The sequence below is a fragment of the Lithobates pipiens genome, unplaced genomic scaffold (assembly GCF_037356315.1).
Source record: "Lithobates pipiens isolate NorthernLeopardFrog02 unplaced genomic scaffold, aLitPip1_a1.2 Scaffold_25, whole genome shotgun sequence".
NCBI lineage: Eukaryota > Metazoa > Chordata > Amphibia > Anura > Ranidae > Lithobates > Lithobates pipiens.
The window spans coordinates 93,884,891-94,029,069 of NW_027507787.1; the positions used below are offsets into that span (position 1 = coordinate 93,884,891).

Below are 144,179 nucleotides of genomic sequence, written 5' to 3' on the forward strand. Positions count from 1 at the left end.
TTGCCGACCGCCGCACGCCGATGTACGTCGGTACAATGGCACGGGCAGGCATAAGGACATACATGTACGTCCCTTGCCTCCCGCGGGTCGGGGGCCCGATCGGGCCCCCGCCCGGTGCCTGCGGCGGTCGGTATTCGTACGGGAGCGATCCCGGACGAGGGGACGGCCATTCATTCATGGCCACCCCCTCGCGATCGCTCCCGACGAATAGAAATCCCCGGTGACATCACTTCCTCTCCTGTAATGTAAACACAGGAGAGGAAGTGATGTATTCTCTCCTCCGTGTCGGTATTTTTCGTTCCGACACGGAGGAGAGCGGATCAGTAAGTTGCACCAACACTCTACACACACAGTAGAACATGCCAGGCACACTCACACCCCCCCTTTACCCCCCGATCACCCCCCCAATTACCCCTGCCCCCCAGTCACAGTGACACCAATGTCATTTTTTTTTTTTTTTTTTTTTTTTTTGCATTGGTGTCATTTGTGACTGTAATAACTGTTAGGGCAGTTAGAGTTAGCCCCCTTTAGTTCTAATGTACCCCCCTAACCCCCCCAATAAAGGTTTAACCCCGTGATCACCCCCCGTCGCCAGTGTCACTAAGGCTGGGTTCACATTGCAGCGGTTTATGAGAACGAATGTGATTCGCACCGCACTGCAGTGCAAATCACATCCGATCTCTGTGCGATTCGAGTTCAGCCATTCGCCGCACCCGCCGCACCCGCCACACCCGCCGCACCCGCCGCAAATTCGCACGGGACCCTTTTTTTGGCCCGCAGCAGAATCGGATCGCATGGGTGTTCACACCATGCGATCCGAGTTTGCAGATCGCACTGCGATATGCGAACTGATCTGGGGGTGTCAGTAACATTTCACTGACACTCCCAGCAGTTCGCATAGGGCAGTGTGAACTGCCGCCGGGAGGCATGCGATGCGGGAACCCGCCGCGCATTCGTGGCGTTTCCGCATCGCTCCAGTGTGAACCCAGCCTAATAAGCGATCATTTTTCTGATCGCCGTATTAGTGTCACAGGTGACGCTAGTTAGGCAGGTAGGTATTTAGGTTCGCCGCAGCTTTTTATAGCGCCAGGGACCCCCATATACTACCGCATAAAGCCCCCTGATTGCCCCCTAGTTAACCCTTTCACCTGTGATCACCATATAACTGTTACAGGTGACGCTGGTTGGTTAGTTATTTTTTTATAGTTTCAGGGCACCCGCCATTTATTACCTAATAAAGGTTTAACCCCCTGATCACCCGGCGGGTGTCATTTGTGACTAATAACTGTTAGGGCAGTTAGGGTTAGCCCCCTTTAGTTCTAAGGTACCCCCCTAACCCCCCCAATAAAGGTTTAACCCCGTGATCACCCCCCGTCGCCAGTGTCACTAAGGCTGGGTTCACATTGCAGCGGTTTGAGAACGGATGTGATTCGCACCGCACTGCAGTGCAAATCACATCCGATCTCTGTGCGATTCGAGTTCAGCCATTCGCCGCACCCGCCACACCCGCCGCACCCGCCGCAAATTCGCACGGGACCCTTTTTTTGGCCCGCAGCAGAATCGGATCGCATGGGTGTTCACACCATGCGATCCGAGTTTGCAGATCGCACTGCGATATGCGAACTGATCTGGGGGTGTCAGTAACATTTCACTGACACTCCCAGCAGTTCGCATAGGGCAGTGTGAACTGCCGCCGGGAGGCATGCGATGCGGGAACCCGCCGCGCATTCGTGGCGTTCCCGCATCGCTCCAGTGTGAACCCAGCCTAATAAGCGATCGTTTTTCTGATCGCTGTATTAGTGTCACAGGTGACGCTAGTTAGGCAGGTAGGTATTTAGGTTCGCCGCAGCTTTTTATAGCGCCAGGGACCCCCATATACTACCGCATAAAGCCCCCTGATTGCCCCCTAGTTAACCCTTTCACCAGTGATCACCATATAACTGTTACAGGTGACGCTGATTGGTTAGTTATTTTTTTTATAGTTTCAGGGCACCCGCCATTTATTACCTAGTCTCACTAGTGTACCCCTAAATTTAGGGGTGTCTACTTTCCAAAATGGGGTCATTTGGGGGGGGTTTGTGCCATCTTGGCATTTTATGGCCTTCAAAACTGTAACGCCCTTAGAAAGCCTGAAGGCGGTGCTTGGTTTTCGGGGCCCCGTACGCGGCTAGGCTCCCAAAAAGTCCCACATATGTGGTATCCCCGTACTCAGGAGAAGCAGCAGAATTTATTTTGGGGTGTCATTTCACATATGCCCATGGCATGCGTGAGCAATATATCATTTAGTGACAACTTTGTGAAAAAAAAAAAAAAAAAAAAAAAGTTTGTAATTTTCCCGCAACTTGTGGCAAAATATAAAATATTCCATGGACTCAACATGCCTCTCAGCAAATAGCTTGGGGTGTCTACTTTCTAAAATGGGGTCATTTGTGGGGGTTTTGTGCCATCTTGGCATTTTATGGCCTTCAAAACTGTAATAGGTAGTGAGAAGTGAACTCAAAAATTTACGCCCTTAGAAAGCCTGAAGGCGGTGCTTGGTTTTCGGGGCCCCGTACGCGGCTAGGCTCCCAAAAAGTCCCACATATGTGGTATCCCCGTACTCAGGAGAAGCAGCAGAATTTATTTTGGGGTGTCATTTCACATATGCCCATGGCATGTGTGAGCAATATATCATTTAGTGACAACTTTGTGAAAAAAAAAAAAAAAAAAAAAAAGTTTGTAATTTTCCCGCAACTTGTGGCAAAATATAAAATATTCCATGAACTCAACATGCCTCTCAGCAAATAGCTTGGGGTGTCTACTTTCTAAAATGGGGTCATTTGTGGGGGTTTTGTGCCATCTTGGCATTTTATGGCCTTCAAAACTGTAATAGGTAGTGAGAAGTGAACTCAAAAATGTACGCCCTTAGAAAGCCTGAAGGCGGTGCTTGGTTTTCGGGGCCCCGTACGCGGCTAGGCTCCCAAAAAGTCCCACATATGTGGTATCCCCGTACTCAGGAGAAGCAGCAGAATTTATTTTGGGGTGTCATTTCACATACGCCCATAGCATGTGTGAGCAATATATCATTTAGTGACAACTTTGTGTAAAAAAAAAAAAAAAATTTTTTTTTTGTCATTATTCAATCGCTTGAGGCAAAAAAATAAAATATTCAATGGGCTCAACATGCCTCTTATCAATTTCCTTAGGGGGTCTACTTTCCAAAATGGGGTCATTTGGGGGGGTTTTGTACTGCCCTGCCATTTTAGCACCTCAAGAAATGAAATAGGCAGTCGTAAACTAAAAGCTGCGTAAATTCCAGAAAACGTACCTTAGTTTGTAGATGTGACAACTTTTGCGCAAACCAATAAATATACAATTATTGACTTTTTTTTTACCAAAGACATGTGGCTGAATACATTTTGGCCTAAATGTATGACTAAAATTGAGTTTATTGGATTTTTCTAATAACAAAAAGTAGAAAATATCATTTTTTTTCAAAATTTGCGGTCTTTTTACGTTTATATCGCAAAAAATAAAAATCGCAGAGGCAATCAAATACCATCAAAAGAAAGCTCTATTTGTGGGAAGAAAAGGACGCAAATTTTGTTTGGGTACAACATTGCATGACCGCGCAATTACCAGTTAAAGCAGCGCAGTGCCAAAGTGTAAAAAGACCTCTGGTCATTTACCAGCAAAATGGTCCGGTCTGAAAGTGGTTAAAGTGTGACGGCACTAAAAGTTGAAAATTGGCCTTGGCGGGAAGGGGGTGAAAGTGTCCTGTATTGAAGTGGTTAATTGTTCAACTTGGGTACAACCAGCCTGCCAGATGTGATAAGCGATTATTGCTAGGGGCTGTTATAGCCACTAGCAATAATCACTCTGTTTTCTGGAGAGGGAGTACACAATTGCTCCAGGAGCAGAGAGGAAGGTAGGTGTAAACGGGTGAATAGAAGGTCCAATCAGGTTCGCCTGAAAAACTGATAGGCAGACCTGATCAGACCCTTCATGTGAAAGCGGCCTAAAGTGCTCTAGGCCATGGTGGTACACCTGCCTTTTCCACCCATGTAAAGGATGACACAAAGACCCCTTTCACATTGGGGCATTTTTCAGGTGCTTTAGCGTTAAAAAAAAAAAGTACCTGTAAAGCTATTGAAAGAAGCCTCATCTGCAATCCCAATATGAAAGCCCGAGTGCTTTAAGAGCTCTTTCACACTGCCAGCGCCCGAAAAATGCTGGTAAAGCAACACATAAACTAACGGCGATTTACCAGCGTTTTTCAAGCGCTAGCTGGGTGCTTTTAACCCCCACTAGTGGCTGAATAAAGGGTTAAAAGTACTCACAAAGCGCCGATGCCCAGGCGCTTTGCAGGCACTTTCCATTGATTTCAATGGGAAGGGGCGCATTAGGAGCGGTGTATTCACCTCTCCTAAAGTGCTGCAGTGAAGCTGCTTGCAGGGCTTTTTTTGACGCCCTGCCAGCGCAGCGCCTCAGTGTGAAAGCACTCAGGCTTTCACATTGGGATTGCAGATGAGGCTTCTTTCAGGCACTTTTTTTAACGTTAAAGTGCCTGAAAAACGCCCCAGTGTGAAAGGGATCACCCACCGACTGGAGCTTCGAGGAGAAAAGGAGAGCACCTGAGCCAGCTGGAGTGAGGGATAAGATAAGTAGTAAAGCTGCTTCATCTCCACCCTAAACTTAATGAGTATTTAACCCTTGCAGTAGGGGCCCTTCGCAAGGTAGACTTTGTCTAATTTCTGGAGTTGGGCTTAGGGTTGCCACCTCATCCCTTTAAACCCTAAGGGCTGCTTCACACGTGTCAGTGTACGGAGCCCGCTCTGCTCAGCGGGGGTGACAGGTCTGTCTCTGCACATTGTGCAGGGATGGGCCTATCAGAGTGCCGCTCTCCCCTATGGGGGATCGGATGGTAACGAACTGTAGAGTCCGTCGTCACCTGATCTGATCTGCAGACGGATGGAAAAATAGGTTTTTCCTCCATCACACTTTTTCGGATTGGAGTGGATCGGATGTCAGCGGACATGTCAGCGCTAGGGATGAGCTTCGGCGTGTTTGAATGCTCCACGTACAGAGCCCGCCAGGAAGTCGGCGCAGCACTGCACTAATCACAGGCAGTGAGATATTGCCCCAATGCGTGGCTGCAGAGATCGGGAAATGTCTCACTGCCTGTGATTAGCGCAGCAGCGGCGATTTGCCGGCGGTATAGCCGCGCTGTCCCATTGATTTCAATGGGTAGGAGCAGTGAATACACCGCTCCTTTCGCCGCTCCAAAGATGCGGCTAGCAGGATTTTTTTACTGTCCTGCTAGTGCACCGCTCCAGTGTGAAAGCCCTCTAGCTTTCACACCGGAGTGAAAGGGGCCGTTTTTTTCAGGCGCTATTTTTAGCGCTGTAGCACCTGAAAACCACCCCAGTGTGAAAGGGGCTTTAACGGGATGAGGTGGCAACCCTAGTTGGGCTTTGCGTTAAAGTTTTTATGCCCAGAGTTTAGCTTTGAGGCTGCATTTACACCTCAGCGTTTTGAATCGCGGGCAGATTTGCAGCGATTCTGCCCGCGGTTTTAAAGCACTAAGGTGTAAAATACAAAATCGCAGAATGCACATTTGAAATGCCAGTCATTTGAATGGCACTTAAAGTCACTGAGCAGTTCTGCCGCGATTGCAGCGTGATAAATCGCTCTGAAATTGTGGCAACCCGCATCCTGTGAAGCTTGTCCCCCCAAAAAAAGTTCAGGAGTTACTTTGGGCGACATGCTTCACATGATGCAAGTTGCCATGATTTATCATGAGACAATCACAGCAGAACCGCAAATGAATGGCATCTCAAATGTGCGTTTGGCGATCTGTCATTCACACCTCTTCACTTTGAAATCATGGGCAGAATAGCAGCAAATCTGCCTGCGATTCAAAACGCGAGGTGTGAATAGAGTTGCCACCTCATCCCTTTAAACCCGAACACCTATGAATTACTCAGGTTCTGTGGCTGATTAAGGTGGTAATTAAACTCACTTGGTGCTTTATCTGCACTAAATTAGTCTCAGAACCTGTGTAATTCATAGGTGTTCGAGTTTAAAGGGATGAGGTGGCAACTCTAGGTGTGAATGCAGTCTTAGCCCTCGTTCACACTGAAGGCTGGTTTGAAATTGTAAGAGTTTAAAGCGGGAGTCCGCCGGGACTCCGCGTTTTTTTTTTTTTTTTTTTAAAGTCAGCAGCTACAAATACTGCAGCTGCTGACTTTTAAAATAGTGACACTTACCTGTCCAGCGCGCCCGCGATGTCGGCACCCGAAGCCGATCTCTAGATCGACACTCGAGTGCTGCCGCCGCCATCTTGGGTATGGGAATCAGGAAATGGAGCCTTTCGGCTTCATTTCCCGGTTCCCTACTGCGCATGCGCGAGCCGCGCTGCGCAATGAGGACGGTCCCCGCTGCCTCTGGGATCTGTGTGTTTCCCAGCAGGCAGTGGGGCACTTTCGGAAGGGGGCGGGCACTTGCGGAAAGGGGCGTAATGTACGCCCCTTTCCGCAGAGAGCTAGCCCGGAAGTGGGTGCAGTTACCTGGATTATCCAGGTAACTGCACCCCCCTCCCCCCTGAAAGGTGCCAATTGTGGCGCCGGAGGGGGGGAGGAATCCGATGAGCGGAAGGTCCATTTTAGGGTGGCCCTCCGCTTTAACTGAACACGTTTTTAAACCTGCATTTCAGTGGGAGTTCAGGGGCGAATTAAAGGACATCTGCACGGGTTCATGCACTGATGTCTATTGAAATCGCCCCCAATAGGGTTGCCATCTCATCCCATTAAACTCAAACACATATTAATTACACAGGTTCTGTGGCTGATTAAAGGGGTAATTAAACTCACTTGGTGCCTTACCTGCATTCAATTAGCCTCAGAACCTGTGTAATTAATATGTGTTCGGATTTAAAGGGGTGAAATGAGGTGGCAACTCTAGCCCCCATAGTTGCCAAAAGTAGCGCAGGAACTACTTTTGGAAATCAATGTGGCACTGCAAATTTGGCATCGCATTGATTAGGACATTGTCATTGCTGGCAATAGGCTGCGATTTGGCATGTGATTTGACATGTCAAATTGCACCGATGTGAATGGGGGCTTAAAGCGGTAGTTAACTGCAGCAACAACAAAAAAATATTGGGCCCCGGGCAGTTTAAGTCATAATGTGCTAGTATGCACCAATGGGCAGGGCGTTTTGGGAGTGGGATATACACCGATCTCGCACTGCCCCAAAGATGCTGCTTGCAGGACTTTTTTTCCCTATCCTCCAAACGCACCACCCCAGTGTGAAAGCACATAGGCCTTCACACTGGGGGGGCTTGAGAGGTGCTTTACAGGCGCTATTTTTAGCGCTAAAATGCCTGAAAAGTGCCTCAGTGTGAAAGTGTCCCTAAACACATTTATTTACCTTTTTTACTGGTTAAATATTGGGATGAGCTCCCAGTTTGGTCTGATCATTTCTTATCCAGGCGTTTGTCAGAATGCTGGACTTTCAGCCCATTCAGCAGGAGTTGAACGTCATGTACCGTATAGTAGTGAGTTTTTCTCTATCAGTATATGTGACAGCTTCCTACTTCCGCTGTCAAGGTCATTTAATAAGAGGCAGGGGCAGGCACCCATGGCATTCTTAGAAACTGGTGATATTACTTGGCCCCATTCATTTGTTGGCCAGGAATCCCTGTCCCCGTAAAGGAAGCAACCGGGATTGTCTAAAAAAATATATAGGGTTCCTGACCTTTCATGTCTGGTATGGATTTTGGGAGAGGACCTCACAGAAAAATCAAGAAAAAGAAAGCATGGACCCCCCTCCCCCCAAAATAATCTACACCAACAGCACACCATTATAAAAACATTCATTCTTTGCAGGCCAGAAGAAGGGTGGAGGACAAGGCTGATGCCCCCACCCCACTCCTGAACTATACCAGCCCACATGCCCTAAACATTGGGGGGGACCTTGCCAATGGGGACACTCCCCGGCAAAGCACCTTGTCCTCATGTTAAGGAGAACAAGGGCCTCTTCCCCACAACCCTGGATTGGTGGTTGTGGGGTCTGTGGGTGGGGGCAAAATAGTAAACCCCATTTAACAATAAGGGGGCACCTAGATACTGGAAGCCCCCCACATACCCTTGCTCAGTCACAAAAAAGTAAATATAAAAACACAATTTTTGACAAAGTCCTTTGGGCCCAATTCACATATGGGCAATGCATTTTTTGTAAGTGTCTTTTGTGTCAAAGTGTAAGGCAGCCCAATCACTTGAATAGGCTTCCTTTACGCACAAAAAATCTGACAAAGTAGAACCTGTACCCATTTCCTAATCTGTAGACAAGGTGCTTTGCCGGGGGATGGGCTAGTATGAAATTTAGGGGACCCCACTTTTTTTAAATTATTTTTGCATGGGGGCCACCCTTAAAATTTTAAATTATAGGACAGAAACTCGACGCAATGTTTTTTCTTTATTTTTGCATGGGGTCCCCAATTAACATCGTTATCAGACCCTTATCTAGGATTTTTGCATTTTTAGTCCTTTCTGTCTGCCCACCGTCAAATTATGGAGGGGCGGTGCGGCTCTCATTCTGGGTTGACGCCATATGAACAGCACGCCCGCGGGGGCGCGGTGATCATCGCTCCACCATGTTGCTAGGACATGGCGTGACCCCGATCTCTGTAACCATGTGATCGGCAGTGTCCAATCACAGCCAGTCACATGCAAACACGGAAATGCCGGTAATCGTCTCTCATCGCCTCACATTGACAGAGTGTGTGTGTTGCGAGGAGAGCCGATCAGCGGCATCTCCTCGCAGGGGACATCCAGACATGTAATCAGGGCACTAATCATCAGTGCCCCGATTACAATACAGTGCCACCAGTGCCAGCATTCAGTGCCCACCAGTGCCAGCAATCAGTGCCCATTAGTGATTCAAGTTAGTGCTGGCTATCAGTGCTGCCCATTAATGCCCATCAATGCCCATCAGTGCCACCCACCAATGCCCAGTGCCCACCAGTGCTGCCTATCAGTGGCACCCATCAGTGCCCATAAGTGCCACCTCATCAGTGCCATAAGTGCCACCTCATTAGTACCCATCAGTGCCACCTCATCAGCGCAGGAAGGAGAAAAATTACTTATTTAGAAAATGTAATGACAGAAGCTAAGAAAAACTTTTTTTTTTGTTTTGTTTTAATTTTCAGTCTTTTTTTTTTGTAAAAAATAAAAAACCCAGCAGTGATTGAATACCACCAAAAGAAAGCTCTATTTGTGTGAAGACAATGATAAAAATTTCACATGGTTACAGTGTTGCATGACCTCGCCATTCAAATTGTGACATCGCTGAAGGCTGAAAATTGGCCTGGGCAGGAAGGGGGTGAAAGTGCCCTGTAGGTATAAGCTTTATTAAAACTGCTCATCCCTAGTAAACCCATATGTCATTTGTTCAGCTTAGAATAGATTTTAACAATAGGCTCCCATTGACTTCAAAGGGGTTCTAATTCAGTACCCGAACTTCTAGAATGTTCACTAAATCTGCCCCAAACCAAGCCAATGTACGTTCAGTGTATCCCTACTTTTACATTTTATATATTTTTACTAATACTATAAAATCTTGGCCACAGAGCACTATGGGGTCTCTAAAACGAGAGCTCAGCAGAGCTGTTTCCTTTCAGATGTACTCCTGGCCACATGTGTTACAATCTGGTTGTACAATCAATTCAGTTGTACAGAAATATTAATGTATGTAGGCTCAGAGTGACTCTAGTTTAATCATAAATATTGGATGGGGTCATATGAAAGACTGCTTGAAGTTGACATTTAATTAGATTCACGTTAATTGTATAGCTGGCCACACATACACTATATTGTCAAAAGTATTGTGACACCTGCCTTTACAAGCACATGAACTTTAATGGCATCCCAGTCAATCCGTAGGGTTCAATATTGAGTTGGCCCACCCTTTGCAGATATAACAGCTTCAACTCTTCTGGGAAAGCTGTCCACAAGGTTTAGGAGTGTGTCTATGGGAATTTTTGGCGATTCTTCCAGAACAGCATTTGTAAGGTCAGGCACTGATGTTGGGTGAGAAGGCCTGGCTCCGCTCTAATACCTCTTAAAGGTATTATCGGGTTGAGGTCAGGACTCTGTGCAGACCAGTAAAGTAACTCCACCCCAAACTCACTCATCCATGTTTTTATGGGCCTTGTATTTGTGCACTGGTGCGCAGTCATATTGGAACAGGAAGGGGCCATCCCTTAACTGTTCCCATAAAGTTGGGAGCAGAAGATTGTTCAAAATGTCTTGGTATGCTGGCACCTTAAGAGTTCCCTTTATTGGAACTAAAGGGCCAGGCCCAACCTCTGAAAAACAACCCCACATTGTAATCCCCCCTCCACCAAATGATTTGGACTAGTGCACATAGCAAGGTCCATAAAGACATGGATGAGCCAGTTTGGGGTGGAGGAACTTGACTGGCTTGACCTGACCTTAATCTAATAAAACATCTTTGGGATTAATTAGAGCAGAGACTGCGAGCCAGACCTTCTCATCCAACATCAGTGCCTGACCTCACAAAAGTGCTTTGGGAAGAATAGTCAAACATTCCCATAGAGACACTCCTAAACCTTGTGGACAGCCTTCCCAGAAGAGTTGAAGCTGTTATAATGGCAAAAGATGGACCAACTCAATATTGAACCCTACGGACTAAGCCCTTGTACACACGGTCGGAGATTCCGACAACCAAATCCGTCTGATTTTGTCCGACGGATCTTGTCCGAAACTGTTGCATACACACGGTCGGACAAAGTTGTCGGAAAATCCAATCTTTCAGAACGTGATGACGTAATTTCGTTACGATGGGACTACATTCAGACTAGTAGCCAATAGATTTGATCTGAGCATGCGTGGCACTTTGTCCGATCGGAATTCTCTACACATGATCGGAGTATGTTCAATCAGAGCATTTTGTCAGAAAATATTTCCGGCAAGTTGGAAAATTTGGTCCGACGGATTTTCTGACGGAAACAGTCCGATGCAGACACATTCCGTCGGAATCTCCGACCGTGTGTACAAGGGCTAAGACTGGGATGCCATTAAAGTTCATGTTCGTGTAAAGGCGGGCGTCCCAATCCCAAAACGGATTCAAATTGCAGGCTTAGAAAGGTATGAACACCCTGGTGGAGAGTTACTATAACAACATTCACACAAATGAAACCTGAACTAAGAGGAAAGGTAACTGCTTTGCTGACATTCTTCAGAAAATGCTATTGTCTTGCCATCTCTAGATTTAATAGTTGAAGAGACATTGACCCAGAACATGCAGATCTGGACAGTCAAGGTGTAGACCATAACTGTTAACCTGTCTACTTGTTATGGGGCATTGACTCAAATCAGTGAAGCCATTGGATCACAATGACAGTCAGGGGATTAGAAGTTTCAGAATGAAAGGTCAGTAGTTTGGTTCCATATTTGCTCAATATTGGTTTCCATAAAGTACACCAGAGAGAAGGATCAAGGCTGCATTTGCTGGCCTTCTTCTGAAGATGCTGGTTGCCTGGCTGTGGCCTTCTTCAGTTCTCCTCATCTAAAAACAAGAAGTAAATACTTTTGTTCTGGATCAGTGATTTACGTGCTGAAAGCCAGGCAAGAATCATTTTCAGAAGGAAGGGGTCAGCAATGGGAACCTTTGTGTTTCCTTATTGACAGATTTTCTTTATTACCAAACAAATAGTCTTTAAAGGAGACCTGTCATGAGAAATATACAAGGGAATCCATTGCTGACCTTCTTCTAATCCACTTTGCCGTCACTGCAAGTGCATCACAATAGGACCTTCTTTTTTCAAAGCAATACAAAGCAAAGGGAGCCTCAGAACTGTCACCCACACATTGAGGAATACACACATCAACCACAATACAACACGCCTGTATATCTCTACAAGCTCTAACTGTCATTACGCAAATGTATAATCTATCCCAGTGCAACTTCTCATTAAATCTTTTTCCTAAAAAATAAAAATAAAAAAAATATTATAAAAGTATACAAAATTTTTTTATTATAAAAGTATATACAAAAAAAATATTATAAAAGTATATACAAAGCAAACAAATAACAAAACCTCTGTATCCCCAAACCCCATCAGTCTGTAAGTGCTCTAGTCTTTTGGGGAAACAGTTCTTTAACCCTGAAGTCTGTCAATGTTCTCAAATTGCAAAGTGTGTAACTGGGGTTATAAAAAACAAAAAAACAAAAAAAAATAAAAAACAACATGAAGTCACTGCACCTTAAGATGGAATTGTTTGAAACTTCAACATCCAAAAATGCAGCAGAACAAATATAAATGAAAAAGTTTTAGGACTTTTTACCCCAATGTCTAATCTTTCATTCCATCAATGTCCTCCTCCTCTGTGGAAACCTTAATGGTCTTACCCCCCACTTCTGCACAATCCCCAGAAGAGCTGCCAGTGCCAACATGGGTTTTTTGACCCTTCTGCTCTGTTTGTCCTTCTGTATTCTGCAGAACTCCACATCCCAGCACCCGGCGACAGTGTCCTCTGAACCTGGGATCCAGAAAAGCATACAGGACAGGGTTTAGGCAGCTGTTGGCATACCCTAAGCAGGTGGCATAGGGATGCAGATTACTGAGAAAGACATGTAGACCGCAACTCAGTGGTAAAACCTCTGCATTCATCAGGATGTAGATGCTCTTAACCAGGTGAAATGGGGCCCAGCATGCCCCAAAGGTGACCACAAGCCCAACCATTATTGCTAACAGCCTCCTTTTCCTGCTTGCAACTAGTGGCAGGTGGAAGTGACCTGAGACCCGGCGGCCGATGCCCACATAGCAGAAAAGGATGACACAAAATGGTGCCACAAAAGCCAACAACGTTGAGGAAAATCCCAAGCCAGCTTCCCACAGGTGAGTTTGCCCACTGCTGTCCACTGCTGAGTAGTCCATGTAGCACATTGTTCTGTTGTCAAAGAGCTCATCTGTTTGTCCTGTGTTCCGGAAAATGATGGCTGGAAGAGCCAGCAGACCTGCGCTTGCCCAAGTAATTGCAATGGCCATTGGGCTGGAAAGCGGAGACCGTGGGTGCCCTGGTCCTGGCGATAGCACAATAACTATGTACCGGTCCAGACTCAGTCCTGTTAAGCAGAAGGCGCTGGCATACATGTTGAGAAGCACCATGTATCCGCTGACTTTGCAGGCCACTTTGCCAAAGGGCCAGTGATATCCCAGTGATACGTAGACAGCCCACAGTGGTAGGGTCACCACGAAAGCCAGGTCAGCAATTGCCAGCTGGACGATGAAAGTATCTGCCGCCCGTGGACGGTCCCTGCGGTGGTGGCTGGCCCACAGCACCAGACCATTGCCAGTGATACCCAAGAAAAAGATGAGAAAGTAAGTGGTGGGTATAAGTCCAACCGATGGTTCCCACTCATCATACTCGCATTCGGGCATTCCAGGAAAGAGGGTTGAGTTGTCGAGCATTCCCATGAAGAGGGTTGAGTTGCCAGTCTCCTCATCCATCTCTGGTGAGGTGCTCATCACTGTCTGCTCTCTGTCTGCAATTTTACTCCTTATCAGACCCCACACTCTATTTTATAGCCCTCTCCTCCCAGCCCAGGACACCCCCTCCTCTTCCAAGAGCGCAGGGGGCATTTAACTCCTTCATGGATGCCTTTTGCTTGTGTGTGTTGCTTTGCAATGTGATATGGTAACTCAATTATCACCCCCCCCTCATTATAGCCTGAAGATGAGAAAAAGGGGAGGGGGGGGGGGCAGACTGCTCCAAGGCAGACATCCTGTGAAGGGAGCTCACAAGTTATCTGTGGATCCTGCACTTCCATTCTATAAACAACATAGCATGACATAAAGATCTGCACAATTGCTCCTCTGGCCGTGTTGTCCGTCCCTGGAGTCTAGCGGATAACAAAAGAGGCACACGCCAAGTCTCTGCTTATACACATAAAACACAAGCAAACAACCAATACACAAAAACACACTCACTTTACCCAATGTCTAGGTTTTGAAATGGCCAGAAAAATAATAGATTTAGAAACAATCAATAAAAAAGATAACTGTTAGATGAACTTAATATTGTTTTCAGAATCATAATGTGATCTTAATGGATAAGTTCACCGAACTCTGATATTTCATTGATTGTTGGATGCTGGCAGTGCTGGGACAAGGTCATCTAGAGCTCAGGGCGAACATGCCAAACTGAACCCCCCCCCCCCCCTACAAGATGTGCATGTGTTGGCACTAATCTGCATACTTACCCCCAAGCATAAATCCCCCCTCTGCTCAGTACAAATCTTTGTCCCCCGCCATCCCCCAAATCCCCCCAGCACAAATGCCCCCCCCATAAAAAAAATTACCCCTCCTAAGACAGATCCTCTACCCTTCATATTTCCCCTTCTAGCACAACACTCATCCCTACTAGCATAACCCCCCCACCCAAAAAAAATTAAAAATCTCCTCCCAGCACAAATCTTTGTCCCGCCATCCCCCAAATACCCCCCAGCACAAATGTCCCCCCATCCCCCCTCCTAGCACAAATACCCTCAATCATCCCTACTAGCATAACCCCCCCCCAAACAAAAAACAAATCTGGCCACCTGCTGAAATCCTCCCTCCCAGCACAAATCTTTGCCCCACCATCCCCCAAATACCCCCAGCACAAATGCCCACCCTAAAAAAAAGTCACCCCTCCTAACACGGATCCTCTAACCCTCAAATTTCCCCTCATAGCACAACCCCCCAATTCCCCCTCCTAGCACACATACCCCCAATCATCCCTACTAGCATAACCCCCCCACCCCCCCAAAAAAACGCCCCTCCCAGCACAAATCTGTGTCCCACCATCCCCAAAACACCCCCAGCACAAATGCCTCCCCCCCAAAAAAAATCACCCCTCCTAGCACAGATCCTCTACCCCTCAAATTTCACCTCCAAGCACAACCCCCCAATTACCCCTCCTAGCACAAATCTTTGTCCCGACATCCCCCAAATCCCCCCAGCACAAATGCACCCCATAGGAAAAATCCCCCCTCCTAGCATAAATCCTCTACCTCTACCACCCCCCCAAAAAAAACGCCCCTCCCAGCACAAATCTGTGTCCCACCATCCCCAAAACACCCCCAGCACAAATGCCTCCCCCCAAAAAAAAATCACCCCTCCTAGCACAGATCCTCTACCCCTCAAATTTCACCTCCTAGCACAACCCCCCAATTACCCCTCCTAGCACAAATCTTTGTCCCGACATCCCCCAAATCCCCCCAGCACAAATGCACCCCATAGGAAAAATCCCCCCTCCTAGCATAAATCCTCTACCTCTACCTTCTAGCACAAATACCCCCCCAATCATCCCTACTAGCATAGCCCCACGCCCCAAAGAAAACTTCCTCTCCTAGCACAACCCCCCCAATTACCCCTCCTACCAATCTTCCCTACTGGCATACCCCCCCCGCTACCCAAAAAAAATATTTCCCTCCCAGCACAAATTGTCCCGCCCTCCCCAAAATACCCTCAGTAGCACAAATGCCCCCCCCCAAAAAAAATCACCCTTACTAGCACAGACCCTCTACCCCTCAAATTTCCCCTCCTAGCACAAATACCCCTCACTCATCCCTACAAGCATAAGCCCACCCAAACAAAAAAAATGTCCCTCCCAGCACAAATCCCTCAACCCCCCCCCCAGTACAAATAAACCCCCTCCCAAGAAAAATCACCCTTCCTAGCACAAATCCTCTACCTCTCAAATTTCCGCTCCTAGCACAAATACCCCCCCCAGCCATACCTACTAGCATAGCCCCCCCACCCCAAAAAAAGTCCTCTCCTAGCGCAATTCCCCCCCCCCCCACCATATCATTTCCTAGCATATATCCCCTCTGAGCACAAATCCTCTTCCCCCCATCCTCCCTTCCAACATAAATCCCCCTAAAATCACCACCCACCCCCATATTTATCCTCCTAAAACAATTTTTACTCCCTGCCGCCCCCCACATTCCTCCTCCCAACGCAAAATTTTTGCCTCAGTCCCATTTGCACTGCTCCCCACCTCACAATACCACAGTGCCCAGGGCAGCTGCCCCTTGTCCTGGCCCTGGATGCTGAAGATTTCATACCTAACAAGGCAAACACCTAAAGCTGGGTACATACATAGTTACCTAGGTTGAATAAAGACACCAGTCCATCCAGTTCAACCCAAGAGAGCATCCACAACTGTCCCCACCCCTTGCACACTCACATCGGTCCCCACCCTCAAGGAGCCCACAATCCAAGGTCCCCATTCCTATACTAGGGCAAATTTTGGACAGAAGCCAATTAACCTACCTGCATGTCTTTGGAGTGTGGGAGGAAACCGGAGTACCCGGAGGAAACCCACACAGGCACAGGGAGAACATGCAAACTCCACACAGGTGGTGTCATGGTTGGGATTCGAACCAGTGATGCTTTTTACTGCTAGGCGAGAGTGCTAACCACTACACCACTGTGCCGCCCACAATATACATACAACATAGACAAAGTCTTTTATTCGCTGAACCCAGCGGGGTAAATGAAAAAAAAGAAAACATGCAGATTGTCATACTAACACCTCTGATGTTAGTACGGTGATCTCCCCACTGAGGCTATTGTGTTCCCACAGGGGGACTACCACCCCCTTCCCCCCTAAAACTCAGTGATCAGCGCACCGCTCACAGCCATTGGCTGCAAACGCTGTTCGGATGCTGGTTTTCCTGCCGAACTGATCGTTTTCGGGGGGATTTTTGGCCTGTATGTACCCAGCTTTAGGCTGGCCATACATTATACAATTATACAATTTCTTGTACAATATTCCTTTATTTACCAAAACCATATAATATGAGGTCAAACTTAAACACTTTCAATTTTCATGCAATCAGGCAGACCCTTGCATTACATAGTTGAAGGTAAATCTAAAGGAAATTGAATAAGAAAATTGTACAATGTATGGCCAGCTCTGTTCACATCATGCAGGTGTGACGGAGCACACATGTGTTTCTGCGCATTTTCCAGGCATTCCCATGTGTCCCATGTAGGGCAGCCCATTATTTCAATGGGCTGCCCTAACACGTTTAAAGTTCTCAAAAGAAGTCCCTGGCCCTTTTGCAAAATCACGCTTCACTGAACTGCATAGTGCTGCAGCATAATGCATTTTGGCATGCATAAAAACGCCCACATTAGCAGATGTGTAGGGGTGCCATTAAGTATTAAAGTGGTTGTAAAGGCAGAAGGTTTTTTTTATCCTAATGCATTCTGCAGGCCCCCTCAGCCCCCTAATTCCCTATACACACGGTCGGACTTTCTGATGACAAAATCTGTCTGATTTTTTCAGACGGATTTTGGCCCAAACTTGTCTTGCATACACACGGTCGCACAAAGTTGACGGAAAATCCGATCGTTCAGAAAGAGGTGACGTAAACCACGTACGACAGGACTAAAGAGGCCACTAGCCAATAGCTTTTGACTCGTAATTTATTCTGAGCATGCGTGGCACTTTGTCCGTTGGAATTGTCTACATACGATCGGAATTTAAACGATTTTGTTGTCGGAAAATTTTAGCTCCAGCTCTCAAACTTTGTGTGACGGAAATTCTGACGGAAAAAGTCAGATGGAGCCCACACACGATCGGATTTTCCAACAACTCAATCTGATCACACATTTTCCATCTGAAAGTCCGACCGTGTGTACAAGGCATAATACTTACCTGAGCCCATCTCATACCAGTGATGTTGCACGAGAGACCAGGCTGATCGGGACTCTTTTTCCTGATTGGCTGAGACAGCAATGGAGCACCGTTGCTGTCAATCAAATTCGGTGAGCCAATGAGGACCGAGCGGGGCAGAGCCAGGCCGTGGCTCCGTGGCTCGGCTTGGGTGCCCCCATAGCAGGCTGCTTGCTGTGGGGGTGCTGAACATGAGAGACGGGCCAGGAGCATCGAAAAGGGACCCAAGAAGAAGAGGATCTGGGCTGCTCTGTGCAAATATACTGCACAGAGCAGGTAAGTATAACGTTTACTATTTTTAACAACAGCAACAAAAAAAGGAGACTTTAGTATCACTGTAAGTTATTAAGAATTAATGGCATTACTGTATGTCTGTTAAAGGACATCACCGTTCTGAGTTTGTGCACATTCCGGACATGACTAATGCCTAATGTTGGCCATGCATGGATCAAAATTTGGTCGGTTCAGCAGTGATCCACGTACAGTATGGGCACTCTGGTTGTCCAGAAGTTGATCTACCGATCGACTTCTGGGCAACCACCCTGTTGGGTTTTTCCCAGTCGATCAGAGTATTCTGATGGCAGGGAAATCTCCCTGCTGTCAGAATACAATAGCTCAGTGGGAAGGATTCCCCCATCCACCTCCAGTGTGTAGATGCGGGAATTAGATCTTTTTTTTTTTTTTTTTCAGTTCGCTTGGTTAAATGAAAAAAAGATTACTATATGGACTGCCTTAGGCTCCATGCACAATGACGCTCATAAAAGGACATTTTGGGAGTTTGAGTGTTTTTTTTAGATGTTTATCAGCAGGAGCGTTTATGAACTGTTGTCTGAACGCCCTAAAATCCTGTTCAAGAGCAGTCCTGAAAACACCAGACGCTGGTAAAAGCTGCTAAATGAGGTTTGTAAACAGAGCGTTAAAGTGGAGTTGCCCCCCAAAAAATAAAACCACTTAAAAATCTTAAAAAAAATCAAAAAAAAATAATTGGCAAAAAAAAAAATTTTTACTCACCTCTAAATACCGGTTGCTAGGGGGTCCCTCGTAGTCTGCCTTCTTCATTGCCCGGGCTGGTGACATCACTTCCCCTCGCGCCGCACATTCACCTGGGACCTGTCACGTGTCCCAGGTGACTGTACGGCGTATCACGGCGCCCTGCGCCGCTCGCGCATGCGCAGTGGGTGCCCGGCTGTGAAGCCACAGCCGGGTGCCCACAGTATGCATGACGGCGCCGCGAGTGGAGCGGGGAGCGAGGGGGGGGCTTCGTTCCCCCGCATCGCTGGAACCCGGGACAGGTAAGTGTCCGATTATTAAAAGCCAGCAGCTGCAGTATTTGTAGCTGCTGACTTTTAATTTTTTTTTTTTAGGGGGTACCCCACTTTAAGCCTCGCTAGGCATTTCTCTGGCTCTATTCAAAATCAATGGTTCCAAAATGAAAAATAAAAAATTGTCGTGGGGTTCCCCCTTGGATGATACCAGACCCCTCGGTCTGGTATGGTTTTTAAGGGGAACCCCATGACAAAAATTATAGCGTGGGGTCTCCCCAAAATCCATACCAATACCAGGCCACATGCACTCAACCTGGGGGATGGTGTTGATGAGGACAGGGGACTCTTCCCGATAACCCTGGCCTGTAGTTGTTGGGGTCGGCGGGCAGGGGCTTATCAGAATCTGGAAGCACCCTTTAAGAAGAGGGCCCCCAGATACCGACCCCCCACCCTATGTGAATGAGTAGGGGTACATCGTACCCCTACTCATTCTTCAAAAAAAAAAGTGTAAAAAATAAACAGTACACCGGTTTTTAAAGTATTTTATTATGGCAGCTCTGGTGTCTCTTCCGATTTCTTTTCCCCTTTCTGGTTATTCTCCCTCCTTTGGCTTTTCTCCCTCCTCTGGTTTTTCTCCTCTTTGCTCTGTCTTCTCGCACTTTGCCCGCTCTTTTGCTGCTGTCTTCTCCACTGTCTTCTCCCTCTGTTCTTCTTCCGATGTTAACTCGACGCGATCTCCCAGTGTAATGCTGGGTCTGCTGTGTGCAATGACGTATATTAGCATGGGGCGGGGCCACCCACTGACATCATCTGGAGGACCCACCTCCTTGTGATGTCATCGTCCCATCATGCCCTGGGTGGTCAATGTATGTGGTGATCAATGTATGTGCTGCTTAACTCTTTTTTTATTCTTTTTCACGGTGGTGCGCAAAAACAAAAACCCCTAAGTGTACAAAAAAAAGGCCCATGTGTAAACACACACACAAAAAGTGCACATAAAGCAGAGTTTCACCCAAAAGTGGAACTTCCTCTTTAAGTACTCATGACCCCTGACATGCCACATTTGGCATGTAATTTTTTTGAGAGGGAGGGAGGGGGTTCCTAGTTTTGACAGGTACCCAGCTCCCACTACCTCTCCTTGGCACCGAGCAGAAGTTTTTCTCTCCCCCCTCCCTCCCTGCAATCTTCTGGGACACATCACAGGTCTCAGAAGATTGCCTGCCCATTCATAACATAGTGCACACCCGGCTGTGAAGCCACAGCTGGGCACCCACACTTGCAATGACGGTGCAATGGAAAGGGGGGGGGGGAATCGAGGCTTCCGGCGGCCGCATCGATGGACCGTGGGACAGGTGAGTGTCTGTTTAATAACCACTTAAGGACCGCCTCACGCCGATATACATTGGCAGAATGGCACGGCTGGGCACAATCACGTACCAGTATGTGATTCTTTAAATGCCCAGCCATGGGTCAGGACCTCTCCCCGTGCTTCCCTGTGTGGCTATCACCGATCGTCTGTTCCCTTTTATATTGAAGGACGGTCAGTGACGTCACAAGCCAGGCCACGCCCCCTACAATAAAAAAAAAAAACATCACGTCATACATAACCCCTACACTGCCCCCTAGTGGTTAACTCCTTCACTGCCAGTGTCATTTACACAGGAATCAGTGCATTTAAATAGCACTGATTGCTGTATAAATGACAATGGTCCCAAAAATGTCCGATGTGTCCGCCATAATGTGGCAGTCACAATAAAAATCGCTGATCGCCGCCATTACTAGTAATAAAAAAATATTAATAAAAATGCTATAAAACTATCCCCTATTTTGTAAACGCTATAACTTTTGCGCAAACCAATCAATAATCGCTAATTGTGATTTTTTTTTAACAAAAATATGTAGAAGAATATGTATCGGCCTAAACTGAGGAAAAAAAAGTTTTTTTATATATTTTTTGGGGCTATTATAACAAAAAGTAAAAAAAAATGAATTTTTTTTCAAAATTGTCTCTCTATTTTTGTTTACAGCGCAAAAAATGAAAACCGCAGAGGTGATCAAATACCACCAAAAGAAAGCTATATTTGCGGGGAAAAAAGGACGCCAATTTTGTTTGGGAGCCAAGTCGCACGACCGTGCAATTGTCAGTTAAAGCAATGCAGTGCCGAATCGCAAAAAGGGGCTTGGTCCTTTGGCTGCAAATTGGTCTGGGGCTTAAGTGGTTAAAAGTCAGCAGCTACAATTTTTGTAGCTGCTGATTTTTTAATGGGTGGAACTCCACTTTAAGAATGTGCTTTTTGTCCACCCCCTAAAGGGGTAGAACTTTACCTTGAACCCCAGGGGCGCAAGGATCCTGACACAGACAAGGTTTCGAATTTGCCAAAAGGCCTGTCGAACCCCTCTCCTCATGGTCAACTGAAGTGGACCAACGAGTACTAGGTTGGGGGGGGCTCTCCCGAAGAGAGACCCCCAAGTTCAGGGAAGGAAAGAAACTTAATGGCCATACATCCTCCTTCTAGACTTCAGCTTAGACATGGTAGGTAGTGAGGAACTTCTTGCTCTTTGTCCATATTTACGAACAATGAGGTGCATCAATGTGTGATGATTAATGAGCAATCATTTTTGACAACCAAGAATAGCACAAACATATACCACAGCTGTGCCTTCTTCCCAGAATCCAGTTCCCAGAGGAGTAGCATCATAACACTGGAGGAGGCTCATACAGATAGAGACGACTGAGTAGAATCTTACAAACAGGGCACTTCAAATTTAAAATAACAGGAAGAAGAAGAAGACTAAAATATCCTTCAACACACATTGCAAATGTTATCACATCCCCTCTATCACACAATCAGTACACTGTCATATCCTCGGCAACTGTCCCTCTGTTTTTTGTTTGTTTTTTCACATCAATTGTCTTTCTTTATTGTGATGTTATTCATTTATATAGCACCATCTCCCATATCATTAAATAATAAGAATAACAATTATTTTTCCAATGTTGGAAGAGCTTGCATTCAAGCTAAAGCTGGCCAAACATGGTAGGTATTCGTAAGGAAAATCTCATCAGTGCATTTAATAATGCCTGCAGAGACTTGACAAAAGACATTCTAAATGATTTCTGCTTTTAACATTTGATTTTGGAATAAATTAAATTCCCCAAATGAAAATTTTTGGGCAATTTTCATTTAACCACTTCAGACCCGGAAGAATTTACCTCCTTCCTGACCAGAGCACATTTTTGCAATTCGGCACTGCATCGCTTTAACTGACAATTGCGCAGCCGTGCGACGTGGCTGCCAAACAAAATTTATTTCCTTTTTTTCCCACAAATAGAGCTTTCTTTTGGTGGTATTTGATCACCCCTGCGGTTTTTATTTTTTGCGCTATAAACAAAAAAAGAGTGAAAATATTTAAAAAAAAAGCATAATTTTTTACATTTTCTTATAATAAATATCCCACAAAACTATATAAAAAACATTTTTTTCCCTCAGTTTAGGCTGATACGTATTCTTCTACATATTTTTGGTAAAAAAAATCGCAATAAGTGATTATTGATTGGTTTGCACAAAAGTTATAGCGTTTACAAAATAGGGGATCGTTTTTATGGCATTTTTATTAATAATTTTTTTTTTTTTAAATGGCGGCGATCAGTGATTTTTATCATGACTGCAACATTATGGTGGACACTTCAGACATTTTTGACACATTTTTGGGACCACTGTCATTTATACAGCAATCAGTGCAAATGCACTGATTCCTGTGTTAATGACACTGACAGTGAAGGGGTTAACCACTAGGTGGCAGTGTAAGGGTTAGGCGTGTCCTGTGGGGTGGCGTGGCTGTGTGTGACATGTCACTGATCTCTGCTCCTATCACAGGGAGCAGAGATCAGTGACACTATCACTAGGTGCTTTTCATTAGCATCTCCCCATTCTTCCTCTCCGTGGGGCGATCGCGGGTATCCCCGCGGTGATCGAGTCCGCGGGACCCGCAACCCGACTCACGGAGCTTGGCCCGCGCACACCCGCTGGCTCTCAAATGGCAACGTATATCGGCGTGAGGCGGTCGGATCAAACTCTCTGGAAGCAGTGGGACTCATTATATAAAGGGCCCACTGTCCCAGGAGTTTTGCTGATAGGCTGAAGGTAGAAGAAGAGAGTCCCACCTCCCGTCGCGTGCATTTTAAGTGGTATGTCACCTTACATATAAGGGGGACTGGTTATTATAAAGTTGAGGAAATATAATTTGCTTGAGTCATCAAGGCTAAGCAATTTTGAGAATGATAATTTTATTTGAGTTAGATTGTGATATGTTATGAAAAGTGATGAATTTATTTTTTAAACCAATAAAAGTGCCGTGGCCAATTTATGCCAATATTTGAGTGCTGTGTCCATTATTTGGTAAATGTGTTTGGAGATGGGGGGGGAGAGTGCAATCCCATGCATTAGCTCATCAGGGGATATTCCCCCATCTACATTGAGTGTGTGGACAGGGGGAAATCAGGCCTTGTTTTTTCTGCTTAGTTGGGTGGTTGAATAAAAAAGAAATAAAAAAGAAAACTACTGTATGGGCTGCCTTGCTTCTTAAAGTTGGCCATAGGTGGATCAAAATTTAACTGGTTCACTAGGGACCAGCCAAATATTGACCATCTGTGGCCGTTCCCTTTCATCAGAAACCGATCTAATGCTAGATTTCTGACGAACAGGCTTGTTAAAAAAAATCTGTGTTTGATCAGCTCTTTGGCATGAATCAGTGTATTTTGATAGCAGAGGGCTTCCGGCTGTCAGAATACAATAGCACAGTGGGGAGGATTCCCCCCATCCACCTTGTTTGTGTGGATGGGCAATCTATTCAGTTTTTCTGATGAAAAAACTGTTGAAATGAATGTATGGACAGCTTTAGATCAACCCCAGTTATTAACTTTTTGACTTGTGGACCACATACTAGTTTGACACCTCTGAAACTATAACTATCGGAAGGGGTGTCACTTCTCTAGAAGCAGTAAGCAGCTTCCATCTGATGTTTGTCTAGTGACAGACTCACTTTAATACAATTTTAGACATGAGCTCTTCCATAGCTAAGGAGTCGATTACTGAGAGATTTATAGGAATTAGGCCTAAATGGTGAAAAATTGTTGATGGACAGAAGGATATTAATGCAGAATTATGGACATCTGGGATCTGTGATGGGCAGTGAGTCACATTAGATAAAGATGTTCGATAAAGCTTCTTCATAGACTGGCAGAAGTCGTCTCATCATTAATATACAACACATCCTCCAGATGGTTTCCCTGCTGACTATACAACTATCCATTGTACAGCTGCTACCACAGCTATACATTACAGTGTATGGCTGTGGGGTCCTCCTCTGTACACAGGCAATTATCATGAATTTCTCTCTGTGACTCAGAATCTGAATTTGATATGAACAAATCAGGATAAAACTAAAATGAAAGAATGTTGATCACTCATTGAACTTCAGTGCTCCCTTCTAAGGTGGACCCTAATATCCCAAACTCCCAAGTAGTTAAGACAAGGAGATCTCACTGTTGAAGTATCTAAGACATAAAGCAGGGTTTCTCAACCAGAGCTTCATGGAACGCTAGGGTTCCTCCAGAGGTTACAAGGGGTTTCTTGGTTAATGAGCAATTTCTGCCTCTCAGATAAGTTCTCACTGACACCATTAATCCTTTTAGCTATCTTTAAGAGGGCAATTCTTCCCAATATACACAAGTGTAAGGAGCATTCTTCCCATTGGCCTTCACACTAATGTATCATGAGTTGTAGATATAGTAATTTTAGTAGGGGTTCCCTGAAGCCAGAAAGTTATTTGTAGGGTGCCTCTGTGTTGAAAACTTTGAGAAAGGCTGGCATAAAGTGAGCCAAGGGCTAAATGGAGGCATTCTTCCCACTTACCACCATCCATGTAAGGTTCACTTTCCAAATGACCCCCGATAGACTAATCTTATCAAGGGTTCCCTGAGACCTGAAAACGATTTCCTTTGGGGCAAAAAGGTTGACAAAGGCTGCTCTATAGAGTGCTTACATCATGTCTAAGTTTGAAAAAACTGGGGTCTGATCGCTGCTGGCAGATAAGTTGGAATTCCTCAAAAGCATGGCCAACAAAAAGAGAACACAATGGAGAAACTGCTCTTTATGAAGAAAGGGGTACACTTGCTGGGCAGCTGTAAAGAATTCCCAGCATACCGGAAGGCTGGCAATACTTGCCACTTCTCAGCAGTTAACACAAACTGGTCCAAATAGTATCCAAAAGAGTGTCTGCCCATTAGTTACGCCAATGATGAGCTTTTGTATATGATTATATGGGGCTTTTATGACCATGTCTTGTCACTGTGTGTGGCAGATAGACAGATGTTCTCCAGATGTATATGTGTGGTGCCAGGTCAAAGCTTTCCTTATAGCTCTCTCTTTAAGAGCTCTCCCTTTTTATCTGCACTCTGATAACAGCCCTTTTTGTTATCTGACTGTTTATGTTTTGCTGTCTCTAAACTTGTGACCTCTCCCAATCTCTGATACAGAAATGCATTTGTTAAAAAAAAAAAAATGGGTAAAATTATGGTGTATTTGCTGAGTCTGCTCAGGCAGATACTTAAAGCTTACCTAAATCCAAAACCAAAAAGAATATGTTGTAGCTTCTTAACCTTTAGATGTGGTGAGTACATTCGTATTTACCTTTCAGTCTAAACCTGGCCATACTAGAGAAGCAAAAGAAATCCATAGATCTCCCTATTCACAGAAGACAGCATGATTGCATAAATCTCCAGCTGTGGGCTATTGGAGTCTAAAGCCAATGTTCTACCGAGAAAGCTCCCCCGTCGGATAATGTCCACCCTGTGCTGCGCAGTACAGAGGACAAAGGAGGCGTTGAAAGTCTCCGAACATGAACAGCTGTTCATCAACTGTACACGGCGCCTGCGCAGTTAAGACTACATTGTGCCACACACTGCCGCACGCTAACAATGCCCCCCCCCCATCGTATGAGCTCTGCCCATCATGCGGCCTCTTCTGTATGCATCCGCCCCTACACCCGCCCCTTGCAGAGTTGCACGAGCATCGGGAGCATGTGACAATGTAGTGTTAATTGCACAGGCGCTGTCTACTGCTGATGAACAGCTGTTCATGTTCGGAGACTTGCGCAGTACAGTGCTGACACTATCCAACAGGGGACTTTTCGCGACAGGACACCGGTCATAGATGGTTTGAACCATCCTTGGGCAGGCTAATTGTACCCAAGTCAATCCATCGATTCGATCTATCGGATTTTTGGCATGCTATTATTACCAGCAGCTATAACCTATGCATAAACAAGCATTTAAGCCTTGTAGTGTGAGGGGAACCCCACTGCAAGGGAATTTTTTCCCTTTCCCTGGAATTCAGCTTTAACCACTTCAATGCTGGGCATTTTCACCCCCTTCCTGCCCAGACCAATTTTCAGCTTTCAGGGCTGTCACATTTGAATGATCATTGAATGATAAATGCTCGGTCATGCAACACTGTATCCATATGAAATGCAATCATTTTTGAGACAGATAGAATTTTCTTTTTTGGTATTTAATCACCACTGGGGTTTTTATTGTTTGCTAAACAAACGAAAAAACAAAAATAAATAAATAAATAAAAACAATTCTTAATTTCTGTTATAAAATGTTGCAAATAAGTAATTTTTCTTCACGCATGTGTGCTGATGAGGCTGCACTGATGGGCACTGATCAGGTTGGCACTGATAATCTCTACTGATGGGCATGGATGAGGCTGCACTGATTATCAGTGTAAACAATGTGTGGAGAGCCTTGTCAGTTATCGGCTCTCCTTTCCTCACACAGACACAAGGAAAGGACTTCCAATAACCAGCAAGTCTGTTTACATGTGATCAACTGTGATTGGACACAGCTGATCACATGGTAAAAGATCGTTGTGGTTGGTCCTTTACCCTGATCTGTGATCAGCTGTGTCCGAAAGACAATTTCATCCGAAAGCTGTGTTCGAAAGACACTTTAAAGAAATTGTAATTATTTTTTTTAAACAGATAGAATTTTCTTTCGGTGGTATTTAATCACCACTGTTTTTTGCTAAACAAATGAAAAATGACCAAAAATGTTGGAAACATTTTTTTTTCTTCTTAGTTTCTGTTAATAATGTTTGCAAATAAGTAATTGTTCTTCTGATGAGCATTGATAGGCTGTACTGATGGACAATGATGATGCTGCACTGATGGGCACTGATGGGAGTGCACTGATTATTAGTGTAAACAATGCCTTGCCAGTTATTGGCTCTCCTTTCCTCACACAGAAGCAGCATGTGTGGAAAGGACTGCCTATAGCCGGCAAGTCTGTTTACATGCGATCAACTGTGATTGGACACAGCTGATCACATGGTAAAGGGCCCCTGTGCTTGGCCCTTTACCCTTGGACGCCCTCCCAGAAGTAGAGGACTGTGTTGTAGCCACCTTTAGCTATAGCATGATATTGAAGTTGTTAAAGGAAACTTAAGGCTGAAACTATTTGCAATAGGGTTCTTTAGTAAAACCAATAAGAGTTCGCCCTGCCTCACTAATCTCCATCTCAAAGGCCAGACCTCTAGTGATAGACAATACTAATTGCTTCCATAGCTATGTAAATAAGTTCAAGAACTATACATTCATTTGATCGGATGTGCTTACCAAATGCTGATGCTACCTGTATAAATCAGTGTGTGAATGCCCCATAGCAGTCCAACACTCTCCCATGGCCGTAGTTACACCCTTGCAATGAAAGAAAAATGCATTTTTCTTGTTGATGTGCTGCATTTTTCTTTCATTAAACAGGGCTGCCTTAATACAAAGCAAGTTAATGCGTGTAAAAGCTAATTTTATCGTGCATCAATGCATGTGTGTTACTGCAGCACAAATAGGTGAACCTGGCCTTAAGCTGAGTATACACCAATAGAATTTCTTTTGACATTTTCCAATGTAAAGGCCCGTACACACAATAATAAAAATTGGAAGTAACATTTCGTACGATCAACGACCAGCCAATTATCTGATCATTAGTATGGTGCTTTCGACAGCTGATTCTGACTTTTCGGATGACAAAAACTCAAGGTGCATGCTATAAAATTTTTATCATACGTGAACACATGGTCTGATTTTCATTTAATTGGTACAGTTTTGATCATAAGAGCAAGACTGGCCATACTTGGAAACTAATGAATACATTACAAAACAATTCAACACATTAGATCACTTCTGAAGTTGTATCCTGTGGTGCGAGAATTTTCGTAAGTTGAGTCACCACTTCACTTTTGATGCAACAAAAAGCGGATGATTATTTGTCCGATAATCTGATTGGGTGTACGAGACTTAAAGCCCCATACACACTATCAGATTTTCTGCTGATTTTTTTCCTTCAGATTTACCAAAACTATATAATATGAGATCAAACCTTAGTTTCAATGTGTATGCATAGGCAGGCCCTTGCACTACATGGTTTTGGTAAATCTGAAGACAAAAATCAGCAGAAAATCTGATAGTGTGTATGGGGCTTTAGAACATTTGTTTTTTCCCCTGTAATTACTAGTGTGGTGAAATTGACATTTTTAATCACAGTGACAAGAAAATTCGAGGAGCAGGATAAAGGAAATATCATACTGCTTGTACCTTGAAGAAGAAGACACATTGCAAAGCTTGCCCTGAAAATATGGATGTTAGTGCAAATAAAAAAAATATCATTCATGGACAGTTGTTCTCGAATGTACAAATTGCAAACAGTGTATGTGGTTTTCATAAACTCTATTTAATCCAAAATCGAATGTTAAAAAGAATTTTCATATGAATTTTTGTTCAAAATTTTACAAGTACATACACAGCTTTAGGTGGTATAGATAGGATCTGCCTGCCAAACAATGCTTCTCAAGGGCATTGTTGTACATAAATGCATTGGGTGAACTGCTGTCATGTCTGGTCACCCTCTGCAGTCTATGGCCCCATTTAGATTTCATTTCAGATCAATAACCTTGATATTTGACCCAGAACTGGAATGTGTGTGGTGATCTTCACTGCTGGAATATAAGCCTTGCATGTTTATTTGTGTGTCTATGATAATGCGTATTATCAGTCTGCCTACAGCCATCCCCAACTTCTGGCAACCTTTCATGCTGACTCCTTAACAAACAGTTGCTAATGACCCCACCAATAAGCCATTTGTCCTAATTATGCAGTGGGCGGCTTACATATTAACGACTTTGCAAATTGTTGAGATCCCAGCTGGCAAAAGAAAGTTTAAACCATCTATCAGTAGACATGAAGAACCTATTCCAGGCATAAGCTTATCTCATTGTCACTGTATATCTCTATTCATTGCACAAGGTATTGCAATGTTTATGGCAGGCATACCTGCATAGTGATAACGAACAGGCTATATGATTGTGACTTGAAATGTTTTTGGTTCACCCCTTTATGGATAGTGTGAGATTAATCATATCAGACTTTCTAAGCCCTTGTACACACGGTTGGACATTCCGACAACCAAATCCGTCAGATTTTGTCCCACGGATTTTGTCTGAAACTGGTGTTGCATACACACGGTCGGACAAAGTTGTCGGAAAAAATCCGATAGTTCAGAACGCGATGACATTATTTCGTTACGATGGGACTACGTTCAGGCTAGTAGCCAATAGCTTTGGTCTAGGAATTTGATCTGAGCATGCGTGGCACTTTGCACTTTGATTGGAATTCTCTACAAACGATCGGACAAAGTCCGATCGGATCATGTTGTCGGAAAATTTTATAGCCCAGCTCTAAAACTTTGTTGGTCGGATATTCCGACGGAAACAGTCCGATGGAGCCCACACACAGTCGGATTATCCGACAACACGGTCCGATCGGACATTTTCCGTCGGAATGTCCTACCGTGTGTACAAGGGCTAAGAAGATGAGAAAGAACATTCAACTGTCAACCAATGCAACCAACAGCCAACACTAATGCCAGCGTATTATGGGAGAAAAAATAATGTTTGTGCAAGGTTTGTTAGACAAGATACAAGATTCATTTTTTTCCCGTTCAACCAGAAGGTTGAACTTAAAGTGGGGATTCACTCTCATAATCAACATTGACTATTTTTAATCCTTATACTGCTAGCATTAGTAAATAGATAGGAAGATATATCATATTTACTTGCTTTAAACTTTTTTTTACATTGTCTTCATGTGGGGATGAGGAGAGGAGGGGCATTCTTAGCTAAGCACATCCTCCTGCTTGCATGCCTGACCTAAGGGAAGATTGATTCCACTAAGTTAATGCTACATGAATCATCTGCCCTTACTCAAGATGGCCAAGGCTGGAAATGCTGGGGTGGGACATGGATGGATGGGAGAGTTTACTTTCAATATTAGAACTGAATTAAATATTGTTTTTGGCTTTTGGTGATTAGATGCAGTGTACAGTATTTACACTTTAAAAAGGAGCTGATTCCCCCATCCACATTGAATGTGCTGTTGTATTCTGCCAGGGTGGAGCCTTCCCCACCGGCAGAAAATAATGGTCAGTGTTACAGGTTATAACTGGCAGTACTGATCGTTCTGGCGCGTACACACGATCGGAATTTCGGCCAGCAAAAGACCGATGATAGCTTTTCATCGGAAAATGCGACCGTGTGTATGCTCCATCGGAATTTAGTTAGCCAAACTCCCCGCAGCAAAAATTTGAGAGCATGTTCTCAATTTTCCCAACTGAAAAACTTTCTATCAGAAATTCCAATCGTGTGTATGCAATTCCAACATGCAAAAACTAACGCATGCTCAGATTCAACTACGAGATGGAAGCTATTGGCTACTGGGTGGGACCATGTGTATGCAAGACAGCTTGAGCGAAATTCCATCGGAGCTCTGTCAGGAAAACCATTAGAGTTTTTTCCGACCAAAATTCAGATCGTGTGTATGCGCAATTTTGGAAAAAAGAGACAGCCACAGGCTGATTGTACACAAGTCGATCAATAGACCCATGTATAACCTAATAGCCCATACATGGATTGAAATTCCTGCTGAACTGGCTGAATTTCAATCCATGTTTGACCGGATTTAGCCTAGCCAGTCATTATTTCCTTTTGGTGTTTGCAAAATAGGTCCTAGAAAACACCCAGTTGCCCATCATAGCTTCTACTGCCCATAACAACTCATAGAAATGCCCATCATAATTTGAAGCAATGCCTGCTGGCCTTCCCAGCTCTTACTACCCTACACTAGAGAAGAACACTCAGCCGGTGTTCTCTGACCAGTCTGGTGGCTATGTGAGGCTACAGGAAAAAAATACATATCCTAATGGACCCTCAGGTAAAAAAAGGAAGAGGCTATGGGGCTTATCCCAACACACTGGCATACACTAGACATTCCAACGGTGAAAGAATGGATCACAAATGTACAATATATATATATATATATATATATATATATATATATATATATATATATATATATATATATATATATATATATGTGTATGTATAGTGAATTCATTATTTTACTTGTCTGAGGATTCCTTTAGACAAATTTTTCGATGTATGGAAAGACTGGTTGACATTCAAGAGTTCTAAGAGGTAAATAAACCTAATCTGTGAATACGATCTTAACCATGGAACAGTGGTCTCCAAGCTGCAGTTCGGGGGCCAGATGCGGCCTTTTGCTTGTCTTTACCTAGCCCTTGGGGCACTTTTCCTCCCTAATGCAAGACACTATTCCTTGCACTGACACCAACAGTGGGGCACAATTCCTGTTACTGACATCAACCACAGGGCACTATTTCCCCATTTACACCAACAATGGGGTACTATTCCTATCCCTAATTCTTAAGTTGCACTGTTTACTTTGACTGATTCATGGACAATTTCTATTCCCAATGGCCGCACTCCAGCCCCCCTAAAGTGTGAAGGACAGTAAACCGGCCCCTTGTTTAGAAAGTTTGGAGATCCCTGCGATGGAACATGATCAAAATGGCAGTTGGGTAAATTATATGAATGGGGTGGATAAGGCCTATATTAAATTGCACCTGAACATGCTCCAGATGCTGATGGAATACCAATACTTGAGAGATAAATATATATTTAAGAACAGATGAAAGTAAAAGAGATAGTGATACTTCACTTGTGGTCCCTTTATATAGAACTATAATAATTCTTATTTGGAGCTGATGCTGATGACTTTAGTGGTGTTTTAGTGGCGTCAAGTATAGGAGTAAAATCATAAGAATAATGTAGAAATAAATGCACCTCCATGTGTCAGATGTTATGTTCTTATGTTTGTATATTATTTGAAACAAAAATTTCCTTTCTTTTTTGGTTAGACTCTGTTCACACTGGGGCAACTTGTCAGGCGACTTAGCCACCTGACAAGTCGCGCTCCGTTCTGTACAATGGAACCGTTCTAATAGGAGCGACACAAGTCGTTCCGACTTAGAAAAAGGCTCCTGGACTACTTCTGGGGCGACTTCAGGCGACTTGCATTGACTTCTATACAGAAGTCATTTTGCAAGCCGCCTCTGAAGTCGGATGCAGGTCGCCTGAGACAGTCGTGCTGCCTCAGTGTGAACTGACCCGTAGGCTTTATGAGAAGTATGTAAATTGATGAAGAAATTTAAAATGCATAATTTGTAATAAATGTCTATATGTATGTTTTATATACAACTATTTATAAAGAGAGAATAAATACAAAAAAGAAACAGGAATTCTCTACCCCTATGCAATTACAACAAAAATAAATACAAAATATCGAAAACTGTGGGTTTAGCCCACGTTTACATTGGACCGATTTGACATGCAATTTGACATGTCAAATCGCATGCCAAATCTGAGCTTATTGCCGGCAATGGCATAGTCCCAATCGGTGCAGCGCCATCGCTACACCAATTCCCAAAAGTAGTTTCTGCCCTACTTTTGGGATGATTTCAATAGACATCTCTGCATGAACCCGCACAGATGTCTGTCAAATTGCCCCTGAAGTCGGACTGAAATGCCAGTTTGAAATCGTGTGAGTTAAGTTGATTTCAAACCTGCTCTCAGTGTGAACGTGGGCTAATACTTTAAGGATACTTTCACACGGGGCGGACTCTGCCTGCGATTTGCTTGCTTAGCAGGGGATCTGTGCGCTCTTCCCCGCTGAGCAGGTCCGTGTCCGCTCCACTTATGCAGCGCAGACAAGGACACAGCCCACTCTCCTCTATGAGGGGTCGGTATAAACAGACCCATCCGTCTGTTTTTAGTGGATCTAAATGGATGTAGGCCGGTTTAAATGAACACATGTCCCTAGTTAAAGTCCTTGTAAAAACATGTAATCTGTTTTGTAAAAAAGATTATATAATGTGCAGTGTCTTCTTTTGTAAATTTATTGTGGAAAATACCCTATTTAGAGAGCCGCTGGGCGGTCACGTGACCCGCCAGACATCTCCTCCCGGCTGATGTCAGTGACCCCCTGCTCTGCAATACACGGAGCGGGGCTGACATCAGCGGGGATCTCGGCCCCTCCCTCTGCAGTATTCTATTACAGTAGTATAAAATGTACAATGTGTGTGTTTCCGTAATATAATTGTGCCAAATACCAGTGGCGGGTGGTGGTTTTTTGTTTGCGGGACCAAACAACCGAACTCCCCCTCACGGCAACTCAAACCCCCCCGCGCTGTCTGCCAGTCGGTCCACCGGCACTTACCTCATCTAGGCAGCGGGCATCCTAGAAGCGGCGGTGGGGATCGGGCATCCAGGCATCGGCGGGGACCGGGCATCCAAGCATCGGCGGGGACCACGCATTGGCAGGGACTGGACATTCAGGCATCAGCAGGGATCAGGCATTCAGGCATTGGCCAGCGGCTCTTCTCCTCCTCACTTCCACTGTGTGTCTCCTCCCCTCCTGCCAGCATCCAATAGGATTGCCTGTCCTTTCAGCCAGTCGGGTGATGGGTATCAGGCCCACTTCCTGATTGGCCGGGAGGAGGATCAGTGTTGCAACAGTGAATATTCATTCGCTATTGCAGGACACCTGGGTGTGCTCCATACGTATCCTCTGCGACCCGAGCCTACCCTATTTTGAAGTCTATTAGAGCTCCTGGCTCTAATCAGGTGCTTAAAAGAAAAACCCTGGCCACTGTAATTCATGTGCCTGATGCCCTGAAAGGAGCCGAACGCACGTCATAGATAGATTCATGCTATGCAGGCAGTACCATAAACCAACTCAATGCTGCTGCACCGCAACTGTGTGCAATCCAAGCGGTGGTGTGGAGGAGAGCAACGGGAGGTCAGCTGAGCACCGCTGTACCGAAGGTATTTGGCACAATTAATTTTACAGAAACACACACATTGTACATTATACTACTACTACTACTGTTAGCCCTTGTACACACGGTCGGACATTCCGACAACCAAATCCGTCGGATTTTGTCTGAAACTGGTGTTGCATACACACGGTCAAAGTTGTCAGAAAATCTGATTGTTCGGAATGTGATGACGTTATTTTGTTACGATGGGACTATGTTCAGGCTAGTAGCCAATAGCTTTGGTCTAGGAATTTGATCTGAGCATGCGTGGCATTTTGTCCGATCGGAATTCTCTACAAACGATCAGACAAATTTTTATAGCCCAGCTCTAAAACTTTGTTTTCCGTCGGAATGTCCGACTGTGTGTACAAGGGCTAATAGAGTGGATTATAGGATTTTACAAGCATTTTAAACTAGGGCTTATTTTCGGGGTAGGGCTTGTATTGCAGCCCTCCTGAAAAATAACAGTAGGTCTTATTTTTAGGGTAGGTCTTATTTTCGGGGAAACATGGGTATGTAACAAATACTTTATAAGGCAAATGTGCAAAGATATTTTTAAAGCTGGGCTATATGCTATGCAAATTTTTCGACTGGTTCCTCATGAACCAGCCGAAATTTGCCCTGTTGGCCCAGTCCCGCCGACCACCACACATCGAATACAATATGCACAGGGGAAGATTTTTTTTATGTGTGCATAAAGAATCTGTTAAACCACAGACTAAACAAAAAAAATTGAATGGTTTATGGCAAGATTACGTTAACATCTATAGTATATGATAGGTTTATAAAGCTGGGTATACATTAGAAGAATCTCATTTTTATATTTTCCGCTGTAAGCACATTCATTCGTTTCTCTAATCATTAGTAGGACATTGTTTCTCAAAAGTATGAGTTTCTAACAGCGTATGTGATTTTAGTTTGGTAAAATCCCTTCATTACAAACTCAAATGTTATGCCCCATACACACTGTCGGAAATTACGACGGAAAAAAAAAGATCGGATTATGTTGTCGGAAAATCCGATTGTGTGTGGGCTCTATCAGGATCTTCCGTTGGATTTTCCGACGCACAAAGTTTGAGAGCAGGATCTAACATTTTCCGACAACAAAATCTGATCGTTGAAATTCCGATCGCGTGTAGACAATTTCGACGAGCAAAGTGCCACGCATGCTCAGAATAAACTAAGAGACGAAAGCGATTGGCTACTGGCCCGTTTATACTCCCGACGTACGCGTTCGACGTCGCCGCGTTCTGAATGATCGGATTTTCCGACAACGTTGTGCGACCGCGTGTATGCAAGACAAGTGTGGCCCAAAATGTGTTGGAAAAATCAGATGGATTTTGTGGTCGGAATGCACGACCGTGTGTATGGGGCATTAAAAGCAAACAAAATCTTTTGAACAACATTCAAATGTTCTAATAATTTTCGTACAAATTTTTATTTGAAATTTTACAACATTCCAGTCTAGTGTATACTCAGGTTAACTGTCCTATGTCTGTAGGGGTGACAGTCTTGGCAGCGTCATCAATACATATCCTGTTCACCAATTATCAGCTGGTGATTTGGCTGAACAACTAGAATACAGGTTCTAATTAGGTCATTTACATCTCATTATAATAATCCGATTGAAATTTAAAGCTATGTTTTGGCTTTGGTCAAAATAAATTAACACTTGGCTGTTTACCTTGACTGCAGTGTGTTTTAAAATGTTGATTTCTGCTAGAACAAATTGGAAGTAGATGGGACATAATAGGCAAAGTGTGGTTCAAAAGAGTCTCTGCATTGCTGGAAACAGCCAATCAGGTTTCAGCTGCCATATTTCCACTGCTGCCTATAAATCAGAAGCAAACATTTCATTGGCTGCTACAGTCAACCATCACTTTCCTTTATCTTTTTTTCCCCTAATTTCCAATATGTGTCCAGAGTTGGCCCAATTCTAACCTTTTCTGCAAATCGCATCGCCTTTTTATAGTTCTGTGTTGGTCCCAGGTAGTTCCATTTCTTCAGTTAAGCAATCACCAGCACACGTTTTGTTCTACAGTAATTTTTTCCCTTTTGTCTCTGTGGATTAAAAATGACAACAATATATTGCAGTTTAGCCAGGCATTGCCTGCGTGACACCCACTGAAATCATTAGCAATGTTAGTGGTGAAACGTGTCCAACGATCGTGGTGAAATGCAGCCACTGATCATGGGACTAAATGACAAATTAAATTTCTTAATGAACTTTAAATAAAATAAAACTAATAACTCACTTCTGTGGTATGAATGGCCGCAGCCCTTTATTTTATTGGCATGACGATATATATATTAACCAACTTAACATTAAACAATATACACACATTGACGATATAACCTTTATAATCATTTTTAGATTATAAAATACCAAAAAGGTTCAGCTTTAAAAGTTCGAACCCATAAAGTAATAACAAAAAACTATACCAACAATGAAAAAGGATGGGCTACCAAATAAAAAGGGGGGGGGGAGGGGAAGGACCGTGACATGGGGGGGTGGGGGGGGCTTGGGGGTGGGCGCCTTTCTCTTCTGCTGCAACCGTTGTTCTGATAAAATCCGTTGGTTATTTTCCTTTTATAACCTTCTGTTTATTTTCATAGGTTCGTTGGATCACCTGATGTAACTGAAGAATATTCTGGAAGATTGATCAGGTGACCAGGTAAGTAACCAATTAATTACTGATATGAAATATATAACTGAAATTCCCTTGTCCCTATTCCCATATGTAGGGGGCGCTAGTATGCTCCCCCCACTCTCAAGGAAGATTTTCCAACATATCTCTTCTAGAGAAGTTGATCGCAGAACTGGTCAGCTTTACTGTACTGAAAGATGCAAGCGCTTATCACATGCAAAGTTGGAAGATGGCTGTGAAGATATTTGTGCACAGAGTGGTAAGTGGAAGTGGTTAACATCAAGGCCTACAGTGCACACAGGGCACAGTGCCTGATGAAACAAAGATTAAACTCTTTGGTCTGAATGGCAAGCGTCATGTGTGGAGGAAACCAGGCATCGCTCATCACCCGGCCAATACCATCCCTACAGTGAAGCATGATGGTGGCAGCATCATGCTGTGGGAATGTTTTTCAGAGGCAGGAATTGGGATACTAGTTAGGATCGGGGGAAAGATTAATGCAGCAATGTACAGAAACATCCTAAAAACCTACTGCAGAGTGCTCTGGACCTCAGACTGGTGCGAAGGTTAATGTTCCAACAGGACAACCACCCTACGCACACAGCCAAGATAACAAAGGAGTGGCTATGAGACAACTCTGTGAATGTCTGTGAGTGGCCTAGCCAGAGCCCAGACTTGAACCCGATTGAACATCTCTGGAGAGATCTGAAAATGGCTGTCCACCGACGCTCCCCATCCAACCTGATGGAGCTTCAGAGGTCCTGCAAAGAAGAATGGGAGAAACTGCCCAAAAATAGGTGTGCCAAGCTTGTAGCATCATACTCAAAAAGACCTGAGGCTGTAATTGGTGCCAAAGGTGCTTCAACAAAGTATTGAGCAAAGGCTGTGGATACTTACGTATACAAGATTTCAGGCAAGATTTCTTTGAGGTTGTCATTATGGGGTATTGTTTGTAGGATTTTGAGGAAAATAATGAATTGAATCAATTTTGGAATAAGGCTGTAACATAACAAAATGTGGAAAAAGTGAAGCGCTGTGAATACAAAAGTATTTGAGACAGTTCCCCATAAACGTTTAATGTACAAAATAAGGTCCATTGGCATGAACCATAGGGTGAGTACATGGATTGAAAACTGGCTACAAGGGTGAGTTCACAGGGTAGTGATAAATGGGGAGTACTCTGAATGGCCAGGGGTGGGTAGTGGGGCCCCCCAGTGTTCTGTGCTGGGGGACCCCAGGGTTCATAAACGACCTGGAGGATGGAGTAAACAGTTCAATATCTGTATTTGCAGACGATACTAAGCTAAGCAGAGCAATAACTTCTCTGCAGGATGTGGAAACCTTGCAAAAAGATCTGAACACATGAATGGGGTGGGCAACTACATGGCAAATGAGGTTCAATGTAGAAAAATGTAAAATAATGCATTTGGGTGGCAAAAATATGAATGTAATCTATACACTGGGGGGAGAACCTCTGGGGGACTCTAGGATGGAAAAGGACCTGGGGGTCCTAGTAGATGATATGCCGCGTACACACGAGCGGATTGTATGGCGTACTTAGTCCGTCATACAATCCGACGGACAATCCGTCGTAGTTTCCACTGAACGGACTTGACCACACACGGATACACAAACAGTCCGTCGAAAGCTTGCGCGATGACGTGTACAGCACGTACGACGGGACTAGAAATAGGAAGTCCAAGACACAGCAAAGCACCCTTCCGCCGTGTAAATCCTTTCTGGGCATGCGCCATTCTTAGTCCGTCGAACTAGCATACTGACGACTGTATTGTCCGCTGAAACCAAAGTACGACGGACAGATTTTTGGAAAAACCGAAATTCTTAGTACTCCGGACTGCACGCTGAAAAAGTCAGCTGAAGCCCACACACGAGCGGATTGTCCGCTGAAATGTGTTTCAACGGACTAAGTACGTCAAACAGTTCAACCGTGTGTACGCGGCAATAGGCTCAGCAATGGCATGCAATGCAAAGCTGCTGCTAACAAAGCAAACAGAATATTGGCATGCATTAAAAAGGGGATCAACTCCAGAGATAAAACGATAATTCTCCTGCTCTACAAGACTCTGGTCCAGCAGCACCTGGAATATGCTGTTCAGTTCTGGGCACCAGTCCTCAGGAAGGATGTACTGGAAATGGGCAACAAAGCTGATAAAGGGTCTGGAGGATGTTAGCTATGAGGAAAGGTTGCGAGCACTGAACTTATTTTCTCTGGAGAAGAGATGCTTGAGAGCGGATATGATTTCAATATGCAAATACCATACTGGTGACCCCACAATATGGATAAAACTTTTTCGCAGAAGGGAGTTTAACAAGACTCGTGGCCACTCATTAAAATTAGAAGAAAAGAGGTTTAACCTTAAACTACATAGAGGGTTCTTTACTGTAAGAGGGGCAAGGATGTGGAATTCCCTTCCACAGGCGGTGGTCTCAGTGGGGAGCATCAATAGTTTCAAGAAACTATTAGATAAGCACCTGAACGACCGCAATATACAGGGATATAAAATGTAATACTGACATATAATCACACACACAATGTCTTTTTTCAACCTCAACTACCATGTAACTATGTAATACTTTCCAGATGCACTATACATTTGAGCACCCCTTGCATTAGAGGTTGCCTTGGGAGTTCCCCTTACATTACAGTCCGAATCAAAGTCCACCCCACATCAGTCCTCATCAGAGCTCCTCCTACATCAGAGTCCACTTTAGGATTCTCCCTTACATCAGGGCCCCCATCCGACCCTCCTAATGCCCTTCATCAGGGCTTCAGAGCCTCCCTCACATCAGGGTCCCCATCAGAGCCCCCTTACCTCAGATTCCGTATCAGTTATCCATCTTTACCTGTCCTGTATGGACAGAGGAAGTTCTATCCTCCAGCTGAGGCAGGCATGTTATCAATTGATAACATGCTGAAGATTGTAGTGACCAACTGATGAGATGAGCACAGCAGGGGGAACCGGATCCTAGCTGTGGGCCAGATAAAACCCTTTAGGTTGCCTGAGTTGGCCTGCGGGCCATGATTTGTAGACCCCTATGATATTGTATGATATAGCTTTGTATGATGCCTTCCTCTAGTTGTATCTTTATAAAAAAAACAATGTCTGTACAGGTCAGAAGGTTATGGCATTGCACTGGGGCCAGGAAGGTCACACTTCATTCCCCTCCAGGGTGACATGACAAGGGACCTGATTATGATACCATCTGTGACTCACAATCCCCTAAGACCTTATTTAATGGAGCTGTTATGAAATGCAAAGTGCAATAACCCATCCAGATTCCATGTTTCATTCATCAAGCACACCATACCCCCAGAGGTCTGCTGGCTTCCCCCCTCTCTAGGTACTATCATTTTATACATGGGGATTATTTTAGTTATTTGTATTCTTCAATAAAATGACACTGATCTGAGTTTTCTTCTTTTTTTTTTTTTTACATCAGTCTTTCTAAAATATCAAGAGTTCCATGGCTTTGTTTTGTTTTTTTAACTACTTATGCTCTAGATTTTTCTTTTTCTTTTTTTTCCACATATGTAAAAGTCGTCATTTTTGGCCATAAAATTACTTAAAACCGCAATATATTATATATTTTCTGAAAGCAGAGGCATTTCAGAATAAAAACATAGTCATTGCAATTTTTATGTTGCACAATAATTGCGTTTATAAATAAATGCGATATTTATTAAATGCGTATTTTCAGGAAAAAATATAACAAAATATAATAACACATTTTTGGGTAAAATATAAAGGATGGGGTTGTGTTAAGTAAATATATACCAAAGATTGCAAATCTTAAAATTGTGAGCCCCTATTGAGAAAAACAATGGTAGTTAAAAATATCACACTGGCTAAGTGGTTAGCACTTCCATCTAGCAGCACTAGGGTTGTCGGTTTGAATCCCAGCCGCGACTCTACCTCCCTGTGCCTGCGTGTTTCCTCCCACACTTCAAAGACATGCTGGTAGGATAATTGGCTCTAGAATGAATGTGAGTTAGGCACCTTAGATTGTAAGCTCCTTGAGGGCAGGGACTTATTTAAATGTACAAAATATTCTTATTATATGTGATTTATATAGCGCCAATAGTTTGCGCAGCACTTTACAAAATGAAGGCAGACATTACAATATGGTACAAGAGGAATCCGATATATATATGTAAAGCGCTGCGTAAATTGAGGGCACTGTATAAGTACCTATGATAAATAAATCCATAAGCGACGTTTTAAAAGCCCTTACAGCCCATCAGTTTAGAATTACCTATGAACTATGGCGCTTGAATGATTGCTCTCACACTGTTGTTCATGGTGATACCTCTCATGTGTGGTGCAATTGCAGTTTACATGTGCACCCTGGGTGTGTGTTTACATTTCTGGGTGTGTGCAGGGCAACTAGGGTTATGGTTCTTTTTTTTGTTTTTTAATACATTTTATTATAATAATTTTAATTATGTGTTTTTTTTTTTACGTTTTTTTTCCTTTAACCACTTGCTTACTGGGCACTTAAATCCCCCTCCTGTCCAGACCAATTTTCAGCTTTCAGTGCTGAGGCACATTGAATGACAATTGTGCGGTCATGCTACACTGTACTCAAATGAAATTTTTATCATTTCTTTTCCCCCACAAATAAAGCTTTCTTTTGGTGGTATTTGATCACCTGTGTTTTTTATTTTTTGTTAAAAAAATGTAAAAAGACCGAATTTAATTATTTTTTTCATATTTTGTTATACAATTTTGCAAACGGTAATTTTTTCTCCTTCATTGATGTACGCTGATGAGGTGGCACTGATGGGTGGCAATAATGGACACTGATCGGTTACACTGATAGGCAGCACTGCTAGGTGGCACTGCTTGGCACCACTGGTGATCATTGATAGGTGGCACTTGTGAGCACTGATAGGTGGCACTGGTGGGCACTGGCAGGTGGCAATGGTAGGTGGCACTGACAGGGGGTACTGGTTGGCACAGTTGAGGCATAATTGCCTCTTCCTCTTCGGGACCGATGGCCCTTGCAGATAAACTGGTAATCTGCTTTTTTTTCTCCTCACGCTGTCAGCTACCGAGATTACCGAGTTTTTGTTCAAATCGTGTAATCAGCTGTCATTGGCTGACAGCGCAGACGGCAAGTGGGTAATCTAGTGGCAGGCCACAACACTGGCAATCTGCATCTGGTGGTAGGATAGTGATAAACTGCATCTGGTGGCAGGATAGTAAAAATCTGCATCTGGTGGCAGGATAGTAAAAATCTGCATCTGCTGGCAGGCCACAACAGTGGCAATCTACATCTGCTGGCAGGATAGTGATAATCTGCATCTGCTGGCAGGATAGTGATAAAATGCATCTGGTGGCAGAATAGTGATAATCTGCATCTGGTGGCAGGATAGTGATAATCTGCATCTGGTGGCAGGATAGTGATAATCTGCATCTGGTGGCAGAATAGTAAAAATCTACATCTGGTGGCAGGGTAGTGATAATCTGCATCTGGTGGCAGAATAGTAAAAATCTACATCTGGTGGCAGGGTAGTGATAATCTGCATCTGGTGGCAGAATAGTAAAAATCTACATCTGGTGGCAGGGTAGTGATGATCTGCATCTGGTGACAGGATAGTGACAATTTGCATCTGGTGACAGGATAGTGATAATCTGCATCTGGTGGCAAGATAGTGATAATCTGCATCTGGTGTCAGGATAGTGATAATCTGCATCTGGGGACAGGACAGTGATAATCTGCATCTGGTGGTAGGATAGTGATAATCTGCATCTGGGGACAGGATAGTGATAATCTGCATCTGGGGACAGGATAGTGATAATCTGCATCTGCGGACAGGATAGTGATAATCTGCATCTGGTGGTAGGATAGTGATCATCTGCATCTGGTGGCAGAATAGTGATAATCTGCATCTGGTGGCAGAATAGTGATAATCTGCATCTGGGGACAGGATAGTGATAATCTGCATCTGGTGGCAGGATAGTGATAATCTGCATCTGGTGGCAGGATAGTGGTAATCTGCATCTGGGGACAGGATAGTGATAATCTGCATCTTGGGACAGGATAGTGATAATCTGCATCTGGGGACGGGATAGTGATAATCGGCATCTGGTGGCAGGATAGTGATAATCTGCATCTGGGGACAGGATAGTGATAATCTGCATCTGGTGGCAGGATAGTGATAATCTGCATCTGGTGGCAGGATAGTGATAATATGCATCTGGTGACATGATAGTGATAATATGCATCTGGTGACAGGATAGTGATAATCTACATCTGGTGGCAGGATAGTGATAATCTGCATCTGGTGGCAGGGTAGTCATAATCTGCATCTGGGGACAGGCTAGTGATAATCGGCATCTGTTGGCAGGATAGTGATAATCTGCATATGGGGACAGGATAGTGATAATCTGCATCTGGTGGCAGGATAGTGATAATCTGCATCTGGGGACAGGATAGTGATAATCTGCATCTGGGGACAGGATAGTGATAATCTGCATCTGGTGGCAGGATAGTGATAATCTGCATCTGGGGACAGGATAGTGATAATCTGCATCTGGTGGCAGGATAGTGATAATCTGCATCTGGGGACAGGATAGTGATAATCTGCATCTGGTGGCAGGATAGTGATAATATGCATCTGGTGACAGGATAGTGATAATCTACATCTGGTGGCAGGATAGTGATAATCTGCATCTGGTGGCAGGATAGTGATAATCTGCATCTGGGGACAGGCTAGTGATAATCTGCATCTGAGGACAGGCTAGTGATAATCTGCATCTGGGGACAGGCTAGTGATAATCTGCATCTGGTGGCTGGATAGTGATAATCTGCATCTGGTGGCAGGATAGTGATAATCTGCATCTGGTGGCAGGATAGTGATAATCTGCATCTGGGGACAGGATAGTGATAATCTGCATCTGGGGACAGGATAGTGATAATCTGCATCTGGTGGTAGGATAGTGATAATCTGCATCTGGTGGTAGGATAGTGATAATCTGCATCTGGTGTCAGGATAGTGATAATCTGCATCTGGTGGCAGGATAGTGATAATCTGCATCTGGGGACCGGATAGTGACAATCTGCATCTGGGGACAGGATAGTGATAATCTGAATCTGGTGGCAGGACAGTGATAATCTGCATCTGGGGACAGGATAGTGATAATCTGCATCTGGTGGTAGGATAGTGATAATCTGCATCTGGTGTCAGGATAGTGATAATCTGCATCTGGTGGCAGGATAGTGATAATCTGCATCTGGGGACAGGATAGTGATAATCTGCATCTGGTAGCAGGATAGTGATAATCTGCATCTGGTGGTAGGATAGTGATAGTCTGCATCTAGGGACATGATAGTGATAATCTGCATCTGGGGACAGGATAGTGATAATCTGCATCTGGTGGTAGGATAGTGATAATCTGCATCTGGTGGTAGGATAGTGATAATCTGCATCTGGTGGTAGGATAGTGATATTCTGTATCTGGGGACAGGATAGTGATAATCTACATCTGGGGACAGGATAGTGATAATCTGCATCTGGGCACAGGATAGTGATAATCTGCATCTGGGGACAGGATAGTGATAATCTGCATCTGGGGACAGGATAGTGATAATCTGCATCTGGGGACAGGATAGTGATAATCTGCATCTGGTGGCAGGATAGTGATAATCTGCATCTGGTGACAGGATAGTGATAATCTACATCTGGTGGCAGGATAGTGATAATCTGCATCTGGTGGCAGGATAGTGATAATCTGCATCTGGGGACAGGCTAGTGATAATCTGCATCTGAGGACAGGCTAGTGATAATCTGCATCTGGGGACAGGCTAGTGATAATCTGCATCTGGTGGCTGGATAGTGATAATCTGCATCTGGTGGCAGGATAGTGATAATCTGCATCTGGTGGCAGGATAGTGATAATCTGCATCTGGGGACAGAATAGTGATAATCTGCATCTGGGGACAGGATAGTGATAATCTGCATCTGGGGACAGGATAGTGATAATCTGCATCTGGTGGTAGGATAGTGATAATCTGCATCTGGTGGTAGGATAGTGATAATCTGCATCTGGTGTCAGGATAGTCATAATCTGCATCTGGTGGCAGGATAGTGATAATCTGCATCTGGGGACCGGATAGTGACAATCTGCATCTGGGGACAGGATAGTGATAATCTGAATCTGGTGGCAGGACAGTGACAATCTGCATCTGGGGACAGGATAGTGATAATCTGAATCTGGTGGCAGGACAGTGATAATCTGCATCTGGGGACAGGATAGTGATAATCTGCATCTGGTGGTAGGATAGTGATAATCTGCATCTGGTGTCAGGATAGTGATAATCTGCATCTGGGGACAGGATAGTGATAAACTGCATCTGGTGGTAGGATAGTGATAGTCTGCATCTGGGGACAGGATAGTGATAATCTGCATCTGGGGACAGGATAGTGATAATCTGCATCTGGTGGCAGGATAGTGATAATCTGCATCTGGTGGCAGGATAGTGATAATCAGCATCTGGGGACAGGATAGTGATAAACTGCATCTGGGGACAGGATAGTGATAAACTGCATCTGGTGGTAGGATAGTGATAGTCTGCATCTGGTGGTAGGATAGTGATAATCTGCATCTGGTGGTAGGATAGTGATATTCTGTATCTGGGGACAGGATAGTGATAATCTACATCTGGGGACAGGATAGTGATAATCTGCATCTGGACACAGGATAGTGATAATCTGCATCTGGGGACAGGATAGTGATAATCTGCATCTGGGGACAGGATAGTGATAATCCGCATCTGGGGACAGGATAGTGATAATCCGCATCTGGTGGCAGGACAGTGAGAATCTGCATCTGGGGAGAGGATAGTGATAATCTGCATCTGGGGAGAGGATAGTGATAATCTGCATCTGGTGACAGGATAGTGATAATCAGCATCTGAGGACAGGATAGTGATAATCTGCATCTGGGGACATGATAGTGATAATCTGCATCTGGTGGGTAGGATAGTGATAATCTGCATCTGGTGGTAGGATAGTGATAATCTGCATCTGGTGGCAGGATAGTGATAATCTGCATCTGGGGACAGGATAGTGATAATCTGCATCTGGGGACAGGATAGTGATAATCTGCATCTGGTGGTAGGATAGTGATAATCTGCATCTGGGGACAGGATAGTGATAATCTGCATCTGGGGACAGGATAGTGATAATCTGCATCTGGGGACATGATAGTGATAATCTGCATCTGGTGGGTAGGATAGTGATAATCTGCATCTGGTGGTAGGATAGTGATAATCTGCATCTGGGGACAGGATAGTGATAATCTGCATCTGGGGACAGGATAGTGATAATCTGCATCTGGGGACAGGATAGTGATAATCTGCATCTGGGGACATGATAGTGATAATCTGCATTTGGGGAGAGGATAGTGATAATCTGCATCTGGTGACAGGATAGTGATAATCAGCATCTGAGGACAGGATAGTGATAATCTGCATCTGGGGACATGATAGTGATAATCTGCATCTGGTGGGTAGGATAGTGATAATCTGCATCTGGTGGTAGGATAGTGATAATCTGCATCTGGTGGCAGGATAGTGATAATCTGCATCTGGGGACAGGATAGTGATAATCTGCATCTGGTGGTAGGATAGTGATAATCTGCATCTGGGGACAGGATAGTGATAATCTGCATCTGGGGACAGGATAGTGATAATCTGCATCTGGGGACAGGATAGTGATAATCTGCATCTGGTGGTAGGATAGTGATAATCTGCATCTGGGGACAGGATAGTGATAATCTGCATCTGGGGACAGGATAGTGATAATCTGCATCTGGGGACATGATAGTGATAATCTGCATCTGGTGGGTAGGATAGTGATAATCTGCATCTGGTGGTAGGATAGTGATAATCTGCATCTGGGGACAGGATAGTGATAATCTGCATCTGGGGACAGGATAGTGATAATCTGCATCTGGTGGCAGGATAGTGATAATATGCATCTGGTGACAGGATAGTGATAATCTACATCTGGTGGCAGGATAGTGATAATCTGCATCTGGTGGCAGGATAGTGATAATCTGCATCTGGGGACAGGCTAGTGATAATCTGCATCTGAGGACAGGCTAGTGATAATCTGCATCTGGGGACAGGCTAGTGATAATCTGCATCTGGTGGCTGGATAGTGATAATCTGCATCTGGTGGCAGGATAGTGATAATCTGCATCTGGTGGCAGGATAGTGATAATCTGCATCTGGGGACAGGATAGTGATAATCTGCATCTGGGGACAGGATAGTGATAATCTGCATCTGGGGACAGGATAGTGATAATCTGCATCTGGTGGTAGGATAGTGATAATCTGCATCTGGTGGTAGGATAGTGATAATCTGCATCTGGTGTCAGGATAGTCATAATCTGCATTTGGTGGCAGGATAGTGATAATCTGCATCTGGGAACCGGATAGTGACAATCTGCATCTGGGGACAGGATAGTGATAATCTGAATCTGGTGGCAGGACAGTGATAATCTGCATCTGGGGACAGGATAGTGATAATCTGCATCTGGTGGTAGGATAGTGATAATCTGCATCTGGTGTCAGGATAGTGATAATCTGCATCTGGGGACAGGATAGTGATAAACTGCATCTGGTGGTAGGATAGTGATAGTCTGCATCTGGGGACAGGATAGTGATAATCTGCATCTGGGGACAGGATAGTGATAATCTGCATCTGGTGGCAGGATAGTGATAATCTGCATCTGGTGGCAGGATAGTGATAATCTGCATCTGGGGACAGGATAGTGATAAACTGCATCTGGTGGTAGGATAGTGATATTCTGTATCTGGGGACAGGATAGTGATAATCTACATCTGGGGACAGGATAGTGATAATCTGCATCTGGGCACAGGATAGTGATAATCTGCATCTGGGGACAGGATAGTGATAATCTGCATCTGGGGACAGGATAGTGATAATCCGCATCTGGGGACAGGATAGTGATAATCCGCATCTGGTGGCAGGACAGTGAGAATCTGCATCTGGGGAGAGGATAGTGATAATCTGCATCTGGGGAGAGGATAGTGATAATCAGCATCTGAGGACAGGATAGTGATAATCTGCATCTGGGGACATGATAGTGATAATCTGCATCTGGTGGGTAGGATAGTGATAATCTGCATCTGGTGGTAGGATAGTGATAATCTGCATCTGGTGGCAGGATAGTGATAATCTGCATCTGGGGACAGGATAGTGATAATCTGCATCTGGTGGTAGGATAGTGATAATCTGCATCTGGGGACAGGATAGTGATAATCTGCATCTGGGGACAGGATAGTGATAATCTGCATCTGGGGACAGGATAGTGATAATCTGCATCTGGTGGTAGGATAGTGATAATCTGCATCTGGGGACAGGATAGTGATAATCTGCATCTGGGGACAGGATAGTGATAATCTGCATCTGGGGACATGATAGTGATAATCTGCATCTGGTGGGTAGGATAGTGATAATCTGCATCTGGTGGTAGGATAGTGATAATCTGCATCTGGGGACAGGATAGTGATAATCTGCATCTGGGGACAGGATAGTGATAATCTGCATCTGGGGACAGGATAGTGATAATCTGCATCTGGGGACATGATAGTGATAATCTGCATCTGGTGGGTAGGATAGTGATAATCTGCATCTGGTGGTAGGATAGTGATAATCTGCATCTGGTGGCAGGATAGTGATAATCTGCATCTGGGGACAGGATAGTGATAATCTGCATCTGGTGGTAGGATAGTGATAATCTGCATCTGGGGACAGGATAGTGATAATCTGCATCTGGGGACAGGATAGTGATAATCTGCATCTGGGGACAGGATAGTGATAATCTGCATCTGGGGACAGGATAGTGATAATCTGCATCTGGGGACAGGATAGTGATAATCTGCATCTGGGGACAGGATAGTGATAATCTGCATCTGGGGACAGGATAGTGATAATCTGCATCTGGGGACAGGATAGTGATAATCTGCATCTGGTGGTAGGATAGTGATAATCTGCATCTGGGGACAGGATAGTGATAATCTGCATCTGGGGACAGGATAGTGATAATCTGCATCTGGGGACAGGATAGTGATAATCTGCATCTGATGGCAGGATAGTGATAATCTGCATCTGGTGGCAGGATAGTGATAATCTGCATCTGGGGACAGGATAGTGATAAACTGCATCTGGTGGTAGGATAGTGATAGTCTGCATCTGGTGGTAGGATAGTGATAATCTGCATCTGGTGGTAGGATAGTGATATTCTGTATCTGGGGACAGGATAGTGATAATCTACATCTGGGGACAGGATAGTGATAATCTGCATCTGGGCACAGGATAGTGATAATCTGCATCTGGGGACAGGATAGTGATAATCTGCATCTGGGGACAGGATAGTGATAATCCGCATCTGGGGACAGGATAGTGATAATCCGCATCTGGTGGCAGGACAGTGAGAATCTGCATCTGGGGAGAGGATAGTGATAATCTGCATCTGGGGAGAGGATAGTGATAATCTGCATCTGGTGACAGGATAGTGATAATCAGCATCTGAGGACAGGATAGTGATAATCTGCATCTGGGGACATGATAGTGATAATCTGCATCTGGTGGGTAGGATAGTGATAATCTGCATCTGGTGGTAGGATAGTGATAATCTGCATCTGGTGGCAGGATAGTGATAATCTGCATCTGGGGACAGGATAGTGATAATCTGCATCTGGGGACAGGATAGTGATAATCTGCATCTGGTGGTAGGATAGTGATAATCTGAATCTGGGGACAGGATAGTGATAATCTGCATCTGGGGACAGGATAGTGATAATCTGCATCTGGGGACATGATAGTGATAATCTGCATCTGGTGGGTAGGATAGTGATAATCTGCATCTGGTGGTAGGATAGTGATAATCTGCATCTGGGGACAGGATAGTGATAATCTGCATCTGGGGACAGGATAGTGATAATCTGCATCTGGGGACAGGATAGTGATAATCTGCATCTGGGGACATGATAGTGATAATCTGCATCTGGGGAGAGGATAGTGATAATCTGCATCTGGTGACAGGATAGTGATAATCAGCATCTGAGGACAGGATAGTGATAATCTGCATCTGGGGACATGATAGTGATAATCTGCATCTGGTGGGTAGGATGGTGATAATCTGCATCTGGTGGTAGGATAGTGATAATCTGCATCTGGTGGCAGGATAGTGATAATCTGCATCTGGGGACAGGATAGTGATAATCTGCATCTGGTGGTAGGATAGTGATAATCTGCATCTGGGGACAGGATAGTGATAATCTGCATCTGGGGACAGGATAGTGATAATCTGCATCTGGGGACAGGATAGTGATAATCTGCATCTGGTGGTAGGATAGTGATAATCTGCATCTGGGGACAGGATAGTGATAATCTGCATCTGGGGACAGGATAGTGATAATCTGCATCTGGGGACATGATAGTGATAATCTGCATCTGGTGGGTAGGATAGTGATAATCTGCATCTGGTGGTAGGATAGTGATAATCTGCATCTGGGGACAGGATAGTGATAATCTGCATCTGGGGACAGGATAGTGATAATCTGCATCTGGTGGCAGGATAGTGATAATATGCATCTGGTGACAGGATAGTGATAATCTACATCTGGTGGCAGGATAGTGATAATCTGCATCTGGGGACAGGATAGTGATAATCTGCATCTGGGGACAGGATAGTGATAATCTGCATCTGGGGACAGGATAGTGATAATCTGCATCTGGGGACAGGATAGTGATAATCTGCATCTGGGGACAGGATAGTGATAATCTGCATCTGGGGACAGGATAGTGATAATCTGCATCTGGGGACAGGATAGTGATAATCTGCATCTGGGGACAGGATAGTGATAATCTGCATCTGGTGGTAGGATAGTGATAATCTGCATCTGGGGACAGGATAGTGATAATCTGCATCTGGGGACAGGATAGTGATAATCTGCATCTGGGGACAGGATAGTGATAATCTGCATCTGGGGACAGGATAGTGATAATCTGCATCTGGTGGCAGGATAGTGATAATCTGCATCTGGTGGCAGGATAGTGATAATCTGCATCTGGGGACAGGATAGTGATAAACTGCATCTGGTGGTAGGATAGTGATAGTCTGCATCTGGTGGTAGGATAGTGATAATCTGCATCTGGTGGTAGGATAGTGATATTCTGTATCTGGGGACAGGATAGTGATAATCTACATCTGGGGACAGGATAGTGATAATCTGCATCTGGGCACAGGATAGTGATAATCTGCATCTGGGGACAGGATAGTGATAATCTGCATCTGGGGACAGGATAGTGATAATCCGCATCTGGGGACAGGATAGTAATAATCCGCATCTGGTGGCAGGACAGTGAGAATCTGCATCTGGGGAGAGGATAGTGATAATCTGCATCTGGGGAGAGGATAGTGATAATCTGCATCTGGTGACAGGATAGTGATAATCAGCATCTGAGGACAGGATAGTGATAATCTGCATCTGGGGACATGATAGTGATAATCTGCATCTGGTGGGTAGGATAGTGATAATCTGCATCTGGTGGTAGGATAGTGATAATCTGCATCTGGTGGCAGGATAGTGATAATCTGCATCTGGGGACAGGATAGTGATAATCTGCATCTGGGGACAGGATAGTGATAATCTGCATCTGGTGGTAGGATAGTGATAATCTGAATCTGGGGACAGGATAGTGATAATCTGCATCTGGGGACAGGATAGTGATAATCTGCATCTGGGGACATGATAGTGATAATCTGCATCTGGTGGGTAGGATAGTGATAATCTGCATCTGGTGGTAGGATAGTGATAATCTGCATCTGGGGACAGGATAGTGATAATCTGCATCTGGGGACAGGATAGTGATAATCTGCATCTGGGGACAGGATAGTGATAATCTGCATCTGGGGACATGATAGTGATAATCTGCATCTGGGGAGAGGATAGTGATAATCTGCATCTGGTGACAGGATAGTGATAATCAGCATCTGAGGACAGGATAGTGATAATCTGCATCTGGGGACATGATAGTGATAATCTGCATCTGGTGGGTAGGATAGTGATAATCTGCATCTGGTGGTAGGATAGTGATAATCTGCATCTGGTGGCAGGATAGTGATAATCTGCATCTGGGGACAGGATAGTGATAATCTGCATCTGGTGGTAGGATAGTGATAATCTGCATCTGGGGACAGGATAGTGATAATCTGCATCTGGGGACAGGATAGTGATAATCTGCATCTGGGGACAGGATAGTGATAATCTGCATCTGGTGGTAGGATAGTGATAATCTGCATCTGGGGACAGGATAGTGATAATCTGCATCTGGGGACAGGATAGTGATAATCTGCATCTGGGGACATGATAGTGATAATCTGCATCTGGTGGGTAGGATAGTGATAATCTGCATCTGGTGGTAGGATAGTGATAATCTGCATCTGGTGGCAGGATAGTGATAATCTGCATCTGGGGACAGGATAGTGATAAACTGCATCTGGTGGTAGGATAGTGATAGTCTGCATCTGGTGGTAGGATAGTGATAATCTGCATCTGGTGGTAGGATAGTGATATTCTGTATCTGGGGACAGGATAGTGATAATCTACATCTGGGGACAGGATAGTGATAATCTGCATCTGGGCACAGGATAGTGATAATCTGCATCTGGGGACAGGATAGTGATAATCTGCATCTGGGGACAGGATAGTGATAATCCGCATCTGGGGACAGGATAGTGATAATCCGCATCTGGTGGCAGGACAGTGAGAATCTGCATCTGGGGAGAGGATAGTGATAATCTGCATCTGGGGAGAGGATAGTGATAATCTGCATCTGGTGACAGGATAGTGATAATCAGCATCTGAGGACAGGATAGTGATAATCTGCATCTGGGGACATGATAGTGATAATCTGCATCTGGTGGGTAGGATAGTGATAATCTGCATCTGGTGGTAGGATAGTGATAATCTGCATCTGGTGGCAGGATAGTGATAATCTGCATCTGGGGACAGGATAGTGATAATCTGCATCTGGGGACAGGATAGTGATAATCTGCATCTGGTGGTAGGATAGTGATAATCTGAATCTGGGGACAGGATAGTGATAATCTGCATCTGGGGACAGGATAGTGATAATCTGCATCTGGGGACATGATAGTGATAATCTGCATCTGGTGGGTAGGATAGTGATAATCTGCATCTGGTGGTAGGATAGTGATAATCTGCATCTGGGGACAGGATAGTGATAATCTGCATCTGGGGACAGGATAGTGATAATCTGCATCTGGGGACAGGATAGTGATAATCTGCATCTGGGGACATGATAGTGATAATCTGCATCTGGGGAGAGGATAGTGATAATCTGCATCTGGTAACAGGATAGTGATAATCAGCATCTGAGGACAGGATAGTGATAATCTGCATCTGGGGACATGATAGTGATAATCTGCATCTGGTGGGTAGGATAGTGATAATCTGCATCTGGTGGTAGGATAGTGATAATCTGCATCTGGTGGCAGGATAGTGATAATCTGCATCTGGGGACAGGATAGTGATAATCTGCATCTGGTGGTAGGATAGTGATAATCTGCATCTGGGGACAGGATAGTGATAATCTGCATCTGGGGACAGGATAGTGATAATCTGCATCTGGTGGTAGGATAGTGATAATCTGCATCTGGGGACAGGATAGTGATAATCTGCATCTGGGGACAGGATAGTGATAATCTGCATCTGGGGACATGATAGTGATAATCTGCATCTGGTGGGTAGGATAGTGATAATCTGCATCTGGTGGTAGGATAGTGATAATCTGCATCTGGGGACAGGATAGTGATAATCTGCATCTGGGGACAGGATAGTGATAATCTGCATCTGGTGGCAGGATAGTGATAATATGCATCTGGTGACAGGATAGTGATAATCTACATCTGGTGGCAGGATAGTGATAATCTGCATCTGGTGGCAGGATAGTGATAATCTGCATCTGGGGACAGGCTAGTGATAATCTGCATCTGAGGACAGGCTAGTGATAATCTGCATCTGGGGACAGGCTAGTGATAATCTGCATCTGGTGGCTGGATAGTGATAATCTGCATCTGGTGGCAGGATAGTGATAATCTGCATCTGGTGGCAGGATAGTGATAATCTGCATCTGGGGACAGGATAGTGATAATCTGCATCTGGGGACAGGATAGTGATAATCTGCATCTGGGGACAGGATAGTGATAATCTGCATCTGGTGGTAGGATAGTGATAATCTGCATCTGGTGGTAGGATAGTGATAATCTGCATCTGGTGTCAGGATAGTCATAATCTGCATTTGGTGGCAGGATAGTGATAATCTGCATCTGGGGACCGGATAGTGACAATCTGCATCTGGGGACAGGATAGTGATAATCTGAATCTGGTGGCAGGACAGTGATAATCTGCATCTGGGGACAGGATAGTGATAATCTGCATCTGGTGGTAGGATAGTGATAATCTGCATCTGGTGTCAGGATAGTGATAATCTTCATCTGGGGACAGGATAGTGATAAACTGCATCTGGTGGTAGGATAGTGATAGTCTGCATCTGGGTACAGGATAGTGATAATCTGCATCTGGGGACAGGATAGTGATAATCTGCATCTGGTGGCAGGATAGTGATAATCTGCATCTGGTGGCAGGATAGTGATAATCTGCATCTGGGGACAGGATAGTGATAAACTGCATCTGGTGGTAGGATAGTGATAGTCTGCATCTGGTGGTAGGATAGTGATAATCTGCATCTGGTGGTAGGATAGTGATATTCTGTATCTGGGGACAGGATAGTGATAATCTACATCTGGGGACAGGATAGTGATAATCTGCATCTGGGCACAGGATAGTGATAATCTGCATCTGGGGACAGGATAGTGATAATCTGCATCTGGGGACAGGATAGTGATAATCCGCATCTGGGGACAGGATAGTGATAATCCGCATCTGGTGGCAGGACAGTGAGAATCTGCATCTGGGGAGAGGATAGTGATAATCTGCATCTGGGGAGAGGATAGTGATAATCAGCATCTGAGGACAGGATAGTGATAATCTGCATCTGGGGACATGATAGTGATAATCTGCATCTGGTGGGTAGGATAGTGATAATCTGCATCTGGTGGTAGGATAGTGATAATCTGCATCTGGTGGCAGGATAGTGATAATCTGCATCTGGGGACAGGATAGTGATAATCTGCATCTGGTGGTAGGATAGTGATAATCTGCATCTGGGGACAGGATAGTGATAATCTGCATCTGGGGACAGGATAGTGATAATCTGCATCTGGGGACAGGATAGTGATAATCTGCATCTGGTGGTAGGATAGTGATAATCTGCATCTGGGGACAGGATAGTGATAATCTGCATTTGGGGACAGGATAGTGATAATCTGCATCTGGGGACATGATAGTGATAATCTGCATCTGGTGGGTAGGATAGTGATAATCTGCATCTGGTGGTAGGATAGTGATAATCTGCATCTGGGGACAGGATAGTGATAATCTGCATCTGGGGACAGGATAGTGATAATCTGCATCTGGGGACAGGATAGTGATAATCTGCATCTGGGGACATGATAGTGATAATCTGCATCTGGTGGGTAGGATAGTGATAATCTGCATCTGGTGGTAGGATAGTGATAATCTGCATCTGGTGGCAGGATAGTGATAATCTGCATCTGGGGACAGGATAGTGATAATCTGCATCTGGGGACAGGATAGTGATAATCTGCATCTGGGGACATGATAGTGATAATCTGCATCTGGGGAGAGGATAGTGATAATCTGCATCTGGTGACAGGATAGTGATAATCAGCATCTGAGGACAGGATAGTGATAATCTGCATCTGGGGACATGATAGTGATAATCTGCATCTGGTGGGTAGGATAGTGATAATCTGCATCTGGTGGTAGGATAGTGATAATCTGCATCTGGTGGCAGGATAGTGATAATCTGCATCTGGGGACAGGATAGTGATAATCTGCATCTGGTGGTAGGATAGTGATAATCTGCATCTGGGGACAGGATAGTGATAATCTGCATCTGGGGACAGGATAGTGATAATCTGCATCTGGGGACAGGATAGTGATAATCTGCATCTGGTGGTAGGATAGTGATAATCTGCATCTGGGGACAGGATAGTGATAATCTGCATCTGGGGACAGGATAGTGATAATCTGCATCTGGGGACATGATAGTGATAATCTGCATCTGGTGGGTAGGATAGTGATAATCTGCATCTGGTGGTAGGATAGTGATAATCTGCATCTGGTGGCAGGATAGTGATAATCTGCATCTGGGGACAGGATAGTGATAAACTGCATCTGGTGGTAGGATAGTGATAGTCTGCATCTGGTGGTAGGATAGTGATAATCTGCATCTGGTGGTAGGATAGTGATATTCTGTATCTGGGGACAGGATAGTGATAATCTACATCTGGGGACAGGATAGTGATAATCTGCATCTGGGCACAGGATAGTGATAATCTGCATCTGGGGACAGGATAGTGATAATCTGCATCTGGGGACAGGATAGTGATAATCCGCATCTGGGGACAGGATAGTGATAATCCGCATCTGGTGGCAGGACAGTGAGAATCTGCATCTGGGGAGAGGATAGTGATAATCTGCATCTGGGGAGAGGATAGTGATAATCTGCATCTGGTGACAGGATAGTGATAATCAGCATCTGAGGACAGGATAGTGATAATCTGCATCTGGGGACATGATAGTGATAATCTGCATCTGGTGGGTAGGATAGTGATAATCTGCATCTGGTGGTAGGATAGTGATAATCTGCATCTGGTGGCAGGATAGTGATAATCTGCATCTGGGGACAGGATAGTGATAATCTGCATCTGGGGACAGGATAGTGATAATCTGCATCTGGTGGTAGGATAGTGATAATCTGAATCTGGGGACAGGATAGTGATAATCTGCATCTGGGGACAGGATAGTGATAATCTGCATCTGGGGACATGATAGTGATAATCTGCATCTGGTGGGTAGGATAGTGATAATCTGCATCTGGTGGTAGGATAGTGATAATCTGCATCTGGGGACAGGATAGTGATAATCTGCATCTGGGGACAGGATAGTGATAATCTGCATCTGGGGACAGGATAGTGATAATCTGCATCTGGGGACATGATAGTGATAATCTGCATCTGGGGAGAGGATAGTGATAATCTGCATCTGGTGACAGGATAGTGATAATCAGCATCTGAGGACAGGATAGTGATAATCTGCATCTGGGGACATGATAGTGATAATCTGCATCTGGTGGGTAGGATAGTGATAATCTGCATCTGGTGGTAGGATAGTGATAATCTGCATCTGGTGGCAGGATAGTGATAATCTGCATCTGGGGACAGGATAGTGATAATCTGCATCTGGTGGTAGGATAGTGATAATCTGCATCTGGGGACAGGATAGTGATAATCTGCATCTGGGGACAGGATAGTGATAATCTGCATCTGGTGGTAGGATAGTGATAATCTGCATCTGGGGACAGGATAGTGATAATCTGCATCTGGGGACAGGATAGTGATAATCTGCATCTGGGGACATGATAGTGATAATCTGCATCTGGTGGGTAGGATAGTGATAATCTGCATCTGGTGGTAGGATAGTGATAATCTGCATCTGGGGACAGGATAGTGATAATCTGCATCTGGGGACAGGATAGTGATAATCTGCATCTGGTGGCAGGATAGTGATAATATGCATCTGGTGACAGGATAGTGATAATCTACATCTGGTGGCAGGATAGTGATAATCTGCATCTGGTGGCAGGATAGTGATAATCTGCATCTGGGGACAGGCTAGTGATAATCTGCATCTGAGGACAGGCTAGTGATAATCTGCATCTGGGGACAGGCTAGTGATAATCTGCATCTGGTGGCTGGATAGTGATAATCTGCATCTGGTGGCAGGATAGTGATAATCTGCATCTGGTGGCAGGATAGTGATAATCTGCATCTGGGGACAGGATAGTGATAATCTGCATCTGGGGACAGGATAGTGATAATCTGCATCTGGGGACAGGATAGTGATAATCTGCATCTGGTGGTAGGATAGTGATAATCTGCATCTGGTGGTAGGATAGTGATAATCTGCATCTGGTGTCAGGATAGTCATAATCTGCATTTGGTGGCAGGATAGTGATAATCTGCATCTGGGGACCGGATAGTGACAATCTGCATCTGGGGACAGGATAGTGATAATCTGAATCTGGTGGCAGGACAGTGATAATCTGCATCTGGGGACAGGATAGTGATAATCTGCATCTGGTGGTAGGATAGTGATAATCTGCATCTGGTGTCAGGATAGTGATAATCTGCATCTGGGGACAGGATAGTGATAAACTGCATCTGGTGGTAGGATAGTGATAGTCTGCATCTGGGTACAGGATAGTGATAATCTGCATCTGGGGACAGGATAGTGATAATCTGCATCTGGTGGCAGGATAGTGATAATCTGCATCTGGTGGCAGGATAGTGATAATCTGCATCTGGGGACAGGATAGTGATAAACTGCATCTGGTGGTAGGATAGTGATAGTCTGCATCTGGTGGTAGGATAGTGATAATCTGCATCTGGTGGTAGGATAGTGATATTCTGTATCTGGGGACAGGATAGTGATAATCTGCATCTGGGCACAGGATAGTGATAATCTGCATCTGGGGACAGGATAGTGATAATCTGCATCTGGGGACAGGATAGTGATAATCTGCATCTGGGGACAGGATAGTGATAATCCGCATCTGGGGACAGGATAGTGATAATCCGCATCTGGTGGCAGGACAGTGAGAATCTGCATCTGGGGAGAGGATAGTGATAATCTGCATCTGGGGAGAGGATAGTGATAATCAGCATCTGAGGACAGGATAGTGATAATCTGCATCTGGGGACATGATAGTGATAATCTGCATCTGGTGGGTAGGATAGTGATAATCTGCATCTGGTGGTAGGATAGTGATAATCTGCATCTGGTGGCAGGATAGTGATAATCTGCATCTGGGGACAGGATAGTGATAATCTGCATCTGGTGGTAGGATAGTGATAATCTGCATCTGGGGACAGGATAGTGATAATCTGCATCTGGGGACAGGATAGTGATAATCTGCATCTGGGGACAGGATAGTGATAATCTGCATCTGGTGGTAGGATAGTGATAATCTGCATCTGGGGACAGGATAGTGATAATCTGCATTTGGGGACAGGATAGTGATAATCTGCATCTGGGGACATGATAGTGATAATCTGCATCTGGTGGGTAGGATAGTGATAATCTGCATCTGGTGGTAGGATAGTGATAATCTGCATCTGGGGACAGGATAGTGATAATCTGCATCTGGGGACAGGATAGTGATAATCTGCATCTGGGGACAGGATAGTGATAATCTGCATCTGGGGACATGATAGTGATAATCTGCATCTGGTGGGTAGGATAGTGATAATCTGCATCTGGTGGTAGGATAGTGATAATCTGCATCTGGTGGCAGGATAGTGATAATCTGCATCTGGGGACAGGATAGTGATAATCTGCATCTGGGGACAGGATAGTGATAATCTGCATCTGGGGACATGATAGTGATAATCTGCATCTGGGGAGAGGATAGTGATAATCTGCATCTGGTGACAGGATAGTGATAATCAGCATCTGAGGACAGGATAGTGATAATCTGCATCTGGGGACATGATAGTGATAATCTGCATCTGGTGGGTAGGATAGTGATAATCTGCATCTGGTGGTAGGATAGTGATAATCTGCATCTGGTGGCAGGATAGTGATAATCTGCATCTGGGGACAGGATAGTGATAATCTGCATCTGGTGGTAGGATAGTGATAATCTGCATCTGGGGACAGGATAGTGATAATCTGCATCTGGGGACAGGATAGTGATAATCTGCATCTGGGGACAGGATAGTGATAATCTGCATCTGGTGGTAGGATAGTGATAATCTGCATCTGGGGACAGGATAGTGATAATCTGCATCTGGGGACAGGATAGTGATAATCTGCATCTGGGGACATGATAGTGATAATCTGCATCTGGTGGGTAGGATAGTGATAATCTGCATCTGGTGGTAGGATAGTGATAATCTGCATCTGGTGGCAGGATAGTGATAATCTGCATCTGGGGACAGGATAGTGATAAACTGCATCTGGTGGTAGGATAGTGATAGTCTGCATCTGGTGGTAGGATAGTGATAATCTGCATCTGGTGGTAGGATAGTGATATTCTGTATCTGGGGACAGGATAGTGATAATCTACATCTGGGGACAGGATAGTGATAATCTGCATCTGGGCACAGGATAGTGATAATCTGCATCTGGGGACAGGATAGTGATAATCTGCATCTGGGGACAGGATAGTGATAATCCGCATCTGGGGACAGGATAGTGATAATCCGCATCTGGTGGCAGGACAGTGAGAATCTGCATCTGGGGAGAGGATAGTGATAATCTGCATCTGGGGAGAGGATAGTGATAATCTGCATCTGGTGACAGGATAGTGATAATCAGCATCTGAGGACAGGATAGTGATAATCTGCATCTGGGGACATGATAGTGATAATCTGCATCTGGTGGGTAGGATAGTGATAATCTGCATCTGGTGGTAGGATAGTGATAATCTGCATCTGGTGGCAGGATAGTGATAATCTGCATCTGGGGACAGGATAGTGATAATCTGCATCTGGGGACAGGATAGTGATAATCTGCATCTGGTGGTAGGATAGTGATAATCTGAATCTGGGGACAGGATAGTGATAATCTGCATCTGGGGACAGGATAGTGATAATCTGCATCTGGGGACATGATAGTGATAATCTGCATCTGGTGGGTAGGATAGTGATAATCTGCATCTGGTGGTAGGATAGTGATAATCTGCATCTGGGGACAGGATAGTGATAATCTGCATCTGGGGACAGGATAGTGATAATCTGCATCTGGGGACAGGATAGTGATAATCTGCATCTGGGGACATGATAGTGATAATCTGCATCTGGGGAGAGGATAGTGATAATCTGCATCTGGTGACAGGATAGTGATAATCAGCATCTGAGGACAGGATAGTGATAATCTGCATCTGGGGACATGATAGTGATAATCTGCATCTGGTGGGTAGGATAGTGATAATCTGCATCTGGTGGTAGGATAGTGATAATCTGCATCTGGTGGCAGGATAGTGATAATCTGCATCTGGGGACAGGATAGTGATAATCTGCATCTGGTGGTAGGATAGTGATAATCTCCATCTGGGGACAGGATAGTGATAATCTGCATCTGGGGACAGGATAGTGATAATCTGCATCTGGGGACAGGATAGTGATAATCTGCATCTGGGGACAGGATAGTGATAATCTGCATCTGGGGACAGGATAGTGATAATCTGCATCTGGGGACATGATAGTGATAATCTGCATCTGGGGACAGGATAGTGATAATCTGCATCTGGGGACAGGATAGTGATAATCTGCATCTGGTGGCAGGATAGTGATAATATGCATCTGGTGACAGGATAGTGATAATCTACATCTGGTGGCAGGATAGTGATAATCTGCATCTGGTGGCAGGATAGTGATAATCTGCATCTGGGGACAGGCTAGTGATAATCTGCATCTGAGGACAGGCTAGTGATAATCTGCATCTGGGGACAGGCTAGTGATAATCTGCATCTGGTGGCTGGATAGTGATAATCTGCATCTGGTGGCAGGATAGTGATAATCTGCATCTGGTGGCAGGATAGTGATAATCTGCATCTGGGGACAGGATAGTGATAATCTGCATCTGGGGACAGGATAGTGATAATCTGCATCTGGGGACAGGATAGTGATAATCTGCATCTGGTGGTAGGATAGTGATAATCTGCATCTGGTGGTAGGATAGTGATAATCTGCATCTGGTGTCAGGATAGTCATAATCTGCATTTGGTGGCAGGATAGTGATAATCTGCATCTGGGGACCGGATAGTGACAATCTGCATCTGGGGACAGGATAGTGATAATCTGAATCTGGTGGCAGGACAGTGATAATCTGCATCTGGGGACAGGATAGTGATAATCTGCATCTGGTGGTAGGATAGTGATAATCTGCATCTGGTGTTAGGATAGTGATAATCTGCATCTGGGGACAGGATAGTGATAAACTGCATCTGGTGGTAGGATAGTGATAGTCTGCATCTGGGTACAGGATAGTGATAATCTGCATCTGGGGACAGGATAGTGATAATCTGCATCTGGTGGCAGGATAGTGATAATCTGCATCTGGTGGCAGGATAGTGATAATCTGCATCTGGGGACAGGATAGTGATAAACTGCATCTGGTGGTAGGATAGTGATAGTCTGCATCTGGTGGTAGGATAGTGATAATCTGCATCTGGTGGTAGGATAGTGATATTCTGTATCTGGGGACAGGATAGTGATAATCTACATCTGGGGACAGGATAGTGATAATCTGCATCTGGGCACAGGATAGTGATAATCTGCATCTGGGGACAGGATAGTGATAATCTGCATCTGGGGACAGGATAGTGATAATCCGCATCTGGGGACAGGATAGTGATAATCCGCATCTGGTGGCAGGACAGTGAGAATCTGCATCTGGGGAGAGGATAGTGATAATCTGCATCTGGGGAGAGGATAGTGATAATCAGCATCTGAGGACAGGATAGTGATAATCTGCATCTGGGGACATGATAGTGATAATCTGCATCTGGTGGGTAGGATAGTGATAATCTGCATCTGGTGGTAGGATAGTGATAATCTGCATCTGGTGGCAGGATAGTGATAATCTGCATCTGGGGACAGGATAGTGATAATCTGCATCTGGTGGTAGGATAGTGATAATCTGCATCTGGGGACAGGATAGTGATAATCTGCATCTGGGGACAGGATAGTGATAATCTGCATCTGGGGACAGGATAGTGATAATCTGCATCTGGTGGTAGGATAGTGATAATCTGCATCTGGGGACAGGATAGTGATAATCTGCATTTGGGGACAGGATAGTGATAATCTGCATCTGGGGACATGATAGTGATAATCTGCATCTGGTGGGTAGGATAGTGATAATCTGCATCTGGTGGTAGGATAGTGATAATCTGCATCTGGGGACAGGATAGTGATAATCTGCATCTGGGGACAGGATAGTGATAATCTGCATCTGGGGACAGGATAGTGATAATCTGCATCTGGGGACATGATAGTGATAATCTGCATCTGGTGGGTAGGATAGTGATAATCTGCATCTGGTGGTAGGATAGTGATAATCTGCATCTGGTGGCAGGATAGTGATAATCTGCATCTGGGGACAGGATAGTGATAATCTGCATCTGGTGGTAGGATAGTGATAATCTGCATCTGGGGACAGGATAGTGATAATCTGCATCTGGGGACAGGATAGTGATAATCTGCATCTGGGGACAGGATAGTGATAATCTGCATCTGGGGACAGGATAGTGATAATCTGCATCTGGGGACAGGATAGTGATAATCTGCATCTGGGGACAGGATAGTGATAATCTGCATCTGGTGGTAGGATAGTGATAATCTGCATCTGGGGACAGGATAGTGATAATCTGCATCTGGGGACAGGATAGTGATAATCTGCATCTGGGGACAGGATAGTGATAATCTGCATCTGGGGACAGGATAGTGATAATCTGCATCTGGGGACAGGATAGTGATAATCTGCATCTGGTGGCAGCTCAGGGCTCTCACTGATTTTGCATTATGATAAATGGAACTATTTAAGTATGTATTATAATGTAATAATAGAAATAATGCGCATGTGGGTTTTGTTTAATCTTCAAATTATTTCTTAAACATGTAAACAAAAAAGGCTCTGGCAGCAAAAGGGTTAAAGCCTCATTTACACGTGCAGTTGGGGGGGATAAGGGTTTTTACCATTTTTTCCAAGCTACAGACAACCATACAGGGGGATGTATAACGTGCTGCGGCAGCACAAAAAAATTCCCTGTTGCGTTTGGCAGGCATTTCTGCCTACCTAAAATGACCGATTCATGTATATGGGGCTGTACTGCTCAGGTGCTCAGCTTGTAATACATGCGGGGGTGGTGATGTGGGCTTCTAGGGGTCAAAACAGGTGGTGACATAAGGCCACCTCCTCACTACCTATCACACACCCACTAAAAAGTGGGTACGGTGGATCGCTCTTCAGAGGTTGACACTAGTGTAAACAAACCCTGAAGCATATGGTACCTGCATCTCATCCCATTAAAGAACCCCAAAAATGTGAGGATTATTCCTCATTTCAGGACATTGGGTGGAGCCATGCAAATTACTGTTTTAATTACTAGCTCTTCATATTAATTAGGGCTAGGTTCAAATACACTATATTGTCAAAAGTATTCAGACGCCTGCCTTTAAACACACATGAACGTTAATGGCATTCCAGTCTTAGTACGTAGGGTTCAATATTGAGGTTGGCCCACCCTTTCCACAAGGTTTAGTAATGTGTCTATGGGAATGTTTGACCATTCTTCCAGAAGCGCATTTGTGAGGTCAGGCACTGATGTTGACGAGAAGACCTGGCTCACAGTCTCCGCTCTAATTCATCCCAAAGGTGTTCTATTGGTTTGAGGTCAGGATTCTGTGCAGGTCACTCATGTTCTTCCATCCCAAACCCACTCATCCATGTCTTTGTGTACCTTGCTTTGTGCATTGGTGTAAATCATTTGGTTGGGGGGGGGGGGGGGGTTGCATGAGTTGGGCTTGGCCCCTTAGTTCCAGTGAGGGGAACTCTTAAGGCATCAGCATAGCAATACATTTTGGACAATTCCATACTCCCAACTTTGTAGGAACAGTTTGGGTATGGCTCCTTCATGTTCCAACATGACTGCGCACCAGTGCACAAACAAGGTCCATAAACAAGGTCCATAAACACATGCATAGTTGCCAACTGTCCCAAATTTCCCAGGACATTCCCGGGATTAGGACATTTGTCCCAAATTAATTTTGTCCTGGGAAATGTCCCGGGAAATTCGGTTTGTCTTGGGAAATTGAATTTCCCATTTTTTTGCTGCCAGCCGCTAGAGGCCGCCATTTTTAAGAAGACCAGAAGTTGGTGTTCAATAGAGTACCTGTGGCGCCGCCCACCCCCGCTGCCAGTGTGTGTGTGTGTAAAGTGCAGTGGGCGGCGCCACAGTTCAATGTCTCCGCGCGGCAACGGCGGTGTGTCGGGGGCCAGTCTGTCACTGTGGATGTCGGGGCGGGGGCCAGTCGGATGTCGGGGCCAGTGGTATGATAATGTGGGGGGCCAGTCTGTCACTGTGTGGAAGTCGGGGCGGGGGCCAGTCGGATTTTGGGGGCCAGTGGTATGATAATATGGGGGCCAGTCTGTGGATGTGGGGGCCAGTCTGTGGATGTCGGGGGCCAGTGCTATGTCGGGGCCAGTCTGTGGATGTGGGGGCCAGTCTGTGGATGTCGGGGGCCAGTGGTATGTCGGGGGCCAGTCTGTGGATGTCGGGGGCCAGTCTGTGGATGTGGGGGGCCAGTCTGTGGATGTCGGGGGCCAGTGGTATGTCGGGGGCCAGTCTGTGGATGTCGGGGGCCAGTCTGTGGATGTGGGGGCCAGTCTGTGGATGTCGGGGGCCAGTGGTATGTCGGGGGCCAGTCTGTGGATGTTGGGGGCCAGTGGTATGTCGCGGGCCAGTCTGTGGATGTGGGGGCCAGTCTGTGGATGTGGGGGCCCGTCTGTGGATGTGGGGGCCAGTCTGTGGATGTTGGGGGCCAGTGGTATGTGGGGGCCAGTCTGTGGATGTCGGGGGCCAGTCTGGAGATGTGGGGGCCGGTCTGTGGAGTATGTGGGGGCCGGTCTGTGGAGTATGTGGGGGGGGGCGGTCTGTGAATGTGGGGGGGTGGTCTGTGGATGTCAGAGGGGCACCAGATGTAAGGAGGGCTCCGCTGATGGACACAGATGTGAGGAAGGTACCTCTGATGGGGCACCTGATGTAAGGACAGACTCCGCTTGGGACACCTGATGGAATCTGGTGGCAGACAACGTGGCTAGTGACGTGCTCATGGCTCCCACTGATTCTGCATTATGGTGAGTTGAATGATTTCATTTCATATTACAATGTAATAATAGAAATAAAGCGCTTCAATCATCCTGACACCATAACAACCATGGTGCCGGGATGATTGAAGCACTAACACCAGGTATTTGGAGTATCTTTATCTGCTGATTGTCAAACTCTGGAAAACACATATTGCTATTGTGGTGTAGGATCAGGGGGCTGCTGTCCCTCCCCCCCCCTCCTTTCACTCTCCATCCCGCATTCATCTCAGACTTTAACCACACCCATTTGAGCCACGCCCCATATAAGCCACGTCCACTATTTACGCAAACCACACCCATATTTTGCTGCGCCGCATTTTTACCTTTTCCTATGCCACCCCTATAAATGCATGCCACACCCCCTAATTATACCACAACTCTGCCTACTGCCAAAAAAGTGTCCCAAATTTTTTTTTTTACAATGTTGCCAACTATGCACATGGATGAGCCAGTTTGGGGTGGAGGAACATGACCGACACGTGGACATGTTCTTCATTCTTTTTTTTTTTTATTATTATTTATTTAAGGTATGCAACATGACAATGTAGTACGACATGACAGTCCGTTCTTAATAATAACTATTAATCTTGATACAAAAAGCGAACATAAACCGGGGGCTAAAGATAGCATTGAAACCATCGCCCAATATCCTTTCAATATCCTACTTAAAGATTGAGGCCATCATAGTGCGGATAACCTGCATCTTAAAGAGAGTCACTTAGGAGAACATGTCTGCCATGTACATACCGAGAAGATGGCACATAACTACCATGACGTGGGCGGATAAACAAAGACCTCAGATGTAAGGCAACTATGTCCGGGCCCCAAAGCAACTGCACCAACAGTCAGCGCATACCGGGTATCTTTTTTTCTTTATTTTGAGAGAGAAAAAAAAAAATTATATATATATATATATATATATATATATATATATATTTTATATATATATATATATATATATATATATATATATATACACACACACTAGGTGTATAGGAAAAAGGGGAGACAAAGGGGAGGGGAAAAAAAGGGGGAAGGCAAAGTGGGGAGTAAGGGCAGGGTCAACGGCTCAAGAAGTCTAATCGGCTCAAGAAGTCTAATTCCTCTATGGGGCTATTCATTCTTAATGGCACCCCTGGAACCACATGGTGCCACAGCACCGTGTCATTTGGTGCGTTTTCAGAAAAGGTTCAGGGAATTTCTCTCTGCGTTTCTTGCAGGTACAACAGCTTTGTCAAATCAATAAAGCCATGACGCGCACGAAACCGCGCACGCACATGTGTGCACCTTAGCGTGTGCCTGTCAGAAAATATTTTCCCTCACTAGATTAGAAAGTGAACGTGGAAATAAAGGAGTTCAAGCTCAGCACATCTCCACGTCTTATGTATAAAATAGGACTATGCATTCCCTTCAATTCCTATTACTTTAATTGCTTTATATGGCAATTTAATCTAATTTGTTCACTCATTCAGCCTCCACCGAGGAGTCAAAGCTGCAACATTGACTTCCAACTAACATATCTGAGCCGGTGTTCTGCCATATAGAGTCTCCGGCCATCATATAGCGTCCGCGCCGTACTGCGCATACGCAGTACGGTGCAGACGAAGCTTCGGAAAATCTCTGAAGCTGAACGGCGCCTGCGCCGTGAGTGGAGGTGGTAGCTCCACCATCCAAGCGGACATAGGGCTGTGAATATTAGAGGGCCCCTCGTGGGCGAGCTTCGCTCGCCACGCTTCGGGCTCGGCTCTTTTATATTCTAACTCTATGTCCACTTGGATAGTGGGGATAGAACCTGGACTCACGGCGCAGGCGCCGTTTATCCAAGGCAGTTTTCGGAATCTGTGTTGCTGTGTACTGAGCATGCGCAGTACGCAGCAGACACTATCGGATGGAGGACCTTATATGATAAGACACCGGCACATGCGCAGTCACTGCAGGGATACAGAATTACAGGGCCCTCTGCCCGCAACTAACATGGCCGCCAGGCGTCCGGGAACTTCACACGGCGCATGCGTCCCACGTGACCCGTCAGAATGTGTAACGGAAGTGACGTTTAGTCAATCGCCATCTTGCTACACCCCGCACTCATTCACAGTAAGGATACACTGAGAAGGGGAAAGCGGACATCTTGCTACACCTACTGGAGTTTGGCAGTTTACACTTATTTTTAACAGTAAAGTGAGTTTATATAGTGAAATAAAGTATTTAGAACTCCTTCTGAATGTTTAAATGTTTTATTTTAAAAAGCAGCGATCTTCTGTCAGATTTCCAAACCTGTGAGATCAGCAGGCTTGCCGCTGCTTTTAAGATTCAACATCTAACCAGTCAGACGGAGTTCTTACTACTGTATTTCACTATATAAACTCGCTGTATTGTTATAAATTAGTGTAAAATGAAAAACTCCGGTGGGTGTAACAAGATGTCCGCTTCCCCCTTCTCACTGTGCCCTTACTTTGGAGGAGTGCGAGGTGTAGCTAGATGGCGGCGACGGAACGTCACTTCCGTTACACATTTTGACGGGTCGCCGAATCTGACAAAACACCGGAAGAGGAGGAGAAGTTGCTTGTGGCCACAGCTGAAGGTGACTTTTTTTCTTACATAAACATTGTGCTTTGGGTTTTTACATTAAAAAGATGTCGTGGGGAGGGGGGGTCTCAGGGGTGGCTGGGTGAGGATTGCCAGGCGGGGGTGACACATGGCCTTTATATTCATACTGTGGGTCTTACATAACAAGGGACGCTGCCTGTGTGATTACATAAAGAATCCTACTATACATATACATAGAGAGGGAGCCAGACAGCACCAATACTGTACACACATCAGAGGGAGAAGAAGCCACATCGCGTTCCTTCCCACCATATTCCTCGTCTATAGGATCACCTATAATAGTATATGTAAACCCCAACATTGCACCAAACAGGTGTCACTGGGACAGGAAGTGGGAGAAATCTCCCCCCTGGGGACACCAACAGGAAGGAAAGCATTTCATGTCTCTAGAAACAGCCCCCTACTCTGGGCAGATTTTGTAGTGTGACTGAGCTACTAAAAATTGACTGAATTCTCTTACACTAATACTTATTCTGATTTGGAAAATGAAACAGCTGCCATAATTCTTCAATGTAAAATGATTGTTAAGCTTGGAATTATTTTTTTAACAAACCTGTTATACTTACCTGCTCTGTGTAATGGTTTTGCACAGATCCTTTTCTTCTGGGGTCCTCCGTTGTCGCTCCTGGCTCCTCCTGTTCCAGAGTTGCAGCCTCATCCCTTTAAACCGGAACACATATTAATTACACAGGTTCCGTGGCTGATTAAAGAGGGATTCCACCTACAAAAAAATATTAAAAGCCAGCAGCTATAAATACTCGGCTGTTGACTTTTAATAAATGGACACTCACCTGTCCCAGGGTCCAGCGATGTCGGCAGCCGAGGCCGTTCGTTCTCTCGGCTGCTGCTGCCGCCATTCTAGGTGAGGGAATCAGGAAGTGAAGCGTTGTGCCTTCACTTCCCGGTTCCCTACTGCGCAAGATGCGCAGCGCACTAGGAATGGTCCGCACTGTCCCTGGGACCCGTGTGTGTCCCAGCAGACAGTGCGGAGGGACAGGAAACGGCATAGACTCCATGGGAGCCTATGCCCGCAGGTGGGTGCAAATATCTTAGGTATCTGCACCCCCCCTGAAAGGTGCCAAATGTGACACCGGAGGGGGGGAGGGTTCCGGTGAGTGGAAGTTCCACTTTAGGGTGGAACCCCGCTTTAAGATGGTACGTAAACTCACTTGGTGCCTTATCTGCATTAAATTATATTCAGAATCTATGTAATTCATATGTGTTTGGGTTTAAAGGGACAAATCCTGTTCTGTGTCTGCCCCCATATCAGGACACTTACTATGAAGGCAGACATGCGGCCTTGCTCTATAGCCGGGCTGTGTGCATCCATAGACTCGCACAGCATGGCTTAGCCCTGCCCCTCCCCACTGGATTTGATTGACAGCAGCAGGAGCCAATGGCTCCCAACTGCTGCCTCTGTGTCCTGTGAGGAGAGAGAGAGCGAGAAACCAGTACCACTGCAGACCAGCACAGTGCTGGATCAAGATAGGCAATGTATTGGGGGGGGGGGGGGGGGATAAAAAAAATGTCTTGCTTTTACAACCACTTTAACCCTTGAAGTAGTCGTAAAGGCAGAATTATTATTATTTTTTTTTTTTTACCTTACTGCACTGTATACAGTAAGGTAAAAAACCTTCTGCATGCAGCTCCTCCTAAATACTTGCCTGATCTCAATCCAGCGCTGTGTACAAAAGCAGTGACTCTTCTGGCTCTCTCCCTCCTCATTGGCAATTGTCAATCACAACCAGTGGATGAGAGTGGCCAATCCCTATTCTGTGTGTCTTATGGACACACTGAGCCTGTCTCGGTAGTGAGCTTGCACAAGTGCCCCCATAGTAAGCAGTTTGCTATGGGGGCACTCTGCTGCAAAGGAGAGGAGATAGGAGCGCTGGCCGGGGACCCAAAAAGAAGAGGACCGGGGCTGCTCTGTGCAAAATCACTGCACAAAGCAGGTAAGTATGACATGTTGGGTATGTTAAAGAAAAGAAGATTTACAATAGCATTAAATGGAACCCACTCAGCTCTTGTACATTTAAAGTGGTTGTAAAGCCTAAAAAAAAATAAACCCTGTATGACAAAAGCATAATGAACTAGTATGCATCGCATACTAGCTCATTATGAAATACCTTAGATGGAAGCTGTTGTAGCGGTCCCAGAACACCGATGTGACCGGAGACACGTCTCCTAGTATTTATGGGTTCGCGGGCTCTGTAGCTGTAATTGCCCGGAGCAGCGAAGACCTCATCGCGTGGGAGCCGCCGGTCACAGCACGCTGCTTAAGAAACGGCACGAGCGGCGTTTCTTCAGTGCGCATGCACTGATCATGTTGGTGCAAGTGTACATGGTTAATATCTCCTAAACTGTGAAGGTTTTGGAGATATTTCTAGTACCTACAGGTAAGCCTTATTATAGGCTTACCTGTAGGTACAAGTGGTGTAACTAGGTTTACAACCACTTTAAAGCTGAACTAGGAGCACAAAAATGTTTAAATTAAATATACTCCGTATGCACCAAACCGAGATACTTGGTCATAACTGCTTCTCCCTGCCTGTCAGAATTAATGTACCTCTACGGCATGGCTCTGTGCTGGGATGGCGTGGCTCTTGTGTGCATGCGTGGTATCAATTAAATGGCCTGAAGAGTCCAAACCTGGAAGGAAGACCAGGAAAAGATGGAAGCAGCTGTGACCTGCGGGAACAATCATAGAGCAGCCCTGGAAGGGAGGGAAGGGTGGGGGCAATTGCTTACCAGGTTCTAGGGTTACACTGATACTACTATTTTAAGACCGCGTAACGATAATTTTTTTTTCAAGTACTCGCCGATACCGATACTTTGTTTTTAATGTCATGTGGTACTAGAATGCAGCACTGATGATGCGTGGACTGTCAGTAGTTTTTTTTATTTTTTTATTTCCAATTTTACATATAATTTTATTTTATTTTATTTTATTTTTACAGAGATTTCTTTTTTGGGGGGGGTGGGGGGAGAGTGGACGGTGTCAGTGTTTTAAAAATTTTTTTTTTTTTTTATAAGCCTTGTTTGGGGGGGGGGGGGGGGTAGAGGGGCTTTGGTGAGATATCAGGGGTCTAAACAGACCCCTGACATCTCCCTTTTGAGACAGAGAAAGGGACTGAGGACACAGCTTTTCCTCCAATCCTAATAAAGTGTAATAAACTGCAAAGGCACCCCAGAGACTCTACAACATGGCTTGCATTTTATAAAAAACATCCAGCAGTGGTAAATAATACTGCTGTTTAATGGATAGTAGGGCCTTGGTGATGGAGCTGAGTGTTCGGTTTGGAACATTTCACAAAGGGAAAGCAGTTATTTACCAATCTGTAAAATGGGCTTTGTGTTTTTGCTCTTAGACCAATTTTTTTGCAAAGTTTTAACACCACCTAACATGTCTGTTGTCCTTTTATTGCATAACAGGCCATCTCAAGTCAGGATGATGCTCTCCCTCCGGCAGATCCTTCGGGTTCCGCTCCCCTCTCCTTCACCTACTGTCGCCTTTGCTAGATTTAACTCAACAGCACCTGAGCAGGTAAGTCAGCTCTCCTTTAATAACAAAACAAAGATCAGGAATGTGCAAAGCAAGGATTACAGCAAACTATATTACATACCCTGACTTCTGTTCTGTACAAACTGAGAATGACCTTGTCATATCTGCGGAGGTTCTGACATTACACCCCTAGCAACGGTAGATCTCCCAGCAACTTTAGACCTCCCCAAAAACAGTAGACTCACCAGCGATAATACAGTGCCTTGCGAAAGTATTCGGCCCCCTTGAACTTTTCAACCTTTTGCCACATTTCAGGCTTCAAACATAAAGATATAACATTTTAATTTTTTGTGAAGAATCACCAACAAGTGGGACACAATTGTGAAGTGGAACGAAATCTATTGGATATTTTAAACTTTTTTTAGCAAATAAAAAACTGAAAAGTGGGGCGTGCAAAATTATTCGGCCCCCTTGCGTTAATACTTTGTAGAGCCACCTTTTGCTGCGATTACAGCTGCAAGTCGCTTGGGGTATGTCTCTATCAGTTTTGGAACCTTGGTTGAAAATGGCTGCTTTACACATTCCATGGTGATTGTATTAAGGTGTCTGTGCTACCTGTTTGGGTACAGTGCTTGGGGTATATACTCATTGATACTGAAGAAGCAGTTGGGAGAAGCTATGAAACATCTTCAGCATTACAGAACAAGTCTAGCTGAATGTGAACAATTACTACTAGCTATACCATGACCTGGATAAATGAGAACCTTTACAGAAGACAATAGGTGAACCTTCTATTGGCTTCTCATGTCGCTTCAGCACTGAGATCTCTATATCTACATTCCTCAATCCCCTTCTGCTAACCAGATGCGGAAATGGGGAGCTTTGGCATAACCAGGCATAGTTGGTCATTTAATACAAAAATCTCTTCCTAACTTTTCATACTAGGCACCAAAGAAGACAAAGTTTGGGCCTTTGAGCGACGAAGACAGAATTTTCACTAATCTGTATGGACGTCATGATTGGAGGTGAGCTGAATTTGTTATGTGGTTGGCCTGTCTCTACTAGATTTTCCTACTTTGTCTAATCTCTACTGGAAAAGTCATTGTCTGTTGGGATTCTGTCTTTGCTTACAAGCATGTTTATCACCCATGGTTGTCTTCTTTAATGTGTAAATCATGTCACCACAGTACTCTTCGCATTACCATTGTCTGATATAGCATGGTCTTTGAAGCCAGTCATAGATAAAACAAATCTCGGCCAGTTCAGCAGGAACCAGCAGAGATTCAATCCATCTATGGGCAGGCTTTTTATACTGAAGTCAATCCATCGATTGACTTCAGTAAAACCAGCATTTCAGGATTTTTTGCATGTTATAGCTATTGCCACCAGCTGTAATCATTTGTGTTCTGCTGACAGGAAAGGCTCCCCGCCAGCAGACCACAATTGCACTATGGGCGAAATTCCCTCATCAACACTGACTGATTGCAGGAAAGAAAATTGCATCATCTATGGCTTGCTTAACAGAGTTGAGTTTGTATGCACTGAATGGTTAGTCATACAGTGTGTTATTGCATTATATGTTCTCCAGATATTTTTGTGGATAGAGTAGGGAAGGATTTAAACCTCTCTCAGGTTTGTATTGCCATCTGTGTCCTCACTAGATACATTCACCCTCTCTATTTCTCCAGTTGATTATCTTTGCCGAGACAGAAAGTAATGGGAACACGAAAATTGCGGAGTTGTCACAGAACAAAAGTTGAGAGTAAATCTTCCAATGGAGCCACTTGTTCTGGTGACAACTGCCTAAGAGGGGAATTTTTTAACTTCGTGTTCCAGAACAGGAAGGAAAATCTTCCTATTGGTACACAGACAGCACAAAAAAACCCCAATAAGCTTTTATTTTAACTTTTGTCTGCTATATATACACTTTAAGACCCCCCTTACACAAAGGCAGTTTGCAGGTGTTCTAGCGCTAGAAATAGCACCTGTAAAGCGCCTGAAAACTGTCTCCCATGCCGCCTGAGTGCTTTCACACCCAGGCGTTGCACTTGCGTAACGTTAGAAAAAGTCCTGCAAGCAGCATCTTTGGGCAGTTTGGGAGCATTGTATATAGTGCTCCCAAAATTCCCCTGCCCATTGCAATGAATGGGCAGTGCTTCCAACCCCTTCTTTAGGGTTAAAAGTGCCCCGCTAGCGGCCAAAACAGCAGCTTAAACAGCGGTAAAGCGCCACTTTACCGCTAACGCACAGACGGCCCCAGTGTGAAAGGGGTCTAAATTTGTTAGAAAGGCAGTTTCGCTCTATACTCTGTAAAGACTTTGGAATAAATTGAAAGTAAAGTTAAAGTGGAATAAAAGACGCCCCTCCATGACACCCTACATTAATACATTAATAGTATCGTCCTCAGTCTTCTGGGTTGAATAATGCTGGACAGGAATAGATTTAGCCACGGAGACTGAGGACATCTTGTGGTGGAAATTAAGTACTGTGGGGACAGAAAGTTTAAACATTTTCCAAGTTTTGCTTTATTACAATCGCAGCCTGATTTTTACCTTTCTTCCTCTCCACTTGCAGGTTAAAAGGAGCGCAGAGCCGCGGCGACTGGTACAAGACCAAGGAAATTTTGCTGAAAGGGGTGGATTGGATATTGGGAGAGATAAAATCTTCGGGACTGAGAGGAAGAGGAGGAGCTGGCTTTCCCACTGGGCTCAAATGGAGCTTCATGAACAAGCCATCTGATGGAAGGTAAAGCGAAGTGGTCTGAAATGTGTGGATAATGCAGCAAATGTGTTTTTTGGAGATCAGTAAGTGCTGATGAGAAATCAGGGGAAAACTAAACTGCCATAACCAGATCGCACACTACCACCCTATCTGTAACTGCTGGGATGATTGTGTTTTAAATACTGACATTTTATTTAGTGTAAAAGGATAAATAGGGAAGTAACCTTGATTTCCTGCTTAAGCAGAAAGGTATAATAATGACCATTATAGTACACTAATATGGAGAGAAATGTGAAGGCTGCCTTACTGATCTCCTTCTGGACATCTTAATCACCTGGGTGATGCTGCCTCCTGCGATGTGTGGTTTAATTTTTTTCCATGATATGTGTATTGCCCTGAGTGCATGCCCTTCTTTAGGGGAGTGGGAGGGGGGTGGGGTGCTAAAACCACGGCTCAACCGTGGTTTTTAGCACACATAGGTCCCTATGTGTATACTTGTTTCAGATCTGTGACTCAATCAGGTAAGTCTGACAGCTAGTAAATTGGCATTTTTAGGAGTTAATACCAGAAACGGTAGCCTCTGTATTTCTTTTGTGAGAAGTTTAAAGCAATTGAATAACTACAGGAAAAACTCATACATAACAGTGTAAAGTGAAAACTATTTACTTGCGTTTTTTTTGTACAGTTTTGGAAGAAAGAAAAAAAATTTTGACTGAGATATTGGTCTGTAGATGATGCCTGTTTTAGATAACACCCTGGGTACTTGGCATAGTAAGGATTACACACCGTGCACTGTAATTCTGCACTAAGACATCCAGTTATTTTGTTCAGAGTATTTAAATTAAGCTGCTTTCTCAGGTGTCTTATGCTTTATGCTTATGATGTCTTCTCTTGATAAAGCGAATGCAAGTCTCCATCTCCTTCACATTTCAGGCCTAAGTATCTAGTAGTCAATGCTGACGAAGGAGAACCAGGAACCTGCAAGGACCGTGAGATTATGCGACATGACCCCCACAAGCTGGTGGAGGGTTGTCTGGTGGCTGGCCACAGTATGGGCGCACGAGCTGCTTATATTTACATCCGTGGAGAGTTCTACAATGAGGCATCCAACCTCCAGGTACTTGCCTGTCCTTACAAGCCCTTTATATATCTTTCACCAATATTTCTGCAGTATGGACACTCTATGGTGTCTTTACATCTGTTAGCTATTTATGCTGCATTGAAAAACTTGCATATCAAAGTGCTAATTGACTTCCCTTTTACATAGCAGACACATACTGCCAAGAATAGTCTCCTTTTATAGGGGCCTGATAGAAACAGGAGAAAGGGGAAAATAATGCATAGAAATGGCAGTCTGTATAGAAAAATGGTGACCGAGACCTGCCAAAAGTTTGCAAACAAGACTAGAATGCTTTTTCTTGGATTGCATCATCTCAATTCTGTGTTTTAGGCAGAGTTCACACTGTGTGCAGCACGGGTCACAGCAGCGGATCTGGTGCATCCTCGTTCACTGTTTCAGGCCTGAATTATTGGCTGAATTCGCACCTTAAACTAAGCCAAAGATGCACAGGTCACACTCTCCTGTTATGCAAATTGGATATGGGAAAACCTGATCCAATTTGCAATAGTGTGAACCCAGCCTTGGAGCAAATGCAGAATAAATTAAAAACCATAAATATGTTGTTTCTGTTATAACTTCTGTATACCTCCTTGTTGCTGCTCTTTTAACCACTTGTCGCCCACCCACCATCAAATGACAGAGGGACGGTGCGGCTCTTCTTCTCTTGCAGCTCTTTAACCATGTGATCAGCTGTGCCCAATCACAGCCGGTCACATGTAAATATGGAAGTGCCAGTAATAGGCTCTCCTCGCCTCACACTGACAGAGTGTGTGGCAAGAAGTGCTGATAAGTAGCATCTCCTTGCAGGGGAGAACAGGGCAGATAATCAGGTCACTGATCATCAGTGCCCTGATTACTGTGAAGTGCCACCAGTCAGTGCCTATCAGTGACACAAATCAATGCCCATTAGTGCTGCCTTTCAGTGTCCATCAGTGCGCCATACTAGTACCACCTCATCAGTGCAGCCTATCACTGCTGCCTCAAAGCTCTATTTATGTGAAGAAAATTATTAAAAATTAATTTGGGTACAGTGTTGCATGACCATGCAATCATCATTCAAAGTGCGACAGCGCTGAAAGCTGAAAAATGGCCTGGGCAGGAAGGGGGTGAAAGTTACCTGTATTGAAGTGGTTAAACTTGTATGCATAGTCTGATATACATTAGCATTATGTGCTGTTGCTTCTAAACTCACTGTTCTGCATTGGAACAGGTGGCCATCCATGAGGCGTATGAGGCAGGACTTATCGGAAAGAATGCTTGCGGCTCTGGGTTCGACTTTGATGTGTTTGTGGTAAGAGGAGCCGGGGCATACATCTGTGGTGAAGAAACGGCGTTGATCGAGAGTATTGAGGGGAAGCAGGGGAAGCCCCGTCTCAAACCCCCATTTCCCGCTGACGTTGGTAAGTACTGGTTTGCTTATCATTACCATCTAGAAATGGCACATTCTGCTTGCATGTGCTGTGCACAAGAACTAGTCGCTGCATACAATGAGGTTCTTTCCAATAGAAGACACTCACAATGCAATGATTAAAAGAGAAGTGTGAGTTTGGATTTTTTTCAATATTAATACTTGCCTAGGTGGATGCAGCATCGGTCCGATGCTGTATCTGTCCCCTGGAGTCTCTGTACTGAGAACTGAGAACCGAGCCATCGAGCACTGCCGATGGCTCGGTTCTCTCCGCTGGCTGTCAATCACCAGCTCTCCGCTCTGTCCCCCACGCTCATTGGAGCACTGAGGTGTGGAGGGGTGGGTAGCGGCAGTTTCAGCCTCTCAGCGGCTCATACACTCACTACTTTACATTGTAGCAAAGTGTAATTTATTTCGTTTTGTCACATGAAAAGATATAATAAAATATTTACACAAATGTGAGGGGTGTAATCACTCTTGTAATATACTGTATATGCAGTAAAGCATGTTTGTCATGACCTCTGCATTGTGTAAAAAGGCTGTTTGAGCCTGTCTTTTCTGATCCTCCCCTTCTTTTACTGTCCCCAATCCATCACCTGATAGTACAAAGACTTGGAGGCACATGCTCAGTTTGGTGTGAATTGCTAGAGAGTTTTTTTTTGGGAGAGTGCATGTGACCAGCACGGGGGCAATCGTCACTGTCCAAACAGGGTCAGGGGTTATGCAGCCTCCTAGAACAATGAAAACGTCTACAGGCTTTCGGCCGGACACTGATAGAAGACTGCTATATACTGCTGATAAGAAAATGTATTTAGCAGTTTATATTTACTAAAATAATTACATTCCATGTTCTGTGTACTGTGGCAGACCAGATATAGTGAATTCAGGGTTTAGTAAAACTTTTAACGCTAATTAGGGGCCCCTAATACTGGCAAACTTCATGACAGTTGAGGCCACTTAAACTGTGGAGCTTGTGGCTTGTCATAGCTTATGTTACTGGTTGCATATTGTAGGGGTAGCTAAACATTTTTTCTTAGTTTTAATACAGCTTGTGGATGGTGATTGTGGAAACCATGGTCTACATTTGAGATAAATTTGCCTAACAATGTGTTTTCCAAAAATATGAGAACATGGGTTGGGGGCATCCATTGACTCTTCCCCAAATGGTAACCTGTTTTTAGTTGGGCAACAGGGTTTAAGATGACTTCTGACCACGTTACTGCTTGCTGTTGCTCAGCAGTACAGGTTTTTAGTGTCTTACACCTAGGTTATGTACTGTCATGATTAGGCTTTGGATACAAGTGGTTTCTGAATGACAAGTCAGCCATAAATTCACTTGTAATGTTCAGCTTTTTAGTTTTGTTTTATTTACTAGAACCAGTCATGACTGGGCTGATTTAAAATACTGCTTGTTACATAATTTTTAATTTTTTTTTTTTAAATAAAATGCAAAAATTTTTTTTGGCGTGTGGCTATCCAGAACTTCTTCTGGTTTTAATTGGACAAATAGAGAGGGTGAATCTTCCTAAGAGGGACATAGGTGACAATAAAAACCTGACAAGTGTTCTAATTCCTCTTCACTCTGTCTAAAACTACAAAGTTTTACCTTTTAGTCATACCAAGGGTGAATATTTAGATTCCTGCATAAACATAGCCTGGTTCTCTTTAACCTAGGAGGGTGTTGTATGACGCATAAAGATGTGGGATACTAAATAAAGGCTTTGCTACATCTAATCCCACATCTCAATGACTGAAGCACTCTAAAACCTTCACTGATAGAAGCTGAAACAGCGTCTGACTCCTCTACTACTTTATTTTTTACAGTTTACTGCTAAATGCATCTAGACACTTGGTGGTAGATGGGGGATAATAAAGTTCTGGTCTCTTATTCTGCTTCGTAGGAGTCTTTGGGTGCCCAACAACTGTTGCTAATGTGGAGACCGTTTCAGTGGCACCCACCATCTGCAGACGTGGAGGCTCCTGGTTTGCCGGCTTCGGTCGGGAAAGAAATTCGGGAACTAAACTGTTCAACATCTCCGGTCACGTCAACAATCCATGTACTGTGGAGGAAGAGATGTCCATACCACTGAAAGAGCTTATAGAAAGGCACGCAGGTACTGTATAGACTACACTGAAGTGGTCAGGTACAAGCTAGATGTGGAGCATTGCTGAGGGATAAAAGTAATCCTGTGCAGAATAAGCAATGGATTCTGGATAAATGCTGTGTATACATGCCAATCCATGAGTTGAAGCCTTATTCATTGTGTTATTAAAGCATCGCCATATCTTTTGCTAATTCAAATCGCTGTCCCACTTGCTTCCTGGGTCTTAGACTTGCAGGTTTGGTCCAACCCTTCTTTTACTATTCTGATAGATTTGAACATGTACACTTTGTTCTCCTAAGCCAGGGGTCAGAAACCTTTTTCCACTTAAGAGCCGGATTCAATGTATTTGAATGCGTTCACCTGCTAATAAATGAAGATAATAAAAATCCTAACACAGTAATCATAACAGTATTTTTTATTTAGCATAACCAAAATTATACATACATGATATCAGGTAGGTAATACATCATGCATAGGCATCAATAAATTCCACGGTGATCTGGATAATAATGTAACCATCAACAGTCTATGACCACAATGTCCCTAATCCCCAGCCCTACCCTGAAACTCAGAATAGTCGCTTTTTGTTCCCTTAGTTTTGTTTTAACAGTAGAAAACAAACAGTTCAACCCCCCCCCCACCCCCCCCAACATGCCCTTTAGGAGAAGGAGGTAACCGATTCCCCCCCCCCCCCATTCTGTTAAGGGCAGAACCTCCCTCCCCCTGGGGTTTCAATGTTTATTTTAGAAACCATGGGCAATGGGATATAACTCTACATACCCTACATCCTTCTAACTTCAATATTCATTGTCAGTGCATTGTGCTCATACTCTCACCCTCTGGCAGAACTCTGCCATTTGGATTGCACTCCTAGTTATAGCTGCTAGTCTTGGCCCCTTCTTCCTCCAGTCTGTTTTTAGGAATCCACCCATCTAAACCATACCTTACTTTCTTGAATTTCCCTGGCCTCATACGTCATCCTATATAAAAGTACACCCGCATTTACTTTATACCATACTTTGCCCATATCTGTCAATTTAAAAAACTCCTCCAAGGATTTATTACACCACAAAGGGCTATTTGGGGATAGTCGTAAGGGCTCATCCTTCATCCATTGGGAACAGAGATATATTTTACCAGGAAGCATCATGATCGATCCCACCTTCCTTCCCGGGATCCCCTTCCTGTAGACCATGTTTAGTAGGGCTTCTTGCGAGGTGGCAACCGCCGCTTCCAGTAACGTAGTGGCATTGGGTGTCTGGGGAAAGAATCGCCAATGTAAAAAGGACAATTGTAATGCAAAAAAATATGAGCGCAAGTCCGGAAGGGCTTAGTAGTAGTAGATCTCAGCTTAGCTGCCAGGGGCTCTATGGCCAGGGCAAACAGGAGGGGCGATAGGGGGGCATTCCTGCCTAGTCCCCCTGGATATAGGAACGGGATCCAATATAATATCATTAACCCGTAATCTGACCATCGGATCTGTGTTAAAATTTTGCATTTAGGTGCATTGGGGGGCTTGGCCTACATGCCCAGGGCCTTTATATACTTGCATAGTTACATAGTAGGTGAGGTAAAAAAGACACAAGTCCAACCTATGAAAAGCTACTAATCCAGCATTGTACACCTAGTCTGTGTTCTGCAAAACAACATGGTAAAGGATAACAAGGTTTTTCCGAGTCTCCCTGATCCTTTGATTAACCAGGCCAAGGACCCTCAAACACCCTTGCACAGTCTCTCTGAAAGTCTGTCACGTACATACATATAAAACAAGCACATAGCTGTGAAGAAGAAACGCAATTCTTAACTTTTAACGCTGTCCATGCCACTTAAATCTGCTGATTTGCCTGATGATATGCTGGGAAATGGACAGTTCCAGGAATGCTGATCTCCTGGGTTCTCTGCAACTTTGACTAGTTCATCTTTCTAATCTTTATATCATTACTACATCCTATAGTGTTGTGGAGATCAACAGAGGAAATCAGTGAGAACTGCAGGGGACCACAGAGAACAACACTCCCTGAAGTGGGTTGTTTTCCTAGTGGACTTCTGAGTATAATTTTTCAGCAACGGAGTGGATTTTAGTGACATGAACAGTGAGAAAGATAAGTATTCTATTTCTTCTTTACAGGTATGTACTTGCATTGTACACATGTGAATTTCGCATTTGTAGAAAACTGTAGGCTGCTAATAACTCCTTGATCATTTTGGATTAAATTATTCATCTCTATTATATCATCTATTCAACTCCTGCAGTCTCCTGGAAACCTTCAATACTAAGCAGGAAGCTTATTCAGGTTAGATTAAGACGCTGTGGTCCTGGCTGAAGGCATTCTTGAGCCTTGCTCACCCAGGGGAGCCCCAGTGATTCCAACAGAGATGCCTTGTCATTTATCCTTGGATTGTGTTGCCCAAGTCACGTGATGCTCCTGGTGACTTCTGTCTCTCGTTCTTGCAGGTGGTGTCACTGGTGGCTGGGACAATCTGCTGGGTGTCATTCCTGGAGGCTCCTCCACTCCAATCATCCCTCGCTCTGTATGTGATGATGTCCTCATGGACTTCGATGCTCTTGTTCAGGCCCAGACTGGTCTTGGCACAGCTGCACTCATTGTCATGGATAAATCGGTAAGTACAGTTGTCTAATGAGTCCTATACCATTGTTAGTATGACCCGAAAATGCCGTTCTCTGACTCCATTCTTCCATTACAGACAGACATTGTTCGCGCTATTGCCCGTCTTATAGAATTCTATAAGCATGAGAGCTGTGGTCAGTGCACACCATGCAGGGAAGGTATGCTTTACTCCTAGAGGCACACGTCTTAGTGTGTGTGTTCTCACTTCTATATTGGTGTATTAGTCTTTAGGCCTCTACTGATTTATCTGGCCCAAAAAACGTATGCTAAGTATTCACACTAAACTAAAGTTAACCCATTTTAATGCCAATATCATATGACATTTGTTTTGCACTGAAATTCAATGTGTGTATAAATTGAAAAGGCAGACAATCTGAATAAGTTTCTTACAGAAGCTCTGCCTGCTGCATAAATTTGAGGGTCCTTAACTAAGATACCAGTGTGGTAATTATGCCAGAAAATTGGCACTTCCAGCATTATTGGATCCTCACGCTGTTAGGCCAACCTCTGCACTACCCCCAATCCCCTTTCCCAGTGCATGAGGGCGTTTCTTCTGGAAGTATAAAAATTATCCAAGTTCAGCCCAGAAAGTTGCTGCATGGTAAATGCACACCATTGCAGCACAAAGCAGAGCACTGTGTTGTCCTTATTTCTTACAGAGATCTTTTTCTTTGGTCTTCCACAGGGGTTGACTGGATGAACAAAATGATGTGGAGGATGTGCCAAGGAAATGCACAAGAGGCAGAGATAGACATGTTGTGGGAGATCAGCAAACAAATAGAAGGCCACACAATCTGTGCTTTAGGAGATGGCGCGGCTTGGCCTGTGCAGGTAAATATTTCTCATTGTGTAGTAGAATTTCTGTTGGACTTCTGCGTGGAAGAGGAGGGAGATACAGTAATACTGAAGTAGTTCTTCTTAGACAACAAAGGTGTTTTTGTATTTTGGAAGTTGCATATTAAAAGTGGAGTACCCCAAAATTAGAAGTTCCCCTTTAAGGGCTCCTGTTTGTGAAACAGAGCTTTTGGGGAGAGGGGCCTTAGGCGATCAGAAGTGGAGGTTCTCCCTCCTGAAGTCTTTTGGGACGCATTACAGGTCCTATAAGACTTCAGGACCAGTCACAGCTTGCAGCGCCAATTGTGCATGCGCAGTGGGCACCCGGCTGTGAAGTCGCAAGCTGTCACAGCCAGGTACCATCGAGGGAGGACACGGGGAGAACACACCGCGGGGGAGTGCACCGCTGGATAGTGGGACAGGTGAGTGGCTGTTTATTAAAAAAAAAAAAAAAAAAAAACAGCAGCTACACTTTTGTAGCTGCTGACTTTTAATAAACAAAAATATGACTGGAACTTTTGCTTTAAGACCTGTTGTGCTTCTACATAAATTACCTGCATTCTTGGAAGTCATATTAAACCCTCAGGTATTTTTTAAGCACCATCAGCAGTTGATTTAATTACTTATTGTGTTTGCAGCTTTATCTTTTACTGCTTGCCTGTGTTGCAGTTGAAAGGCTAACTCAATCATTTGCCACATTTTACATATTAACCTGTGTTTAGGGTGTAACATGATGCAAATGGGGCCCCTTCACCCCCAAACTGCCACAGCAATAGGCATACTTGCAGTTCTCATTGGAACACGCGAATGTTGATCACGGGACTTGTAGTTCATTGACACTTCCTCCAGCTCTCCAACTGAAAGTCCGTACATCAGTACAGATATAGAGCTGGAAGTCTGATTCTGCAGGGGCCTGACATTGCACCCATGATCCAGCGATTGTGGGTGCAATGTTTTTCAGGCTTCTATGCCCATTTTTTTGCTGTAAATAAATAAATAAATAAATATATATATATATATATATATATATATATATATATATATATATATATATATATATATATATATATATATATATATACGCATTTATAATTTTTCCATATAAAGTTACTTTTCTTGGAGCTTCCTATGGAGCCACCCTTGCCTGCAGGGACTAGAATTGTGTCTCTGTACACTGTGTGCATTTTATAGAAACAGCTCAATAGCCTAGGGTGGCAAGGCCCTCCCCTGCTCCTCCTCCTTTATTCAAGCTAACTGGCTGTAGACTGCACTGTCAACTCATTCCTGTGAATATTGGAAGTTCAGGGAAGCAGCATTGAATGTTGTAAATTGCAAATATATTAAAAAGTGCCTTGATTAATAAAGCATAATATATGCAAAACATTTGTGTGCAAAACAAACCTAAAAGTGCTAACCTGCTCAATAATCTACTATTATAGTGTGTTGCAGACAGAGTCTAAAGGACTGAGAGTGATTAGTCATTCTTAAAGACTATATATGCAGCTCTGTGGAGATCAGCGCACGGGAGTGCTTGAATTAGAGTGCAGAAGCTGTATGCAATTAGACTTTTTATCCATTTGATTTACTTATTGTATTGGGAATTAGCAATTTATGCACGGAAGGTATATATTCAGGAATCTTAATTTTTCATTTGATATCTAATTACTAGGAGGATATATTTAACGGTTAATTGGTCTATGTAAATCACATTTATTTACCTACACGGTCATTTATTTTTACATTTTCGCACTTACAATTTTGTATTTACACTGGTATTTCTTAATATTCATTATTATTGATTTTCATGGTACATATTGAGGATTGATTTTAGCGTACTAATAATTTATATTCTTTATTCATATTTACACAAGTGAGGGATCACTGTTTTTTTTTTTTTGGTGCAGCTTTTATCATTAATTTTCTATTTATATATAATATTTATCAATTTTGGGGAATTTGAGTATTTTTGCCGCACCAGCGCTTGAGTACTTTGTATTTTAGTATTGAATGTTGTAAATTGCAAATATATTAAAAAGTGCCTTAATTAATAAAGCATAATATATGCGAAAACATTTTGTGTACAAAACAAAGCAATCCTAAAAGTGCTAACCGTGCTCAAAAATCTACTATTATATGTATATAAATATGTACATATAGAAGTTGTATATGGACTAAAAACACAATCTGTAGATTCACAAATCTTAAAGTACTGCGAGTAAATGTCCCCAAGTGCAGAAAAGGCACCTGCAATCCTTCACCAAATGTGCAGGATTTGATTGCTTTGTTTTGTACATGGGTTTTTGCATATATTATGCCTTATTAAGGTACCTTTTTGTATGTATTTATGCCATATAGTACTTTATTTGGGTTGGAGCTCTGCACCTTGTTTTTGAGTTGTTGTTTTAGAAGGTTGGCATGTCACCATTTTGTGCTAGCCACTAGTCTCTAGAAGGTGTTTTAGAAGTTTGCAGATGAAATACGGACATACATGCATTCCTATGGGATAGCGGGTGTCTGCGGATAAACATCTGCAGACACCCGCTATCGTCCGCCTCTGCAATTGTCCGATCCTGCAGACGGAGGAAAATCCTATTTTTCTATCCGTCTGCAGAGCGGATTGGATGAACACAGACAGACGGTCCGTGCTCATCCGATCCCCCATAGAGGAGAGCGGAGAGCTGACAGGGCGGTCCCTGCACAGTGTGCAGAGACCGCCCTGTCCGCCGCCGGCTCAGTGGGGACAACAGAGCGATCCCCGCTGAGCATACGGATCATTACTGATCCGTCCCGTGTGAAAGGGGCCTTATCCTAATGCATTGTCTGCCTTAATAATAAAAAAAAAAAAAGTCCCCACTACTTCTCCTACCCACACGTATCCCTAAACACTTACCTCCTGTCACCGCTCCAGCTCTGTCTTGCCTGAAGCACTGCTCCTCTCAGAGGAAACACAGAGCAGCGGAAGCCATAAGCTGCTGTCAGTCAAACTCCTGTGAGGAGGGAGCAGAGGCGTGGCTTACCAGCACTGTATGTCTCTGTGGATGCATACAGTCCGGCTGGGGAGCATCGGGCTTGCAGCCAAGGCACTCAGCCAATTTTGCCAAGGCCAGTGATCTCCAAACTGTGTGGGCCGCATGTGGCCCTTCGCTTGCCTTTATCCAGCCCTTGGGCCACTATTCCTTCCACAGACATAAGGCACTGGTCCTCCCGCTTACAACAACAAGGCACCATTCCTTCCACTAACACCCAATAGTGGAGAACTATTCCTCCCACTAACGGCAACAATTATCACTATTGCTTACATTGACACAATGAGGCTTTATTCTCCCCAATGATGGGGCAGTATTCCTTCCAGTGACACCAACAATAGTGCACTATTCATTCCGCTGACACAAATGGGACACTGTTACTTCCCCCTAACATCAATGGCCCCAGGTGCTATGTACATTTTCTACTCCCATTGACCACCAAGCCTGGGGCGTTGTTTCCCTCCACTAAAACTGGAGCATTTTCTGGCGCCCTAAAATCTAAAGGACAAAAATTGGCCTTTTGCTTAGAAAGTTTAGTGACTCCTGGCCTAGGCAATTCTGGCAGAAGTGGGATTTAGCAAAAGAAATTGTCCAAAAGTTGAAAAGGAGGGGAGGCAGAAAAGCAGAATCTCCCTTTAGAGGTTAAGTTCTGTTTTAAGTCGGCCACAAGCAGGCAACCAGAATTTTTGGCAAGAGGTCAGGCATTCCTCTGTGGTCATTACTTCTCCCATACTTACTTTGTGACAGTTTAAAGAGACGAATTGCTAACCTTAAAGTTCTGGTTGCCTTTTCAGGTTGTTGACACAAACTCAGCAGTCTGCATTCTTGTTCTAAGTCAACAAATCTTATTAACAAAGTCGTAGAGTCAGCTGCAGAATGAAAATCTGGCAATAACGGCCTCCATGATTTGCTTAGGAAAGGTTTTCTTGTAAAACCAATTTATCAACTTCACATGTTAGAATTTGTGGCTGGAAATGCTTTCAAATGCTGCTTCCTACCCTCACTCTGCAGGGGTCTGTTTTAGCAGAGCTGAGTAATGGCCACACCCCTCAGAACAAGTGTCCTCATACAGACTTGTATTGCAAAGTAAGAAAGGGTGTATGTCTGACTAGCTTTGTTATTGAGAACTGATTGCACTAGGCCTTGTTTGTCTTACAGTGCGCTGTCATAATTAGTAACTGTTCTAACAGGAAAATAGACGTTTTAGTGCAATGTCTAATTATTTGACTTTAAAGGGGGCTCATCTATTGACGTGTTTGTGGTTTCAAAGCTAAACTCAGCAGAGAGACTTTTGGCATGCAGACATAACTAAAATGTTGTTTTTTGGTGTATGGCTGACTTGGATATTCTGTGTAATCATCCCTTTCTTCTTTTAGGGTTTGATTCGTCATTTTCGCCCAGAGCTGGAGGAGAGGATAAGACGGTTCCATGCATCCAATAGACAGCAGGCCAGCAACTAAGTGTAATACAGCTGCTGCTTTGAAATAGCCAGATACGCATTATTTATCAGAGAAGAATGCTGGCTTTTGCCCCTTGTGTTGATACGCGTTAATAAACCAGAACTTTCTAAGCTGACCTGTCTTATTGATGTTTTTGTAAATCCCTAAGTAGGAAAAGATTTGTGTATGAGCAGACTTAGAGAAGTCCAGCCTGAGCTCGTTTGGCTGGGCTTCTCCTATGGGTCACAGGAGTGCAATTAGTTTTGCACGCCTGTGACCCGTTTTCAGCAGAGAGTGGTCTGAAGTCCGCTCTCTGATTCCAGCGACGTCAGCAGTCTAGGCTCCACGTTATCATGACAATAAAGTCTGGATCCGACAGATGCCTGAGACGGCTGCTATCTACCCCTCCACAGCTTAGCGCTCCAATGAGCAGAGGAAAGCTGTTGACAGGCAGGCAGCAACTCGCCGCTCGGGGAGCTGTGAGAACCGAGCCATCGGCGGTGTTCGATGGCTCAGCTCTTATTACAGAGGCTGCATCCACCTATGCGAGTATGATGGGTTAAAAAAAAACATGCCTCTCTTTTTTTTTAACAAAAGTGAACTTTATTCGAACAAAGAAAAAACATACAGGTCAGCTCAAGGCATACATTCCGTCAATAAAATATCCATGTACATACATCAATCAGGATACAAATCACTAGATAATGGGCATATGCAAGCACCAAATTGAATGGTGTTTGGTAAGGGGAATGGGGGGGGGGGGGTACCTCTCTTTTAATTGCAAAGTGTAGAACAATAATAATAAAAAAAAAAAAAATTATTATTGTGGGAATCAACTAACAGTACTGTAATGTACTGTCCCAATTCTGATATGTTATCGTGACCGAGAGCCACTGAGGACGCTTCTATAGCTTCCAGGGAAGAGCAGTGAGAGAGCAGAGTCTGTCATTATGGCGGTGAGGCCCCACACCTTGTGTCCCGGTAGGCGAAAAACTGGTAGCGTATAGCCATATCGGCCACGCTGGCGGAAACAGGTGTATCCCTGGGAAGAGCTTGTACAGGCCAGAGAAAGGGGAAGGGTGAGGAGAGACTCCACCTAAGAAAAGAGAATAAAACATATGAAAAATCCAAAAAACATACGCCAAAACAGAACAGTGAAATGCAAAAAATTTTTTAACTTCTGCTTAGATTTTTCCTGTATAACCAGAATAGTGAAAGAAATATCAAATGTGGCACAGTCATTTTTATGGGGGATGTGAGACACAAATACTGTGGAAGCATTGATTTGCAAAGGGGCTATCATGGGAGTGATCTCTAGCACTCGCATGCTTTTCTAGCCTATAACTGTCTCCTGAAGCACGTCTCACAAATCGCTGATCATTTTCTGTAGCATGTTTGCAGCCTCTTCTTATAGTATACCTTTAGTCTCCAACCATCTCCTGATGATGTCTGCAGTGTCTTGAGTTTTGTTGCATTACATTAAAATTATGTTTAGTCCAGGCTTTAGGATGAAGATGTGTATAAGCTTAAACCCACAAAATGATGCTTACACGGGGCTCCCACCCCATATCACAGCAAGGATGATGACGTACGACTGGACCAGAATAAGGAAGTTCATAGCCAGTAAGACAATAGCTGCCCTAACTCAGTTTTTTTGTCCGTCGGACTAGCATAAACACGAGCGGATTTCTCGATAGGAGCTGCGTTCCGGCGGAGTTCCAGCGACAAAATTTGAACCATGTTCCATTTCTAAAGTCCTTCAGATTTTTTTGACAGAAAAGGTCCGATGGAGCCCACATCCGATTGAATTGTCAGACCTTTGCTGTCAAAGTCCGGTCTTGTGTACGCAGCATAAGAATCCAAGCAACATCACATCGGAGGAAGAGGAGATTATAACGTTCCCTATATTTGGAATTACAGGATAGAATCATGAGCAAACATGGTGGTTGGAGCTAGGGGAAGGTTACTGTGCAAGGACGAATCACAAGTTTACTTTAGCAGAAACCCAACCAAAACATAGTTTATGTTTGGATAGTGTATAGAGGAGTTGAGTGTGTGTGTGTGTGTGTATGTGTGTGTGTGTGTATATATATATATAAAGAATTGGGCTATTCCTGTGGTTGATCCTGCTGTCCCTGTCTTAAACATCTCACTGTGCCTATTGAAGATGGTTTTCAAAGTTTCTGCAGGTAGAAAATTTGTTCCAAAAAGCTCCCTTTAACCTAGCAGGCCCAGCCCAGCAATCTGCTCTAACTGTAATTTCTGTATGCCAAACTGCAGCTAACTGGACTAGACTGACATGACCCTTTATTCCAGAACAATGTCAGCACTTGCCTTCTGCTTTACTTTTTTGTTTGTGATTGAGCTTGATGGTCTCTTCAGGTGTTCCTCATTTATGCAAGTTTAATTCACAGCTTATACTATTCTATATTTAGGGACCAGCAACATATCAATTGATCCATGGATGTTACCCTCCCCAAATCCCATTTAACTCTGACACAATGGTCTCAGACTACATTGCCTATGCTATAAATGCAATACTATACTATGTACATATTACAGGTAGTTTACTGTGTCTTTTTCTTGGCTAGGCCATTTATTTGTTACTTTTGAAGTCAAGATGACAAGGTCCCGATAAAGCTCTGAGCGAAACATGTTGATCTCTTATCATACCTGCAAAGTATACTGACGGTGCTTCACCATTGCGCTTTTTTGGCTGGCATAGTTATATGGCCAATGGCACTGTAAACCGTTTTGTATCTATAGTTCTTATAAATGTTTGTAGTAAAATATAATTTGTGTATACATCTACACTGTGTAATTGTTACTTTCTGGTACCAGTAACATCCCATCTGGTTAGGTTCTTTTTGCACAAATTACAAGGGATATGGTACTGCCTAAAACCCCTTTTTTGTGTGGATACCTTAGAGCAGTGTTTTTCCAATTCCAGTCCTCAAGGCACCCCAACAAGTCATGTCTTCAGGCATTCCATTATTTTGCAGAGGTGATTTAATCAGTTTTACTGCTTTCGTAATTACCGCAGCCATTTCATCTGAGGGAAATCCTGAAAACATGACCTGTTGGGGCCCCTTGATGACTGGAGTTGAGAAACAACGCCTTAAGGCATGTCATGAGACAAATTTCTATTCACATGTGCAGAATCTTATGGCTAAAAGCTTGGACTACTAAAGCTGCCTGCAAAAGGTACCTCACACATATACTCTTCCAAAGAGATGTTTAGTGAGGCACTTGTCTAACTCATTTAAGAGGTAATGGGTAAGACAATTTTACTCCAACAGCAGAAGGTTCCAAAATCACCCTTTGAATCCATCAAGGATATTCCATGTGCAGCTCAGCATACAATTTCAGCATCTGTTGTGATGAGTACACTTCTGGCATGCACGGCAGTCATGCCATTTCAGCCCAACCAATGAAACCGGCTTAAAATCAGTACCCGGGAGAAGACCGGTCAAAGATGTCAGCTGGGAAGGGGGCTCTGGGACACCACAGTGCTAGAGGCGAGTATAGTTTTGCTTTAAATAAGACCCTGACAGTCCCAGTGGATGTGGTCCTGGTCTTTAAAGGCACCAGATAAGAGGTTAGGGGCCCTCTAAAGTGTCAGTCTCCCTGGTAGTAGCAGTGCTGCAGCCTACAGAGGGAGTTTTCCAAGCCCTTCAAATTTGGGTGAAGTGTATTATCTGTTCCAGAGAATCAGACCGAGAAGATCCTGCCATTTGCAAGCTATTCTGAGAGCCTTGCGTTTCTCTTTGAATGATTGGGAAGACTCCATAAGGCAGCTTTTACGAGTAGGCATCGTGTCTGTCCAAATGAGAAGGTTGGTGAAAACTCCTGTAAATTTAAAAAGGCTGCCCTTTGAGGTGAACACTTACTTGGATTCCTACATCCAGAAGGTGACTATAGGAAAAAGCATGCTCTTAGCCCTAAAGGCAAAAGGTAACACCTTCGGAATCTAAGAACAGTTAATTTCGTAAGAAACCAGGCTCAAGCACTAAGCAAAAGCCTACATCCTTGTTCCGTAGAAAGAACTGAATGTCCAAGTCCTCCGGTTCTGGAGGCAAATCATCCTCACAGTAAAGGGGTGCCCCTACTCTAATGGGTGAAGGGATATATATTGGCCTTAATGGACGCTGGATACCACGCTCCAGCCCCAATTTTCTGAGACTTCCTGAGGCTACAAACGAGTGCAGCTGCTTTCCCCTTCACACTTTATGTGCCCAAGGATGGGACCTTGGGTTGTGGGCTTCTTGAGGGTAGGGACCGATGTGAGTGTGCAATGTACAGGGATAGGGACAATTGTAGACACTCACTCAGGTTGAACTGGATGGACTGGTGTCTTTATTCAACCTTACTAACTATGTAACTATATATACACAAGAAAACAGCAGTTCCCTTTGTGGCCCCAAAGCCTGTACCTTTAAAAACAAGTCAGCTTTAGTCCCGGAGGTGTGGGTCACATTTAAAATACATGCTCGCTCGGACCAGACTCTGCAGATACCTTTAACAAGGCTGTCTCAGAGTTAAACCACTGAAAGCACATACATAATAGATCCATCACCGACAAACGCAGACGCACTCAGACTACAGTCGAGGGTAGTATCTCAATTACAACATGAAAAGGCTCAGCAGAAACTCTTCTTTATCAAACAGACAGGGTGCTACGGTGATTAAAGATCCCCCTGCGGTAACATCTAGATTCAGGGACTTTATTACGGCCTTGTACACCACCACGATATCTGACGACACTACCCCAATGGACAGTTTCCTAGAGCATATTTCCCTCCCCCAAGTAATTGAAGATCAGGTGGAGGCCCTTGAGGCACCTCTCACCTCAGATAAACATAGCCCATGCCATTGTGGAGTTCGCAAGATCCAAGTCTCCGGGGTCAGATGGCCTTCCCATTGAATTTTATTCTCGCCAACCAAGAAATACTAATACCGAAACTTCTCACCCTTTATGAACATCTTTTTGAAACCCTGACACTACCGCCCTCTATGAGGGAAGCCACGATAGTTTTAATACCCAAGCCAGGCAAGGACCCAGGCTACCCAGAATCCTACCACCCTATATCCTTGTTACAGGTGGACATTAAGATTTTGGCCAAGGTACTAGCTACACGATTGAATAACATAATACTTACTCTGAATCCCTCTGATCACAGACCAAGCGGGATTCATGCCGGGTCGTAATACGTTGTTCAATCTACGTAGGCTCCTTATTAATCTTCAGGCTACGCGTGATGAAGTCGGTACGCGGGTGGTGGTGTCACTCGACGCGGCTAAGGCATTCGACTCAGTGGAATGGAGGTATCTTTGGAGATGCCTGGAGGGATATGGCTTCGGGCCTAATTTTATTAGGTGGGTTAAGCTGCTGTACCAACAGCCAAGGTGGTGGCGAATGGCTGGTCATCCCAGGCATTTAACCTCAGTAGAGGTACACGGCAGGGGTGCCCGTGTCGGTCCGTGCTGACCCAGAGATCAGGGGGCTGACGGTCGGGCATTTGACTGAAAAAAAATCAGTCTCTATGCGGATGACACCCTGCTTTACCTGGCGGACTCTGGCCCCTCCCTTGCAAAGGCCCTACGCACAATCGAGTGGTTTGGTAGCTTCTCCGGACTCCGTATAAACTGGGGGAAATCACAAATTTTACCCATTGATAGCATCCCACCATCAGAATCCCAGGCCAGTCTACCTCTCCAGCGAGTCGGAACTACGTACTTAGGTGTACATGTCACTAGGACTCCGGCAGACTATGTAGCGTTAAACATAGAACCATTGTTCTCCCTAGTTCAAACTAAAATTCAAGCTTGGTCCCATCTACCCCTGGGGGTCTGGGGGTGCATTAATTTGATAAAAATGGTCTTACTACCTAAAGGTGTTGTATATGCTATGGCACACCCCAGTCTATCTACCGTTAAAGTACTTTAAATCCCTTGAGAGTCTTCTTGGGCCCTTTGTGTGGGGAAATAATAGGCATAAGCTTACATGGCAGGCTCTGAAAAACCAAACGGATATGGGCGGTACGGCCCTCCCTGATTTAAATCACTATTATATCGCCTCACAACTGTCCCAACGCTTTCATGGAGATAAGACTGATAAACAACGCTTTCTCACCCTCCTCTGCCCCTACTGGGCGCAAATTGCTGACGACCCGATGGCTGCTGTATCGGTGGGGGTTGGAGGCACACCACCAAAGCAAAAACAGACACTCCATGCTCTTCCACTATAGACGAATATGGGAATTGGCGTCAGCCAAATTAAACATAACATCACCAAACGACTTTACGCCGCTTTGGTATAACAAACAATTACCAGAACTTCAACATATCCAGAGCTTGACACTATGGGTCTCAAGGGGGATATACTATATGCATCATCTGATTCAAGGTGGAATCATTAAAACGTTTAAAACAATGATAGTATGCTATTCCAGTACCTTCAGGTCCGGCATGCACTTAGGGCGCAATTCCCACAGTCGACATCACAGCCTACTCCTAACCCTATTGCGATAGTAAGGGACACAGATTCCAAAAAGCTTATCTTGTGCTTTTACGGCATGCTCACGGCTCCCGCCTTGTCGAGACTGGCGTATGCTCTGAAGTCTCGTTGGGAGGGTGATATGGGAGTGTTGGCGGACGAGGAGTGGGAAGAGGCTCTGGAGTCGTGCAAGGTGGTGTCCCCTAGACTTCAAGATAGACTATCCCAAATCTACATAACACATAGAGCATATCTTACCCCCCTCAGGACTGCCAAGTACAACAGGAACCAATCTGTGTTATGCCCTATGTGTACCCTTGAGACGGGGACGTTCTTCCACCTTATCTGGTCTTGCCCTAAACTTCAGGAATTCTGGAAACAAACAGTGTCCTTTCTGCACGATGTCATGGGATCACCCCGGCTCTTGACCCCAAACCCGTCTCCTCTGGATATTTCCCAAAGTTATGGATAAATTTACCAGAATTTTTCTAAAAGAAACCTTGTTTTCCGCCAGGAAAGTTGTAGCTAGGCAGTGGATGAGGTCCCTTCCGCCCAAGGTAGCGGATTGGAAACGGGAAGTTAATCTGACACTCCCATACAAAAAATGTATATATAAAAATAGGGGATGCCCAACTAAATATAATAAAATCTGGGATAAGTGGCTGCAAGAGGCCGATACATGTACTTAGGAAGATTGGAGTACTGTTGGAATTGTGGAAATGTATATAACTGTACATTGTTCTGATATAATACACCATGTTGTGATGATGGAAAATATTCTTTTATGTGATGTTACGATTGTTGTGAAGCACTTCCTGACTGTTTGGTGCTACCTGATATGATTGTAATCTCTGCAATAATGTTCAATAAACAAAACCTGTTTAATCGAAAAAAAAACAAAAAAACAAGTCAGCTTTGTCAGACCCCATATTTCAAATGTGTAGATGAATGAAACAAATGTGGTGCAAATTTATAAAGAATAGTTGCCTTTTCCAGGTGCCTGTAGATCTTTCAGGTATCCTGCAAATAGCTGTCAGACCCTAAAAAGGAATCCATTGTTGGGGAAACAATGGTCTGCTTATCCTGTCACCAGCTCTGGCCTACTGCCTACCTTCACCCAAACCTCACAATAGGTTGCTGAGGGCACCCATCGCAGTACTGAGCAAATAGCAAAGTAAAGGAAGGGGCCAGCAAACAGGAACTGGTTCTTTTTTTTTTTTTTTTTTAGTTTTGGATAGATTGAGGAAGACTTTGAACCCCTGTCAGGTTTTTGCTGCTATTGGGGACTCTGTTAATGAGATTTTAATTTTAGTGTTGCAGTGACAACTATTTTACCAGACATTAAGTAATGGAAATCTACAACAGCAACAGACTTTTTGCAGATCTCCATTTACTTCCTGTCTGGTGCAGACATTGCCACTGGACAAGATGTTAGGATAAAACTCCCTAATGACACCCAGATATGATTCTAATCCTTCCCCGATCTATCCAAAAAAAAAAAAAAACACATTTTTGTCAGGACATAGAAATGAATGCATTCTGGAAGGGTATACGACCCAGACAACTGATCACACCCCTTCTTCCACTTTTCTCAAACCTTCCCCCACTCCCACCCTCTCTTCCATTGTTTGTTTTTGTCTAGATGGCTGAGTTTTTCCTTCACATAGACAAGGAGGCAAGGTGAGCAGTTACACTACAAATCATTTCTACTAACAGCTACAGTATACTTTGAGGAGTTGTAAGAGCCCACAATAGTCTCCAAGTTTCATATATACTGCTATCCCATTGGCTTTATGATTAGCATTCTGACTGGTGTTAACCTCCCCCTCCCCTTTTCCCCACAACCTTCCACTGGCCATGTGTTTCCTGCTTTTCATGCTAATCCTCCAGGCTTCAATACTTCTGAATCACTAATCTGGAACAAAAATTAAGCAAAAAAAGTCATAACTGACAAAGTATTAAATGTCAATATCAATGTCAGCCCCTATATTTCTCTCAGACTAGGTTTGCTTTAATGCCATTTTGTAATATACACACCTCCTCTGGATTGGGCTTGGCAGCCAGGTCCTCAAGGCAGCCTATGTTTGCCAGAACCGGAACGATGACCATCCCCGTCTGTGGGAAAACAAAGATCTTAGCTGTAGTACTGACAAGGATCTTAATGACAGGCTGAAATATTGCAGAACATGGGAGCAGTCTATAAAAAAGTAAAGAACAGAAATATATGTTCATATATCAGTTTTGATCATTTTATTGTGTTCTAGTTGCTAGACTTTTAAACTGGTCTTCCAGCTTCAGTGCTATGAGTCACTAGCTTTGAACAAGTATACAGATAAGGCCTTGCTGAATTTTCTTTGACTTTCCTGGTCTGCATGTGTGAGCTGCATTAGAGACTCAAAGTATTGAAGCCAGAGACAGCCAGGCGACTCAACTAGAGGTCAGCAATGGCTGCCTCCATATTCAGTAGACCAGTGGTTCTCAACCTCAGTCCTCAAGTACCCCCAACAGGCCATGTTTTTTGAATTTCTCTTCGATAATATAGCTCCAAAATACCAAGCCATTGACCACTGCAGAAGACAAAGTGAGGATGTCCTGCTTGCTGTTGAGAATGGATAGTGTATGACAAAGCTGAGTCAGGTTTTGGAAGATTGCAAAGCTGTAAAAGCTCCCTCCTTATAATGTGTGCTTGTCTGTAGGTCAAGTAGGTTGCACAGATATCACTGGGATACGAAGAAAAGATAAAAAACAAATAAGTAAGCATATATAACGTACGGTTTATGTGCATTAGCGTTACGGCAGACTCTGTTCCCATCTTACAGGTTACAAATGACTGCAACAGATGTGTTCAGGTTTCCAATTAAAGCAGTTTTAAGATCTGGAGAATTTTTTGTTGTTTTCCTCAAACCATTCTTGCAGTGTAGTTAATCAATGTTAATCTCTTTACCCATCACTGGTCATTATACATAAAAACATTCTCAAGCCTTGTACACAAGGTACAATTGTTGGCAGGGGGTAGACTGTTGTTCTAAAATCTTACCATTAGTATGCTCCTTTTGACAACTTTGGATGGCAGGCTAATACATTTTCGGCGGACAATGGTTTGATGCCAGATTTTCATATGGCCAGTACACAAATCCGTCACACAAATGTTGAAATTACAAACACGCATGCTCGGAATCTATGCTCACCAAACATGAAATTAGCAGAAGGTGCCCAAAGGGTGGCACTCAAGACCTGAAATTCCTCGTAGTACGTCACTACGTTCGTGTTTGTGGCATGACCATTGTGTACCGTTAATATGCAAGACAAGATCCTGGCACATGCCCTTTTGACAAAAATCAGACGCTCGGTTGGCCAACAATCGTACAGTGTGTGTGAGGCTTTACAGTTTATTATTACATGGTGTGTTTTGCAACAAATATTTTTCAAATTACAAACCACAAGCAAATCCTATATAGCAGTGATGGCAAAACTTGGTACCCCAGATGTTTTGGAACTACATTTCACATGATGCTCATCTACACTGCAGAGTGCATTATCATCATGGGAAATGTAGTTCCAAAACATCTGGGGTGCCAAGGTTCGCCATCACTGCCATATACAATGTCTCCAGTTATTATATTTTATCATATACACACCCAATGGGGTAGTGTGGGAAATAAATGCCTAAAGTTATTTTAGGTATAACAGCTTCTTTTAGGAGGACAGATTAAGAAAGGTGCTCATCATCAGTGTTGCACCACTGAATCCATACTGTATATCACAATGTGAGCAATGTTGAAGTTTTGAAAGGATGGAAGTACCACACCAGCTTGTATAGACTTTTTGAAAGATTTTTATTTTGTAACAGCCAAAGCGTTTCAGGGGCTCAGCAATCCCCCATCATCAGGGCTAAAAACAGGATGATGCAGGCACTTTGAATTTCAGCTCGATTGGATTTAGCCCTGATGAAGGGGGAATGCCAAGCCCCTGAAACGTCTTGGCTATTACAAAACAAAAATCTTTTAAAAAGTCTATACAAGCTGGTGTGGCATTCCTATTCTTTAAAACTTCAAATGCCGCTAGGGGTCCAGCAAGACCCCACAGTTGCTAGTGAGCAGCCTCTAGGACCACAAACCACCCATCGTGTTAAAACACATCTGCATAAGGTTCAGCGCTCTTACATCACAAATATTACAATGTGTGCAATGAAAGAGAAATCTACCAGGGGACCACTGTGGGTATCTGGTAGAGGTTTGTTTATATAACTATTCTGAGTTATCCAGAATGGCTATCAGTAACCTCTAGAGCAGCCTCTCTCAACCAGGGTTCCATGGAATGCTAGGGTTCCTTTAAGAGGTTGTGAGAGGTTCCTTGAGTTGTGGCTGATTGACCTATCATCTGATGGTTCCTTCATAGATCTAAGTCCATCTCCACTCGGCAGAGCTAGTAGCATGAAAGTAATGATCTTTAAAGCAGTCTGTAAGGGTGGCATTCTAGCCACCACTGACCACCCATGCAAGGGGCATTTTCCTAATTAAACCCAATGGACTAATCTTAGCAGGGGTTCCCTGAGACATGAAAATTTCATGGGTTCCTCTGGGGTTAAAGGACTCGTCATCCAATTCTTGTCTGCACAAACCTAGCCATTTTGGCTTTTCATTGTACTACAGAGAACATTTTAACACCCAGTAATATCGCCTGGGCATGCCAGGTGGAGTGATATTCTGTTCAACAGTGCATACAAGTTCTGTCTGCAATATCTAACAAGTAGAGAATCAGCGTGGGATATGGAGTGTCTTCACATCTACCCCTGAAGAGCAATGCCAAAGGGACTTTCCAAATCCCTTATTGACACCAATGACGGGGCACCAATCCTCAAAATGACAACAAGTCACCATTCCTTTCACTGATACCAATGATGGGGAACTATTCCTTCCACAATCGGCAATGAAGGGGAGCCATTCCTCCTCCTAACAGTGCTTATAGGGAGACATTCCACCAACAGAGCATTTATTACTTCCCATGACCGCTGACATCTTCTAATTCTACATGTAGTCATATATGTATAGAACACTACTGACCACTGGCGTCATTGCATTTTTTCTTTCCATCAGTGGGGCATAGTCTACTCTAGTGGAACTTCCCTTGGATAAAATAGCTCTTATTAATACCATGATATTGATTTAAAGCAGCTGTGCAAAGTAAAGGAAAACCTGACAACATGGCCTCTTGAGGGTACTTAAGGACTGAGGTTGATAACCAACATCAAGTTGTAACAAAACAGGAAAAATGTATTTAGCTAATCTAGTGTACTGAAGTTCTTTTTTTTACCCAATCAGTGATTGGCTTCATAGGACCCCAAACCATACTGTGTGCCACGGAAACACCAAGTTCTTCTCGTGCCTCCCTCAAAGCCGTGTCTATGATGTCTTTATCAGATGCATCACACTTCCCTCCTGGGAAACTAAAGAATTAAAATATAAAAACACAAAATCAGATTCATAAAAACTATCAAATGTGATTTATGAATATTATTGAAATTGTATTTTCTTTAATCATACATCACGGGACAAAGAGCCATAGTAATTACTATGTGGGTTATAGTCCACCTTCAGGTTGCTGGACACTCGCACACCCTAAACCAGAGGTTTCAAACTGGTGGCCCTCCAGCTGTGGCAAAGCTACAAGTCCCATGAGGCATTGCAAGGCTGACAGTTACAAGCATGACTCTCACAGGCAGAGGCATGATGGGACTTGTAATTTTGCAACAGCTGGAGGGCCACCAGTTTAAGACCCCTGCCCTAAACAGAAAGTTGCCTCCTTATATAACCCCTCCCACTACTGGGAGTATCTTCATTTTTCTTACTCCAGTGTCTAAGTTGCTGTAGGCTGGGCACACCGGAGCCTCAGTTTATGGGTAATATCCAAAAACCTGCAATGGGGAAAATCCTTCCTTCAGTTACCTGGGAAATAGTAACATATGCCAACCTTTTTTGTTTAGGTTGGGGAACTGTACTAAAAGAGGCAACTGTCCAAGAGAAGTGGCCCAGATCAGAAATGGCCTTGCCCATTAACATTTTAGAAATTCAGGCAGAGCACTTGGTCCAGAGGGCCTGAACTTTCAGTTTACGCTATTGTCCTGACAGGATTCAATCCGTCAATACTACAGCAATGGTCTATATTAATCGCCAAGGGAGCACAAGAAGTTGTGCGGCCCAGAGAAAGATGAATCATATCTAATCCTGGGCAGAAAACAATGTACTTTGCCTATCGGCAGTCTTAATTCTAGGAATAGAAAAATTGGCAGACGGACTACTTGAGTCCCAAGCAGTTGTTCCCGGGAAAATGGTTACTTCACCCCGATATCTTCCTGTCAATATTTTAAAGATAGGGGATCCCAGACATAGATTTGTTTGTGTCCAGGATTCAATAAAGAAATCTACAACTTTGTGTCAAGAACAAAGGATCCGCTAGCATGCGGAACAAATGCCTTGCTATTCCCGTGGAATCGGTTTGCACTGATTTATGCATTCCCTCCTATTCTGCCTGCATTCATGACTTCTTTGCAGGATGAAGGAAGGAAAGTCGTTGATTCTTGTGACCCCCAGCAGGGCCCAGGAAATCTTGGTATGCAGAGATCGTAAAGATGGCAGTAGGGGACCCATGGATCCTACCACCATGGCCAGACCTTCTCTCACAAGGGCCGGAGTTCCATCCTACTTTACAAACGTTAAATTTAACGGTTTGGCTATTGAAACCCACACTCTGAAGAAGCGTGAGCTGTCAGGTTCAGTCGTTTTTTTTTTGTTTTTTTTTAAAGGTTACATTTTTTATTTGTTTTTATAAAAATAACACACAAAAATAACATTGTACATCTGTACATAACATGTTTGTGACTTTACAACCTGATATTGTCAATTGCATACATACACAAGTGTTACTTACTCGCAATGTCTAAACAATAAAAGCATTTTCATCATATTGCTCTATGTGGGTGTAAGCATGCTCCATTCAAATTCTTTGTCAATAACTACATGTTTGGAATAACTACATGTTTGGAATAAAATAGAACATCCTTCATGATCAGGATCATGATCATTACCTAGTCCCATTTTATTAATAATTGTCTACTTCTTTCCCCCCCCCCCCCATCCTAAGCAGTTATTCCATCACACGGAGCACATTGGATCCAGCCTGCCCATATTTTGTCAAATTTTTTAGTACTCCCTCTGGCTGAGTACGTGAGTTCATACATTGGCAGTGAGCCATTAACTAATCCTATCCAGTATTGTAGAGACGGTGGGGTTGCTTCCTTCCATCTAAGAGCAATTGCTTTTTTAGCATAACGGAAAAGTATTCTAAGTAGAGTCCTCTGAGATGTGGATATACTTTCCTCCTCCAAAACACCTAACAGGCATCTGGCGGGAGAATAGATATTGGGTAGGGCTAAAGCATCTTCTAGATATACGAGGATCGCTCTCCAAAATTTAGCTATTTCCAGGCATTGCCAGACCATGTGGAAGAAGTCTCCCACTGCCCCTCTACATCTATAACATTCAGGTGAGTCTATTCTTCCCATTTTGTGGAGCCGCAGTGGGGTGTAGTAAATTCTATGGAGATAGTGAAATTGTATCAACTTGTCCCTGGCCGAGATCAGCGAAGGTAGGGCTGTCTCCAAGACCTCATCCCAATATTCCCCTGTGATGGACGGGATGTCCGACTTCCACTGTGCGGACACCCTGCCCATCCTCACAGAGGAAGATGTCATTGAAGCAAAGTAGTACCGAGATATGAGCTCGGTGTGGTCCCCATCCGCTACAAGCTGTTCTAATTTTGAAGGGGTCAGTATCACCTGCCGTCTATCGTATTGTGCGTGTACAGCATGCATCAGCTGCAGATATCTACAGAAAAATGTATTAGGCAGTTTGTATTCTATCTTAAAATGTGTAAATGATTTGAAAATTCCCTCTTGGAAAAGTTGGTGTGCATACTTAATCCCATACGTCGCCCAACATTCCCCATCCGGTATTTTAAAGATCTCCGCCAGCTGGGGGTTATGCCATAGGGGGGCATTGGGCTACTCAGATAGGCCAGTTCCCTTTATTTTAACATTACAGATATGGAATATTTTATGGGATAGCTTCAGGATATCAGCTCCGTGTGTAGGATAAGGGCCATTTCTGTATAGTACGTTAATTAGTGCTTCATAGGAGTGAACCTGGGCTGCCTGAGTAGCCACTGAGGCAATATCCAAAGTTGGGAAGCCCCACCATGCACATGTGTCAATTGGGAGGCCAGATAATAACACTGTAAATCTGGCAGGGCCAGGCCCCCCGAACGAATCGGTAGATGTAACGTGTCCAATGACACTCTGGCTGGTTTGGCTCCCCACAGAAAGGATATTAGAATCTTATTGATACCCTGAAATACTTTTTGGGGAATATAGATCGGTGCGTGCCACAACAGATATAAGACTCTAGGAAGGTATATCATCTTATATATATTTATTTTACCCAGAAGGTTGAGGGGCAGAGTACGCCATGTCTGTAGATTTTCTTTCAGTCTCAGCACCAGGGTTGAGATATTGTTTTTAGTATAATTACTCAATGGTAGCTGCACCTCAACCCCCAAATAATGGAACTGAGAAACCTTCTTTAAAAAGGCACCTCTGGTGGCAAGCTCATACCCAGGGCAGAGCGGGAGGAGCATGGATTTAGTCCAGTTCACTCTGAATCCTGAGTATGCACCAAACCTAGAGATCTGATCAAGTGCTTTCCTCAATGAGTCACCTGCGTCTGCTAAGTAGAGGAGCATATCATCAGCATATAGTGAGGTTTTTTCTTCTCTGTCATTAATTTTACATCCCTTGATTCCAGAGTCTGCCCTCAAGCCCGCTGCCAATGGTTCAATAGCTAGGGCAAACAGCAGGGGAGACAACGGGCACCCCTGCCAAGTGCCACTTGTAATCTCAAAAGGAGTCCGTGATATTATTCACTTTGAGTCTCGCCGTTGGCCTAGTGTACAGCAGTTTCACCCATGCCACAAATCTAGGGCCAAAGCACAACCGCCCAAGGACCGCTAGCAAGTAGGGTCATTCTATTGAATCAAAAGCTTTATGGGTGTCTAGGGACACTACTACTCGTGTGGCTCGATCTTGGCCCTCCGATTGGAGAATGGTAAAAAGACGCCTAAGATTTATCGCAGTTGATCTCCCGGGTATCAAGCCCGTTTGATCCGGATGAATAACGGATGCTATCACCTTGTTGAGTCGTAGGGCTAAAATTTTAGCTAATATTTTGGCATCAACATTAATCAATGATATGAGCCTGTACGACTCGCATAGCTCATGGTCCTTGTGCGGTTTCGGTATTAACACAATAAGCGCCTCCCTCAAATTCAGGAAGCACATCCTGTTCCTGGGCACCTATATACATGTCCAACAGTTTAGGGGCCAGACTGTCTGCATATGTGTCATACCACTGTGCCGGGAAGCCATCCAAGCCTGGCGTCTTATTCGGGCTGAGGGCACGAATTGCAGAGTATTTCCAGGTCCTGCACCGCTTCCTCTCCCAATTCTAAGAGCGGGATGGGAGTCAGGTACTCACAAACCTCCTCTTCCCCATAATCCACCCTAGAAGAATACAATTCAGAGTAAAATTGCACAAACGCATTCTCTATTTCTGTTTGTGTGGTACACAGGGTCTTATGTTTGTCATATATACGTGGGATAGAAGCTGAGGTCTGCTGTGAGTGGGCCAGGTATGCCATCAATCTACTGTTCTTATTACCAAATTCAAATATGCTTTGCACTTGGTATAGAAGTTTTTTCTGAGTTTTTTTCCACCAGTACTAAATCTAGGTGTCGCACCCCCTCCCTTCAAATTTTATATGTATTCGAATTGGTGTTTTCAATGTAGTCCACCTCTGCATCTGTTGCTTTCCTTTCCGCATCCAGAAGCTTCCACTGCCCATCTGATCTAAGTTGTTTAATAACCCCAGCTACGGAGCCTCTAAGTGTGGCCTTAAACGCGTCCCAGGTGATTCCGACAAGAGCCTCTGCTCTGTTTTCAAGCCAAAAGTCTCGGATAGATGTCTGCGTTGACCTTTCGAAACTTTCCTCCTTGAGTCACAATGGGCTCAACCTCCACACCGTGTACCCTCTCGGCCGCTCCATGTCAAAAGTGACCAAGAGTGGGGAGTGGTCCGAGACAGCACGAGGTAGATATTGGGCTTCCAGCACTCTCAGCAATAACCCACTGGACACAAAACATAAGTCTATCCTGGAAAGGGTATTAAACGTGGTGGAGTGACAGGAATATGACCCAATACACTGAGCTAATGGGGAGCTATGTTTAGGCGTCATACCAAATCTGTCCGTGTCGGGCGAGAGTACCACATTCATATCACCTGCAAGAATAATGGGACCCTCTGCGACCCGGTGGACAGCATCCATAATTATTCCCCACACTTCTATAGTAAATGGGTGGGGGGGGGGGATGTACACAGCTACAAAAGTATACATTCTGTTGTCTATTTCCAATACCAGAACCACAAACCTACCCATAGGATCGGTCTTGACCATCTTGGTATGGCACAGTAATGACTTGGAGACCAAGACCGACACCACCCTGGCATAGTTGGAGTACTTAGAGTGGAATGCTCTGCCCACAAATGCCCTGTAAAGGGCCAATGTCTTAGATCCCGTCAAGTGTGTTTCTTGGAGAAAAATTATACTTGGGTTATGTTTTTGAATATATTTGAACATTAAGGCACGTTTAATCCTTGAATTGAGGCCTCTCACATTCCACGATATCAAGTTAAGAGATTGCATGGCGAATAAAGTACTATAATCAACAAGTAAGGAGACCCCCAAAGCAGACAGAGCACTCCACCCCCCCCCCCCCCCCCGTGCCACACAGTACGTTGAAGATCAGTAGTATCAACACCCCCCAGAATGGGGGAGGCATAATCATACACAACAATATGAACATGTTATAAAAAAAATAGTGCAAAAGTCATTAGAACAATCTGTATTAAACTATGATCCTTAACCGAGGATCAGAACTTCCCCTTCCCCCACCCTGCCCGTAGCCCCAAACATCCCACGAGCTTGTACCCCAAATTGCGAACCAATAGACATGTTCACCCCTGAGGTGGGGAATACTCCCAGTCCAGCCGGACTGGGCGATCAAGGGTGGGTATGTGTTTCCAAAAGAGCAAAGTGTAGACCGCGTTGCTTGCAGGATGAATCCCAGCCTGCCAGTCTAAACCTATAGTTCAATTGCAGTAATACTTCAAGTGTCATGACATGGTGAGCTTTTTTGTATGCTTGTTTTCAGGGAAACGTTTACGGGACATCCTGCGCCAGTCTCTGGATCCACAGTATGTATACCAGGGGTCATCAAGCTGGGCCCAAGGACTCAATCCAGTTGTTGGCTTCCCTGGGGGATGTAAAGAATTGGGTTTTGCCCCCCCTGAACCACACGTAATCGAGCCGGGTACAGCATGCTGTATGGATGGCTGCATTCTCTCAGCCGCATTTTCACACTTTGGAAGGCTGCCCTCTGCTTCTGTGTTGCAGCTGAGAAATCAGGGAAGATAGTGATACGGTTGTTGTTGTACAGTACCTCAGGCATATTGCGGGCCTTGCGTAAGATGGCTTCTTTATCTCGGAAGTAGAGAAAGCGAGCTAGCATGGGTGTAGGATATCTGCCTGGTTGTTGTGCTCTTAATGGGACTCTATGAGCCCTTTCAATGGCAAAAAGGTGAGAGAAGCATTCTGTGCCAAAGGTTTGCTTAAACCAGGATAACAAAAACTCTTCTGCCTACTTACCCTTGGATCCTTCTGGGAACCCCAGGAAGCGGAGGTTGTTCCTCCGAAGGCGGTCCTCAATGTCCCCCAATTTAGCCTCCTGGGACTTGTAGTCTGCCACAGTGTCTCTCACCTGCACCATTAATGGATTGAGGTCATCTTCCACTGTGCTAATGCGCTGCTCCGCATCACTGACCCTCTGCCTGATTTTCTGGACATCATCTTTCAGTAAAGCAAAGTCCACCCGGATAGTTTCTATCTGATTAGATAGCGCCGCATGGCAGCTTTTAATAGTGTCCATGATTTGAGCCAGCGTGGGTTCTCCTACCTGAGCACCGGAGCCTCCTTCCTCTGTATCAGGTGGAGGGGATGGCAGGGGAGTAGCCAGAGGATCTGTGAGGTCAGGCCAGTCCGGGTCCCCCTCGGTGCCCAGGTGTCCATTCAGCACCGATGCGCTGTGTGTCCCTGCAGCCGTCCGGGCGCCATCTTGGCCGGCCTCATGTGCGAATCTGGCTAGACGGTCCGCGGGCTTGCCACCTACCCGCGGGCCGTATTTATTGACCATGCTCATGTGCCTGGTGTGTCCCTGGAATGATTCCATCGCTTGGCGGGCCGATCCTGTTTCTCAGGCTGGAAAGGATAAAGGTAAGGATTTCAACGCGGTCAGGAGCTCTCAGGAACAGGTCTTCACATACCGGAAGTCGGACACGCCCCCCGGTTCAGTAGTTTTCTACCTTGGTTAACGCAAGGGAGCCGGCCTCCATAATTATATTATGAAGTCTGGGAAACATTTGTCTCCTGGTGTGAAACTAGGAGCTGCACCCCAGGAAATAGGTCAAAAAGGTAGAGTCCTTATCTTTCTGAAGATTGGGGTGAGAAATAAAGCTGGCCTTGATTGCTTTCTAAGGACAGGTCTCAGCCTTATTGGTATTATTTCAACGACCACTTGCTTTGCATTCTTTGGTTCGTAACTTATTCAGGTGGTAACACGGCTTAACCTCCGGTTAGGTAACCCCTGAACCCTTGGGACTTGAATGTAGTTTTATCTGCATTACAAAACAGCCTTTTTTGGCCCGATACGACATATTACCTTGGTCCTTTTTTGACAAGGAAACAATTTTTTTCTGGTAACCATACCTGCTGCAAGAAGGGTATCAGAATTGACTGCTCTTTCTTGTAAAGAGCCATATTTTTATTATTCACAAAGATAAGGTAGTATTGCATCTCATCCTAACTTTTTACCAAAGGTAGTAGCAGGTTTTTATCTAAATCAGGATATTGTTCTACCTTCATATTTCCAGAACCCTGTTCTTTCAAAGTAAGTTCACTACATTCTCTTAATGTGGTGAGAGCAGTCAAAGTCTACTTAAAGGCGATTGCTCAGATTCGGAAAACGGATGTTTTGTTTGTGTTGCCTGAAGGTCCTAAAAGAGGACAGGCAGCATCAAAATCGACTATTCTAAATAGATTCGACAAGTAATTGTTCAAGCTTATGGTTAAAGGAGGTAGATTCCACCCTCTCAAATCAAAACGCACTCCCCTAGGGCTGTTAGTGCTTTGTGGGCAGTGCATCACCAAGCTTTCATGGCTCAATTCTGCAAGGCCGCAACTGGGTCTTCAATCCATACATTTACCAGATTCTATCTGGTGGATGTAAAAAGACATGAAGATGTCGCCTTTGGGCGCAGTGCACTGCAGGCAGGAGTATAAATCCTCTGTTCTCATGGTGCCCTACTTTGGTTGTGTCTCCCTCCCCTCAGTTGGCATTGCTCTAGGACATCCCACATAGTAATTACTATGGCTCTGTGTCCCGTTATGTACGATTAAAGAAAATAGGATTTTTATAATAGCTTACCTGTAAAATCCTTTTCTTTGAAGTACATCACGGGACACAGAGGTCCCGCCCCTCTTTTTGGTATACACGTGTACTGCTTTGCTACAAAACTGAGATACTCCCAGTAGTGGGAGGGGTTATATAGGGAGGCAACTTCCCGTTTAGGGTGTGCCAGTGTCCAGCACCTGAAGTTGGACTATAACCCACATAGTAATTACTATGGCTCCATGTCCTGTGATGTACTTCAAAAGAAAAAGGATTTTACAGGTAAGCCGTTATAAAAATCCCATTACTGTATCTCCTTGTCCTAAAAAAACTGATGATTCATAGATGATTCAATTTTCTTTCCTGCAACCACAGGTTGTAGAAAAGAAAATCACTTGATTCCCCCATCAACAGAGAATGCTACTGGGGGATCCCTCCCGTGGCTGTTAATGTGTTCTGCTGGAGCCTTCCCAGCCAGCACAATGATGCTAGCAGCTATAACGGCCGGCAGAGAAAACTCTGACAGGCTGGTTGTACTGAAGTGAATCGATGTAAAACCAGCCTGCCCACATATGGATAGAATCTCGGCTGGACCCTGCTGAACTGGTCAAGATTTGTTCCATCTATATAGTTACATAGTAGGTAAGGTTGAAAAAAAGACAAGTCCATTAAGTCCAACCTATGTGTGTGATTTTATGTCAGTATTACATTGTATATCAGTGTATGTTGTGGTCGTTCAGATGCTTATCCAATAGTTTTTTTAAAACCATCAATGCCCCCCCCCCCCTGCTGAAACCACTGCCTGTGAAAGAATTCCACATCCTTGCCACTCTTACAGTAAAGAACCCTCTACACAGTTTAGGTTAAACCGCTTTTCTTCTAATTTTAGTGAATGGCCGAGTGTCTTATTAAATTCCCTTCGCGGAAAAGTTTTATCCCTATTGTGGCATCACCAGTATGGCATTTGAATATTGAAATCATATCCCCTCTCAAGCGTCTTCTCCAGAGAGAACAAGTTCAGTGCTCACAACCTTTCCTCATATCTAAAATGTCCTCCTGCCACTTTATTAGTTTTGTTGCCCTTCTCGGGACTCTCTCCAGTTCCAGCACATCCTTCCTGAGGACTGGTGCCCTGAACTGGATGGCATACATGGAGTCTTGTAGAGCGGGAGAATTATCTTATCTCTGGAGTTAATCCCCTTTTTAATGCATGCCAATATTCTGTTTTTTTTGCTTGCAGCAGCTTGGCATTGCATGCCATTGCTGAGCCCATCATCTACTAGGACCCCCAGGTCTTTTTCCATCTTAGATTCCTCCAGAGGTCCCCCCCCCCCCCCCCCCCCAGTGAGTAGATTGCATTCATATTTTTCCCACCCAAATGCATCATTTAAAATTTTTCCACATTAAACCTCATTTGCCATGCCATTATTTTGTTCAGATCTTTTTGCAAGGTTTCCACATCCTGTGGAGAAGGTTTTTCCTGCTTAGCTTAGTATCGTCCACAAATACAGAAATTGAGCCTTTTATCCCATCCTCCAAGGCATTTATGAATAAATTAAATAGGATTGGGCCCAGGACAGAATCCTGGGGGACCCCACTTTCCACCCCTGCTCATTCCCAGTACTCCCCATTTATCACTACCCTCTGAACTTGCCCCTGTAGCTAGTTTTCAATTCATGTACTAACCCTATGGTCCATGCCAACCGACCTTACTTTGTACAGTAAACATTTATGGGGAACTGTATCAAATGCTTTTGCAAAACCCAGATACACAACGTCTATGGGCCTTCCTTTATCTAGATGGCAGCTCACCTCATAGAAGGTTAAAAAAGATTGCTTTGGCAATAACTACAGTGCCTTGCGAAAGTATTCGGCCCCCTTGAACTTTTCAACCTTTTGCCACATTTCAGGCTTCAAACATAAAGATATAAAATTTTAATTTTTTGTGAAGAATCACCAACAAGTGGGACACAATTGTGAAGTGGAACGAAATCTATTGGATTTTTGAAACTTTTTTTAGCAAATAAACTGAAAAGTGGTGCGTGCAAAATTATTCGGCCCCTTTACTTTCAGTGCAGCAAACTCACTCCAGAAGTTCAGCGAGGATCTCTGAATGATCCAATGTTGTCCTAAATGACTGATGGTGATAAATAGAATCCACCTGTCTCTATGTCAAGTAATAATATCTATATCTATATAATCAAGTCTCTATATAAATGCACCTGCTCTGTGATAGTCTCAGGGTTCTGTTGAAAGCACAGAGAGCATCATGAAGACCAAGGAACACACCAGGCAGGTCCGTAATACTGTTGTGGAGAAGTTTAAAGCCGGATTTGGATACAAAAAGATTTCCCAAGCTTTAAACATCCCAAGGAGCACTGTGCAAGCGATCATTTTGAAATGGAAGGAGTATCAGACCACTGCAAATCTACCAAGACCCGGCCGTCCCTCTAAACTTTCAGCTCATACAAGGAGAAGACTGATCAGAGAAGCAGCCAAGAGGCCCATGATCACTCTGGGATGAACTGCAGAGAACTACAGCTGAGGTGGGAGAGTCTGTCCATAGGACAACAATCAGTCGTACACTGCACAAATCTGGCCTTTATGGAAGAGTGGCAAGAAGAAATCCATTTCTCAAAGATATCCATAAAAAGTCTCGTCTAAAGTTTGCCACAATCCACCTGGGAGACACACCAAACATGTGGAAGAAGGTGCACTGGTCAGATGAACCCAAAATCGAACATTTTGCCCACAATGCAAAACGATTTGTTTGGCGTAAAAGCAACACAGCTCATCACCCTCAACACACCATCCCCACTGTGACACATGGTGGTGGCAGCATCATGGTTTGGGCCTGCTTTTCTTCAGCAGGGACAGGGAAGATGGTTAAAATTGAGGGGAAGATGGATGCAGCCAAATACAGGACCATTCTGGATGAAAACCTGTTGGAGTCTGCAAAAGACCTGAAACTGGGATGGAAATTTATCTTCCAACAAGACAATGATCCCAAACATACAGCAAAATCGACAAAGGAATGGTTCACAAATAAACGTATCCAGGTGTTAGAATGGCCAAGTCAAAGTCCAGACCTGAATCCAATCGAGAATCTGTGGAAAGAGCTGAAAACTGCTGTTCACAAATGCTCTCCATCCAACCTCACTGAGCTCGAGCTGTTTTGCAAGGAAGAATGGGCAAGAATTTCAGTCTCTCGATGTGCAAAACTGATAGAGACATACCCCAAGCGACTTGCAGCTGTAATCGCAGCAAAAGGTGGCTCTACAAAGTATTAACGCAAGGGGGCCGAATAATTTTGCACGCCCCACTTTTCATTTTTTTATTAGTTAAAAAAGTTTCAATAGTCCAATAGATTTTGTTCCACTTCACAATTGTGTCCCACTTGTTGGTGATTCTTCACAAAAAATAAAAATGTTATATCTTTATGTTTGAAGCCTGAAACGTGGCAAAAGGTTGAAAAGTTCAAGGGGGCCGAATACTTTTGCAAGGCACTGTATTCTTCATGAATCAATTCTGATTACTGCTAATGATACCATTGTCATTATTAAAATCTTGTATATAGCCCCTTATCATCCCCTCCAGGAGCATGCATACTATTGATGTTAGGCTAACTGGTCTGTGATTCCCAGGGATGTATTTTGGGCCCTTTTTTAAATATCGGCGCTACATTAGCTTTTCTGCAATCAGCTGGTACCATTCCAGTCGGTGCTACATTAGCTTTTCTGCAATCAGCTGGTACCATTCCAGTCAGTAGACTGTTCGTAAAAATTAGGAACAATGGTCTGGCAATTACTTGACTGAGTTCCCTAAGGACCCTCGGGTGCAAGCCATCGGGTCCCGGTGACTTATTAATGTTAAGTTTTTCAAGTCTATTTCTAATTCTGTGCTCTGTTAGCCATGAGGGTGCTTCCTGTGACAAGTCATGAGGATAAACACTGCAGTTTTGGTTACTGAAGCAGATTCCCTTCATCATTTTTTATGGGACCAATATGATCTGACCTCCCTTACTATTTATGTACATAAAGAATTTCTTGGGCTTTTTCCTTACTCTCCTCCACTATGGCCGGCTTTAGTTTCCACCCTCCTCCTAACACCTATGTGAACTAACCTGTGTAAGAAAGATGTACGCCGAAAGTGGGTGGGATATACACATTAGGCAGCAAGTGAACATTCTGTTTCTGAAGATGTTTGAAAGCAGGAAAAAAAAAAAATGTTGCGGATTTGACAAGGGCCAAATTGTAATGGCTGGACAACTGGGTCAGAACCACTCTACAACAGCAACTCTTGTGGGATGTTCCCAGTCTGCAGTGGTCAGGAATGCAAGGAAGAAAACTGGATACAGGGTCATGGGCAGCCAAGGCTCATTGATGTATGTGGGGAAGGAAGGCTACTATAACCCAAATTGCTGAAAAAGTTAATGCCAATTCCTATAGACAAGCGTCAGAACACACAGTGCATCACTGTTTGCAGTGTAAAGGGCTGTGTAACCACAGACCGGTCAAGGCGCCCAACACATAGGTTATATTTTGGTGAGCCAGTTGTGGCAGTACAGTGCCCTGTCACAGTATTAAAAAAAATAAAAATAAAAAAAAAAATAAAAAAAGAGGATAATATGTCACCCAGGGTTCTCACTCAGGTAGGTTGAGGGGGCGCTTGGCTCATATAGATGTAACTGGATTTTAAGCCCGGCTTGGGTCCTAAAGCCCAATATCCAATAAAAAAAAAAAAAAAATTTGAATTTCTTCATAAATTTAGGCCAATATGTATTCTGCTACATAATTTTGGTAAAAAAAAAAAAATCCCAACTATGGTGTATATATACTGGATTTTTTGTTACTTTTTTCCCCTTTTTTTATACTAATAATGGCGATCTGTGACTGCGATATTGTGACACTTTGGACACTGTGGGAACCAGGGTGAAAAATATTTACTGGTGGGTTATGGATTCCCTCTATTTATTCCATATATGTATTAACTTGTCTATTCCTATAATTAGCTAGACTATCAAACCTCTGATAATGTTACTGGTGATAGTACAATGATATATAGTTAGCTATAAAAATAAACACACTGCTTAGTAAAACAACTTATTTATTTCCCAAGAAAATAGGAAATGCTAACAGAAAAACACTAAAGGAAAATATTACAGAGCACATAACAAAAGAACATCAATGATACTTTACGTAAGGTTGTCCTCTAGATATTGTCTCGTCAGCTGGGCTCAAAATGGCAAGAGAGAATTTTCCATTCTGTGTGCACTTTTAAACTGCATTCAGACCCCCTCATACACCACACCCCTCTAGACTCCTGTCCAATGGAATATCACCAAGAGGCCGTCCTTCTAATATCTGTCCATCCTCCAGAAAGCATGCTATAGTGTCATTAGGGCAGCATTTGTCCATGAATCATAGATAGCCGACCCTGGCCAGATCTTCAAATGGCATTTGGTCTTTGATCTTGGTAGCTCAAATCATCAATCATCTTGGCAGCAGTGGCCCTCTTTGAAGCTGGTTTGCAGAGTGTTAATCAAGCATTTCAATCTTTATCACACCAGGTGGTTTGGAGCTAAGCTTTTTGTTCCTGTACTCCCTCTGCCAGGGGGCATGACTCTTCTTTTAGATGAAGGTTCTGATATGTTACAAAGCCTTGATGGGCAACCTGTTGCATTCCAGTCAGCTCTCAAGAGTGATGAGGCTAGGTGTATCCAGATTTCATATTCAAACACATCTTGTATTATGAAACAAAACATGTTGCCTTCCAACACAGGGACACTAATACAGTGATCAGTGCTAAAAATATGCTGCATGTACGAATGACACAGACTGGGAAGGGGTGTACCTAGTGTTTTTATATACTGTACATTTTGCTTTTACTAGGGGAAGTAATGGATTTTATTCCCTGCTGTGCAGGGACACAAAATCCATCCTTTCCCCTGTCAGAACATAGCTCTGCCTTGTTTACACCGCTCGGAGTCTCTGCCCGACGATGGGTGGGTGCCGGCAGACATCCAGTGCCCGGCACCCATAGATCAGCTGCGGCCCGCTGGTGGCACGCACGCACGCCCACCCCCCTCCCATAGGGGTTAGCGCAGAATAATGATATATACAGTATCTCACAAAAGTGAGTACACCCCTCCCATTTTTTTGTAAATATTATTATATCCCTTCATGGGACAACACTGAAGAAATTACACTTTGCGACAAAGTACTAAGTGTGCAGCTTGTATAACAGTGTACATTTGCTGTCCCCTCAAAATAACTCAACACACAGCCATTAATGTCTAAACTGCTGGCAACAAAAGCGAGTACACCCCTAAGTGAAAATGTCCAAATTGGGCCCAATTAGCCATTTTCTCTCCCCGATGTTATGTGACTTGGTAGCGTTACAGGGTCTCAGGTGTAAATGTGGAGCAGTTTTATTAACCACTTAAGCCCCGGACCAATTTGCAGCCAAAGGACCAGGCCCCTTTTTGCGATTCGGCACTATGTCGCTTTAACTTACAATTGCGCGGTCGTACGACATGGCTCCCAAACAAAATTGGCGTCCTTTTTTTCCCACAAATAGAGCTTTCTTTTGGTGGTATTTGATCACCTCTGCGGTTTTTATTTTTTGCACTATAAACAAAAATAGAGCGGCAATTTTGAAAAAAATTCAATATTTTTTACTTTTTGCTATAATAAATATCCCCCAAAAATATATATATAAAATTTTTTTTTTCCTCAGTTTAGGCCGATACGTATTCTTCTACATATTTTTGGTTAAAAAAACAAAACAAAAAAACCCCGCAATTAGCGATTATTGATTGGTTTGCACAAAAGTTATGGCGTTTACAAAATAGGGGATAGTTTTATAGCATTTTTGTTAATTTTTTTTTTACTAGTAATGGTGGCGATCATTGATTTTTATTGTGACTGCGACATTATGGCGGACACATCGGACATTTTTGGGACCATTGTTAGCTATACAGAAATCAGCCTGTCAGTGCTCAGACCATACGCCGCACACTGCATCAAATTGGTCTGCATGGCTGTCGTCCCAGAAGGAAGCCTCTTCTAAAGATGATGCACAGGGAAGCCCACAAACAGTTTTCCAAAGACAAGCAGACTAAGGACATGGATTACTGGAACCATGTCCTGTGGTCTGAGGAGACCAAGATAAACTTATTTGGTTCAGATGGTGTCAAGCGTGTGTGGCGATAACCAGGTGAGGAGACAAATGTGTCTTGCCTACAGTCAAGCATGTTGATGGTAGTGTCTTGATCTGGGGCCGCATGAGTGCTGCCGGTACTGGGGAGCTACAGTTTATTAAGGGAACCATGAATGCCAACATGTACTGTGACATACTTGAAGCAAAGCATGATCCCCTCCCTTCGGAGACTGGGCCGCAGTATCGCAACATGATAAAGACCCCAAACACACCTCCAAGACGACCACTGCCTTACTAAAGAAGCTGAGGTTAAAGGTGATGGACTGGCCAAGCATGCCCCCAGATCTAAACCCTATTGAGCATCTGTGAGGCATCCTCAAATGGAATGTGGAGGAGTGCAAGGTCTCCAACTTCCACCAGCTCCGTGATGTCGTCAAGGAGGAGTGGAAGAGGACTCCAGTGGCAACCTGTGAAGCTCTGGTGAACTCCATGAACATGAGGGTTAAGGCAGTGATGGTAAAAATAATGGTGGCCACACAAAATATTGACACTTTGGGCCCAATTTGGACATTTTCACTTTCGTTGCCATTGGTTTAGACATTAATGGCTGTGTGTTGGGTTATTTTTAGGGGACAGCAAATTTACACGGTTATACAAGCTGTACACTCACTACTTTACATTGTAGCAAAGTGTCATTTCTTCAGTGTTGTCACATGTAAATAAAATATTTACAAAAATAAGAGGGGAAGAGGGGTTTACTGACTTTTGTGAGCTACTATACGTGATTCTGCACAGGAAGGCCACCCTGTAGCAGTAAATCTGCCATGAGGCGGTCCAGAAGTGGTTAATAAACCTGGGCTAGGAAAGCAAAAGCGTGGCTGAGTCCTTGGAAGGGTCTAGGTATACATTGTATAGGTAGTCTGATGCCTACCTGATGTCTCCTTTGTGCCTTCCCTTCAGCTTGGGGGAGCGCAGGGTATAGAGTAAGGAGGGGGCTCCGCGGAAGGTACATAATGTTACCAGAACTCCTGCTGATGCTTTGACTGGTAGCGCCGTTCTACTCAGAACTTCCCGACACCTTTGTTCTGTCTCATAGGAAAGACTTTCCAAGGGGACGTTCGGAAGAACCTTGGTGCAGAGTCCACGCTGGACAACAGACAGATGAAGACTCATTTGACTCTGCAAAATGCAAATGGTGATATAAGAATAAATGTAAAATTTAAATTGTGAAAAAAAAAAACTACGTACCAACAAAAATAACAGAAAACAGAATAAATGTAACAATATAGTTAGAATAAAAGACTAAAATATGTAAAATTGTGCTGATTTGTGCAGACAACAGTAGTATTTAAAGCGGTAGTAAACCCGCACATTTTTTTTTTTAAACCTGCAAAGCAAAAGGCATAATGAGCTAGTATGCACCGCATACTAGCTCATTATGAAATACTTACCTTAGAACGAGGCCCCGACATCTGGCCCGATCCACGCCGAGGGAGCTGACATGCTCCCTCGGCGTTTCTTCCGGGTATCGCGGCTCCGGCGCTGTGAGTGGCCGGAGCCGCGATATCGTCACTCCCGCGCATGCGCGCGGGAGATTTCAGTCCGGCCGCTTGGCTGCTGCCGGATTTTGACGGCGAGAAACCCCTTGTGCGCATGCGCCGCTGCAGTCAGCGGCGCATACCGAGGGGAATATCTCCTAAACCGTACAAGTTTAGGAGATATTTTTTTTACCTACAGGTAAGCCTTATTATAGGCTTTCCTGTAGGTAAAAGTTAAAAATGTGGGTATACAACCACTTTAAGTTCCAGCTACTATTTTTCTATTGGATGTTAAAAAAGGGAAACATGGATTTTATGGACTAATACTGATCAGCTACAACTTTTTTGACAACTGACAGGTTAAGTGAATACCAATGATTGTCTCATTACAAAATAAAGTGTAAGTGGACATGCTGTCCCTGAAGTTGTGTTAAAAGCAGAAAAAGAGTCATCATAGTTTGTGGCGTAGCCACAGACCGGTCAGGTTGCCCATGCTGACCCATGTCCACAGCCAAAAGCTCCTACAATGGGCACGTGTGCACCAGAACTGGTCTAATGAATCATGTTTTCTTTTAAATCATATGGATGACTAACTGTCCATTACTTACCTGTAGAAGAGATGGCACCAGGATGCAGTAGGAGAAGGGAACCACCCTACCACCACATGCCACCGACCTAAACATTGTTGAAAAGGCAGTACAAGGACAGGGTTCTGCTGGGAAAGCTTGGGTCTTGCCATTCATGTGGATGTTACTTTGACACGTATCAACCTACCTAAACATTGTTGCTGCCAAAGTACGCACCTTCATGGAAATGCTATTCCTTGATGGCAGTGGCCTCTTTCAGCAGGATAACTGCCACACTGCAAAAATGGTTCAAGAATGGTTTGAGGGACACAACGAGTTCAAGGTGTTGGCTTGACCTCCAAATTCTCAAGATCTCAGTCCAATCAAGAGTCTGTAGGATGTGCTGGAAAAACCAAGTGTCCGATCCATGGAGGCCTCACCTCACCTCACCTCACAACTTAAAGGGCTTAAATGATCTGCTACTGATGGCTTGGTGCCAGATACCGTAGCATACCTTCAGAGGTTTAGTGGAGTCCATGCCTCGATGGGTCAGGGGGACCTACACAAAATTAAGTAGGTGGTCATGAAGTCATGGCTGATCGGTGTATATTGTTTTGGGGGGGGGGGGGGGGGGGGTGGGGGTTAAGTAAAATTGGGGCATATGTGAAAAAAAAAAATAGTCAGGCAGAACAAAGGATAAAGGAAAACTACGTGGACTGTCATTGCTGACCTCCTAAAATAGTGGTTACCCAGCCGTCCATGCCAAAATTTTTGGAGTCAGAGGATGAGCATGACAGGCAGGCGCCCTGCATCTGATCTGGAGACGGATAAGAAGGTTATGTGTAGCAAAGATCTATGAGTGAGATCTCTGCGCACACTGATATCCCTGCACGCCAATATCCCTGTGCAAGCTTATATCTCTGCACACAGCGATATCTCTGCGCCATCAGCAGCCCCCCCGTCTACGCAAGGTGCCCGTAGTGTTGGAGTTGAGACACCAGTAATTGCGACGTCCCCAGATATTGCATTTACATTAGATCAGGCAATGGTTATAGCCACAAAAAAGTCTGAGGTTTGTGCGATGATCTGACGCTGTATGCAGGCAACTTCACCCAGTTGAAGTTTTCTAATGACAGACCCCACAAGCACATTCTCAGAGCCCCACACACACAATGTCACATGGACACACTTGACCTTCAGCACACACAAGTTCTAATCTACACACATGCAGAGAAGTCTCCAAGATCGAACTCAGAAATGATAAACTTCAAACCTCTCCCGATTTTCGTTCACATACTCACTTGGGCGGCTTCTGTGTTCCTCAAAACTCCCTCTCGACCATTGCAAGACCTTTAATGCCTTCTTCTGCCAGGATCCAACATGGTCGCCGCTGTAAAGAGCAAACTTCCGGTCAGGATTTTTATGAGCGTGTAGGCAAGTCAAATGACCACCAGGTGTCTCTGTACAGGAACTTATCCTCATCACACACTGCAGAGCGTGTATATTTGTATGTATTTGCTGCCATCTAGTGGTTGCAAAATGAAAATAGAAGGCTGTTTAGATGGATTTCTGAACAAGGCATTGCTTATTATGGAAGTCAAATTAATGCAAATAGTACCTTTCTGCTCATGTAAAGAAAACCAGTTGCCAATACATTTGTATTACTTATTCTTACATTAAGATGGATTTCTGAACCACAAGGCATTGCTTATTAGCATGGAAGTTACTTTAAATAGGAACTGCAGTCTGCTCACATAATTTGTAATAAAAACATCTTTAGCATTCTGCCCTCCAACCACTTTGCATATTATTTTATATGTACTGTGATTCTGTACTTGCCAAATATGCTGCAGAAATCTCCCTCCACTGAGTCTGGCTGCAACCATTTTAACTGTGGGCAGCTGAAGATGCTGCCTGTTCACTTCCTGGATTTACTCAGACACACAGAGACACACCTCCAGCTCTGAAATCCTGGCAAACTCTCAGGAGAGTGTGAGAGAGAGAGAGCTGTGCATGATGTCATACATACCTCCCAACTTTTGAATGAAGGACAATTGAGGGAGTAAATGAGCTGCGGCGCACATTGCGGCAACATGTGGGTGTGGCCAAAGTCTTAATGGTGGGAGGGACTTAAGGGGTGTGGCTAAACAAAACGCAGCTCTCTCACTAATGCCCCCCAGCTCTCACTAATGCCCCCCCAGCTCTCTCACCAATTCCCCCTCCTTTCTTCCTAATGCCCCCCTCCCCTCTTACACCAATTCTTCCTCCAGTCTTACAAATACCCCCCAGCTCTCTCACCAATTCCCCCTCCTCTCTCTTACTAATCCCCCTCCTCTCTTAGTAATGCCCACCCAGCTCTCTCACCAATTCCCCCTCCTCTCTTACTAATCCTTCCCTCCCCTCCCCTCTTACTAATGACCCCCCCCCAGCTCGCTCACCAATTCCCCCTCCTCTCTTACTAATCTCCCCTCCCCTCTTACACCAATTCTTCCTCCAGTCTTACTAATGCCCCCCAGCTCTCTCACCAATTCCCCCTCTTCTCTTACTAATCCCCCCTCCCTCTTACTAATGCCCCCCAGCTCTCTCACCAATTTCCCCTCCTCTCTCTTACTAATCTCCCCTCCCCTCTTAGTAATGCCCCCCAGCTCTCTCACCAATTCCCCCTCCTCTCTCTTACTAATCCCCCCTCCTCTCTCTTACTAATCCCCCCTCCCCTCTTACTAATGGCCTCCCTAGCTCGCTCACCAATTCCCTCTCTTCTCTTACTAATCCACCTCTTACACTAATTCTTCCTCCAGTCTTACTAATGTCCCCAGCTGTCTCACCAATTCCCCCTCCTCTCTCTTACTAATCCCCCCATCCCCTCCTAGTAATGCCCCCCCCCCCCAGCTTTCTCACCAATTCCCCATCCTCTCTCTTACTAGTGCCCCCAGCTCTCTCACCAATCCCCCCTCCTCTCTTACTAATCCCCTCAGATCTCTCACAATCCCCCCCCCCCCCGCTCTTACTAATGCCCCCCAAAACTGTCTCACAAATGCAGATACATATTTATACCTGTGCTTTTTTTAAGCACAGTGCTGCTGACAGCTCCCAGAGCAGTGACTATAGCATGGAGCCGAGGAGATTCAAAGCACTTCACCAGCTCCATGCCACAGTCCTGACAGGCAGGGAAAGATCCCTCTGGCATCCCTAAATGTGAAGGCAGCAATGTGGGCAGTTGTGGCACCAGGACCCAGGGCAGCCACCAGCAAATGTGGGGCCATGACCCCCCCTGGGTGCCTGGCGCTAACACACACAAGCATGTGGAGTGCTTCTGTGTGACAAGGAGTTTAGTTCCTCTTACCTTCCACAAGCCACTGGCTGACAGGCAGGAACATGGTCTCTGGGAGGAGAGAAAGGATGAGCTCAGGCATGTTTGCATGGTACACGTGCAGAGCCCGCCAGGAAGTCAGCGCAGTGGTGCGCTAATCACAGGCAGTGAGACATTGCCCCGATGCACGGCTGCAGAGATTGGGCAATGTCTCACTGCCTGTGATTAGCACATCGCTACGCCGACTTCCTGTCGGGCTCTGCACGTGGACCATGCGAACACACCTGAGCTCATCCCTAGAGTAGTGTAACGGGGACGCTGATAGGAGGATCGGGAGCAGGCAAATTATGTCATCGGTTGCTAGAACGCCGGCAGTCCTAACAACTGGTGACTGCATTGGGGGGGGGGGGGGGGGGAGCAGAGATTGCCGGCCAGATCTTCTCCCAGGAATCCTCACTTGGTGCTGTGTGTGATAGCACACATTCAGGGGCATACCTAGAGCATTTGGCACCCGGGGCAGATCCTATATCTGGCACCCCCCCCATTAAAATGTAAAAAAATACCCCACTGTGCCCCCTCTCCACAACTGCACCTCTGGACCCCTTTACATTACACAGCACCCTGCATCTCTGGGCCCCTTTACATTACACAGCACCCTGCATCTCTGGGTCCCTTTACATTACACAGTACCCTGCATCTCTGGGCCCCTTTACATTACACAGCACCTTGCATCTCTGGGTCCCTTTACATTACACAGCACCCTGCATCTCTGGGTCCCTTTACATTACACAGCACCCTGCATCTCTGGGCCCCTCTAGATTACATAGCACCCTGCCCTTCTGGACCCCTTTACATTACATAGCACCCTGAACCTCTGGACCCTTTACATTACACAACACCCTGCACCTCTGGACCCCTTTACATTACACAGCACCCTGCCCCTCGGGACCCCTATACATTACATAGCACCCTGCCCTGCTGGACCCCTTTACATTACATAGCACCCTGAACCTCTGGACCCCTTTACATTACAGAGCACCCTGCATCTCTGGACCCCTTTACATTACACAACACCCTGCACCTCTGGACCCCTTTACATTACACAAGACCCTGTATCTCTGGACCCCTTTACATTACACAACACCTTGTATCTCTGGACCCCTTTACATTACACAAGACCCTGTATCTCTGGACCCCTTTACATTACACAACACCCTGCATTTCTGGGCCCTTTTACATTACACAACACCCTGCAGCTCTGGACCCCTTTACATTACACAGCACCCTGCACCTCTGGACCCTTTTACATTACACAAGACCCTGCACCTCTGGACCTCTTTACATTAAAAAAAGACCCTGTTCCTCTGGACCCCTTTACATTACACAAGACCCTGCATCTCTGGGCCCCTTTACATTACACAGCCCCTGCGCCTCTTGGCCCCTTTACATTACACAGGCCCCTGCGCCTCTTGGCCCCTTTACATTACACAGCCCCCTGCACCTCTGGACCCCTTTACATTACACAGCCCCCTGCACCTCTGGACCCCTTTACATTACACAACACCATGCATCTCTGGGCTCCTTTACATTACACAGCCCCTGCGCCTCTTGGCCCCTTTAAATTACACAGCCCCCTGCGCCTCTGGGCCCCTTTACATTACACAGCCCCCTGCACCTCTGGACCCCTTTACATTACACAGCCCCCTGCACCTTTGGACCCCTTTACATTACACAACACCCTGCACCTCTGGACCCCTTTACATTACACAACACCCTGCACCTCTGGACCCCTTTACATTACACGACACCCTGCACCTCTGGACCCCTTTACATTACACAACACCTTGATCCTCTGGACCCCTTTACAGTACACAACACCCTGCAGCTCTGTACCCCCTGCATCTTACACAGATCCCCCTTCAGTGCAGATCCCCCATTCAGTGCAGACCCCCTTTTCAGTGCAGACTCCCTCTTCAGTGTAGCCCTCCGTTCAGTGCAGACTCCCTTCAGTGTAGCCCCCCCTTCAGTGTAGCCCCCTTCAGTGCAGCCCCCACTTCAGTGCAGCCCTCCCCTTCAGTGCAGCCCTCCCCTTCAGTGCAGCCCTCCCCTTCAGTGCAGACCCCCCCCCCCATTCAGTACCTCAGATCAGCGCGGCGCGGTGGCACATGCTCAGCAGATCCCCTCCCCCTGTTTACACATAAACAGAGAGGAGGGGGAGGCGGCTGCTCGGCTGTGCCTGTGTGACATCCGTGATCGCACAAACAGACAGCCCACGGCCGCGAGAGGAGGGGATGTAAGGTGCACCTGTGTCACCCTGCATCCCCCGCACACCCCCTTGCATCACAACCCGGTCGGCGATAGATAAGCTCGTCTCTCCTCTCCCTGCACCTGTCACTGTGCTATCCCGCAGCGCTGCCACTGCTATAATCGTGGAGGGGGTGCTGGCCTGACACCCCCCCCAGTGTGTAGTACCCGGGTGGCCCGCACCCCCACCCCCTACTTAGTACGTCTCTGCACACATTGCACCCATTGAGGATACCACTACGGAGTGAGCCTAGGGCTGGAACTGAATTCCGAGACTCCAGCCCAGATCCGCGGGACTCCAGGACTTACTTCAAATCGCAGGACATCCCACAGAATCTGGGACAGTTGGGAGGTATGGTCATACGCCTAGGCTTTTTACCAGACAAGAAACAGGAAGTGGGCTGTATAAGGTATTTACTGTACAAAGGTAAAACAACAAGGGCAGAAAATTTAATAGATGGAAAGATGAAAAAATTACTGAAGTTCCACTTTAATGCATATAGTCCCTTTCTGCTCATGTAAAGAAAACCTTTTGCAAATATATTTTTATTACTTATTTTCGCATTAACTGCTTCAGCCCTGGAAGAATTTACCCCCTTCCTGACCAGAGCACTTTTTGCAATTCGGCATTGCGTCGCTTTAACTGACAATTGCATGGCCATGCGATATTGCACCCAAACAAAATTGATGTCCTTTGTTTCCCCACAAATAGAGCTTTCTTTTGATGGTATTTGATTACCTATGTGGTTTTTATTTTTGGCGCTATAAACAAAAAAACAGCGAAGATTTTGAAAAAAAAGCTATATTAAATATCCCCCAAAAATATATATATAAAAAAAATTTTTTCCTCAGTTTAGGCCAATATGTATTCTTCTACATATTTTTGGTAAAAAAAAAAAAAATCACAATAAGCGTATATTGATTGGTTTGCACAAAAGTTATAGCGTCTACAAAATAGGGGATATTTTTATGAAATCAATTATTATAAATTTTTTTTATTAGTAATGACGGCAATCTGCAATTTTTATCAGGATTACGCCATTATGGCGGACACATCAGACACTTTTGACACTATTTTGGGACCAGTGTCATTTATACAGTGATCAGTGCTATAAAAATGCACTGATTACTGTGTAAATGACACTGGCAGGGAAGGGGGGTTAAACACTAGGGGGAGATCAAGGGGTTAAGTGTGTCCCAGGGAGTGATTCTAACTGTGGGGGGGATGGGCTACCACTGACATGACAGCGATCACTGCTCCCGATCACAGGGAGCAGTGATCTCTGGCATGTCACTAAGCAGAACGGGGAAAGGCCTTGTTTACATATGCATCTCCCCGTTCTGCGGCTCCATGACACAATCGCCGGGACACCGGCGGACATCGAGTCCGTGGGTCCCGCGGGCAGGGTCACACTGTACGCACATGCGCCTGCTAGCCCTGCCAATTAAAGGGGATTACAGGTGTGCCCATTTGCGCTAATTTTGTGCTAATTTTAAAGGCTTATATGCCTTATATATATTTCTAAATACTTTATAGAAAATTGGGCCTTAGGCAGTGGTGGTGCCACAACACCGTAACCCCTCACAGATACTCTTGTTGGGCTTAGAAATGGGCCCTGCTGTGAAATATTTGATCAAAAATTGTAATTACATGCCCCTGTTAAACAGGGGCAGAAAAATTGGGCCTTAGGCAGTGGTTATGGTGGTGCCTCAACACTGTAACCCCTCACAGATACTCTTGTTTGGCGCAGGAAGAGCCCTTCTGTGAAATATTTGATCAAAAATTGTAATTACATGCACCTGTTAAACAGGGGCATAAAAATTGGGCTTTAGGCAGTGGTGGTGCCACAACACTGTAACCCCTCACAGTTACGCTTGTTGGGCGCAGGAATGGGCCCTGCTATGAAATATCTGATCAAAAATTGTAATTACATGCCCCTGTTAAACAGGGACAGAAAATTGGGCCTTAGGCAGTGGTGGTGGTGGTGCCCTAAACAAAAAATATTGTTGGAAGCTAGCATCATCAAGAGGAGGAATAGGATAGTCACTAAGCATAGGCAGTCTTCAAGGGATCCCACATTGATAGAAAAATCAATCAGTTACATAATTATCAGGTGCTTGATAGCTTCTGCTGATCCAAGACTGATTCATTTTTATGACTGTGAGCCTGTGGATCAACGGAGTCTGTGGACAGGCACACTCTATGATCCGTTACAAACCCTCCAGCAGCACCGAATATGCATTCAGAAAGAACGCTGGATGCAGGACAGGCCAGTAGCCCAATTGCATATTGAGCAAGTTCTGGCCAGTGGTCCATCCTCAAGACCCAGTAACCCAGTGGATGGTCTGTTGGAAAGGTCTCCAAGTCTGCTCTTGCCCCAAGATATTTCTGCACCATGTAATGCAGACGCTGGCGATGGTTGCTTGAACGGATCAGACCTTGGCACTGAGGACTAAAAAATTGTCTAAAGGCATCGGTCAGCTGGCCACCTTCTCCACCGCTCTTCCTCTGACTGACCGAAGCCTCAGCAACGCGTAGTCCAGCACCAATTGTAACCTCCCAGGGTCTGGAAACGCATTGCACAAACCTTTCTTCATGGCCTCCTGAAGATGTTTCATCCTCTGCTCCCTCTGCAAAGGCAAGATGAATTCTGAAACCTCACCCTTATAACGTGGATAAAGAAGGGTTGCCAGCCAGTAATGAAAAGGATGGGAGGTGCTGAGTTTGGTCTGGAGTGGGGTTGGCCCACATCCCAAAAATCTATGTATAGGGAATTGATTCCTCTTGGGGGATTTTTTAAGGGAAAAAAATACTCATGTGTTATGCTAAAGTGAACAAAATTTATTCTGAATTGTTAATGGATATTTGTAGGTATACAAAACCTACATGGCATAAGAAAGGAGAATGGGTGCTTCTAAAATGAACAGGATGCAGTGATCACAAACATGAAATACAAAAACAGAGATACACAATCATATATTCCGACACATTTTGAGTATTGATTCTTCTTCAGGGAATAGATATCAGAACATTATCATAAATCTATAATTGGAAAAAGAAACAGTTTGAGCAAAAAACATATTGCGACAGAAACACAACAAAGTGACTTAGTAAAAACAATCAGAGAAAAACATCTCATGTGTAGTAGTAAGTTGACAAATGTACATCAAGTGTAGTTGCATCCAAATATAAAAGAAGAGCCCTCTGTATGGAAAACAGAGGGGCAAGCACAGTAGCCATTCTGCATACAATGCCCAGCCCAGAGCCCACAGGTTCGCCCCGTCAAACAGGTCCCCAGAAGAGATACTCCCCAACAAAGAGCGCCAGAAGATTCCCCAACAGGCGTGTGGCTGTGAGGATGAGAATATACAACAATATGTATAGAAGATACTGGACTACACTATATATACCATCTCCCGCCCCCTCCCGCCAAAGACCCCCACCCCTTCCGGGGGTAAAAAGAAAGAAGGGCCTCCCCGCCACCTTAATAAGTAACGGGAGGTGGGGGCACCCCAGCGAGAAATTAATGAACGTATTTATTTAAGGCAGTAAAAGAACAATTACCTGCTGTGGAAAAGAATAGCGGTCAAGGTTGATGAGCAATGTGGTGAGGACAGCCAGGTATACCTTACTTGAGGAGTACAATGCAGAGGACACATAATGAAAGCCAGCCAGTAATGATCCCTCTCCTTGATACGACGAATCCTAGGGCTTTGCAGAATCAGGGAGACAATGCAGCATAAGTTTGCAGACGCATTCAATTGTGATTCCTCTGGATCACTGAGGATGAGGTTGTCAAGAACTACCTCCTCCCAACCACTTACAACTCCTTAGGTTTCTGGGGACTGAAAACCATCCCTTGAAGACTGTTATCCTCTACATCCATGCTGACACAATCCTCCTTGTCTTCTTCCTGAGTGTTTGGCGGGCCCACAGGAATGCTATTTGGATAAAGGGGGCCTTGAGAGTTAAGGAAGTCCTCCTCTTCCTCCTGCTGTTCTGCCTCAAGTGCCCTGTCCATTATTCCACGAAGTGTGTGCTCCAACAGGAAGACAAAAGGGACAGTATCACTGATGCATGCATTGTCACTGCTCACCATCCTCGTGGTCTCCTCAAATGGTGACAGGACAGTACATGCATCCTTGATCAGTAGCCAAGCACCCATGACATACTCACACAGGTACTCATTGATGGCCCTCTGCTGCGAGTGCAGCTGCTGCAGTATTGCCAACGTTGAGTTCCACCTGGTGGGCATGTCACAAATGAGGCGGTTGGTAGGCAGGTTGCATTCCCTTTGAATGTCAGCCAGCCCAGCACTGGTATTTTATGACCGGCGGAAATGACCACAGACTTTTCTGGCCTGTCTCAGGAGATCTTGCAAGCCTGGGTACCTGCTTAAGAACCACTGAACCACCAAATTCAGGACGTGCCAAACATGGGACATGGGTCAAGTGTCCCTGTCTGAGGGCGGAGAGAAGCTGAAGCTGGTGTGGCGTCAACCACCTCTGCGCCTGCCCCTGCAGAGCTGACAGAATCCCTGCCCCAGTCTGGCTCCTGTCCCCTAAGCAGACCAACTCAAGCACTGCATGGCTTCTTTTTACCTGAATGCTTGCATAGGCCCTTGAGCGCTTACAGAGCACCGCTGGTTCAGAGGAGAAATCAGAAGAAGAAGAGGCAATAAAGGAAGAAGAAGAGGAGGGGGTGGAGGAGACAGCTGTGGCAGAATGACCACTAGCATTTTGGAGGTGCGGTGGTGGAACAAGCTCCAACAATACTGAACCCTATCCTGCATCCTTCCCAGAATGCCAGCAGAGTTACCCAGTGCACCGTAAAGGAAAGGTAACATCCCTGTCCATGCCCGCTGGACCGTGAGTCAGTAGTAATATGCACCTTACTGCTGACCGCCCTGTCCAACGAGGCCAAAACATTGCTTTCCACATGCCGGTAGAGAGCCGGAATGGCCTTCCGTGAAAAGAAATGGCATTTTGGATATTTGCCTACTGGTTCTCACCGCTATAACCCATGCGATAGGGCTGCATATATAGCAGTGAGCCTGATCGATGCCTATCTGTCCGACTGACAATTGTGCAAAACTTGCATCTATATACCCTTGCAAGCCCCGACTTAGCCATCCTCTTCTAGACATGATTGGTTAACGTATATGTCTGGGCTTAACCTTTATTTTCATATCTTAGAAGTAGGCATGCTCAGTCTTACAAACTAAAAAATAAAAACGAATCTAGTTGTGATTATGTATATTTCAGGAAATGAAACTAATTTCTTGTGATGAAAAACAAAACTCTTTTCTTGTGACCAGTGAAACTCTTATTTCCTGTGATTTATATGCACTTCAAGGAATCAAAACAACTCTGGGTTATATGAAACAAACCTACTTTTAAGCAATCTTTTACAGAAAGGCATAAATGACTATAAAACATGCATCCAATTTCTCTAACACCTGCCATTGAGGTACAGCACATTCCACAAATTCACAGAAGGGGGCAGAGTCTACAGAGCTGAAAAGGCAGCAGTTGCAGTGCTAGAAAAATGGTCAAGCTAGCATTCAGGCGCTGAGCATGTGGATGGCCGGGACCGAATTTCTTTTTCCGGTTTAGCAACTGTGGTAGGGAAATTTGCCTGCTAAAATCAAATGGAGGTGTACTGATAGCAGATTTGCTGCAAGTACTTGGGACACCTATTGCTATACCTTCATTCCTCTCAGTGCAGGCTTTTGAGAGGACTGGAGGTATAGCGGGGTTGGAGATCCCAGATTAGGAGCAAGGAGAAGTCCACCTTTTTCTTTGATCTGGGTCTTTCAAGTGCTGTTGCCAACGGACTGCATGGGAGGTCGGCATATGTCTGGTTACGCATGTAGTGCCCAAGCGGCTGCTGTTCTGGCCACGCTTGATCTACTTCAGACATATGTTGCAAACAGCAACGGTGCGATCTCAGGCAGAGATGGGTCAGATGGGAAGCCGGATCAGGAACCAGAGATCAGGTATAGCGGAGTTCAGAGCGAGGTCAACAGGAGCCAAGGTCAGCAACGGGAAATCAGACAGACAAACGCAGGTTTCAGGGTAACAGGAACACAGCTGAAAACCAGTCAGCACTGATCTGTTGTGGAGGCCCCCCTTAAGTAGGCCGCCTGGCACCAACTGGCGCTAAGGCACGCTCCTGCGCGAGTGCTGTGCACAAGTGCGCACGGGCATCCGTGGTTCCCTGTGCGCACCAGCATGCACCGGCCGATGTCCACTGGTTTTCTTACATTGCCCCCCTTAAGGGCAGCCTCCGGATGCCCACTAAGGATTTCTTCTCAGGATGGAGGCAAAGATAGGCTTGAACCAGTTGTGGAGCCTGCACATTGGAGTAGGGTTCCCAAGTTCCCATTGTCCTCAGGGCCATTGCCCTTCCATTTTATAAGGAACTGAGTTTTGACCCCTTCTTTTCCTGCAATCCAGGACAGCTTCCACTTCGAATTCTTCATTCTCTTCAACCAACATAGGAGCAGGAGTCTCGGATTCTCGGTTAGGAAAGGGATTGGTCACTGATTGCTTCAAGAGGGACACGAGGAACACCGGATGAATTCTCAGATTTTCTGGTAGACTTAACTCAAAAGCAACGGAGTTAATCGTCCTCTTTATAGGGAATGGGCCAATGTATCTTGGTCCTAGCTTCCTTGAAGGGCAAGCCAGCTTTAGATTTGTGGTAGATAGCCACACCTTATCTCCAGGTTTCAGATAAAGATTACCTCTTCTTCTTTTATCATAAAATCTTTTGTCATCTACCTGGGATTTGGAGATAGCTTCTTGCAGGAACAGATTGTTAGTTTTCCAGAACTCCAGACGATCCTGTACTGCTGGTACCAGGGATTCTTGGGGAACATCGGGCAAGAAGGATGGGTGAAACCCATAATTAGCGAAAAAGGGGGTTTGCTTGATAGAGGAGTGTATTGAGTTATTGTAGGCAAACTCTGCCAGCAGCAAAAGAGACACCCAGTCGTCCTGTGCAAAGGAAAAGTAACATCGGAGATATTGCTCCAGAGTCTGGTTTGTTCTCTCAGTTTGGCCGTTCGTCTGAGGATGGTAAGCAGATAATAAGGAGAGTTTTATACCCAATACTTCACACAACAATTTCCAAAATCTGGAGGTAAACTGAACGCCACAATCCGACGTGATGTTGACAGGGATACCATGTAGACACACCACTTCCTTGACAAAAGATGAGGCAGTCTTTGCAGCAGGAGTACCTTTCAGGGGCACAAAGTGGGCCATCTTGGATAGGCGATCCACTATGACGAAGATGGTGGTGAATCCCTCGGATGGGGGTAACTCGACAATGAAGTCCATGGAAATTATGCTCCATAATTTATCTGGTACAGGGAGAGGTTCCAGCAGACCTCAATTCTTAGATCTGTTCGTCTTGTTCCTTAAGCACGTGGTGCAAGATCTCACATAATCCCTGCAGTACTGTTTTAATTCTGGCCACCAGAAGGAGTGAAGGACCAGTTTTGAAGTCTTGTGTACCCCGAAATGCCTTGCCAGAGGATGATCGTGGCACATGTAGAGGACTGCTGTCCGTAACTGTTCTGGAATAAAGATCTGTGTACCGTGAAAGTAGATGTGACGGACTGGGGTTTATATGGTCACAAAACAGACACCCCAAAGCAAAGTACATATTCATTTTTTTTATTTTATTTCTAAACATCTCCCTTCTATTCTATTAATAACCAGTAGATGGCAGAGAAGGTACACAAACAGAGTCTATATAAGGCCACACACCATGTGACTGGAAATTAAACTACTTCCAGCCATAAAGTCAGTGTCAGGGTTTCTCCTGCACGGAACGGGCGGATGCGCGTACGCGGCGCTCGCGTATGCACTCGCGCCGTTCGCGATGTTCGTGTGCATGCGCGCGGTGTGCGCGTGCGTGTGCGCGTTATCGCGGTTTGGCGCCAGTGGGCCTATTCAAAGGAGGCTGCTGCATCTACTCAGTGCTGTTTGTCTGCAGCTCTGTACCCGAACTACCTGCTATCTGCCTGCTGTTGTGATATCTGACCCGGCTACTGTCTGACCTCGCTGACCTCTCCTGCTCTGACCTCAGCCTGCCTGACCTTGCTTTGGACTGTACCTCTGTTGCCAAACCTCTGCCTTCCTGCACTTCTCTTCTGCCTGCTGTACTTACCTGTCTGCTTATCCATTGTGACCCGGCCCGCCTGACTATTCTTCTGCTGTTCAAGTGTGCTGCACCCGTTCCTTGCTGCCGCTGCCTTGCCTGCTGATCGCTGCCTGCCTGCCTACCATCTTCTCTACAGTTCCAGCATCCAGAAGTAACCAGCCGCTGCTTCCAGTCAGACACTCCTACCTCGCTGCGCTCACGGGGCCACTGTCTCCATTCCATTGGTCCCTGAACCACAGCTGTAAGAGAAGTCTTCTTCCATCAAGTCGGGCTCATCACCAGGTACCTAACAGTACAAACAGCCATGGCTGAGCCTGCGGGAGAAGCTTCTGCCATGAAGGAGATCTGCACCCACTTAGCGGCCCTTACACAGGATGTGAAGTCGCTCCAAGAGGGATATACCAGACTGGAAGAGCAAGTTCAACACCTTTCCGGTACCAGTCCTTCCACCTCAGCATCACCTCCTCTTCCTACTCAGCCTGCTACCCAGCCTGCAGTGGTGATGCTCCCTCCTGAACCGAGAGTACCTGTTCCAGAAAGGTTCTCGGGAGACCGATCCAAGTTCCAGGCCTTTCGTAATGCCTGTCAGCTATACTTCGCCCTTCAACCCAGGACTTTTTCACTTGAAGCTACCAAGGTGGGGTTTGTGATATCGCTACTACAGGAAGAACCCCAGACGTGGGTCCACCGTCTCCTGGAGGGTGACAGTGCTATTACCCATTCCCTTTCTTCATTCTTTGAGGCTATGGCACAGCTTTATGAAGATCCTCAGCGAACTGCCTCAGCCGAATCCGCTCTGTCTGCACTCCAGCAGGGCCGCCGTGCGGCCGAGGACTATGTTACTGACTTTCGGCGCTGGAGCGCAGACACCCAATGGAATGACTCTGCTCTAAGACATCAGTTCCGCATGGGCCTCTCTGAGGGACTGAAAGATGAACTGGCACGTGTCGGTAACCCGGACTCTTTAGAGGAGTTGATCACCTTGGCCATACAAATTGACCGTCGACTTCGGGAACGGCGGGCCGAGCGCTCAACTCAGCTCCACCGCTCGAATTGGATGACTGCAAGGATTCCTATTCCCGCCTTCTGTCCTCAGCCTGCTCCGTAAAGGGACCCTGCCAGTCCTGCTCCTGACACTCCTGAGCCGATGCAGCTGGGATTGATGCGTCCCACCTTGTCTCCAGAGGAACGTGCCCATCGTCGCCAGATAAACTTGTGTCTTTACTGCGGGGGGTCCGGACATTATGTTAACAACTGCCCTGTTAAGACACGTAAGTGCCTTTCCTCTGTGTCTCCTGTTCCTGTTTCCCTGCCAGCCAGCACAACCCACCTTGCTCTCCCTCTCTCATTGCAGTTCCAGGGAAGGACGGTCTCCACCAGCGCCATCATTGATTCTGGGGCTTGCAGTTGTTTTGTCGATGCCACCTTTGCCAGTCTGCAAGCCTTGCCCCTTCAGAAGAAAACCCAGGGACTGTCTGTGTTCTTGGCTGATGGGTCCCACATGAAATCGGGACAAGTAACCCAAGAGACGCTACCCCTGATGGCTTGTACTCCTTCCCAGCACAAGGAGCTCCTCACCCTTGATGTGATTTCTTCCCCTCTATTTCCTGTGATCCTGGGCATCCCCTGGCTTCAGGCCCATAATCCCTGCATCAACTGGGCTACAGGGGAGATCAAGTTCCAGTCCAGCTACTGCCAAGAGCACTGTCTTCGTGTGAATTCTGTTGTGCCCTCTACCCTTCTTTGCCTTGATTCTGATCAGGACTTATGCCAGCTGCTGCCTGAACCATACCATGAATTTTTAGATGTTTTCAGCAAGCGAGGAGCAGACACACTTCCACCTCACCGCCCCTATGACTGCCCCATTGAACTTCTTCCAGGAGCTGAGATCCCGTTTGGGCGTATCTTCCCCCTGTCTGAAAAGGAGCAGGAGGCCTTAAAGGTTTATATTACAGAAAATTTGAAGAAGGGGTTCATTCGTCATTCCACCTCCCCAGCAGGCGCTGGAATATTTTTTGTGACCAAGAAAGACCAGTCGCTCCGGCCCTGCATGGACTATCGTGAGCTTAACAAGATCACGGTCAACAACTGTTACCCTCTTCCGCTGATGCCGGAGCTCTTTCAGAAACTAAGATCAGCCACTATTTTCTCCAAGTTGGACTTAAGGGGGGCTTACAACCTGGTTCGCATTCAGGCTGGGAACGAGTGGGAGACAGAGTTCAGGACCCATTTCGGGCATTACGAATACCTGGTCATGCCCTTTGGCCTTTGTAATGCTCCTGCCACCTTCCAGCATCTCATTAATGACATGTTCAAGGGCTTCCTGGACATTTTTGTGATCGTCTACTTGGACGAGATTTTGATTTTTTCGGGGTCTCTCAAACAGCATCGGGTCACGTGGGCAGGGTGTTACTCCGGCTCCGTCAGCATGGACTGTATGCTAAGGCTGAGAAGTGTAGCTTTGAGCAATGGACCATCCAATTCCTCGGGCTTGAGATCTCCCCGGCTGGCATCAAGATGGATTCTCAGAAGGTTTCCGCTGTTCTGGACTGGCCTGCACCTACGGATAAAAAGGGGGTACAACGTTTTGTGGGCTTTGCAAATTTTTACAGAAAATGTATTAAGGGATTTTCCGCCATAATTGCTCCAATTACCCAGTTGACAAAACAGTGTGTACGCTTCCACTGGGGGTCGGAAGCCCAGGAGGCCTTTGAGAGACTCAAAAGACTGTTCACCTCTGCCCCCATCCTCAGCCACCCAGATCCTTCCCTACCATATATTCTTGAAGTGGACGCTTCCGAAGTAGCTGTGGGGGCAGTTGTGTCCCAGAGGCAAGGCGGCAACGATTTGATGCATCCCACAGGGTTCTTCTCCCGAAAGCTTTCCCCTGCCGTGAAGAACTATGATGTCGGTGACCGTGAATTACTTGCTATCAAATCTGCCTTGGAGGAATGTAGGTACTTGTTGGAAGGTGCAGTTCATCCAGTGCTGATCTACACCAACCACAAGAACCTCGAATACCTGAGGACTGCCAAGCGTCTGAAGCCCCGACAGGCCCGTTGGGCCCTGTTTTTCTCACGTTTCTGCTTCCACATTACTTACCGTCCCAGATCTAAAAATGTGAAACCAGACGCGCTCTTGCATATGTACGATTGCCCAAAAGACCTTGCTGCTCCGGACACTATACTGCCTGCGAGTACCTTTCTACTTGTGCAACCAGACTTGCTGGCGCAGATCAGGGAGGCATCCACTAATTCACCTGCACCACCAGAGGTCACACTGATTTCCAGAGGGGGTCTTCTATGCAAGGAGAGCCAAGTTTTTGTGCCTGAAAGCATCCGGATTAAAGTTCTAGCCCTCCTCCATGATCACCCGTTAGCAGGACACTTTGGGCCCCGTAAGACCTTGAAATTGGTACAGCGCACCTTCTGGTGGCCCGGCCTGAAGGAATTCTACAAGAAGTATGTCGACTCCTGTCCTGTGTGCATCCGGAGCAAGGCAACAAGGAATCGGGCCTGGGGACTTCTGAAGCCTCTTCCTGCACCTGATCGGCCTTAGAGGATGATCACGATGGTCTTTATTGTCGAGCTTCCCTGCTCTGAAGGTTGCACGGCCATTTTTTTGGTTGTAGATAGACTGACTAAGATGGCCCATTTCTTGCCCTTGAAAGGGACTCCATCTGCTCCAGAGACGGCCCGTGTCTTCATAAAGGAGATAGTCAGACTGCATGGAGTACCTGCTAACATCGTGTCTGACAGGGGGGTCCAATTCACCTCCCGGTTCTGGAGGGCCCTGTGTGAGTGTTTGAAGATCGAGCTGGCTCTGTCATCTACCTACCACCCCCAGACCAATGGACAGACTGAGCGTACCAACCAGACCCTGGAGCAGTACATTAGATGTTTCACGTCCTTTGTCCAGGATGATTGGGTATCTCTGCTGCCCCTTGCGGAGTTTGCCTACAACAATGCTAGTCACTCAGCCACAGGGCAGTCTCCGTTTTTTGCTAATTACGGGTTTCACTTAACCTTTCTGCCTGACTTTCTTCCAGAGTCACCAGTTCCAGCAGTCCAGGACACTGTGACCTTCCTCAGTCATAACAATTGGGTGTTAAAAGAGGCGGTATCCAAAGCTCAAGCAGACAGCAAGAAGACCTTTGATCGTAAGAGAAGAGGGAAATTGAACCTGCAGGTTGGAGATCAGGTATGGCTTTCTACGAACAATCTTAAATTAGCCTGTCCTTCTAAGAAACTTGCGCCCAAATTTTTGGGACCCTTTCCTGTAAAGAGAAGGATTAATGAGGTGTCGTATGAGTTGGTCTTGCCTGATTCAATGAAAATCCACCCGGTCTTTCATGTGTCCTTGCTGAAGCCCTCGGTGCCCGATCCCTTCCCGGGTAGAAATTCCAGACCACCTCAACCCGTTTTTATCGATGGTAGCGAAGAGTATGAGGTGGAGGCTATCCTCGATTGTAGAAGAAGACAAGGTCAGAGACAGTTTTTGGTTAAGTGGAAGGGGTACGGTCCAGAAAGTAATTTGTGGGAACCCGATGGTAATTTGCATGCCAACAGACTGGTCCGTGCCTTTTTCTCTGCTCATCCGGAAAAGAGGCACCTTGTGGGCACCCGGAGGTTGCCCCTTGTGGGGGGGCAATGTCAGGGTTTCTCCCGCACGGAATGGGCGGATGCGTGTACGCTATGTGAGCGTGCGCGGCGCTCGCGCCGTTCGTGATGATCGCGTGCACATGCGCGGCACGCGGTTTGCGCGTACGCGGCGTGCGTGTGTGTGTTAGCACGGTTTAGCGTCAGTGGGCCTATTTAAAGGAGGCTGCTGCATCTACTTGGTGCTGTTTGTCTGCAGCTCTGTACCCGAACTACCTGCTATCTGCCTGCTGTTGTGATATCTGACCCGGCTACTGTCTGACCTCGCTGACCTCTCCTGCTCTGACCCTGGCCTGCCTGACCTTGCTTTGGACTGTACCTCTGTTGCCAAACCTCTGCCTGCCTGCACTTCTCTTCTGCCTGCTGTACTTACCTGTCTGCTTATCCATTGTGACCCGGCCTGCCTGACTATTCTTCTGCTGTTCAAGTGTGCTGCACCCGGTCCTTGCTGCCGCTGCCTTGCCTGCTGATCGCTGCCTGCCTGCCTACCATCTTCTCTGCAGTTCCAGCATCCAGAAGTAACCAGCCGCTGCTTCCAGTCAGACACTCCTACCCCGCTGCGCTCACGGGGCCACTGTCTCCATTCCAGTGGTCCCTGAACCAGAGCTGTAAGAGAAGTCTTCTTCCATCAAGTCGGGCTCATCACCAGGTACCTAACAGTCAGTGGTCATATCTCATGCTGTTTGTGTGATTCTTTGCAGGTATGTACTCTAAATTGTTCCTAATCTGTATTAACCTGTGATAGAAAGATTCCTAAACATCTTGAGCAGATGCAGAAAAGTCTCAGCAGATTTTATGCTATAGTTTTGCTGTAATTAGAAGTTTAGAACAGCATGTGTGAGAAACAAGTGAAAAGTGCATAAAAACATGAAAATACTGCATTAGTCAGAACAAATGTCTATTATAAGCACTAAACCGTTCTAAATAGGTATATTTAAACCTGATTTATTGAAAATTGCATAGATTAGAAAGCACATGGTTTCTGTTATTAATATAGAAAAAAAACTATTGTATGTAAAGCTTATGCATTGCATCATACAGACATGCAAGGTGCACCATTTAGTGGTTAAAAAAAGAGTACTACCATGATAATATTTGTATTAAAGCAATGCATTGCCAGTATGATTATTGCACAGTTAAAGCGTACCAGAGAGATAAAGATAATTATCTATAACACTGAATAACAGGGATATATATATATATTATTAAAATATAGTAATGTTCATTGTTGTAACTACGTTTTAAAATACTTTCATTAAAATCTGTATTATATATTGTTAATGGTTATAAACATGTGACTATAAAAATGTAAAAGATGTATTGTTTTGTAAAAATAAAACTACTTCCAGCCATAAAGTCAGTGATCATATCTCATGCTGTTTGTGTGATTCTTTGCAGTCCACGCTAGGCTGTTCACCTTATCTCATCGCGTCTACAATCATCGGCTCTCTTAATTCACATTTTGAGGCCGGTAACACAACCTTACCGCATACCCAACCCTCTCCAAACCCGGCCCCTATTAACAAATGACCAGACTATGTTTGGAGTAAATGGCCATCCGGCTTTAATTTATTAACAAAATATATATCAATATAAAAAATTCACATTTTGAGGCCGGTAACATTTTGGGGGCTCATCCGGGATTCGTTGTGTTACCAGTGAGAGGGAAGCGCGAGACAAGCAACAGAGATGGCGTCTCCTCGTCGTGCGCTGATGTGGGATATCCGGAAACAAATTAATCTGCTTAATGAAGAACAGCTGCATAGACTCGCTATTACGCTGGAAGATGAAAGAGACGTGGACGTTCCATCAGTGACTGGTACCAATGAAATTGAACTTGTTGAATTTATTGAAGACTACTTCAGAAGTGATCAGCTGGAAAAGTTGGAAGATCAAGGTATGTCTTACCTACTCATCATCCAAGACAAGATCAATGAACTAAAACTTAACAAGGAAAGTACACCAACTGTGGACATTGCACCCGCTGCAAAAAAAAATAAGTAGTGGGACTGCAAGGACTGAACAGGTATTGGAGGTGGTGAGATTAACTGATGTTGTTGCTTTATTGCCACGTAGAGAATTCAAAATGCATGGTGGTGTAATTTCAGATCATGGTTCGGACATGAGTTACAGTAGCGCATGCAGACAAATTGACGAGGGTCTAACAGAAAAATTCCCTGAATCTGAAATTATACGCACAGTGTTGAGAATAATCAAACCTGGTAATTTTAAAGATATGTTGACTGACAAAGATGATCTTACTGTTGCTGAATTGAAAAGGTTTTTGAAGTCACATATGAGAGAACGAAGTGGTAAGGAGTTATTTCAGGACCTTAGCAATGCTACCCAGCAAGAAAGAGAAACAGCACAACAATTTGTTTACAGGCTAGTGGGGTTAAAACAAAAAGTTCTGTCTACATCACAACATGATAGGCGAGAGCTTAACTATGACAAAAAACTGGTGCAAGGCATATTGCTTCATACACTGTATCAGGGACTAAATGATAAAAATTCTAATGTTAGACGAGATATCAGGCCTTACGTGTCTGATTTAACAGTAACGGATGACTTTATCATAGAGCAAGTCACCAGACCAGTTGATGAGGAAACAGAAAGGCAGAGACGCTTAAACAGTGCACCTAAACATAAACCTCTTACTGTTCATTCATCACAGACACCAGGGAATAGTGAAAAAGACACCTTGAAAAAGAGAGTTGAGGGAGATGCTAGAGCAAATCACACTGCATTAATGGAACTAACAACACGGTTCTCTGCTCTCACAAAGAACCTGGAAAGGATGATGAAGCAAACTCCTATTGTTGGAAACCAAATGACTAAGCCACTAACCAATGTTCAGGTTCCAGATACAACTCACTGCAAGCCCAGGTTTGATTGCATTAAACGAGAGAGTCAGAACTGCTACCATTGTTTCTACTGTGGTTGGACAGGACACAGAGCAGTTGATTGCTTGAAGAAAAGAAGGCAGTCGGGAAACGACAGACGGTCACTGGGAAAGGGACAACCAGTGACCACCTCAAATGATCTGTCCCACCGGTCAACTAGAACACTCCCAAAAGAGAATGGATTCTCCAAACACATAGCACAATTAATTGGAGGAAAATGCCTACTGTCATGTCGGATGAATGGTGTTCCGGTTGACATGTTGATGGATACAGGAGCTCAGGTCAGCATTGTCGGGAAGGCATGGTTAGAAAAGTTTCTACCCAGCGTCTCCATTAGGCACATACAAGATTTACTTTGTGATGACAACTTATCCATTACAGCTGCAAATGGTTCTATCATTCCATTCATCGGATGGATTGAAGTCTGCCTGGAATTCGAAAGTAGTGGACATGGAAACTCAGCCATTTATGTGCCAATGCTGGTGAGTGACTGCTGTAATGACAATCCAATTCTTGGGTTTAATGTTATCGAAGAATTGATCAGAGAAAACCGTGACCGACCAAACAGCACCCAAAACCTGACTATCTTGCTGAGTGAAGCTATGAAAGTAAGACAGAGTGTAGCGAATAACATTGTCAATGATGTCAGTCAAACAACTGACCCAGGAGAAATATCTGATAGTCGTATGGTCAAAGTGGGGAAGAAGGGACTCCAGATTAAAGGAGGCGAGCTCTGTGAAGTCAAATGCAGAATTAGAGCGTGGCCGAAAGGAGGAATCATGCCATTTGAACCACTTCCTGAATATCCAATTGAGGAAGGACTTGAACTATTTCCTTCAGTGGTAGATGTGCCAAATGGGTTCTCTAAACTGGTGAAGATACCTATACTGAACCGTGCACAACATGACATCTACCTTCCACCCAGAACAGTATTGGGTACCATTTCTCCAGCAGCTGAGGTTCTACCATTGTCTCCAAACAAAGACGATGGAAAGGGAATTGACCAGAAGAAAAGGGTGTTTCATGTAAACCAGTTGAATCAAGTGGACACTGGAAATCAGCTACCCACTAACAAATCTGTTAAGTGGCACCCACCTGTCAATTTGGAAGATCTCTCAGAAGAAGAACAGGAAATAGCGAGACAAATGTTATATGATGAATCAGATGTCTTTGCTCGAGATGAGGGAGACATAGGATGCATCCCTAACCTGAAGCTGAGGATAAATCTGAAAGATGAAACTCCTGTCCAGAAACGCTACAATTCGATACCGAAACCCCTATACAAAGAAGTGAAAGAATATATCCAAAACCTTCTTGACAGAGGTTGGGTAACAAAATCGTCTTCCGCATACTCTTCACCAGTTGTTTGTGTTCGAAAGAAGGATAGTAGCCTACGACTATGTGTTGACTTTAGGGAGTTAAACTGAAAGACTATCCCAGATAGACATCCACAACCCAGAATACAAGATCTGCTGGATAGCTTAGGAGGATTTACGTGGTTCTCAATCCTGGACCAGGGTAGTGCGTATCATCAAGTCTTTGTGCATGAAGACTCCAGACATCTGACGGCTTTCAGCACCCCCTGGGGACTCCTGGAGTGGAACCGTATTCCATTTGGATTAACGAGTGCCCCAGCAGCTTTTCAGAGATGCATGGAGAATGTATTAGAGGGCATCAGAGACAAATGTTGTTCTCCATACTTGGATGACGTACTTTGCTACTCCAAAACTTTTCAGGAGCATGTCAATGATATTAGGCAAGTGCTTAGTCGAATGCGTGAGCATGGTATCAAACTTAGACCGAAGAAGTGTGAACTCTTTAAACTAAAGATTCGATACCTTGGACGAATGGTGTCAGAAGAAGGCATAAAAATGGACCCAAAAGATCTTGAAGCGGTATTACATTTGAAAAGGAAAGAACCAAAAACAGTGGGAGGAGTCAGATCTTTGTTAGGATTCCTGAGCTACTACAGGTCCTTCATTCAAGATTTCTCTCGACTTGCTAAACCACTGTATGAACTTTTGCAGAACACTGAGAAAGTATCCCCAAAAACAATCTACAAAGAAAAACGGGAACAAAGCACAAGTGCCATCTAAAACACTGATTCAATGGACACCCAAACATCAAGTTGTAGTATCCAGACAGGTGGACATGCTAACCAATCCACCAATACTAGCATACCCTGATTTTGACTTACCCTTCGTCTTACACACTGATGCTTCCAATGAAGGCCTAGGTGCTGTACTGTACCAATGACAAGGAGAAAAACTTTGTGTTATTGGGTTTGGCTCCAGAACATTGACTCAAGCAGAGCGCAATTACCATCTTCACTCTGGTAAACTTGAGTTTTTAGCTCTCAAGTGGGCAGTCTGTGACAAATTCAGAGATTACTTGTACTACGCTCCAACATTCACCGTTTAAACAGACAACAACCCATTGACATATGTATTAAGTACTGCCAGACTGAATGCTGCGGGTCATCGCTGGGTTGGCGAGTTGGCCAATTTCCACTTCGATATCAAGTACAGGCCAGGTAAACAGAATGCAGAAGCATATACACTGTCACGATTTCCGGTGGAACTCACGAAGAATCTGAGTGAGTACACAGAGCTTGTACCATCTGAGGTTGTGTCAGCTATGTGGCAAGGGAGCAAAGCTGTTGACAAAGAAGAGGCACTATGGGTGGCTTCATTGACTCTTCACAGAAAGTGATGTGGCCGAAGAATTGCTGAAAGGACAGACAACTTGCTCAATGACTCAGGAGAATATCAGAGCATTACAACAAGATGATACCAACATTAGAGAAGTGGTCTGGCTTAAGGAGAATGACTGGATTCCAAACCACAAAGAAAAGGAGAGTATGACCAGCAAAACAAGACGTTTGATACATGAATGGAATAAACTCTGAGTCGATGAAGGAATCCTCTACCGACACTCTGGAACCTGAAAACAGCTAGTTCTACCAGAAAAGTTAAAACCCTTGGTCTTAAGAAATCTTCATGATGGCATGGGTCACATTGGTACTGACAAGGGGGCGGTGACAGCGGCGACAGCGGCGACAGAAGACTGGGCCACCACCTGTAAAAGAGCTATAAGAAGGCGCGGTGGCCTGGCAGAAGAACCGAAGACGGGGAAAAGACCCCCGAAGGCGGCGAGGAAGAAAGCCGGGCTCCTCCGCTAGCAAAATAGCTAGAAGAAGATAGCGGAGGAGTCCGGCGAGAAGACCCCCGAAGACGGAAGACCCCCGGAGCTGTGCAATAAACTATTTTATCTTGTGTGTTGTGTTTTTTTTGTACGTTATTTTACAGGTGAATGGGTAGGGGTACATTGTACCCCATACTCATTCACATAGGGTGGGGGGCCGGTATCCGGGGGCCCCCTTATTAAAGGGAGCTCCCGGATTCCGATAAGCCCCCCGCCTGCAGACCCCGACAACCAACGGCCAGGGTTGTCGGGAAGAGGCCCTTGTCCTCATCAACATGGGGACAAGGTGCTTTGGGGTGGGGGGGCGCACGGCCCCCCCTTCCACAAGGCACCCCCCATGTTGAGGGCATGCGGCCTGGTACGGCTCCGGAGGGGGGGCGCTCGCTCGCCCCCCCTTTCCTGGCCGGCCGGGTAGCGTGCTCAGACAAGGGTCTGATGTGGACCTGGGGGACCCCCACGCCGATTTTTTTCAACGTTGGGGTTCCCCTTTAAGTCCATACCAGGTGGCGGGGCCTGCGATGTCTCCTTCGCGGGCCCCGCCTACCTGGAGACGCGCTCGAAATGAGCGGACTTTCCTCCGCGTGTGTGGGTGAGTCCGTTCATTTCAAAAGTAGGGCGGATAGTACGGCGGACTTAGTACGCCGTATTAGTCCGCTGAAAAAGTGCAGTGTGTGGGCAAGTAGCCCGTTCGGAAAGTCCAACGGACAGTCTGGCGGGAAGTCCGCCAGACTAAGTCCGCCGGATAGTCCGCTACGTGTGTACGCGGCATTATAAGCACTAAACAGTTCTAAATAGGTATATTTAAACCTGATTTATTGAAAATTGCATAGATTAGAAAGCACATGGTTTCTGTTATTAAAATAGAAAAAAAACTATTGTATGTAAAGCTTATGCATTGCATCATACAGACATGCAAGGTGCACCATCTAGTGGTTAAAAATGAGTACTACCATGATAATATTTGTATTAAAGCAATGCATTGCCAGTATGATTATTGCACAGTTAAAGTGTACCAGAGAGATAAAGATAATTATCTATAACACTGAATAACAGGGATATATATGTTATTAAAATATAGTAATGTTCATTGTTGTAACTACGTTTTAAAATACTGTAGTTAAAATCTGTATTATATATATTGTTAATGGTTATAAACATGTGACTATAAAAATGTAAAAGATGTATTGTTATGTAAGAATTAAACTACTTCCAGCCATAAAGTCAGTGGTCATATCTCATGCTGTTTGTGTGATTCTTTGCAGTCCACGCCAAGCTGATCACCTTATCTCATCGCATCTACAATCATCGGCTCTCTTAATTCACATTTTGAGGCCGGTAACACAACCTTACCGCATACCCAACCCTCTCCAAACCCGGCCCCTATTAACAAATGACCAGACTATGTTTGGAGTAAATGGCCATCCGGCTTTAATTTATTAACAAAATATATATCAATATAAACTTTCCATAAATAACTTTTGTAAGTGTAAAACCTTCCATTTGTAATGGATCATGGGTCATTAGTATACCCAAGGACCTACTGGTCTCTGCGCACTACATCTGTAACTTTTACCTCTTGACCTCCAGACGGAATCCCCTGTCTCGGAGGCTATACCCAAACCAGCGCAGTGACCTACCCCCTTTACCTTTCCAGGTTAACCCCTTGTAACCGGGAAGTACAATCCAACCACTCCCATCCCCATGGATGGGTACAACATATTTCCTACCTGCACCACGTAACCTCTTCTACTGACCCCAACTGCCACAGCATGAAAGGTGGGTAAAATCTTACCCTTTCAAGCACCGCCACACACACAACCCCCGCTGAATTCCCTCCTGGAGGCCTGCATAAACCAACGGCCCCCCAACTACTCCCAAACCAACAACCCTCATGCCAACAGCTGCGGACGAACATACAACCTAAAATCTGAATCCCACCTCCCAAGTCTCCTAACAACCTCCGTACTTAACCCAGCCCTGGAAGCCTCGGTGGGCGCCCCAATGCAGAAGGAGTGGGATGAAAAGTTCAGTGGGTTGAAACCCGCTTCTACCACACATTTCTTAAGGACTGCACTGAACTGGAATTTGTAAAGAAAAGAACCATTCACGTGGACACAAAAAATGGGCCCGCGACCCGTGGCCTCAGGTGCAAAAAAGCCTCCACTGACCTTACAGGGCAGATGTCTGTCTCAGCGATTCTTGCAACCTCCACTTGCACCCCTTTCCCTTCCTGATCCGTTTTAGACTGTCGTAACCAAATCCTAACCAGGTCTCAGCCCAGCTCAACATCGTCCACCTCCAAACCCCCATGCTTGTGCTTGGCCGGACAAAACAGTTCACTAATTCTGAAAGCCCCGAAAAAGGCTAAGGAAAAAGCCACCGAAATAGGACCTGCTCATAAACAGAACTACAGACCGTCCCTACCACTCGACATAGGCCACGAAGCACATTAAAAGAAACCGGACGCCTCCCATCCCTCCGCTTATGTGCTTTCCGATAACCTGTAACTGCCTGCCTCAACCAAAATTCTTTCGTGTAATTCCGGTGCCCTTGCCATTTAAACAAAAAGGCCAACCCTGCCAGTTTTCTGTCAATTGAGGCTACCAAAACCCCCCGTTCCATAGCCTTGCTAAGGAAGTAGAACACAGCTTGAGCCATGCCCGCATCGCCCGGGGCATGCCGATCGCTGCTAGGCATTCCGACCACTCCTGCCCTACCTTCAAGTAGGCCTTCCAGGTAGCCTTACTCACAG

General features: G+C 44.9%; 3 protein-coding genes across 3 annotated transcripts; 1 reads left to right on the forward strand and 2 right to left on the reverse strand.

Moving 5' to 3' along the window:
* Window positions 1–12,014: 12,014 nt before the first annotated feature.
* Window positions 12,015–13,600, reverse strand: LOC143930411 (apelin receptor B-like). Its single transcript, XM_077454715.1, has one exon. The coding sequence runs from the start codon at window positions 13,532–13,534 to the stop codon at window positions 12,359–12,361; it is 1,176 nt and encodes a 391-aa protein (XP_077310841.1). The 5' UTR covers window positions 13,535–13,600; the 3' UTR covers window positions 12,015–12,358.
* Window positions 13,601–68,532: 54,932 nt separating this feature from the next.
* NDUFV1 (NADH:ubiquinone oxidoreductase core subunit V1) lies at window positions 68,533–87,634 on the forward strand. The gene is made up of 11 exons (XM_077454716.1): window positions 68,533–68,687; window positions 72,146–72,257; window positions 73,161–73,240; window positions 74,790–74,960; window positions 75,870–76,053; window positions 77,267–77,456; window positions 79,366–79,578; window positions 82,025–82,191; window positions 82,276–82,357; window positions 82,885–83,030; window positions 87,436–87,634. The coding sequence occupies exons 2-11, from the start codon at window positions 72,162–72,164 to the stop codon at window positions 87,517–87,519; spliced, it is 1,413 nt and encodes a 470-aa protein (XP_077310842.1). The 5' UTR covers window positions 68,533–68,687; window positions 72,146–72,161; the 3' UTR covers window positions 87,520–87,634.
* A 450-nt stretch (window positions 87,635–88,084) lies between these two features.
* Window positions 88,085–118,336, reverse strand: NUDT8 (nudix hydrolase 8). Its single transcript, XM_077454717.1, has 5 exons — window positions 118,174–118,336; window positions 115,700–115,947; window positions 99,308–99,440; window positions 96,032–96,109; window positions 88,085–88,594 (listed from the first exon to the last, which is right to left on the reverse strand). Exons 2-5 carry the CDS (start codon window positions 115,939–115,941, stop codon window positions 88,373–88,375), a joined length of 675 nt encoding a protein of 224 aa, XP_077310843.1. The 5' UTR covers window positions 115,942–115,947; window positions 118,174–118,336; the 3' UTR covers window positions 88,085–88,372.
* Window positions 118,337–144,179: the final 25,843 nt, after the last annotated feature.

What these genes read in the sequence shown, in the direction of transcription:
- LOC143930411 (XM_077454715.1), bottom strand. Translation starts at nt 13,534, where the DNA reads ATGAGCACCTCACCAGAGATGGATGAGGAGACTGGCAACTCAACCCTC.
- NDUFV1 (XM_077454716.1), top strand. Translation starts at nt 72,162, where the DNA reads ATGATGCTCTCCCTCCGGCAGATCCTTCGGGTTCCGCTCCCCTCTCCT. An exon ending in ATGAGGCATCCAACCTCCAG is followed by an intron (nt 76,054 to 77,266) that starts GTACTTGCCTGT and finishes GCATTGGAACAG; the next exon opens with GTGGCCATCCATGAGGCGTA. An exon ending in TCATTGTCATGGATAAATCG is followed by an intron (nt 82,192 to 82,275) that starts GTAAGTACAGTT and finishes CTTCCATTACAG; the next exon opens with ACAGACATTGTTCGCGCTAT.
- NUDT8 (XM_077454717.1), bottom strand. Translation starts at nt 115,941, where the DNA reads ATGAGTCTTCATCTGTCTGTTGTCCAGCGTGGACTCTGCACCAAGGTT. An exon ending in TGAAGCCAATCACTGATTGG is followed by an intron (nt 96,110 to 99,307) that starts GTAAAAAAAAGA and finishes GTTTTCCCACAG; the next exon opens with ACGGGGATGGTCATCGTTCC. An exon ending in CCAAGCCCAATCCAGAGGAG is followed by an intron (nt 88,595 to 96,031) that starts GTGTGTATATTA and finishes CTCTTTTCTTAG; the next exon opens with GTGGAGTCTCTCCTCACCCT.